This window comes from Mytilus galloprovincialis, chromosome 12 (genome assembly GCF_965363235.1).
Source record: "Mytilus galloprovincialis chromosome 12, xbMytGall1.hap1.1, whole genome shotgun sequence".
NCBI classification, from domain to species: domain Eukaryota; kingdom Metazoa; phylum Mollusca; class Bivalvia; order Mytilida; family Mytilidae; genus Mytilus; species Mytilus galloprovincialis.
In genome coordinates this window covers 5,606,243-5,750,421 of record NC_134849.1, presented here as the reverse complement: position 1 = coordinate 5,750,421, position 144,179 = coordinate 5,606,243, and the positions used below count along the sequence as shown (strand labels likewise).

At 32.5% G+C, this 144,179-nt stretch overlaps 2 protein-coding genes across 6 annotated transcripts; one reads left to right on the top strand and one right to left on the bottom strand.

Moving 5' to 3' along the window:
• Positions 1-30,092: 30,092 nt before the first annotated feature.
• On the top strand, positions 30,093-85,847 carry LOC143055584 (MAM and LDL-receptor class A domain-containing protein 2-like). 4 transcript variants are annotated; one of them, XM_076228742.1, is made up of 35 exons: positions 30,093-30,303; positions 34,356-34,417; positions 35,486-35,674; positions 36,099-36,173; positions 37,943-38,047; positions 38,805-38,895; positions 44,215-44,356; positions 45,627-45,711; positions 46,183-46,395; positions 47,339-47,465; positions 48,245-48,361; positions 50,264-50,373; positions 50,728-50,843; positions 58,854-59,008; positions 60,484-60,597; positions 61,164-61,255; positions 62,338-62,470; positions 64,201-64,376; positions 65,756-65,837; positions 66,308-66,367; positions 67,580-67,668; positions 68,663-68,792; positions 70,751-70,926; positions 72,100-72,184; positions 72,682-72,900; positions 73,468-73,562; positions 74,160-74,292; positions 75,698-75,873; positions 76,594-76,672; positions 77,494-77,622; positions 79,140-79,231; positions 80,364-80,496; positions 82,831-83,012; positions 84,098-84,179; positions 85,308-85,847. In XM_076228742.1, exons 1-35 carry the CDS (start codon positions 30,222-30,224, stop codon positions 85,319-85,321), a joined length of 4,140 nt encoding a protein of 1,379 aa, XP_076084857.1. In that variant the 5' UTR covers positions 30,093-30,221; the 3' UTR covers positions 85,322-85,847. The 4 variants fall into 4 exon arrangements, with proteins under 4 accessions (XP_076084857.1, XP_076084855.1, XP_076084858.1 ...); XM_076228740.1 differs by having other exon boundaries at positions 79,131-79,231; XM_076228743.1 differs by lacking the exon at positions 66,308-66,367 and having other exon boundaries at positions 79,131-79,231.
• A 4,736-nt stretch (positions 85,848-90,583) lies between these two features.
• LOC143055254 (MAM and LDL-receptor class A domain-containing protein 1-like) lies at positions 90,584-142,759 on the bottom strand. Of its 2 annotated transcripts, XM_076228385.1 has the most exons (35): positions 142,509-142,755; positions 137,717-137,778; positions 137,216-137,335; positions 136,786-136,854; positions 136,457-136,549; positions 135,334-135,540; positions 134,167-134,241; positions 131,538-131,639; positions 130,796-130,886; positions 128,232-128,373; positions 127,621-127,705; positions 126,849-127,043; positions 126,051-126,177; positions 123,166-123,282; positions 119,290-119,399; positions 118,075-118,190; positions 116,614-116,768; positions 113,350-113,463; positions 111,818-111,909; positions 110,810-110,942; positions 110,457-110,632; positions 109,790-109,871; positions 107,045-107,139; positions 106,369-106,498; positions 103,870-104,045; positions 103,082-103,166; positions 102,157-102,251; positions 100,271-100,400; positions 99,590-99,765; positions 98,592-98,676; positions 97,085-97,179; positions 95,817-95,949; positions 94,826-95,007; positions 93,614-93,695; positions 90,584-91,856 (listed from the first exon to the last, which is right to left on the bottom strand). In XM_076228385.1, exons 3-35 carry the CDS (start codon positions 137,216-137,218, stop codon positions 91,843-91,845), a joined length of 3,762 nt encoding a protein of 1,253 aa, XP_076084500.1. In that variant the 5' UTR covers positions 137,219-137,335; positions 137,717-137,778; positions 142,509-142,755; the 3' UTR covers positions 90,584-91,842. The 2 variants fall into 2 exon arrangements, with proteins under 2 accessions (XP_076084500.1, XP_076084499.1); XM_076228384.1 differs by lacking the exon at positions 137,216-137,335 and having other exon boundaries at positions 142,509-142,759.
• Between the last annotated feature and the right edge of the window lie 1,420 nt (positions 142,760-144,179).

The following is a 144,179-nucleotide window of genomic DNA, read 5'->3' as shown; positions in this document are numbered from 1 at the left end:
ACCAGTGACGCATATATAATACAACACTACACTCGATATAGTTACGTAATCTTAACTCAGATGTATTAATAAAAACCTATGAATATGCAGTAGTAGCCTATAACTGAATGCATGATAAACAAATTACCAGCACGATTGTTGGTTAAACAAATAAATACAGTTGCATGCTATATTACATATTTTTTGAAACAAAAACCAGTTATGAATAGAGACTCATATGGGTGTCTCGAAAGAATATTTATCAGCATAAAAATGTACTCTATTTTTTATAAATTGAACGCATGCAGTCTCGAGGATTATCGAGTAATGGTGATTATTCATAGATTAAAATTATGCGTGAATATGAGCTAAAACTCCTGAAATATACTTAATACATTTAATGCATATCGAAATGATAGGACAGTTATTACTGTTGACATTTAATGTTTTCAAAGTAAGTTTCTTGGGGTAAATTTCGGCAGATATCTTAAGAAAATTCTTGATTGTTTAACGAAAAAATATCATGAAGATAAAGATATCGATAATTGTTGTTGGATATAACAATTAAATGCAATTTAAACGGGTCGTTACTGAATTTGGACATACACTGTGATTCTTACCAGTACAAAAACAATTTGTGGTTTGTCATTACGACGTCTAATCTTTTAATTACCGAACGTGACTTATTCCCGATTGTGACTGTTTTGCTGAGTGTGAATTCGCATTACAATTAGACGTTTTACGGTACTTATGTATCCCAAATTCATGTATTTAGTTTGATGTTATATTTTTCATTCTCATCGGGTTTTGTCAAATGTGTTGACGTCTTTTCTATCAAATGCATGTGTTATGGTAAAGAAAATTAATCACCGCCTTTATCTATTAGATTTGATTTTGTTCATCATTATCTGTACGATGATTTACGTTTAGTTAATTGCTACTTTAGGTTGCTATTAATTAGTATTGCAAAGTGCATTGTTATTAAATGCAATATCAGTATTTAGTTCAAATATAATCTTAAAGCAATCATAATTCTATCTTATTTTTGAGATATAGATTTAGTCATTCAAATGTGAGGGTCATTTTTGTGCATTTCACCACTTCGTATGTGACGTCACTTTTTTCCCTTTTTGCGTTTAGGCCTTGACTAAGTCGGATTTGCTATTTTTTATGTTAGTTTATGTAATATCCGGGATTTTGTTTTCTGTAATGAGTTAATATGTCAGTTTTATCATGTATATCATTTATATTCATTTGAAAAATTAACTGTTTGCTATAGCATAAATTGTTCTAAATAATAAGGATGTTCTTATCCCAAGCAGAAACCCCTAGCCGTATTTGGCACAACCTTTTTGTACTTTTGATCCTCAGGGCTGTACAACATTGTTTTATTTTGAATTTCAAACTTTTATATCTTGGAGTCACTGGTGGGTCTTGTGTGGGCGAGGCGCGTTTCTGACGTATTGAATTTTAAACCGGATGCCTTTTGTTAGCTATTATTCATGGGTTTTTATGTCTAATATGTTCTCCTATTGATTTGTATTTTAGTGCTGTAATAGTATGTTGTCATTTTAATGATATAGTTAACATTGCCACTAAAGTGCGAGGTTTTGCATGCCACAAAACCAGGTTCAACCCACCATGTTTTTCTTTAAAAATGCCTTGTACCAAGACAGGAATATGGTTATTGTTATATTATAGTTCGTTTCTGTGTGTGTTACATTTTAACGTTGTGTTTCCGTTGTGTCGTTTTTTTTTCTCTCATATTTAAGTGTGAATTCACATCACTATAAGACGTTTCACGATACTTTTCTATCCCAAATTCATGTATTTGGTTTTGATGTTAAATTTGTTATTCTCATCAGATGTTGTCTAATGCTTAGTACGTTTCTTTGCGTGTCACATTTTAATGTTGTGTAGTTGTTCTCCTCTTACATTTAATGCGTTTCCCTCAGTTTTATTTGTTTCCCCGATTTTGTTTCTGTCCATGTATTTACGAATTTTGAAGAGCGATATACTACTGTTGCCTTTATTTACTGGTAAATTAGTGATGTAGTTACCACATTTTACTTAACCCTTTACTTAAAGACCAAACAGCCTATTGTTTATGCGCATCAACTAACGCAACTTGATAGTGACATGAAAGCTCTATGACGTTGTTTCTAGCAATGAAAAAAACGTCAAATTATAACGTCCTTTTTCGCGTTTTTCAGGGATTCCAACATGGTGTACGCTTACAAATACGTCTCCCAAGAAAGGAGGAATTAAGCGTCGCGTTGATATCTAGTGGAAATTTAACATACATGGACAAAATTATACTACAATATATTTAACCTTCGTTCTAATAAAAATGATAAATTATAAATTTTGATCTCGACTTTTTACATTTGCGCCGATTTGCATTTATTTTTTGTTATTCTTTCACATGCGTAGATTATGTCTTAAACTTGGGCCGATCTGCATTTCATTTTTTTTTATTCTTTCACTTTCGTAGATTTTGTCTCCCATTTGTCGCCGATTGTGTACAGGTTAATTAGATAGGTGAAAGTTATGTGTATGTTTTCTAGTCTGTGCGTCCGTTCGTTCGTCCGTCTGTCCCGCTTTAGGTTAAATATTTGGTTAAAGTTTTTGGTCGCGGTAGTTTTTGATGATGTTGAAGTCCTATCAACTTAAAAACTTAGTACACATGTTCCTTATAATATGATCCTTCTAGCTTTAATGTCAATTTTTCAAAATTTTCAAAAATTGAGTATTGAGAATGTTAGGCCGATAAACAATTATTCCTAGAAGTTTTGACATATTGTCAATGTATGCATGTAACTGATATCTGAATTATTCTCGTAAAATAATGTCCGATCTTGCAATGAAGTTAAAATTTATTTATTCTGCTTATTTGACAAAATCTTACAGTAAAAATAAAATTATGACAAAGGCTCATTGCCATTTGTCATTTGTTTCATTTCAAATTATCTTAAGAAGAAATTAAAAAGTTTTCTCCTGATCTCACCGAAGCTTACAGCTAATTTCCTAATGTGTGTAGAGCAACACTTTGACACAAAGTGGAAAAGGATTAATATAAGTTGCAAAACTTGTTTCCCGTTCCACTATAAATAAATATATTTAAACTAACACTTTGGTTAGCTTGCTAGCTTTGTTTTTTTTTTTTTTTTGTATAATTTTATATTTTGATAACGTCAAACTGATTTAAATATCATAAATACAGGTTAACATACCTATATATGAAGATTTCAATCTTAATTACAAAGCATGAATAAACATTTATTATACAAACAAAACAAGGAAGCCAACCACAGTTTTAGCTTACATGCATTAGGAAATTAGCTGTAAGACAAAACATATTGATAAAATTAATACTCAGCGAATGTGAATTAAAATCAAAATTTTCTGTGTTTAAAACTTTATTGTTGTGAATTTAACTTATGGCAAAAACAATTGCTCAAAGAATAATACCCAACATAGATTGCTCGCTTTCATTAAGCTACAACTTTGACCGGAAAGATTGAAAACAAATTTCAGATTTTCAATGCTGGCAACGGGAAAAATAATGGTGTACGAAGTCCGTCCATGCTTTTGTTACAGTAGTGAATGAGTTCGTAACGGCAAACTTCTGAAATTGACGCGAAAAAAACCCACACATCTAGTCTGATATGGTCAAATACTCTGTAAGTTAGCCATCTTTCATTTCTTTTTCTATTTTCAAGAGTTTTGCTAATGAGGGGCAGATGACAAAAACAGATTTTCCTAACAAAAGTGGCATGAAAGGTTATTTCAAACAATTTTCCATTCCGACAAACGGTGTTTCTGAAGGATTATATTGTGCGACAACAGTATCATAAACTTTGATACTGGTACATGCATTTAAACTCCATGTAATACCGAATAATAAACAAATGATAAAGTAGGTGAATATAGTTGTTATTCTTGGAAATTTAAATGTGGGTTTCAGACGTCCAATTTGCGATTTTTTTTCAAATAGTCCACCAGCAAGGAAACTTTGTACTATGACGTCAGATTCAATGTTTCGAAGAAAGACAACTCTTTTCTTCAAAACGAACGAGAAAAAAACATGAAAATTACTCATAACTTTTTTTGAAAGGTCGGTGACATACAGTTTTTCTTGCTAGGATTTGAAGAGTACATGTGGCACTTTCCCTCTTGAAATGTTTATGAAGAAATCACTGGTAGATAATTTAAATACTGGAAACGTTTTTCATATTGACGTTTTATTTTTGGCGGGAATGAAATACATCATATATTTAAAGATCAAAACAATACGAGTCTTAAAATCTTGAACCTGTTTTTGAAAGATACAAATCCACTGTTTAACGTGAATCCAGAATTACGCTTGTAGGTTTGATATAAAGGATTATTTTGAGAGTTAAGATAACAATTAAATATTATGTTAATATTCTGGAAAACACGTAACTGAGGTTGTTATAGTGACAAAACTAAGTCGGTGACCACAATTTTTTTTCATCATATTTTTTTCCACAAATCATGAAATACCTTCACACAAAATTTTAAGGAAAAATCACTAGTAGAAATGAATAGGCTGTTTGGTCTTTAATTCGCCCGTAGATATAAAGATTTGGTTTTCAAGTTTTGTTGTGTCTGTAGAAAATTTATTTTAAACGGGATAGAGCATCTTCCTTTATATTTATTTTTTTTAAAAACTGGCTATAGTGTTGACACTAGGACGATAATAGCACACACACGACTGCGGGGAGAAAAATCGCTCGAACATATAGTCTCATTCCAATTGTTGAAAGAAGACTGTCACCAATAGATCAAAATTTTTATTAAGGTGAGTTTCAATTTATAACAAACTTTTTCATTAACATTTGTCCTATGTTGATTGATGTTCTACTTTGATAGATTTCTTTAATTTCAACGAAGATGCAAAACAATTGCTCTCCCTCTAAAATCAAATTTCAACGATATTTCATCTGAATAAACACATGAAACATAAGTGGATATAATTATATTCTCGATTGTGTCATATTCCCGATTTCATCATCTTCACTGATGCAGGATTCGCATGGCTGGTAATTCAGGCATAACAGGAAAGCTAACAATGGACACGTACCAATCTTACTTCTAATAGAGTTCAAGTGATCCCCTTAAATTGTGTGTCATCTTTCTTTTTATACTTAATCAATATATATTACTTGAACATTAGTTATATACTGTTGCTTGTATTTTACTCCGTCTTCAAAAGTTGGTCAACATTCGATTTGTTAGTAACTGTTTAACATACCTTTTCTCAGTATGGTATCACGTGGTCTATTTTACAGTCGATTGACACGTGTGTATCCTTATGTCGGGTGTAAGTGGCGACGACGTAACTTTAATTTTATTGATTTGTAATTAGACAATTGAGATATAATCTAATTTTAAACATGGTTTCTCGCTACACTGAAGACCTGTTGGTGACCTTCTGCTGATGTTTTTTTCTATAGTCGGGTTGTTGTCTCTTTGACACATTCCCCATTTCATTCTCAATTTTATGTTTTGTCTCCTTAGGCATTTCTACTTTTCCTTTAACATGACGGAGGGGTCAAATAAATGCCATTACACTAGCCGTTTTTCTCAAACAACACATACTAAACGTCATGATGTGCATGATACCTTTAACGAATATAAAATCGTTAATGCACTGAAAATTTACATCTTAATTTTTTTTGCACGTAATGACCATGTCCGAGTGTATCATTTTCAATGTATTCAGATACTTGTATTCTTAACTTTGATCACAATAAGGAAGTAGGAAAACATATAAGTCAAAAGGAATAACTTACGGGGGGAAAACACCGAATTATTATGAAGTGTTTGAAATACAATCTGCCATTTATTCTTTTATTTCTGATTAACCTCTTGATAGGTCCTTGAAACTGATTTGAAATATCTCGCTCTAATTGCGTTAAAAAGACGAGTAAGACAGGCCTAGGCCTAGTTCGACATATTGGAATGTTACAAGTACAGGATATTATGATATCAATATTGCTTCTTTCAATATTCAAGATTTCTCTAAATATTCTGCTAAAATAATACAAAGAAATTATCTTTAAATAAATCAGATATCAACAGCAATACATGTCTTTTTATTAGATTTAGTTATACCAGCTTCAAACCGGAAACACTACTAAACAAGAACTATCTTTTAGTTATAGTTATATATAGATTTAGTTATACCAGCTTCAAACCGGAAACACTATTAAAAAGGCAGGACTATTGTTCCCTTTGGATTTGTTTACATTGAAGTTCCTTTAGTCCAGTCTTATGGTGTTACCATACATACCAACTAGTTCACTATGTCCAGGTTGCCCATGTCTGGTGAGGATTATTTGTTATTTTGATAAATGTAACATAAGTGTAACTGGCAAATCCTTAAGTCAAGGATTTATATATCATTGAGCTATTCATAAATTAGTCTTTTTATATATAATAGTTATTCCATATTTTGTTTTCCATTTTAAAACAGAGACGAGAGATACCAAATAGATAATCAAATGGATAACCGAAAAGAACAGACAAATGCCATTATACAAAAAAAAAGAAAAACGGCAAAAAGACATACAATGCTTAACGAAAAATACTATGTTGAAAAGGAAACAAACTGAGCATGTATTAATATCACTGAAGGAGTAAATCACAAATGCTTCAGAAGGGTAAATGTTAATGTCCGTCAATCAATATCCTTGAAATTCACAAAAAATCAAATGTAATAGTAGATTGTTGAAAATTATGGCATTTTACAAACTGCTATTTACAGTGAATTTAGTGTAAGCTATTTTGTATATAACACCAACATAACTTTACTAATACTTTAAAATGTTCTCAGTGCAAGATTTTCAAGGACGCCCTTCAAACAAAGGAAATGTCTTACAATAAGCATTGTGTAAGTTCAGCTTCTCAAATATTTATATGAGGAAAAAATATAAACACAATTTCTTAAGTGCCATATAATATTCCCCCTCTCTTTAAGTCATAAATCTATCGCTTGTTCATTTTAATGCAGACAGTTTGGTTTTTACGTCTGCAACGGTAATGTTCCTAGTACACAAAGTTCTGTAGAGGCGGAGGAAAAGGAGACGAGAAGCATCCAATCGGACATGAATGTGTTGACAGACAGTATGCATGAACTACTTAAAAGAGTTATTAAAAAGGAAAACGAAAGGAGAAGGGGCTTAAAAGTGAAAATCAGTTTCTGACAAATAAAATTGAAAACGAAAGGCGTCAATTGTCATGTGATTTCAACGTGTTACATGAAAACACTAACAACAGCAACAAGCATTTATCGTTCCCTATTGCTATTTTTCTCTTTTTTATGGTGATGATTCTTTGGCAACATCTTACTCAATTGCTATGCCTGTGTCTGTTGTGACGATTTTGATTTGAATGAACGTAATCTATGAATTTCTAGTAAATTAATCAGTCAGGGATTTAGAACCCACAACTTACTTAAAACCTCTACTAAATTCTTTCATAAATATAAATATTTGGTTTTGAAGTTCGGTTGTACTTATTTCAATTTTTTTCTTTTTTTTTCAAATATCAGCTATAACTGTGACAGATGGACAATAATAGCACACAAACGACTGCTATTCTCATTCAGTTTTTTCTTTTAAATTATTGTCAGCAAAATAACGAATATTTTTATATACATGTAGATGAGTTTCATTTTTTCAACCAACTTTTTCATTGACGTTTGTCATATTTTGATTGGTTTTCAACAAGGATCATATCCAAATGCTTTACTTTCGATTGATGCAGACACTTGTATTCTTAACTTTCATCACAATAAGAAATATCAGCTATAACTGTGACAGATGGACAATAATAGCACACAAACGACTGCTATTCTCATTCAGTTTTTTCTTTTAAATTATTGTCAGCAAAATAACGAATATTTTTATATACATGTAGATGAGTTTCATTTTTTCAACCAACTTTTTCATTGACGTTTGTCATATTTTGATTGGTTTTCAACAAGGATCATATCCAAATGCTTTACTTTCGATTGATGCAGACACTTGTATTCTTAACTTTCATCACAATAAGAAAGTAGGAAAGTAGTCAAAAGATAAATTATAAGGGGAAAACACCGAATTATTATGAAGTGTGATACACAATCTTCCATTTATTCTCTTATTTCTTCTTAACTCCTTAATAGGCCCTTAAAATTATTTTCAATAAAATCATCGACATCTCGCCTAAATGTGATAAAAAGATGAGTAAGACAGATTTAGTTCTAGTTCGACATATTGGAAACTACAGGATAGTATACTATCAATACCGCTTCGTTAAATAACAAAGAGTTCTCTAAATATTCTTTCAAAAGGAGTAGGTCCAGTAATAACCCTTTTTGGTCCCAAAATATATCAGTTTTACAAAATTGTTAAAATGTAAACTTTTAGCTATTTATTAAAAAGAGGAATACTTCTGCTACATAAACACCGGCTGTTTTTGACAATACAATGCACATTTACCAGGAACTAGCATCATTAAGTCATTCCGATTACTAAACTCGTCGACATTTTAGCATTTTGGTTAATTTTTAGACGGTGTCCGTCTAAAATCGAAGGGGCCGTATATGCGTTATGTTTAAAAGAGGGACGAAAGATACCAAAGGGACAGTCAAACTCATAAATCTAAAACAAACTGACAACACCATGGCTAAAAATGAAAAAGACAAACAGAAAAACAATAGTACACATGACACAACATAGAAAACTAAAGAATAAACAACACGAACCCCACCAAAATGTAAGTTGTATTTGATGATAATTCATAACATATATAAAGATTTATAGTCAACACGGATGCGGCCACTTTCATTTTTGATCAACAAAAAAAAATCATCTGAAAAGTAACATATTATGGTATATTTGTTATAATTTTCATATTTAAGCTTGAATGTGAGCATATTTCGTGATAAAATGAGTTCAAATTTCTCACATTACCTAATTGAATCGACTGACGTAGACACTTAGGTGTTTAAATGTTTCAAAATCTTTCATCAGATGAACATACATTTTGTGGCCAAATCAGCCCTTACCGGACAAAATCCTTTACAGCAACCTAAATCTAAATAATCAGATATCAGCTGCAAAATATGTCCTCTATTAGATTTAAATAAACCCGTTTCAAATTTGAAATACCGATAAAAAAACAGAACTTTTTTCCCTTTGGTTAATTGATTTTTTGTATAACATTGACGTCCCTCAGGTTCCATCTTATGGTGTTATCATATAAACATCTAGTTTGCTATCCCCATGTTGTCGGTGTCTATAGTGAGGATGGTTTTATGAAACAAACTCACGAGAGATAGCAAGCTTACCATGTTGTATGCCAGACACGTGTGTCTGCCTCGAGAGATACCGAGCTAAACATGTTGTATGCCACACACGTGTGTCTGCCTCGAGAGATACCAAGCTAAACATGTTGTATGCCAAACATGTGTGTCTGCCACGAGAGATACCAGGCTTACCAAGTTGAATGCTAGACGCGTTGTTCAGCTACCCAGCAGTGACGCTTTAATCAAAAACGTTTAAAGGTACAAATAAAATATAAAGTTGTAGATTATTGAAGATGTAAAATTCTGCAAGACTTAATAGACGTGTCCACAAAAAGCCGATACCGAAACCGAAACCGAAACAAAAAATAGTAGCGAGATAAATTGTAAATATATAATGTTTAGTTAGTTCAACCCTTTTACTGCTTTATACTGTTTGAAATTTGAATATTTATACACTAGATGGAGTATGACTTGTATTCAACAACTTGCACGAATCTATTCAAAAAAAAATAATTCAACGTGTATTAAATATACTAATGCAAGTAATATACAATTAAAATGTGGATACAAATTATTTATGGTGTGCATTATTTACGAAACAAGTTTCGTCGAAAGTAAAAACCAAAATTCTACTGTAACAGTAGGTGCAATATTTTACAATTGCCAGTGTACTTCAAGAAAGAAAAAGAAAAAAACTAAACAAAAACGAGATTAGCAAGATTGACAGAGTATTAAGATTATTTTCAATAGGAATTAATTTATAATTAACCTTCGAAGTCATTTTGAACGATTTGTACATGTTAAATAAATTCGTGTTGAAATATAAATTCAACATGGTGTGCTCGATATATATAACATATTGAAAGGTCTGCATGAATTTTTGCATCCAAACAAAATCTTGTTGATTCCGTAAGTGTTGGATATATTCCATTAAATGCTTTATCGGAAATATCTAAAATGTGGTGAACAATAATACTTATATTTATCTGATATAATTATATTCGATTTTTAAAATAATATTGAGACAAAGAAAACCAAACATATTGGTTTTATTAGGGATTAAGAGGACTAGAATGTTTTATTTAATGATGTTACATAAACGAGAAGAACAACAACACATTCGAAAAGGAAATTAAGAAAAGTTCTTTCTTTAATTTCGTTACTACCATAGTTTTTTTAAACAAAAAAAAGGAGGTCAAATTGAAATGAATAGAGTAATGTTATAATTTCTGAATAGTTTCCAAATTGATTGCATGTAGAAAAGACTTTCGAGCCCAATCCATTTTGATATGGATGCAATCGTTCCACGCGAGATATTACCGTTTCCTCGTGATTTTTAATTACTTGGCAATACCATATATCCATCTGAACATCCTATTGCAACACCACATAATGTAAGGCAGTTACGCAATCAAAATGCTATAATCGTCAATCAACGCAAATTTGTTTACGAGAAGATTTTATTTAGAACATTCTATAAGATAAGAAATATTTATAAATAAGAGGCTCTTTTTATAGAAATAGTCAGAATGATATTGCACCTATTGTAGAACTATGTGCTCTTCCCTGCGACGAACCCTCCTAAAGTTTATGATTAATGTACATCATAAATAAATTGTATCATTGTAAATTGAATATTACTTGCATTAGTGTATTAAATAATAGTTGAATGTAACTTTGCTTTTTATGGATTCATGAGAATTATTAATTGAAGTAATGCTTCATATAATGTATTCAAATTTCAAACAAAGGATTTAAAGGGTTGATAGTTACTAGTCGAAAGTACCAGGATTATAATTTTATACTCCAGACACGCGTTTCGTCTACATAAGACTCATCAGTGACGCTCAGATCAAAATAGTTAAAAAGCCAAACAAATACAAAGTTGAAGAGCATTGAGGACCCAAAATTCTAAAAACTTGTGCCAAATACGGCTAAGCTAATCTATTCCTGGGTTAATAAAAATTAGAAACGTTTACCATTTTCCTCACTATTAGTTTTGGTTTCGGTATCGGTTTCAGTTTCAGTTTCGGTATTGGCTTATTGTGAACATGTCTAATACAGAATGTGTCATGGTTAAACTAGTTTGTTGGCGTCAAACCCTACCCTGTATACATCGGAGTTGTTCAGTGATGTATACAATGCATTCATTTGAATGGTTGAATTGTTTGTCTTACACATTTGCACATACAAGAGTAGCTTCATGATTATATAGTGCTTTTAATACTGTGACTTTATTTTAGAATTGTAAATGCAAGTAGCACGTTATAATTATGCCAATTGCATAGAAGTATTTTTCTATTTCCTCTAACCTCAAAATCAACATATGTTCGAGAAGATACTTACACCATATCCACTGTCTATGTAGTCACATTTCATAACAACATATGGTCGAGACGATACTAACGTCATGTCCATTGTCTATGTATGCCCTTTCATAACAACATATACAAACTATATTTCTAATTCTGGAAAAATAAACTTCAGTATCAAATTTATTCTACAAGAGTCATAATATGTCATCCTGTTTGAATTAATTCTAAGCAACAACATTTTGTTAATGTTATAGCAGTTTGGTATGCAAACCTTTTTTGCATACCAGACAAGGTAAAAGACGCGATAAGTGTCCATATGAAGACACACAATGTATCGATAGTTTATATTGCCAAAATTTACACATTCATGATATTGTCGAGGAGAAAAATTAGCATCTTTAATCATCTCATCAAAGTTTGATTCATTATATATGACAATAATATACATCGTTTTTCACTAAAAAGAAAAGGGTTTCGGGGCCATGAACAGCTGCCTATGTAGTACGGGATTTACTTTTTGTTGAAGGCCGTAATGTGACCTTTATTTGATATTGTCATTGTTGTTTGGTTTGTGGTGGAAGTTGTCTCATTGGAAATCATTCTAATTCCTCTTATATTTATTCATGTTATCATAATTTGCACCATGAAATAAAATTATCTAAAACAAATCCAATTACTTGTGTTGAAGGCCTTAATGTGACCTTTACATGCTTTATTTGATATTGTCTTTGTTGTTTGGTTTCTTGTGGAAGTTGTCTCATTGGAAATCATTTTAATTCCTCTTATATTTATTCATGTTATCATAATTTGCACCATGAAATAAAATTATCTAAAACAAATCCAATTATCTTAAACATCAAAAGAGTTTGGTATGATCATATTGTAGAGTTTGGTGGATTGCTATTTCAACGATCACTTGGTATTCGGATTGCTTCTTACAATTCAGCTTCGGACTATTTTGGTTCAATGTGATTTTTGTTAGTGTTCAGCGACTTCGTTTTATGTTTTGATACTGGCCAATAGGTCTTGAAATCATATTGTTTTTTTTTCATTTTTTCATTTTGTTTTTTAATTTGAACGATATGCAGACTAACCGTGTGATAGAGATTGAAAACGGTAATGTGTCAAAGAGACAACATTCTACCTAATTGCATAAAACAGCTTTATGCCAACAATGGGTTCTTAATGTATCGAGAACGTATGCATTCAGAGCTAGGCATCAACTGGCTTACAATTAACAATTATTTATACTAGTTCAGCGAAAATAAACGCAAAAACCCCGAAACATGCTGTTCAGAAGTGTGACGATATTCCATGACGCTCTAAGTTATGATGTACGACTTCTTACATGTTAAAACTTGCATGTGTGCTAGATAATGTCTTCTCATGGGCAACTTGTGATTGGGGTTGAAAGTTGTGATGAAGCGATTGTAAACGAGTATATAATGCCTTTTCAAACAGCTTTTAAATTCTACACAGAAGAGAAATTCCCCGATATGAATTCGGATCAGACTTTGATTTGTTTCCACCTTTGAATAGAGGTATGATACAACTGTCTTTCCAGCATTTCAGTGTGTAGCATGTTTCCAATACACGATTAAACAAACTACAAAGATGACACTGAAGTAGCTTTCCGCCGTATTTCAAATGTTTGTAACAGATTCCATCTAACCCTTGAGATTTGTGGCACATTGTCACAAAGTTTATATAGTTTGTCGAAAGTTCATTCCTCGATATTTTCGTTTGTGTTTGTACGGATAGTTTCTAACAAGTCGTTGTTAGTATCATCGGCAGCTTTTTCATTCACAGGGTTGATCATGTTTCTATCGAAACTGAACACAGATTGGAAATGAGTTACCCAACCGTCACGTATTTCGTCTGAAGAAATAACTTGAATACCGCTAATATTTAATTGTCGACAATGCGATACACTTTTCCGTCCACTTTTATCACAGACCATACAAAACGTTGATCACAGTCGACAGATTCTTCGATTTTGCGATTTATTTCACTAATGTAATTTTCATATGCTAGCTCAAGCTGTTTTCTAAAATTCAATTTAGCGCTTGTGTTATCACATGAAATTTGCCATTCTCAATCCATGTTTGACGTTGTAATCTCATAATTGTATGATATTCTTTCACAGTCTTTGCCAAATACGGTTTCAAATGTGTTATGTACTGTTTACCGGGAAGAGTTTCCATATGGGCTCTCAAAAAACCATCAACTATTTCACTGTAGTATTGTTCAATAATAGCCGGAGTAGCAGTTGGAGTTTTAATGTCCAATAAGAATGGTGACACGACAAAGGAATAGTCGACAATAGCACCGTTTTGTACAGCTTTGGTCCATGATATACGCCTTTGATCAGTAAGATCGTCGTCTTTAGATATGTATATATTGTTACAACTGGACAAATATAACATTTAATAATTTTTACAACCTGGAATTTACTATGCCAACAGAAGAAATAAGTCAACTACAGATGGATGAAAACTTTATTGGATGATGGCCTGCAACAGAAATATTATTGACTTTATGAACATTTATTTGAATTGGACATACTGTTATATTTGCAACTTTTTAACTTTATGCATTTTGTTTGGCAAGTGCCCCTTCCACTTGTTTACCAAACTCGTTTTACTGTATAACATATTTTTCATAGATTGTAAGGTGTCTGGCACGAATAAGCATATACCTGAGATTATATTTCAACCCATTATAAGTCCTGAAAGTGTCTCAGTAAGGAAATATTTAAGTTTTACTATCGGTCCAAAGCATTTTTGTTGTTTCTCCGTGAAGAGCCATTTTACAGGTCATGTGACCGCAGTAGGAAATATTTTTGTCGTTGTCATTATATATCTTAAATCTCTTAAGGATTCTATAAGAGTAAGAAATAAGTCATTACATTAATAGTTTTATTAAGGCTCCATTATTTATATCTGTTAAAGATTAGTTTCTTAGGGATTATATTGTAACCAGTTTACTGCTGGAATTTAGTATCAGTACTCCCGGCGTCTGCTCTAGTCCTACGCACGGCTAGAAATTGGAAACAAGTAGTAACGAAGTTTTAAGCTTCTTTTGCTAAATTTAAATCAAGGAAAAATTAGGACTTTGGCCCATTTGTATAATAATTAAAGAACAGGCAATTTACTGTCCATTTTACGTGTGATTTTTAAATGTGTAGGTTTTCCTGTCAAGCCCCTATTTTATCGGACATTTTCCTGTCAGTCCTGACAGGGTTTTCATTGGCCCTCAGGGATCCCTGGCTAGATCCCTTATTTTCGATTGGCTTTCAGGGATCTCAAAAGTATATAAATAAGGTTCCACTCAGTGAAATGGCGGATAACTTGTTAGCTCGAGTCTAACTATAGTAGCTTAATTAACAACCTGAAAGTTTATCTTTACCAGACCTAGCCCAACAGAAAAGCCAAGCAGGTTAATATGCTTTAATAATATAAGATGAAGTATTTTTAAGGAAATGTACATATAAAGGCAGTTATCCCCCACCACACTGAGTGACCTAAATGACCCGAAATCTGATTACTGATTAAGCGTCTGCATGTCTGCATTTGTCTGTGTACTATATACCATGAACATGTAATAATAAATATAATATACGTTCGAACCTATAGTTTATAGACTGAGAAATATGAGTGCATTGCCTGGCTTCCATTCGTCTTTAGAGGTAGAAGAAGGAAAAACCCCAAGATGCAGAATATTCCTGACGAGAGCCCCAACACTTGTCAACAGACCCTTCCACAATTACTCGGCCTGTGTCGGCGGTTTGTTACACTGGTATCAGAAGTGGAAATAACCAACAGAACCAGGGAAACGGTTACCCGTCAGCTCACCAGACCGGAGCCAGACGGAGTTAGAAGGGTCTGACATGGATATAGAGAGTAATGCTGAATTTAATGACAGAGTACTACAAGTAGGAAAACATTTAGACCAGTTGGACAATGGATTGTATACCAATGGTACAATTTCTGGATACAAGCTAGATTTTCTGATAGATACTGGTTCTACAGTATCTCTTATATCAAACCAAGTTCATAAAGATATTTTCCGGTCCAGTCCAGATGTAAATCAGGAATACCTATCAAATGGTATCCAAACCAATAGTTTTAATTACCCCAATATTGAAAGTCCACAGGATGAATACAGTCTTCAGAACGTAAATGGGACCAATTTAACTACATATGGAATGGTAACTCTTGAGTTTTCCTTAAGAAGCGCCATCTTTTGTCACCAATTTATTGTATGTGATATCACACCTGATGCCATTTTAGGACAAGATTTCCTACTTAAGCATGTGAAAAAGATTGACTACAGATCTCATATACTCCAAACAGAAAATTTAGATATTAAATGTTGGGTGGGGAGAATTTAGAATGACCTGTCGTGTGTTAGCCAAAGATACTGTTGTTGTACCATCAAACTCTAGTATGACCTTACCTGTTAATGTACCAAACAAGGAGCATGTTACTAGCATAGCTATAATAGAACCCTGCAATCTTTTATACGAAGAAAAAAATATCTCGGTAGTTAGTGGTATAATAAATTCTGATGACGAATACCCGTTCGTCCAAGTGGTTAATTACAGTGACTCAGATGTTAAGCTTTATCCTAACACCATGCTTGGTACTTGTGAATCTGTAGCAGCCTTCCCGGAGTTAAGACGAGACAGATGTGCAGGCGTCAACATTATTCCAAGCAAGCAAGTAGAACCTGATGAAAACGGAGTACCAGAGCACCTCCAAGACCTTTTGACAAGAAGTTGCACACATTTGACGCCCAAAGAAAAGATGACCCTTGCGGAACTCCTGAATAAATTCCAAGATGTATTCTCAAGGTCCCCAGAAGACATCGCCTTTTAGAAGCTAATCTAAAACTCAAGCCCTCAAAATGTAGTTTTTTCCAAAAGAAAGCAAAATTCCTAGGTCACATTGTTTCAGAAGAAGGTATAAGCACTGATCCAGGAAAAGTAGAATCTGTTAAAAACTGGCCAGTTCCCAAAACTATCAAGCAAGTTCGCAGTTTCCTAGGCCTAGCCTCGTACTACAGACGATTTGTGGAAGGATTTGCCAAAATAGCCCGCCCATTAAACAAATTATGTGAAAAAGAGGTAAAATTGACCTGGACTGACGAGTGTAATGACTCATTTCAGACCCTGAAAGCGGCACTTACAACGTCACCCATTCTTGCTTATCCTGTACCGGGCCAAACTTTTATTTTGGATACGGATGCCAGTCAACAAGCTGTTGGTGCTGTACTTTCACAAGAACAGGAAGGAAAGGAGCATGTGATAGCTTACATGAGTAAAGCTTTATCAAGGCCTGAACAATCTTACTGTGTAACTAGAAAAGAACTCCTAGCAGTTGTAGCAGCTTTAAAACATTTTCATTCATATCTATACGATCAAAATGTACTTTTAAGAACAGACAATGCTGCAGTCAGTTGGATGAAAAATTTAAAGAAACCTACAGGTCAGACTGCAAGATGGCTCCAGGAGCTAGGTACCTATGATCTGAACGTCATTCACCGCCCTGGCCTGAAACATACCAATGCAGATGCCCTATCCAGAGTGCCCTGTACGTCCTGTCTAAACCAACAGACACAGAATGATGTGCAAAATATTGAAGAAGACAGCAAAGAGACAGCAATCCCCCAATGCACCCCACTTAATCAAATCAGAGCTGTAACCAGATCCAGACAGGTTATTCCAAGTGTATTTTCATGATATCCCAACAGGAGGTCATTTAGGCATAGATAAAACCTTAGATAGAATGCAGAAAACTTTTTATTGGCCCTCAATGAAAAACACCATTGTCGAATACATAAAACGATGTGACAGTTGTGCAGCCCAAAAGCAACTACAGGCAAGAAAGGCCCCTATGGAAAAAATTCCTCACTGGTGAACCTATGGAGCGAGTCGCCATGGATATACTTGGTCCTCTCCCAATGTCTAAAAAAAACAATAGATTTGTACTAGTTCTATCAGATCTGTTCACTAAGTGGACAGAAGCATATCCTCTACCAGACCAAGAAGCAAAAACAGTGGCCCAGGCCCTAACCAATGAATTTATAAGCAGATTTGTAACACCTCTCCAACTATACTCAGACCAAGGTCGGAATTTCGAGTCAACACTTTTAAAAGAAGTATGCAACCTGTTACAAATAGAAAAAACGAGAGCGACCAGTATGAGGCCACAAGCAAATGGCTCTGTTGAAAGATTTAATCGCACATTAGTATCCATGGTTAAAATGTATTGCCAAGACAATCAAGACTGTTGGGATGAGTTTATACCCCAGTTACTGATGGCATACCGGTCATCAAAACATGCAAGCACCGGTGTAACACCAAATAAAATGATGTTAGGAAGGGAGATAACTCTTCCAGTCCAAGCCTTTATCCCAGAACCAGAAATAGAAAATGAAAACAAGGTTAAACCCCATGAATATGTAGAATTACTCCAAAGTTCCCTTATCAAAGCCCATGCCCATGCAAGAAAACACCTTAAAGAAAGTCAGGAATATCAGAAAAAATATTATGACCAAAGTGCCAAGAAGAGAGAATTAATTGCAGGACAACCAGTATGGCTACATGATCCAACCAGGAAACCAGGCGTTTGTTCAAAATTGTTGCCTAAATGGAAAGGACCCTTCATAGTATTGAAGAAAATTGATGATCTTATAAATATGGTGAAAAAGTCACCACGGCAACCAGCAAAAGTTTACCACATAGACCGGCTAATACCATACAAGGGCAGAAACCCACCAACCTGGTACAAGAATAAAGTAAAAAAAATTAATGAAAATAAAAGTTGTAGCGATTGGCAGAAGATTTGACACATATGTATATACTGTTTATTGTTAATTTTGTATTATGAAGAGAGACAGGAAGAGTAATACTGGTGACGATGCGCACTTAATTTGATGTATGCCTTTTTGTGCTTTTTCGTTACATTTGTTGTTTTTATAGTGATTAAGATGATAACACAATGTTGACTGCTGTACCCCTATTTTTGACATTTTTACCTATTATGTCTGTTTGTTTTGTTCACGCATCGGTGACTATATAATGGAATTCGATGCGACTGTCATACAAGTGAGAGGTTTAGCTAGCTAAAAAACCAGGTTCAATCCACCATTTTCTACATTTGAAAATGCCTGTACCAAGTCAGGAATATGACAGTTCTTGTCCATTCGTTTTTGATGCGTTTTGTTATTTGATTTTGCCATGTGATTATGGACTTTCCGAATTGATTTTCCTCTGAGTTCAGTATTTTTGTGATTTTACTTTTTGCCAGTAAATGTTTTTGTTATAGATCCTGTGACGTCTAGACTCATTGGATACTTGAAGATAATCCTTTATTTTAGAGTGGAATTATGGGATTGGCCATCCTTGGAATTCCGATAAATATTTTATGTTAAATTTTTGTACTCCTGAAGGTAGGAGATAGATGAAGAAGAGAAGTCCTGTACAGTCAGCGAAGAGACTGCTGATGATGTATATAATCAGTTTACCGTGCATATATGTAAAGATAGCCATATTGTAATCCTTGTACCAGTGTTGAAATGTGACAAAAGAATTAAAGTTATTTCACTTGTAATTGAATTAGTTTTGTGTGTGTATAAAAGGCCTGTCCTGTCCAAGCCTCCCTTGTAGCCAGATACTCAGTGTGGATATACTGCCAGTATCCTTTACTATAGTAATACCTTAGTGTAGGAATATTTAGATGTTATAATAAACACCTGTATCATTTACCATACAGCCAGTTCCCAATGAGAAGTAGCTGAAGGGCTATATTATATTAAACAAAACCAAAACCAGATGCTAAGCCATCCTATGACCAGGATTCCAGTTGTTCCAGCCATTTAATTTCCATGAGTTATGTTATAATGAATATTCCAGAAAAAAAAATATACAGTTAAGGGGAGATAATTGAAATGAAAATATTACTTAACCGCTTTCAAACCAGCCACATAAATTACTAAGGGAGACCAGTTCCAAAATAACAAACCATGATTGCTTACCTAAAGAAAAATACCCAGAACTACATGTAGCCATAAGAGAGACAGAATAGGAAGATAATTATGTATACCTATAACCAAGAAATAGATATCATACTGTTCAATGCTTAAATAAAATACCATGTCACTGTTAACACCCTAACTTACCATCCGGTTCAAATTGATATCTTTCAGAATGAGACCACTGAACTTAGATGAGTGCTGGATTTGTCAACAGCAATTCCCTGACCAGAAGACATTAAAGAGACATCTAGCCAGTAAGGGAACGCATGGAGGCCGACTATCTGTTGTTTGTCTGTGGTGTTTCTCCTATGAGAAGAGGTTCTCCAGGATCAGTGACCTGAAGTGCCACCTGGACGAGAAACACCCAGATATAGCACCAAAATTAGAAAAAACCTTCATGTCTGAGGCCAATGGATACTGGTTTAGCGTTTTTCCTGAGGACTATAGGAGAATTGTCACCAAAGTCACCCCAAAGGGAAGTCCTTCTGCAGTCCAGGCAAGGAGCCATGTCACCAGTTGGTTGGGGAAGTGCAATCCATACGCAGATTAAGACAGAGCTGGGTGGAGGATTGGGCAAACCATCACAGAGATACAGATGTGGTTGGAACACCTAGACAGGGGATCAGGGAACCATCTGTGGAGTCGGCAGTGAGTGAGTGGGAGCAAGACGTGCCCACTATCACCTTGGAAGAGGACGCACAAATGGAGGAGTATGACCCCCTGTTGCCATCAGTGCTCACACTCCACAGCATTCAGATGAACACAGATGGACCCCTGATTGCCCTCTTCACCCTAACAGTTAAGGAGATGATCTGGTACAGGGTCGAGATTGACCAAGTGATAAGAATGGTGGAGAAGTTTAAGGCAGCATTAGAGAGGAAAGCCAATACCATCAGGCCAACTGACATTTCCACAATGTCCCATAGCGGATCACCAGTTTACGGGGAGGAATTTTATCACAAACAACAGATGTGTGCTGACATCCTTAACATCTCTCCTGCCTTAATAACCAGGATAGAAAGACGACCAGACATCTTCTCCTCAGTCTCCAAGACCAAACCCATCGTGGCTCCAACCAAATCTCCACTTGCTCCAACCAACCAGTCTCCATCTGCAACATCATCTGCACCCAAGTCTTCACCATCTATACCCAAGCCTCAATCATCAGCATCCAAGCCTCCATCATCAGCACCGAAGCCTCCATCATCTGTACCCAAGCCTCCATCATCTGTACCCAAGTCTCCATCATCTATACCCAAGCCTCCATCATCAGCATCCAAGCCTCCATCATCAGCACCGAAGCCTCCATCATCTGTACCCAAGTCTCCATCATCTGTACCAAAGCCTCCATCATCTGTACCCAAGTCTCCATCACCTGCATCCAAGCCTCCAACATCTGCATCCAAATCTCCATCTTCTTTGATAGCCAGCCGTCCAGTGGTCCAACCCCCTTCAAGTTCAACAGATTTGACCCTAGCAGAGGAAACCCCCATCCAGAAGAAAGCCAGGGAGATCTTAACCCTGGGTTCCATGCCAGCAATACCACCTGCCATAAGGGACTGGAAAACCAAATCTATTAAGATCCCAACTGGATCCACATTCTTGCAGTGGCCACCTAGGGAGTGGGAAACCCTAACACCAGACAGCAAGTTGTTGGCCTGGGAATTCGCCGCTTCCCAGTTGGAGTATCACTCCACTGGGAAATTTCCCAAACTGGATAGAGTTGATTTGTTGGACAAGTACAATTTCCTGGCCCTTCCTGGCACAAAAGAACAGAAGATCAAAGGCAAGGAAACCCTAGTTAGGAAATGTAGGTATTACAACTACGAAATACTTAGGACCACCATCAACAAAGACAACCCGGACTTCAAAATAATAGTTAAACAGTTGTATACAACAAGGGATTTGAGGGACACTTCAACCGACAAAATAATTGATCTGTGCAACCATAGCAAAATACCGTTGCGTTAATTGTGAATTAACATACCATGTACTAACTTTACCATAAATAGCAGATAGAATTTTAATCACAGTGGAAGTAATATGTCTTTTTGCGTTCTAAATAATGTCTCATACATTAACTATATTATATCTAAAATTCAGGAGGATTTACGTTTCTAAGAAGGGGATAGTGTAACAACTGGACAAATATAACATTTAATAATTTTTACAACCTGGAATTTACTATGCCAACAGAAGAAATAAGTCAACTACAGATGGATGAAAACTTTATTGGATGATAACCTGCTACAGAAATATTATTGACTTTATGAACATTTATTTGAATTGGACATACTGTTATATTTGCAACTTTTTAACTTTATGCATTTTGTTTGGCAAGTGCCCCTTCCACTTGTTTACCAAACTCGTTTTACTGTATAACATATTTTCATAGATTGTAAGGTGTCTGGCACGAATAAGCATATACCTGAGATTATATTTCAACCCATTATAAGTCCTTAAAGTGTCTCAGTAAGGAAATATTTAAGTTTTACTATCGGTCCAAAGCATTTTTGTTGTTTCTCCGTGAAGAGCCATTTTACAGGTCATGTGACCGCAGTAGGAAATATTTTTGTCGTTGTCATTATATATCTTAAATCTCTTAAGGATTCTATAAGAGTAAGAAATAAGTCATTACATTAATAGTTTTATTAAGGCTCCATTATTTATATCTGTTAAAGATTAGTTTCTTAGGGATTATATTGTAACCAGTTTACTGCTGAAATTTAGTATCAGTACTCCCGGCGTCTGCTCTAGTCCTACGCACGGCTAGAAATTGGAAACAAGTAGTAACGAAGTTTTAAGCTTCTTTTGCTAAATTTAAATAAAGGAAAAGTTAGGACTTTGGCCCATTTGTATAATAATTAAAGAACAGGCAATTTACTGTCCATTTTACGTGTGATTTTTAAATGTGTAGGTTTTCCTGTCAAGCCCCTATTTTATCGGACATTTTCCTGTCAGTCCTGACAGGGTTTTTATTGGCCCTCAGGGATCCCTGGCTAGATCCCTTATTTTCGATTGGCTTTCAGGGATCTCAAAAGTATATAAATAAGGTTCCACTCAGTGAAATGGCGGATAACTTGTTAGCTCGAGCCTACCTTTAGTAGCTTAATTAACAACCTGACAGTTTATCTTTACCAGACCTAGCCCAACAGAAAAGCCAAGCAGGTTAATATGCTTTAATAATATAAGATGAAGTATTTTTAAGGAAATGTACATATAAAGGCAGTTATCCCCCACCACACTGAGTGACCTAAATGACCCGAAATCTGATTACTGATTAAGCGTCTGCATGTCTGCATTTGTCTGTGTACTATATACCATGAACATGTAATAATAAATATAATATACGTTCGAACCTATAGTTTATAGACTGAGAAATATGAGTGCATTGCCTGGCATCCATTCGTCTTTAGAGGTAGAAGAAGGAAAAACCCCAAGATGCAGAATATTCCTGACGAGAGCCCCAAAACTTGTCAACAGACTCTTCCACAATTACTCGGCCTGTGGCGGTGGTTTGTTACAATATATATAAAAAGAAAATGTTGTATGATTGCAATGAGACAACTATCCATAAAACACGAAATGACACAGACATTAACAACTATAGGTCACCATACGGCCTTTAACCATGAGCAAATTCCATACCGCAGTGTCAGCTATACACCCCGATAAGACAATGTAAAACAATTTAAACGAGAAAACTAACGGCCTTATTTATGTTAAAAAAAATGAACGAAAAACAAATATGTACATGTAACATATAAATAAACAACAACCACTGATTTTCCGATAGGGCAAACAAACATCTAATGGGGTAATGGTCTGAAACGTTAAACATAATGTTCATCAGGGACTTGGATTTTTGAACATTTGGTGAGATTTTCCATGCTAACCATTATATGATTAATGGCGTTTTTTGGTCCTCCTTGATAGGACTGAAAGGTTACAACTGGTCCATATCCCTTTGTTTCCAGATGTACAGAACGCAGATTACATTGGTAACAGTTGTTTTTCTTTTCCTTTTTATATTATTTTGTTGTTTTTATTGTAATTATAAAAAAAAACTATTATTATAACCTTTTTTGCTAGAGATTTTAAAATTTCGTGTTAATTAGTTATCAAAGATACCACGATTATAATTTAGTACGCCAGACGCGCGTTTCTTCTACATAAGACTCATCAGGGACGCTCATATCAAATTATTTTTAAAGCCAATCAAACACAAAGTTGAAGAGCATTATGGATCCAAAATTCCAAAACGTTATTTTGCTAGAGATTTTAAAATTTCGTGTTAATTAGTTATCAAAGATACCACGATTATAATTTAGTACGCCAGACGCGTGGTTCGTCTACATAAGACTCATCAGTGACGCTCATATCAAGATATTTATAAAGATAAACAAGTACAAAGTTGAAGAGCATTGAGGATCCAAAATTCCCAAAAGTTGTGCCAAATACAGCTAAAGTAATCTATGCATGGGATAAATTAATCCTTAGTTTTTCGAAAAATTCAAAGTTTGTTGAACAGGAAATTTATAAAAATGACTACATCATTGATATTCATGTCAACACCGAAATGTTGACTACTGGGCTGGTGATACCCTCGGGGACGAAACGTCCACCAGTAGTGGCATCGACCCAGTGGTGTAGATATGTATCAAATATACCAGGATTATAATTTAGTACGCCAGACGTGCGTTTCGTCTACATAAGACTCATCAGTGACGCTCATATCAAATTATTTATAAAGCCAATCAAACACAAAGTTGAAGAGCATTATGGATCCAAAATTCCAAAACGTTATGCCAAATACATCTACATGTAAGGTAAATGCTAACAATTATATGATTAATGGCGTTTTTTTTTGTCCTCCTTGATAGGACTGAAAGGTAACAACTGGTCCATATCCCTTTGTTTCCAGATGTACAGAACGCAGATTACATTGGTAACAGTTGTTTTTCTTTTCCTTTTTATATTATTTTGTTGTTTTTATTGTAATTATAAAAAAAAACTATTATTATAACTTTTTTTGCTAGAGATTTTAAAATTTCGTGTTAATTAGTTATCAAAGATACCACGATTATAATTTAGTACGCCAGACGCGCGTTTCTTCTACATAAGACTCCTCAGGGACGCTCATATCAAATTATTTTTAAAGCCAAACAAGTACAGAGTTGAAGAGCATTGAGGATCTAAAATTCCAAAAAGTTGTGCCAAATACAGGTAATGTTATCTATGCCTGGGATTAATTAATACTTAGTTTTTTTCGAAAAATTCAAAGTTTTGTAAACAGGAAATTAATAAATATGACTACATTATTGATATTCATGTTAACACCGAAATGTTGACTGCTGGGCTGGTGAATACCTCGGGGACGAAACTTCCACTAGTAGTGGCATCGATCCAGTGGCGTAAATATGTATCAAATATACCAGGATTATAATTTAGTACGCCAGACGCGCATTTCGTCTAAACAGGACTCATCACTGACGCTCATATCAAATTATTTATAAAACTAAACAAGTACAAAGTTGAAGAGCATTGAGGATCCAAAATTCCCAAAAGTTGTGCCCAATACAGCTAAGGTAATATATGTCTGGGATTAATTAATCCTTAGTTTTTCGAACAATTTAAAGTTTTGTAAACAGGAAATTTATAAAATTGACTACATTATTGATATCCATGTCAACACCGAAGTGTTGACTACTGGGCTGGTGATACCTTCGGGGACGAAATGTCCAGCAGCAGCGACATTGACCAAGTGGTGTAAACAGGTATCAAAGATACCAGGATTATAATTCAGTACGCCAGACGCGCATTTCGTCTACATAAGACTCATCAGTGACGCTTATATCAAAATATTTATAAAGCTAAACAAGTACAAAGTTAAAGAGCATTGGATATCCAAAATTCCAAAAACTTGTACCAAATACAGCTAAGGTAATCTATGCCTGGGATTAATTAATCCTTAGTTTTTCGAAAAATTCAAAGTTTTGTAGACATTAAATTTATAAAAATGACTACATTATTGATATGCATGTCAACACCGAAATGTTGACTACTGGGCTGGTGATACCCTCGGGGACGAAACGTCCACCAGCAGTGGCATCGAACCAATGGTGTAAATAGTTATCAAATATCCCAGGATTTAATTAAGTACGCCAGACGCGTGAATGTCTACATAAGACTCATCAGTGACGCTCATATCAAGATATTTTTAAAGATAAACAAGTACAAAGTTGAAGAGCATTGAGGATCCAAAATTCCCAAAAGTTGTTCAAATACAGCTAAGGTCATCTATGCATGGGATAAAATAATCCTTAGTTTTTCGAAAAATTCAAAGTTTGTTAAACAGGAAATTTATAAAAATGACTACATTATTGATATTCATGTCAACACCGAAATGTTGACTACTGGGCTGACGATACTCTCGGAGACGACACGTCCACCAGCAGTGGCATCGACCCAGTGGTGTAAATAGTTATCAAAGATACCAGGATTATAATTTAGTACGCCAGACTCGCAATTTGTCTACATAAGACTCATCAGTGACGCTTATATCAAAATATTTATAAAGCTAAACAAGAACAAAATGAAAGAGCATTGGATATCCAAAATTCCAAAAAGTTGTTCAAATACAGCTAAGGTCATCTATGCATGGGATAAATTAATCCTTAGTTTTTCGAAAAATTCAAAGTTTTGTAGACAGGAAATTTATAAAAATGACTACATTATTGATATGCATGTCAACACCGAAATGTTGACTACTGGGCTGGTGATACCCTCGGGGACAAAACGTCCACCAGCAGTGGCATCAACCCAATGGTGTAAATAGTTATCAAATATCCCAGGATTTAATTTAGTACGCCAGACGCGTGGTTCGTCTACATAAGACACATCAGTGACGCTCATATCAAAATATTTATAAAGATAAACAAGTACAAAGTTGAAGAGCATTGAGGATCCAAGTCTAGCATTTTTCGTATTTTCAGTAGAGCATATTCTCTTGATTCGCAATGCCTGGCTGAATGGGATACCACGAGAGCAGTGTTTAGGATGGCAACTTTTAGGAGAAAGGAATTGATGTTTGTCCGTTTGTTTGGTATGGAGGTCCGTTATAATGGTTCCGTTCTTGATGTAACTCGTAGTATCGAGGAAGTTTATTTTCTCCATAGATATGAATCATCTATGGAGAAAATAAACTACCTCGATACTACGAGTTACATCAAGAACGTTTCCTCAGTTTGAGTTTGTAACCCGGTTTTTTTTTCTCAATCGATTTATGAATTTCGAACAGCGGTATACTTCTGTTGCCTTTCTTTCAACTTTTTATTCGATAATTATTTGTTTAGTTAGGTGAATTGATTTTAAAACGGACAGTATGTACTCTAATGGGTACAAAAAGTGCTTCTCTGCACACCGAATTGGGGTTGAAGCACACAAATTTCAAAAGATCATTGAAGGCTTCTAATTATTTTTTATATTATTAGATCTTAAAATCGGCAATCGTGCGGAAATGTTTAGTATGAAAGGCTTCCGCCTCAACACTTTACACCTGATTGTATTGTTAAAACTTGTGACACTTGAAGAAGGCCATTTGTTGAGCCGAAATATTTGTCAGCACGATTTAATAACAACATTTTCGTATTATAACATCTTATATCAGTACCGTTGTGCAAATCTTTAGACTGATATATATATATAATTATTGGACAGCAATCGAGAAACATTGCCTTTTATAGCTAACTATGCGGTATGGGCTCTGCTCATTGTTGAAGGCCGTACGATGACCTATAGTTGTTAATGTCTGTGTCATTTTGGTCTTTTGTGGATAGGTGACTCATTGGCAATCATACCACATTTTCTTTTTTATAAGTTATCCAAAATCTTTCCTAAGCCTCCCATGATTGCCTTTAAACAACCTAACAGCCTGAGATATATACTTGTCCGTGCTGACTTTTCAAAACCTAACAATACTGTAGGTAATTGCCAGCCTTGTGGGGATAAGCGCTGCAAATGTTGCAACCAATTGTAGCATTCCTAAACATTTCACAGTTAGCCCACAGAAAAGATATATAAGATCTTCTACAATGTCAACTGCAAAAGTTCAAACGTGATTTACGTTCTTGAGTGTCCTATATGTGGTCTCCAATATGTTGGTGAATCTATGCAGCCATTTCACAAACGCCTTAATGGACACAGGAGTGACCTCACAAAAAAACCGTATATTCCTGTTCACTTCAGCTTACCAGCTCACAATCTGAAAGATTTTGATCACATGAAGATCCTTGTAATCGAACAGGATTGTGCATGGCAACCTAGGCAAAGAGAGAATCGGGAGAAGTTTTGGATAAAAGAACTGGATGTCCTCCATCCAGATGGAATCAATAAAAAGAAAAAATTAAATTTACAGTCTAATGTTTGTATTATGATATTCAGGATTTTGGATTAAAATCAATCGACCAAAACTTACCTGTATTATTACTGATCTATTTTTACACCGTATACATTATATATCTGTATTGTTAAAAACACTGTGGAAGGCCATTTGATGAGCCGAAATATTTGTAATTATTGTACAATTTATATCATCTGTTCAGTTTTTCCATCTTTGTGCGATGATATTCAACACTTTTTAGTGTTTTGATTTCCATCTATTTATAGGTATTCTTTTAGAATCATATAATTTTTCATGTTTGTGTAGTATTGTCAATTTTGATGATCCAATACCTATTAAGGTTACTGGTTGGTAGATTCTTATAGACTCTATATATATACTTATATATATATATACAAAATATGGCATGTTGCTTTTGAGAGATCACATGGCAAAGAAATAAACAACTTAATGTCATCGTCCGGCCTCAAACACTAAGCAAAGCCCAGCTAGTTCATTTTTCAATTATTCTGATGCCATACTCCACTCTCCATACTTTGTTTTATGTGTGTACTTTAAATTTAATGTCATACATTGTCTATTGAAAATCCATGTTTTTTAAATCCAATATTGTGTAGCTTTTTGATGCCGAAATAAAAGTTAATGTTCGACCTCGAGTTTTTATCTGATAATCAGAAACATATGAATGAATGATATTCAAAATAAATGTTTATATTTTACTGAGTTGCAAATTATATATAAGGACTTTAATTGTAGCAAATTATATATAAAGACTTTAATTGTAGCAAATTAACGATAAAGGAAATAAGAATAAGGAACCACATTTTATTTAATCTAGTTTGAAATTAAAATGTACCCAGAGGTGAAGTTGATTTGAAATACACACTTATTAGTTATTTGGAAAATTAAGTATAACCTTCATGATAATATTACGGGTTGTCGCCTTACATTTTTCTCACGCGATATTCAAATTACAAATCTGTGAGGTAACTTAATAAACTAGATTATATAAAATGTAATATATACTACTTATTTAACGAAAATGAAATGTTTAAATTATTTAGGAGTATTGTGTGCTTTCCGGTACATGATTTTAATCTTCTCACCTATTATGATTTTCTGTATGAATTCAGAAAGAGAAAAAAAAACATTCTCGACTGAAATCGACGTGTAACTCACATTTCAGTGTAGTTGGATTTGCAGTTCTGTATGTGTGAATATTTAAGATGTCACAATAAAACTATAACTATGTTTTAATACAGTCAGTGTGTCGAATAATGTCTAAAACATTAAGATTGTGCATAAATCTTAAGATGTTTGAACCATTTTAATAAAGTTGTTACACATTAAAATTGTGCTATAATTCTTAGTGAATGTTAACCATATAAAATATCATTTTGTGTGAAACTTGGTTTTTTGTTTCTTCTTTATGTGTTTTCAAAAGAGATGCGAAAGACACCAAAAGGACAGTCAAGGTCATAAGTTGAAAATAAACTGACATCGCTATGGCGAAAAAAATAGAAACATACCAACAGACAAACAGACAAACACCATAACACATCACAATATAGGGAACCAAAGACTGAGTTACACGAATCCCACCGAAAACTTGGGGCATTCCTAGATGCTCTTGAAGAGTAAACAGATCCACACGTGGTACCCGATTATCTTTTTGGAATTAGGCACCCGCGCAATTCAAATGGAAGAACTCTTCGTTTAACATGTATAACGTTTCGTTTCGTCACCATTCCAATTGATTATCTTTTGTTTAGTGCTTGCACATCCTGAAAGTCAATCAAAAATGAATATAAGTAATCACAATCAACATAAATATACTAGGATGAAAACAATAATGAAAATATACGTTCCAAACTACCGACACAGAAAAGTAAAATGAGGAGACCAAGTTTTATTTAAAGATATCTTCTACCTTACTTCGACACGTTATTATGAAATACAATACAATTACAATACAATTCATATAATTATGTATTTAAATCGCCAACGTCATTTCTTTTTTTGCAACGAGAGCATTCTTAGTACATATATCCGCATATATAAACAGGACTTTAAGACAATAAGCTACAAACAGAATTAAGTTTTAGGGAGAATGATGTAACAGAAAAACACAAAAAAAGAGAAATTCAGTTGAAAGTTTTCATTCAACATGAAAATTATGCTATGTGTTGTGTTTGTACTTTGGAATATTTATTTGATCAAATCGCATAAAATTCCAGCAAAGTATTTCGGTAAGTAGAACATTTATACTTTACCTTAATAATCATTTATAACTATTTGCATCATTCTTATGGATTATGATTTTGGTATTTAGGAGATAACTGTATTGTATTTTAAACTCCGACGGCATCAATTGGGGATTTGATGGTCGCAAATTAAGTTTACTGGCGACGCGTTAGCGGAGACAGTAAACGGGTATTTGCGACCATCAAATCCCAAATTGATGCCGTCGGAGCTTAAAATACAATATTGTTATCTCCATTCTAATGAAACTGACAGAAAACAACGTTAAAACATGTATTTAAAATCTGTCATATGCTGTCTGCGCTTGCGCGTACGTCCCATAGCATCAATTGTCAATTGATGCCATGTAAGAAAGTGACGTTATCCAATCAAAATGAACATTACAAACGTTGTTGCATTAGAATATGCATTTATAGAATTCTAATGGATTATCTTTTTATACTGACCGTTCGGGTTAATCAAATGGATCGATTTTTATATATTGTATCTTTACCATTCCAATGAATTATCTTTTGTTTGTATGGATGCGCATTTAGAAAATCTCAAATTCGTCATTCTTCCCTTTTGATGCTAACATAAAAAAGAAAATTTAAATGCTCCAGTCTATATACTCGATACCTAAACTTTACAATAACCAAACAATTACAGACCGACATAAAAGCGGTTCACCATAATCACCATAATGTTCGACAAAATATTTTTTACCACTATTCTGTGTACCGTAAAATGTTGCAATCAGAAATAATAGGATTAATATTCAAACAGCGGTTCAAAATCATGTGGATTCTTACACATTTTTAAGATCATTTGCACAATCTTGTATCACAATCCTTGCAGCTCTTATACAATCTAAACTGTTGGGTTTCCTTTCGCTAACCATACTACTAACAATGCTCAATAAACAGATTGGTTACACCGTTTCATTATACATAACTTATTTGTAGATAGGTAGAAACACATAACAAATCTACCGTTGTGGATAAACTTTTTTAAAATGTGTGTTACATTTCAATGTTGTGTTTCTGTTGTGTCGTAGTTTTCCTCTTATATTTGATGCGTTTCCCTCAGTTTTAGTTTGTAACCCGAATTTGGGTTTTTTTCACGATCGATTTATGAATTTCGAACAGCGGTATACTACTGTTGCCTTTATCTGAACTTTTTATTCGATAAACCATTTGTTTAGTTAGGTGAATAGATTTTAAAACAGACAGTCTGTACTCCAATGGGTACTAAATGTGCTTCTCTGCTGACCGAATTGTGGTTGAAGCACACAAATTTCAATACAATAATGAAGGCTTCTAATTATTTTTTTTATATTATTAGATCTTAAAATCGGTATCGTGCGGAAATGTTTAGTATGAAGGGCTTCCGCCTCAACACTTTACACCTTTTTGGGTGACGGATTTATATAAGTATTTCCGAACTAGTTTCGAAATTCCATATTTGAACTTCATTTAACATTGTAATATTTTATTCTTGTAATTTTTCCTTTATAAATACTGTTTAAACTAACGTAGCGAACAGAACCAGTTGATAATACTTTAGCCCACTTAGCACATATGGGAAAATTTGAACTCTTTGATAAAATGCTATCATATAATACTGTAAAACTATTAGTCACATGTAATTACAATAAGTATATGACAATGACGATTTTCGTCCATACAAGAATATTGAATTGCACTAACGCAATTGATTAGTATCATTGTGTGGAAAAAAATATCAAAAGAAAGGATTATGCAGCCAACATATTGTACGTAAAGATTAAATCTTATCTATTTTGTATTTCCAATTTCTATGTACATGTAGTTTCTTTAAATTTCAATAAGGGCATATACCTTTTTGTATCATACAAATCTACCACGTGAAATCTACTTCGGTTTGGATGATTTATCACATTGATAGAGAGGTGCACGTGTTCAAGAGAACAATTAGTTTTCTGTTATTTTTAGTTATTCTATATTTACAAAAAACATCTGATTTTATCTTTATCTTGTCCTATTTAACACAATCATCTTTTTACATCATTTTTATATATTTGCAAAGAAAACATAACTTTATCACGACAGTTCTATTCATATAGACATAAAGACCGACAATCTAATTGTGAATGTATCATGATGTGTTTTAGGAAGATGTGGTATCATTCGACATCTCGAATGGTTGAATAGTAGATATCAATCGGTCTATTTTTTTAATGAAATGTACAAGATTTGAGGGAAGAATGATATTTCATTGTAAATCAACATTTTTAAAACATGAGTGTTTCTTATTTTTAAATAAAAGTTTTGTTGGATAACATTTTATTTGGATTTGCAACCTATCTTTTTATCATACACCAATAGTTTTTAATGCGCAATCGAAATTAAATATAACAGTCCATAAGCGTAACGTTAAAAAAAATATAAGCCCATTCTTTTCATTATTTTAATTTTGCACAAAGTAAAGTGCAGGACAAATGACAACAGTAATTAAACTAAAATATATAAACTGGTGCATTGAATTATTTGAGACTGACAAGTATTCATCAAAGGAATAGGTTAATTATTTGGATTAAAATGTTTCTGTATGAGAACGATATTAAACAGAACATGTTTGCATAAAACGCTCTGTTTTAATTCCTAGATATACATTTACAATATTTTGTTTGAATAACGATTAAATTTTAGTTAAATAGTGAAACCAAAACTTCCTTGAATCGTACGCTTTCACGTTAACGGTTTTTACATGGCATTGTAATAATACTTTTATATTTTTACTTAAACCTTTTCAAGCATGTTAATTCCTTACTGTAATTGACATGTTACTTTAAACAAACTTGAAATCGAATCCATTTGAATAAGAAAGCTATACCCGGATATCAAATATTCAAATACAACATTTAATAATACAATGATTGAAACCTGAAACACTGTAAATATAACCGATTAACTTTTTGAATTAATTTTCTTAAAGCTCTGTATAAATCGAATAGAGCATCTCCTAAATTTGTTAATTTTGATGATGGCAACCTGCTTTTTATACAAGTTTGCTTTGAACTATGTCAACTGTTTTTAACAGCTAATTACATGTATTTTCATCAAATGTAATCGTAAAATAAACCACCTTTAAAGGATCAACTTCTGTGTCTTATAGCTCTAAATTACACACGAAATTAGAAAGTATGATTGATACTAGTCAATATTTTTCGCAGTAAAGGATAATAGTTGTTAATATGAAATGGCTATTTGCATTCCGTATTTCTGCTGCCCGTCTACGCAGATTAATTCCTTTTAATTGCACAAGGTGTTTAAATATTTATGATTTCATTTTTTTTTTCATGATAAAAAAAAGGATGTAATGCTGAGTAATATTACGATTTTCTGAGAAAGGAATCTGAACCAATTGTGTTAAGAAAACTCACGTTGTAAATGAGCGAAATATTTCTATTGTTGATTGTCAACGTCTTTAGCATAAAACAAATGGGGTTGGTATTTCAACTTGAAATTACATTTTTTTTTCAATATTTTTGTGTCAGCACTTTTATCGTGTGAATATAGTAATATGATTCAAAATGTGTATAAGAAATCACTAATATTTCGTAAAAGTATAAATTGATTGCCTAATTTAAAATAATATATTTATTTCCAGACCGTATATTTTCGCTCAACAGTAGAATCATTTGTATATATTTTTTTTTAATCAGTTGTGTTGTAGGTTTGTGTCGTACGCAGGTTTACACAGTTTTGCTTGCTTGGTCCCAATTATTGAAAATACAGTCCCTTAACTAGCAAAGAAATGGGTAGTTGTGTCTATTATTTCTAATCAAATACAGTGAAATACTGTGTATAGAGGTTTCTCGTTGGTTCACAGAAAACCGACTTCGTTGAAATGTGACCTTATAAATTGATCTATAGCTATTTATAACAGACCATGGGCACCCAACGAGGTGTTTATATAAAAAGGGATGAGTTTCTAATAGATTTGACAAACACTGCCGATTGTTGATTGATGAAAAATGAAATTCAAATGAGCTACCTTTTCGTTTTTTTTTATTCAGAAAATACAAAAATAGAAAATGATTTGAATGAACTTGAACAGCTACTAAAGGAACGAGAACATGTAAGTACAATATGTTTACAATTGGTATATAATACAAAAAGTAAAATCACAAAAATATTGAACTCCGAGGAAAATTCAAAAAGGAAAATCCCTAATCTAACTTCAAAATCAAGGGCTCAATCACATCAAACGAATGTATAAGACAGTAAATCTGATTAAAAGGTTTTTAAGTAGTTGATAGTAAACCAGTGTAGTACTGATATACAGTTCAACTTTTAATGTGATCCTGCAAGTCATGTTCATGTACAAGACAGCAAATTTGATAACAAGAATGTTTGAGGGGGTAGACCTAGGGTATGGGAGATGACTCTTACACATTTATTGAAAGTTATTTGAGCGTTTTAACATTGCAGTAATTGAACCAGTGAACAACCATTTATGTTTTTTATATTTTGCTGTGAGAATGATGTAGATAGATTCATTAAATAACACGTGTTAGACACCACCAAACATTAAATTTAGGAACTTCATTTTTTAAGCTTTAATAAACAAGAGCTAAACAGTTACCATTCATAGCTGAAATGCTATAAAAAAACAATAATGAAATGAAGAGTTCTACAACGACTATAGTGTCTTGTGACATAACTGAAAACAAATCTTGGAAGGTTTGAGAAAATAATATTTGAAACATGGATTGAATAATAAAGTTATAAGGTAACCATTGATTTAAGTGATAAGCGTTCAGTTAAAAAACCTGTACTTAACTTATGGTATTGCTTTTCAAATATAAACGGCACTATTCCAGAAGATAATATGATCTGAATCTGTCCTAGTATACGTTAATGCTAAAAGATAACCTATACTAGCACATAGATAGTACTTAGCCTGTCTAAACATTGAATTAATAAGCGTCTTCAAATAAATGGCTAATATTGTAAAACTTGTGATAAGAACATGCAAGGCCAAGACCGCCATACAATGTTTATACTGCTAGACTGATAACCTACCACTTAAACAGGTAAGTATAACAGTTAGGAGAAATGTAATTAGAAAAGATAAACCAATAAGCTAACGTTCTTGTGTTTGTAAAATTATATGTTGTATGTTAATTTTGATTTATTTTTTAAGGGTCGACATGTTACAATTGATCAAAAGTTGCATGCATCCGACAGACGGCTAGACAATTCCCAAGAGAGCATGTCAAAATTGACAGAGGAAGAAATGTTGTTGATAGAGAATAAATTAAAAGAATGGAGAAAATCAAACGTAGAGGGGGAAAAAGAAGACACAGAAGAATTACCAATAGAAAATCCTGAGGTAGAAAGAATTGCTAGCAAAAATTTATACTTTCTTACAAAATTTGAGGATTTTAATCATCCAATTTGTAAAGGTAATTGGATATCTGAGTTGAGCACTTTTACGCCGTTCTGTCGTGAACTTAGCTCTCATCATGAGAAAGCTTCAAGTTATGTGAACATTTGGATTAGACTTATATTTGTGTTTTCTAATAATTCTGTTTAAGCAAGAAACGGGTATACCTGAATGAATCCTATGATACTTTCTACCGTCTTAACATTTCACTGCAAGTATTCAACATTTTTGTATATCGGCATATGTTAACACAAATAATTTTAACATCTCGGTTTTTATCAAGAAACGCAATATATGCAAAATTTATTGAATTATTTCAATTTACATTATAAGAAAAAGAATCCATCATATTAAAATATTTCTTCTTCAGAATATTGATCCAGATGACCCTTTATCCAACCTGCTGGAAGGTATGGAAATCGAGAATAAAGGGAAAATTCATCTTGTAAGTATTGTAACAGAATTGAAGATTAAGACTTCGGAAGAAAGATTATCTCTAGTCTCACATTAGGGAGTTAGAATATGACAAAACTATAATGATAGCAAAAAGTAAAATCACAAAAATACTGAACTTAGAGGAAGATCAATTTGGAAAGTCCATAATCACATGGCAAAATCAAATAACAAAACGCATCAAAAACCAACACGATTAAGAAGTTTGATTTTCATTGGTCCCACAGCAGAAAATGGTTTCTATAAATAGACACAAAATACTCTAGATAAATGTGGTGTTTTTGCCATTTACAGTTATTATTGTTTAAACGGAGGGCTTTTCTATTCATTTAGTGTGTATGTCATTATTTAAAAGACAAGTGTTTAGATTAATTCCGTTATATAAAAGCAACAACAAAAGCGCTTTGACGTTATAATGATATTTCAATATTGGATAGAAATTAGCAAATAATAAAGTTCTTTGTTTTTTTTCACAAAAATACTGCTGCATTATTTTGATCGACTATATTTCGAAAAATTCAAAGTCATTATTGCAAGAATTAACTCATTTTTTTTTAATAAAGTGTTTAAGGATACAATTTTACTTGTATCAATTCGAGAATATGGCAGTTTTTTTAACTGATTGATAGCGTTATATTTTGTCAATTTTTATTGACTTCCCCTTCCTTAGTTTGCTTTAGGGTGCGGTAGATTTGTTTTACTTTTGTAATTACATAGAACAATATCTGAGAAGCACATACAAAGTAAGCGAGTAAATTGTAAATCGTACACGTGCTTCTTCATGTCATGACATATTGGATATACAAATGTGTACATTGGTTGTCAAACTTCATATGTTAGTAATTTTGTTAGGTTACTGTCTAATGGAAGCATGTCTCACATTCATATATAACGTAACATTTTGAAAATCTAGAAGACCGATCGTATCTATTTTCAAGTTTGTTACCAAAAAACTAAAAAAAAGATTTTGATGCACAAAGGTTCTTAGATTAAATCATGTGCAAACTTAACCACCAACGCTAACATTTTTGATAGCAATGCTTTAATGCATTACAAAATATAGAAATATGATAGAAAAGTTCTCAAGAGAACTTTCCAAAAGCTAGTATTCATTAGAGGATGTCACAAGCAGTAATAACGAAAACTCCTGTTTAATAGTAATTATAGTTGACAGGTTCAGGGACTTCAGGGAAGATAGAGCTAAGACGTACGAGGATTACCACGACTCACACAGGCTTATACCAGAACAGATAGCACAATAATTTGATTAAATGTAACTATAATTAACAGGTTCAGGGACTTCATCCAGAAGATAGCGCAAAGACGTATGGAGATTCCTACGACTCACACAAACTTATACCAGAACAGATAGCACAATAATCTGATTAAATGTAATTATAATGAACAGATTCAGGGAGTTCATCCAGAAGATAGTGCCAAGACGTACGGAGATTTCCATACTCACATAGACTTATACCAGAACAGATAGCACAATAATCTGATAAAATGTAATTATAATGAACAGGTTCAGGGACTTCATCCAGAAGATAGCGCAAAGACGTACGGGAATTTCAATGACCCACACAAACTAATACCAGAACAGATAGCACAATAATCTGATTAAATGTAACTATAATTTACAGGTTCAGGGACTTAATCCAGGAAATAGCGCCAAGACGTACGGTGATTCCCACGACTCACACAGGCTTATACCAGAACAGAAAGCACAATAATCTGATTAAATGTTATTATAATTAACAGGTTCAGGGACTTCATCCAGAAGATAGCGCCAAGACGTACGGTGATTCCCACGACTCACACAGGCTAATACCAGAACAGATCGAAGAAATTAAGTTAAAGAAGTCGGTGAGTAGGTTTAATGAATATCAATTATATGATCATTTTTTATAAATCAAATGTTTTCAAAAGTATAAATATTCGAAATACTAAGGGTTTTCTTATTCCGGGCATAGTCGTATTTGCCACAATGTCTTGGAATTTTGGGTCTTCAATGCTCTTTAACTTTATACTTGTTTGGCTTTCTAACTATTTTGGTCTGAGCGTCACTGATGAGTTTTCTGTAGAAGACACGCGAGTCTGGTGTATCAATTTATAAGTCTGGAATCTTTGACAACTAATTACCGACTAAATGGTATACCGAACAGGATGACGGGGTGGAAAATAGATAAGGCAGTTAACTCTTTACAAATCAGCTGAACGCTTCACTCAAATACTATTAGTCAAAGTTCTCAATTATCAAATCAAGTCTTTGTATAAATGCTATATATCCAATAAAATTATTCCTGTAAATTGTGTACTTTTATAGCCATTTGAAAGTAATAAAAGCAAGTGCAAAATCAAACTTACAGTGACTTTAGCTTGTTATAAAACCAAGTATAAACCACTATTCTCTACATAAATACATGCATTAAAAGTCAGGAAATGGCAGTTGTCATCCATTTTGTTGATGTGTTTGAGATTTTGATGTAGTTTTTTTATTTGGAAAATCCCTTATTAATTTCACTCGGTGTTTGGTATTTTTGTTATATTGTTTTTGACTGTTTTGTTCCTTACCACTGACTTAAATTCCTGATATTAACACTAGATGACATATTTTTTTCAGTTCGAATCAAATATCAGAAATAGAAATTTTGATACTTATACTAATTGGCTTTGGAAAGACGGAATTGTTCCCTATAGGATATATAACATGTGTAAGTACAAGAATTGTTCCCTATACGATATATAAGATGTGTAAGTACAGGAATTGATCCCTATTGAATATATAACATGTGTAAGTACAGGAATTGTTCCCTATAGGATATATAACATGTGTAAGTACAAGAATTGTTCCCTATACGATATATAACATGTGTAAGTACAGGAATTGTTCCCTATAGGATATATAAGACGTGTAAGTACAGGAATTGATCCCTATTGGATATATAACATGTGTAAGTACAGGAATTGTTCCCTATAGGATATATAACATGTGTAAGTACAAGAATTGTTCCCTATACGATATATAAGATGTGTAAGTACAGGAATTGATCCCTATAGGATATATAACATGTGTAAGTACAGGAATTGTTCCCTATAGGATATATAACATGTGTAAGTACAGGAATTGTTCCCTATAGGATATATATCATGTGTAAGTACAGGAATTGATCCCTATTGGATATATAACATGTGTAAGTACAAGAATTGTTCCCTATTGGATATATAACATGTGTAAGTACAGGAATTGTTCCCTATAGGATATATAAGATGTGTAAGTACAGGAATTGATCCCTATAGGATATATAACATGTGTAAGTACAGGAATTGATCCCTATTGGATATATAACATGTATTAGTACAGGAATTGATCCCTATTGGATATATAACATGTGTAAGTACAGGAATTGATCCCTATTGGATATATAACATGTGTAAGTACAGGAATTGATCCCTATTGGATATATAAGATGTGTAAGTACAGGAATTGATCCCTATTGGATATATAAGATGTGTAAGTACAGGAATTGATCCCTATTGGATATATAAGATGTGTAAGTACAGGAATTGATCCCTATTGGATATATAACATGTGTAAGTACAGGAATTGATCCCTATTGGATATATAACATGTGTAAGTACAGGAATTGATCCCTATTGGATATATAACATGTGTAAGTACAGGAATTGTTCCCTATACGATATATAACATGTATTAGTACAGGAATTGTTACCTATACGATATATAACACGTGTAAGTACAGGAATTGTTCCCTATTGGATATATAAGATGTGAAGTACAGGAATTGATCCCTAATGGATATATAACATGTGTAAGTACAAGAATTGTTCCCTATACGATATATAAGATGTGTAAGTACAGGAATTGATCCCTATTGGATATATAAGATGTGTAAGTACAGGAATTGATCCCTATTGGATATATAAGATGTGTAAGTACAGGAATTGATCCCCATTGGATATATAACATGTGTAAGTACAGGAATTGATCCCTATTGGATATATAACATGTGTAAGTACAGGAATTGATCCCTATTGGATATATAACATGTGTAAGTACAGGAATTGATCCCTATTGGATATATAACATGTGTAAGTACAGGAATTGATCCCTATTGGATATATAACATGTGTAAGTACAGGAATTGTTCCCTATACGATATATAACATGTATTAGTACAGGAATTGTTACCTATACAATATATAACACGTGTAAGTACAGGAATTGTTCCCTATAGGATATATAAGATGTGTAAGTACAGGAATTGATCCCTATTGGATATATAACATGTGTAAGTACAAGAATTGTTCCCTATACGATATATAACATGTGTAAGTACAGGAATTGTTCCCTATACGATATATAAGATGTGTAAGTACAGGAATTGATCCCTATTGGAAATATAACATGTGTAAGTACAGGAATTGTTCCCTATACGATATATAACATGTGTAAGTACAGGAATTGTTCCCTATACGATATATAAGATGTGTAAGTACAGGAATTGATCCCTATTGGATATATAAGATGTGTAAGTACAGGAATTGATCCCTATAGGATATATAACATGTGTAAGTACAGGAATTGATCCCTATTGGATATATAACATGTGTAAGTACAGATATTGTTCCCTATACGATATATAACATGTGTAAGTACAAGAATTGTTCCCTATACGATATATAAGATGTGTAAGTACAGGAATTGATCCCTTTTGGATATATAACATGTGTAAGTACAGGAATTGATCCCTATTGGATATATAACATGTGTAAGTACAGGAATTGATCCCTATTGGATATATAAGATGTGTAAGTACAGGAATTGATCCCTATTGGATATATAACATGTGTAAGTACAGGAATTGATCCCTATTGGATATATAACATGTGTAAGTACAGGAATTGTTCCCTATACGATATATAACATGTGTAAGTACAGGAATTGATCCCTATTGGATATATAACATGTGTAAGTACAGGAATTGATCCCTGTTGGATATATAACATGTGTAAGTACAGGAATTGATCCCTATTGGATATATAACATGTGTAAGTACAGGAATTGTTCCCTATACGATATATAACATGTGTAAGTACAGGAATTGTTCCCTATACGATATATAACATGTATTAGTACAGGAATTGTTCCCTATTGGATATATAACATGTGTAAGTACAGGAATTGTTACCTATAGGATATATAACATGTATTAGTACAGGAATTGTTCCCTATACGATATATAACATGTGTAAGTACAGGAATTGTAACTTATACGATATATAACACGTGTAAGTACAGGAATTGATCCCTATTGGATATATAAGATGTGTAAGTACAAGAATTGTTCCCAATACGATATATAAGATGTGTAAGTACAGGAATTGTTCCCTATAGGATATATAACATGTGTAAGTACAGGAATTGTTCCCTATAGGATATATAACATGTGTAAGTACAGGAATTGTTCCCTATAGGATATATAACATGTGTAAGTACAGCAATTGATCCCTATACGATATATAAGATGTGTAAGTACAGGAATTGTTCCCTATAGGATATATAACATGTGTAAGTACAGGAATTGATCCCTATTGGATATATAACATGTGTAAGTACAGGAATTGTTCCCTATAGGATATATAAGATGTGTAAGTACAGGAATTGATCCCTATAGGATATATAACATGTGTAAGTACAGGAATTGTTCCCTATTGGATATATAACATGTGTAAGTACAGGAATTGTTCCCTATAGGATATATACGATGTGTTAGTACAGGAATTGATCCCTATAGGATATATAACATGTGTAAGTACAGGAATTGTTACCTATAGGATATATAACATGTGTAAGTACAGGAATTGTTCCCTATAGGATATATAACATGTATTAGTACAGGAATTGATCCCTATTGGATATATAAGATGTGTAAGTACAGGAATTGTTCCCTATAGGATATATAACATGTGTAAGTACAGGAATTGTTCCCTATTGGATATATAACATGTGTAAGTACAGGAATTGATCCCTATTGGATATATAAGATGTGTAAGTACAGGAATTGTTCCCTATAGGATATATAACATGTGTAAGTACAGGAATTGTTCCCTATTGGATATATAACATGTGTAAGTACAGGAATTGATCCCTATAGGATATATAACATGTGTAAGTACAGGAATTGTTCCCTATTGGATATATAACATGTGTAAGTACAGGAATTGTTCCCTATTGGATATATAACATGTGTAAGTACAGGAATTGATCCCTATAGGATATATAACATGTGTAAGTACAGGAATTGTTACCTATAGGATATATAACATGTGTAAGTACAGGAATTGTTCCCTATAGGATATATAACATGTATTAGTACAGGAATTGTTCCCTATAGGATATATAACATGTGTAAGTACAGGAATTGTTCCCTATAGGATATATAACATGTGTAAGTACAGGAATTGATCCCTATACGATATATAACATGTGTAAGTACAGGAATTGATCCCTATACGATATATAACATGTGTAAGTACAGGAATTGATCCCTATTGGATATATAACATGTGTAAGTACAGGAATTGTTACCTATACGATATATAACATGTATTAGTACAGGAATTGTTCCCTATAGGATATATAACATGTGTTAGTACTGGACTTTTTTTTACAAATCTAAAAATCCCTCTGAAATATAAACAATGAAAGCAACAAGTATAAACTGCGTGCGTTCATAGCGATTAACTAGGGTCTACATTCATTGGGAACAGTTAAAGTCGAATACTAGTATTTGAAAATCAGAGATGCTTAAGAACCCAAGCAGTTAAAGAGCTTGATAATCTAAAGGAACTAAAAAAAAATTATATATATTAGACCGTTGGTTTTTCCGTTTGAGTGGTTTTACACGTCTAGTAGTTTTGGGACCCTTTATAGCTTTTGTTCGGTGTGAGCCAAGGCTCCGTGTTGAAGGCCGTACTTTGACCTATAATGGTTTACTTTTATAAATTGTTATGGTGATGGAGGGTTGTCTCATTGGCACTCATACCACATTTTCCTATATCTATACACTAATAGATAAATCCTACCAAAGGCAAACATAAGTAACTACTAAACATTTTACAGGTTTAATTATTACGCCTCATAATTCATCAGGACAGACAGGAAAGTTTACAATGTATTTCTTTTATATCTATTTATGGAATAACGGAAGCTATAATTCTGTAAAGCACAATAATCTATTTCACACAGACCATTACATTGCAATATACTATCACAATGAACGCTCAGAAGCAAATATTTACATATAGATATAGTTATGTTTGGTCTTTATGATAACTATCAACTAAATCTTTAGAAAGTAAAGTCATTTTACTAGTAAAGTATTTTATATACAGATCAAAGACACAAGAGGAAAAACCTCAGGACTTAAAAACTATATAAAAGAAAATTTAATTTTAGGAAAACATATTTCCTACAAAAAATTTTGAGTGTGAAAGATTATAACATGTACTGGAACCCCTGGGATAAAGTCATTAATTAATTTAATAGTGAATTATTATGTATAGATGTGCTTGAAATGTAATTTCCATTATCACTATATATTTTTTGATGAAAATGTTATACTGCATCCATATTCCGTTATATCATATCGTATTTTTAGTATTATTTTTGTTTACTTTTATTTGCTTGAATATGCTTATTTTTCTTGCTTGCTTTATTATGTGTCACTATAGATAATTTATGTAAATGACTGTTAATCCATGATGAATAAAAAAAAATATATTTACAGGTCATTTTGTATTTTTTTTAGCTTTTATTTTACTTGTTATTCTCTCTAAGGGTTTTAGAGCTATATTTTATCCAATTAAACTTTTTTTATCCTTTTTCTCACAGATTTTTGTAAAATATATGTAGCATATGGACCTAATATTTTTTGTTACATATTTTTTTCTACTTAAACCGTAAGAAATTATGCTAGCATATTGTTGACATCCTTTTACTTTTACAGCAGCAAGTTCTGTGACAGTAATAAACGAAGCCATTAAACAGTTCCATGACAATACATGCATCAAATGGATAACAACCACTGATCCCCTGTACAACCCTTCAGCACTTGGACACCAGAATGTAGTAACATTTATAAATGAACAGTAAGTCGGATGGAAGTATGAATTTGTTAGTCAGAGTTTCTCATTCAATGTCGTTTAATTTATATTGAAAATGTAATTATGGTAATTCTTTCTTTTTTATTATGGAAAACAAATGTTCCTTGCAGTTAAAATGTTTTCTTTGTACAATCAAATTTAATTAGTGTTGTATACTCTTTTAATCAAATTTAATTAGTGTTGTATACTCTTTTAATCATTGCAACATTTCGAATCAAAACAAATAAATTTATAATTGCTTTTTGGCAAAAAAATGCATTTGATTTCTTCAAGTCTTGTCTTATTATAGAAAAAAAATAGAAATATTATTTAGTTATATCTAGATATTTTCAATTTTTCTTTTCAACTTTTTGATAAAATGTGTTCATGTTCTATGTTTTGGTTATAAATCCAATCGCAGAGTTTTATCCACAAAAAATGTTATGCCTTGTCCAACATGTGAAGCTAATGAAAATATTCAGCAGAATTCATAGATTCATTGCAGATACTACTTTTATCGCATTGTTTAAAACTAATTAAGAAATTAATGTATGTGTGCCCACGACGCTGAGTGCTATTATATAATATAACATATGGCCGTGGCGTTGTCAGTTGATTTTCTATCTATGCGTTTGTCTTTCCCTCTGGTATCTGTCGCCTCTCTTCTATGCCGTTGTGAACTTTTACGGGCGAATCAATAAAATACGCGTCCTAAGCTTTGCAATTTGAAACAAAAACTACAAAAATTCAACCACGTCTCCTCTACGTGTAGTCATGTAGCAAGTCAGTAAGTAACTTCAACATGGAGTATTTATTTTCCCACCAAACTTCTGGAGTCCGTCCGAACGGTAAATAAGATTGTATTTTGTTACAAAGATGTTAATTGGTAGACATAAGTGGAAAACTTACGGTATGGAATTGAAAACCAACGCGTTGGTTTTTCATACCGTATTAATTACAAACCAACGCGTTGAAAAGGAAGACCAACGCGTTGATAGTGAAAACCAACGCGTTGAAAGTGAAACCAACGCGTTGAAAGTAAAAACCATCGCGTTGAAAGTAAAAACCCACGCGTTCATAATATAAACCAACGCGTTGAAAGTAAAAACCAACGCGTTGATAATTTCATACTATATGTTTATACCGCCAATGACACGATCGGCCACTCATACATGATGACCCTTGCAATTTCCGTTACAAGAAATAGTTCGTCTTTAGTCTAATAAGTAGTATTTGCATTATACATATTTTGAGTTATGTATCATTGAATTTTCAGAGGTTGTTGGTCCTATGTAGGTAATGTGTTTCCTAGCGGAAGCAGAATACAGCAACTTAGCTTAGAAGAATCATACTGTGTTACTGTAAGTATATCTTTAGCTTGATACATACATGTGTACTAGTCACTTTTGATTGGTCGGCCAACAGTCCATTTCGGGAACATTCCGACTTTTCAAGGAATCAACTGTTCCCTTTAATAATAAAATGATAAGTGTGAGTGTGATTTAAAAACAAAAATTATATTTAATATTATTGCATTTGTCAATTGCAAACAGATTTTGCCTCGCGTAGATTATATTAGGAATAATTTTCCAGCTTATGTGATTTGCTCTCCTAGAGGACATACTTTATCTTAAATTTACTCTTATTTTTCAAACGTAATTTTGAATTAACTGGAATATTTCATTTAATTTCATAGATTTTCACATTTTTTTATTTTTCATATATCATGAATAAGGTATCTTAAATTATATGAATTCCACTTTTCCCAAAATTGTGGTTTTCATTCTTACAATAATTTACAAGCTCAAGTTTAAAGAATATATCATTTATAGGTTAGCACAGCTGTACATGAGATGTTACATGCCATGGGAGGACATCACGAACAATCTAGAAGTGATCGTGATAAATACGTCACAATTGAATGGCCAAACGTACAGCCACAATGGAATGGATATGCGTATGTGAAGAATAGCAACATGGAGAAGGAAAACACACAAGACAATAACCCTTATGATGCAGAATCATCTATGCAGTACAGTTTATATGTAAGTATTTTGAGCAGCTGTATGTACTGTCATTGTACAGATAAAAACAGAAAACTGTAATAATTGTGTCGATTTGATGAATAGCAACCTAAAAAGAAAGTCAAAAGTGTAAATATCGACTTCAACAGTTGACAAGGTTCTGATTTGTTCATTTCTTAAAATAGTATGATCCCTTTTTACAGGAACTGTCAAAGGCTTTTCATCAGTACCATATTCACGGATAGCCACAAATCTGAAGAAGTTCTCCATGTAACTTGAGCTATCTATTTAAACAATGAAGCTGTTTTCAAGAGAGAAAACTCTTTCATATATTGATAAGCTCGCATCAATCTCCGGCACAGAATTCATATCCGTTCCATATTTGTCTCGCAATACTCCACTTAATTTTGAGTGTAGTGTTTCGTATTATAGAACGAAACGCAGATTGTGTTCGTAGTTCAATTAGCCGACAACGCATATATTATCAATATACCACATCGAAACGAAAGCCTAGTCAAGGAGCCTGTTTGCATACACAGCAATGATTTTCTGAAACATATGACAGGTGAAACTACTTTATCCCTGGCATAACCATCCGTAGCATTTGAGATTACTCATGGCTTTCGGCGTGGTTTATAAGAATCCAACTATAAATTTTCTTGTAGTGTTGGGTATATGTATAGGCATATATTATCAAATAGCACCTGGTAAAGAAAGCATGGTCAAGGAGCCTATAGCCGTACCTGCCAGCTGTTTCCTATATACCATATGAAAGGTGCAACTAGTGAAGCAGGGACTGCTGATCCTTCCAAGGAAGCTGAGTTCACTCCTATTTTTTGTTTAAGTTTGTACGGGGTCAATATTTTACTTTCTGTATAGTTTTGTGTGGAGTATTGCTGTATACGTATACTGATTTGGAATGAAATTTCTGGTACAGGACTATTTAGCTCACTTTTAATTGAAGGCTTTTTCCACCAATGGCAAACAAACTATCAAGTTTAAAGACCAACGATTAGAGTTTTTGGCCGATTCAGCTGATGGTTTAGAATTCTATGATATACAGGATGTTACTGATGCATATAAATGTACAGGTAATGGCAGAATTTAAAAAGAACAATATGTCTAATCTTGAGGAAATCTATTCAATAATTAGAAAAACACATTCGACTACTTCCTATAATGTCATGCTTTACAAATATTCTCTTCTTTTTTACCGAAACGTTTTGGAATTGGACGTAACCAAAACAACAAAAAATCATTCTGCAATAATTTTTGATGTAATATAAAAAATGTAACTGAAAAATTGATTCAAAAGATATCAAATTTTGTTTTGTATTTAAACATGGAGAAATCAGAAAAGATTTGCAAAATATTTAAATTTCATGTCTGATTTCTCAAATGGATAAAAGATTTTAGCATCATGCATACGTCAAATTAAAATACCAAAAGCTTCGCTTGGTGCACCTTATGTCAGATGTTAAAGCTGGTTTATTGGATGATAGACAGACATTTAGTACCTATTTACATGAAAATACATAGATATAACCTTCTGAAGATGATGTCGTGTTGATGTGGCTTCCAAGTTAACACATAAAGAATATTATAAATTCTGATGTTATCGTTTTTGTAATTCATCTGAAGAAAATAAAGTAAAGTACTCGTAAATGCTTATTTGTGTTTTTCTTAAAATTCAAATTCAGTTGCTTTCAAACTTGGTGAAACGAGCAAACAAACTACTTAAACGTTACGTAATGTCGAATGATAGATTAGCATACATGCCAACAATTGCAATCGAAAAAAAGGTGTGTTTATTAGTGATTTAATAAACAAAAACATAATTGACATATATGTTATAATAAATTATATTCAGATCACTGCACTAACAGTCCTAACTGTAAGAATGGAGGCTTCGTCAACTTCCAGTGTACATGTACTTGCCCAGAACACTTGACTGGTGTTTCCTGTGAACAAACGGTCTCAAATAGTCGTGAGTACGATTACAAATATATTTAGTTAACTCCAATTAATAATACTGAATACATTAAATGCTTTAAATAATGAAATAAAGAATATAATAAATTTGTATTTAGATGGAATCAGAATAGTTTATTTTTTAACCGTTTGTTTGAACTTTAGTAGCTTTAGTTAGAACTTTAGTAGCTTTAGTAATATATCGATGATAAAGACTGAAGGAATCGTATGAAAGTTAAACGTCGAATGATATTTGAATATACACTATTATATAAATAACACATAGATGAGAGGGTTATAGAGCAGATTATTATCCCGAGAAAACATTGTCAACGGCGGCAACATCACTATAAAAACAAACAAATATGTAACAAAGAAGCACAAAAAGGCATATATCAAATCTAACAACCTCATTTATTGCTTTTTTATCATCTGCAGAATATAAACTAAAAGTTTCCCTTGCCCTTCGTGCAGCTTGTTTATATGAAATTTGCGAATTTCTTCTAAAGAAAGGTAAAAAAAAACACAAAAAGGCGTATAGAAAAAGCACATTAGCAAAAATGAGAGACAAAAATACAAAAATTATCATAGAACATTAACACAATGGCGAGATGTATAAGTACAGAGCCACGTACAGAAACACAAAATGTTATATAGACAAAGCACATTTAGCGCATCTATCCCATCGAAGTGGAGATAAAGGATACTACAGATACAGTTAAGTCGGCTTCATATCTTGTCTTATATCTAGAAATTGACAATGAGGGTCGGTTGAAAACGAAACTTTACGACAAAAGAGATGATTTCAGCTTTCCAATTGTGAACTTTCCATTTTTAAGTAGCAACATTCCAGCAGCACCTCCATACGGGATATATATCTCCCAATTGATACGATATTCCCGTGCTTGCATTTCCTATCATGATTTTCTTGATAGAGGGTTACTGCTCACAAGGAAGCTATTAAACCAAGAGTTCCAAATGGTGAAGTTGAAATCATCCCTTCGTAAATTTTACGGACGCCATCACGAGTTGGTTGACCGTTATGGAATAACCGTTTCACAAATGATATCGGATATGTTCCTTACGTCGTAACTACAATCCCCTTCACTTTCATGAATGTGACCTACCGAATTAGACTATTTACCGGATTTGTCATCACATAAGCAACACGACGGGTGCCACATCTGGAGCAGGATCTGCTTACCCTTCCGGACCACCTGAGATCACCCCTAGTTTTGGTGGGGTTCGTGTTGTTTATTCTTTAGTTTTCTATGTTGTGTCATGTGTACTATTGTTTTTCTGTTTGTCTTTTTATTTTTAGCCATGGCGTTGTCAGTTTGTTTTAGATTTATGAGTTTGACTGTCCCTTTGGTATCTTTCGTCCCTCTTTTACAAAGATAATAGATAAGACTACAAAAATTATAGAACAATATAAAATATTCAGAAATCATTCCGACGTTTTTTTATTATCGCTAAAAATGCAAGAGGTTATACTTTAAAATTGCATTTCTTATATCAAGTACACAGGAGTTTTCAAAATATCCTTGAAAGTTAAAATCACATTTATAATAGTCTTTAATGAGAAAAATTAATTCAAGATGGGAAATGTATATTCTGTATGCAGGTGAAATTGTTGTATTGGTATATTGCTTCTAAAGTGGGGGTAATTGATAATTTCAAAATTAAACTCATCTCGTTTTTCCTAGATTCTGGTTCTGAGATGATCGTGTATGTCAAATTCGAGGTATAAGTCTATAATGAGGTAGAGCAAGCCGTGTCTGTTGTTTCTTTGGTTTCTTTGAAATAAATTAATGGAACCCAATCAAAAACGTTCGGATTGTTAATGAAAAAAAATATCATAAATATATTTGAAAGTTAAATTAAATAACCTGGCTTCTTTGATCTTCCTGTTGTATAGAAACGTGTGGTGGTGTTATCAACCTTGGTGTAGGAGAGGAACGATTCATTAAATCACCAAACTATCCAGCTAACTACCCAACAGGACTAGAATGTACCTGGTTAATTAAGGTAAGAATTGTCATATGATGAAATCACTAGACGTTATTTACAACCAAATATAGAACTGGTGTTCCTATAAGTAGTGTCTAAATACAAAACATCCTATTTTTTACATAAAACGTGTACGGACCATATAAACTAAGAGAAAGGATCCATATTTGCCACTTTTGTCAGTTTTATCTTAACTCTTGAAAGATAAAGAGTACCATTTAAATTGTTTGATTTCAAACAGGTATATGCCTGTACTCCATTTGATATATTTACAACTTAGTATTATCAAGGAAGTTCCTTTAAAACATAATCCTTTGATTTAAAATAACCCTTGAAGCTTTCCAGATTGTGTTTATTTTACATTACTTTCAGGGAACTGCTAATAGTATAGTTCGAGCTTCAGTTCAGTACATGGATATATCTGCTGATGCTGCTTGCAATCATTGGTTGGAGTATAGATATAATTTAATAGGACAGAAAGGTCCAAAGTGAGTATTCAACACTGAATTTAATTCCTTAAATATTGATTTTATTTAGTAAATATTGATTTTGTTGTCAGTGCATTTGATGACTATTTACAGATATGTACCTTCTCGGTACTACAAACTGTCGATTCTCATAGTTTGGCATTGAACAAGATCATGTTTTTATCTGACTGTAAATGACGTCTTTACACTAAATCCACTTGATGCTGGATGTGTACTGATAGGTTTTTGAGTCTTAGATACATGATTTTCTTCATTAGTTGGTATTTGCTTTGAACTAGTTGTCAGTAACCGCGAGTACTCTCAGAAAAGTTCTTATTGTCTTTTTGTTTTGGGAATGTATAAGTACTCGTCCACGTTAAGTCAAGGCAACAGAAGTATACCGCTGTTCGAAATTCATAAATTGATTGAGAAAAAACGAAATCCGGGTTACAAACTAAAACTAAGGGATACACATCATATATAAGAGAAAAACTACGACACAACAGAAACACAACACTAAAATGTAACACACACAGAAACGAACTTTGATATACAAGATATAACAGTGGCCATTTTCCTGATTTGGTAGAGGGCATTTCAAGAAAAATTGGTGGGTTGAACCTGGTTTATAGCAATGTTTAATATAACCATTAAAATGACAACATTACTGGACAAGACTACAGTACAAATAAATACAAGAACATTAAACCTTATTCAACTGATGTTTATAGTGTGTTATTACGTTGTACTACACCCCTACTCTCACATGTTTAACCACGATATATTTGTTTTTTGCCTGTCCCAAGCCAGGAACATGTAGTTCAGTGGTTGTCGTTAATTCTTGTCTGTCATATTTGTTTTTCGTAAACTGTTTCGTTATAAATAAGGCCGTTAGTTTTCTCAATTGAATAATTTAATTTTTTTCATGTGTCGGCCTTTTTAAATCGACCATATGGTATGGGTTTTTCTCATTGTTGAAGGCCGAACGCTTGCCTATACATTTTGTAATTGCTTAAATCCACTTAATTTTAATGTTGAATAGTTGTCTCATTGGCAATCATACACATCTCATTATTTTGTTGGTTTGAGTATAAGTATATTTTATTTGGACACAAAATTCGAAAGTGAGTATTGCAGTAAAGGTATAGTTTATTTAGACATAAAAGTCCAAAGCGAGTACTGTTGGTTTGAGTATAGATATGATTTATTGTGACAGGGAGGTCCAAATTGAGTATTGTTGGTTGGAGTATAGATATGATTTCTTGGGACAGGGATGTCCAAATTGAGTATTGTTGCTTTGAGTATAGATATGATTTATTGAGACAGGAAGGTCCAAATTGAGTATTGTTGGTTTGAGTATAGATATGATTTATTGTGACAGGAAGGTCCAAATTGAGTATTGTTGGTTTGAGTATAGATATGATTTATTGTGACAGGAAGGTCCAAATTGAGTATTGTTGGTTTGAGTATATATATGATTTATTGAGACAGGAAGGTCCAAATTGAGTATTGTTGGTTTGAGTATAGATATGATTTATTGTGACAGTGAGGTCCAAATTGAGTATTGTTGGTTTGGGTATAGATATGATTTATTGTGACAGGGAAGTCCAAATTGAGTATTGTTGGTTTGAGTATAAATATGATTTATTGGGACAGGGAGGTCCAAATTGAGTATTGTTGGCTGGAGTATAGATATGATTTATTGTGACAGGGAGGTCCAAATTGAGTATTGTTGGTTTGAGTATAGATATGATTTATTGTGACAGGGAGGTCCAAATTGAGTATTGTTGGTTTGAGTATAGATATGATTTATTAGGACAGGGAGGTCCAAATTGAGTATTGTTGGTTGGAGTATAGATATGATTTATTGAGACAGGAAGGTCCAAATTGAGTATTGTTGGTTGGAGTATAGATATGATTTATTGAGACAGGAAGGTCCAAATTGAGTATTGTTGGTTTGAGTATAGATATGATTTATTGTGACAGGGAGGTCCAAATTGAGTATTGTTGGTTTGAGTATAGATATGATTTATTGTGACAGGAAGGTCCAAATTGAGTATTGTTGGTTTGAGTATAGATATGATTTATTGAGACAGAAAGGTCCAAATTGAGTATTGTTGGTTTGAGTATAGATATGATTTATTGTGACAGTGAGGTCCAAATTGAGTATTGTTGGTTTGAGTATAGATATGATTTATTGTGACAGGGAGGTCCAAATTGAGTATTGTTGGTTTGAGTATAGATATGATTTATTGGGACAGGGAGGTCCAAATTGAGTATTGTTGGTTGGAGTATAGATATGATTTATTGTGACAGGGAGGTCCAAATTGAGTATTGTTGGTTTGAGTATAGATATGATTTATTGTGACAGGGAGGTCCAAATTGAGTATTGTTGGTTTGAGTATAGATATGATTTATTGGGACAGGGAGGTCCAAATTGAGTATTGTTGGTTGGAGTATAGATATGATTTATTGTGACAGGGAGGTCCAAATTGAGTATTGTTGGTTGGAGTATAGATATGATTTATTGTGACAGGGAGGTCCAAATTGAGTATTGTTGGTTTGAGTATAGATATGATTTATTGTGACAGGGAGGTCCAAATTGAGTATTGTTGATTGGAGTAAAGATATAAAAAGGCTCGAGTTTTGTTGGTTGTAGTATAGATATGTTTATCTGGACAGAACGATCCTAAGTGGGTATTGCTAGTTGGAGTAAACATTTAATTTATTGGGATAGAAAGGCCCAAAGTGAGTATTGAGAATAGGAGTATAGGCGTTTTTGATTGGGACAGAACGGTCAAAAAGTGCCTATTGTCAGTTGGAATAAATATATCATTTATTAGGACAGAAAACCCTAAGTGATTTTATTAGATTATTTCTAATCCGAGTTTATTATTTTGTACAACATTTCGATCTCTTCGATTTGTCTTAAAAAATGTCTCTGTTATTGTCAAAATATGTCAATTATATTCGATGTCTGTATAGTGGGCTTGTTAGCTTATAGTCATGATTATTTGATAAACGTTAAGAGCTCATCTGTTAAGCCTCGTTCACACCTTAACGGATAGCTCAAACGGATGCCTTAAGCCTCGGTCACACCTTACCGGAGAGCTCGAACGGACGCCTAACGGATAACTTTTTTTCAATCCGTTCATGTCCGTTAGACGTCCGTTCTTATCCGTTAGACGTCCGTCCATATCCGTTGCATGTCCGTTAAGCGTACGTTTTATCCGTCGACGTCGGTTCAGTCCGGTGGAAAATTTTGAGCATGTTCAAAACATTGAACGGACGTCCAACGGATAACATGTCCGTTGAACGTCCGTTGGGCGTCCGTTTTGTACGGTACTCGTCCGTTTCGTTTCCGTTTTGCATCAGTTACGTGTCCGTTATACATCCGTTTGAGGTCTGGAAGATAAATTCACCAACGGACTTCTACCGGACGTTTAACGGATAAAACAGATGATGAACGGATGAGAAACGGACTTCTACCGGACGTATAACGGATAAAACAGATGATGAACGGATCTGGATCTGCCAATTGAAAATTTCGCTTCAGAAATGCCAATTATTGGTATGTCAGATTTCTTGCGGTTCATGAATTCTTATTATTCATAGTCGATCTTAGAGTATGGGCACGTCTTCACTATCAAGCAGCTCTTTTTCAGGCCAGACACTGTCCTTTGGCAGCTTTTGAAGAACAATCGAGAACCAGTTACACAAAACTATTTTCAATATTTATGCGATTTACATGCATTATTATTGTCACCTTTGATTTTTCCGTATATATTGTTTATCCGTTTTATCCGGTACGCTTCCGTTATGTGTCCGTTTTATGCGTTACTCGTCCGTTGGATGTACGTTCGACATCCGTTCTGTCCGGTACGTGTCCGTTTCTCGTACGTTGAATATCCGGTGTATGTCCGTTATGCATCCGTTACACGTCCGTTTTATTCGGTTAGTACATCAACAGACTCCCAACGGATAACAATTTTGTCAACGGACAACTTTTATTTTCGTCCGTTAGGCGTCCGTTCGTGCTATCCGGTAAAGTTTGACCAAGGCTTAACGGATAACTTTTTTTAATCCGTTCTGTACTCGTCTGTTTCGTTTCCGTTTCGCATCCGTGACGTGTCCGTTAATAATCCGTTGGAGGTCTGGCAGATAAATTCACCAACGGACTTCTAACGGACATTAAACGGATAAAACGGATGTTGAACGAATGTGAAACGGACTTCTACCGGACGTATACCGGATAATACGGATGATGAACGGATCTGAAACAGATAAATGCCAATTAAAAATTTCGCGTCTGAAATTGCCAATTAGATATTTTAAGGTTCATGTTTTCTTATTATTCATATTCGATCTCAGAGTAAGGGCACATCTTCACAATCAAGCAGCTCTTATTCAGGCAAGACACTGCCCTTTGGCGGCATTTTTAAGAACGTACCAAAACCAGTTACACAGACAAAATTTGAGTATTTATGCGATTTTACATGTATTAATGTTGTCGCCTTTAATTTTTCCGTATATGTTGTTCATCCGTTTTATCCGGTACGCTTCCGTTTGGTGTCCGTTTTATGCGGTACTCGTCCGTTGGATATACGTTCTGTCCGGTACGTTTCCATTTCTCGGACGTTGCACATCCCCTGTGTCACGTGTATGTCCGTTATTCATTCGTTACGCGTCCGTTTAGATTGGTCAGTACATCAACGGACTCCAAACGGATAACAATTTTGTCAGCGGACAACTTTTATTTTCATCCATTAGGCGTCCGTCCGTGCTATCCGGTAAGGTGTGACCGAGGCTTTAGCAATAAAAGACCATCTATTATGGTTTCTATAACATTGATCATTATCTATAAATTAGTAAAGCATAAGTGTTTTACTAGAAATTTGAAGAGTATTACTGCGGTACGCTTTTTCGGTAAAGAGTTATCAAAAGTACCAGGTTTATAATTTTATACGCCAGACGCGCGTTTCGTCTACATAAGACTCATCAGTGACGCTCAGATCAAAATAGTTAAAAAAAGCCAAATAAATACAAAGTTGAAGAGCATTGAGGACCCAAAATTCCCAAAAGTTGTGCCAAATACGGCTATAAACATATTTCATAACTTAGAAGAATTACAGATTTTCTTATCTCAGAACTGATCACCTAAGCCGTATTTGGCACAACTTTTTAGAATTTTGGTTCCTCAATCATCTTCAACTTTGTATTTATTTGGCTTTTTTAACTTTATACTTGTTAGGCTTTATAGCTGTTTCAATCTAAGCGTCTGAGTCTTATACAGACGACACGCCCGTCTGGCGTATTAAATCTTAATCCTGGTACCTTTGATAACTATCATAAATAAAGGCAACAATAGCATACTCAAAACTCATAAATAGATAAAAAAAAAAACAAATCCGGGTTACCTAAACTGAAAGAAACGCATAAAATATAAGAGGAGAACAACGACACAACATTAAAAATGTACTACACACAGGAACGAGCTAAGCATTAGACAAAATCTGACGAGAATAAAGAATATAACATCGTAACTCAATACATAAATTTAGGATAGAAAAGTTCCATGACATGTATTATAATAATGCGAATTCACACTCAAATATATGAGGAAACAAACGACTCAAAAGAAACACAACGTTAAAATGTTACACTCATAGAAACGAACTATAATATAACAATGGCAATATTCCTGACTTGGTACAGGACTTTTTTTAAGGAAAAAATGGTGGGTTGAACCTGGTTTTGGGGCATGCCAAACCCTTTGCTTTAATGGCAATGTTAAAAATAACATTAAAATGACAACACAACATTACAGGACTACAATACAAATACATAGGAGAACATATTGGACAAAGAAACACAAATAATAGCTCACAAAAGGCACCAGGTTTAAAGTTTAATACGCCAGAGGTGCGTTTTGTCCACACAAGACTTACTATTAACACCCAGATACAAAAGTTCAAAAGCCAAAAAAAGTTGAACAGCACTGAGAAAAGGTTCAAAAAAGATGTGTCAAATACGGCTAGGGTTTTCTGCTTGGGATAAGAACAGACTTATTATTTAGAATAATTTATACTTTTGCAAACAGTAAATTTCATACAATGACTATATAAAAGATACACATGATAAAACTGAAGTATTAACTAATTACACAAAAAAACGGAAAAAAACCGGAAACATTACAAAAACCAAAATTATCCAACGAAAAAATAGACACACCCGAGTTAGTCAAGGCCTCAACGCAAGAAGTGACGTCACATTTGAAATTGTAAAAAAGGACAAAAAATGACGTCACAGTTGAATTTCAAAAACAGCACACAAAAATGACGTCACATTTGAATGACTAAAACTATTTATCAAAAATAAGATAGAATTAGGATTGATTTAAGATTATATTTGTACTAAATACTGATATTACATTTGATAACAATGAAAATTGGAATACTTATTAATAGCAAACTGAGGTAGCAATTAGACAATTAAATATGTTCTATGTTCAGTTTATTCTGAATCAAACTGCAAACATAATACATCGTACACATTACGTTGAACCAAATCAAATCTAAAAAATGAAGGCGGTGATTAAAAAGTAAAATTACAAAGATACTGAACTTAGAGGAAAATCAATTCGGAAAGTCCATAATCACATGGCAAAATCAAATAACAAAACGCATCGAAAAAGTTCTTTACCATAACACATGAATATAACAGATAAGACGTCAAGACATTTGACAAAATCCGATGAGAATTACAAATATAACATCAAAACTAAATACATGAATTTGGGATAGAAAAGTATCGTAACACGTCTTATAGCAATGCGAATTCACCCTCAGCAAAACAGTCACAATCGGGAATAAGTCACGTTCGGTAATTAAAAGATTAGACGAAGTAATGCCAAACAACCAAACATGTGGTAAAAATGTCCTTAGCTAGTTTGGACAAAGAAACATCGTATGGATCAACCAATTCGTGATGGTGTCCGTAAAATTTATGGAGAGTCAATTTTAATCTGTCCTCCTTATAAATTTGTTGGAGCAGTTTCTGCGTAAGTAGCACACTCCTGTGTATGAAGTCCGTATAGTGTGAACTATGTATATAACATTTAGGTATATATATATTTATACAGGTAACGATTAGTTTCTTCAGATTTGGCATAATGTTAGGCAGTTCTTCATATTAAATGTTCCTAAAACTTTTAATTGATTTTTTCTCCCTACACTACAGTCATTATTAAATCTAAATTCTTGAGCCTCTAGTGGATAAAAAAGGCGGGTCAAATATACAACTCATAAATTAAAAAAAACCCTGACAATGCCATGGTTAAAAAAAATGAACAAACAATTATACAAAAGACACAACACAGAAAGCTAAAGACTAAGCAACACGAACCCCACCAAAAACTGAAAGTTGCGTCTGGTTTTCTGATTAATTAGCATTGTATATTAAATGACTGTTATTTTGCTGCCTTGATATGTCTTTTACATCAATTTTTTATTATATATGATCATCGGTCATCGATGCACTGTTGAATACAGTTAAATGTCATAAAGATTTAATTTTTTGTGATATCTGTCAGATATTGATCTAACAGTTTATATAACAGATCTGCTATCATCAACGAAGCAACGAGACATTTCAGTGTGCTGTAGGCTTGTTACTCTTGGGTATTTGTTCTGTAGAGAATATATTTTAGTGTTTAGAAATTGATGTGAATTCATAAGCATGCAAAAAAAAGTCAAGTCACAAAAATACTGAACTCCGAGGAAAATTCAAAGCGGAAAGTCCCTGATCAAATGGCAAAATCAAAAGCTCAAACATATCAAATGAATGGATAATAACTTCATATTTCTGACTGGATGCAGGCATTTCCTTATGCATTTGTTTATGCAGAAAAGACCTGTTGTTGTTTTTGTTATACACAAAATTTATAAAGGCCAATATGTCAAAGTAGCAGTTTTCAAATCTAAAGTGTTGCACCACATTTTTTTTTCATCATTGATTATTTGTTTACTACAGGAAATGTGGTACAAACTTTGTAGCCGATGAAGAGATATGGGACAGTACACCAGATGAGTTGAGCAATGCTATGATGATTATATTTGACAGTAACACATTCTCAACAAAACCAGCTGCAACAGGATTCTCCATTAAAGTTCAATCGATTGGAAAAGGTTTGTATTTACCTTAAAAAAAAGATTTTTTGATATGTCTCTCCAGAGCCGTTTCGATTTTAGGCTTTGTGTGTCGATAGTCTCTATTTTTTAGATTTCGATGAAGGTTTGCTGAAAGGCTGCTTAATAAATTATTTATTAAACACATTTCGTTGTTATTGAAAATAATGTTTTTGAGAATGTTATCAATTTTTCAAGCATCTTATCAACTGGTTTCTCAAAACGTAAGCTCACAAAAATATCGATCTTTGAGGAACATTTAACATTGGGGCTCGCGTTGCTTATTCATTAGTTTTCTATGTTGTGTCATGTGTTCTATTGTTTGTCTGTTTGTCTTCTTTCTTTTTTAGCCAGGCGTTGTCAGTTTATTTCCGATTTATGAGTTTGACTGTCCCTCTGGTGTCTTTCGTCCCTCTTTTAAAACGGAAAGTATCTTATTTAAAAGCAAAATCAAAAGCTCAAAAACATCAAACGAATGGGTAACAACTGCATTAATCCCTGAATAGGTACAGGCAGTTTGTTATGTAGAAAATGTATTATAAACTATTGATCATCAAATTATAAAATTTAAGGATTTGTTTAAGTTTTTATCGCATGAAGATTGTAGTTTAAATTTTTTTAAAAGTAAGGATTTTCTTAGCCGTATTTGGTATAATGTTTTGGAATTTTGGATCCTCAATGCTCTTGAACTTTGTACTTGTTTGGCTTTATAAATATTTTGATATGGACGTCACTGATGACTCTTATGTAGACGAAACGCGCGCCTGGCGTACTAAATTACAATCCTGGTACCTTTGATAACTTTACATTGGCAACATTCCCTTTTTAATTAGTATCCTTCAGCTTTGTCTTTGATTGTCCCTCAGTATTCCTAAAAGGACGGATGAATAGAAACAGTAGGCATACCGCTCCCACCGTTATAAAGCATAATAGAGTTGTTAACTTGAATCAAGGTCAATTTACTAGTTTAGATTTTAAAGCTACATGGAACGAATCAAAGCGTAAAATTTGTAATAGCGGATCGCCAAGCAGAATATATTAACACGAAATTAAAACAGTACGTCTAGGGAAGGGTAAATTGTATATCTACAGATTGTAAAGTTTTTGAACTAGGACATTGTTGTTTAACATAAATATATTGCTTAGTTTTTCTTTTAAACTGAGCAGATATGATCGCAGTCACATGTGTTTGTCCTTTAGATATGTCTTATATGCATGTCGACTGGTATATCAAATATTGAATTGCCTTCAGGAGAAACTTGTCAAAATTGCCCATGGAAATTGATTTACTGATATTTTGCTATCGACCATATGTTTTTTTTATCAATTCAGTTTCAATTTAACAGTTCAATTACATGTTTTACTAGTTGTTCAATCTAAAATGGGACTTTTTTATTTATAAAAAGGTGTGTAAAAATTATACGATTTAGTTATTTCCTTTATATACATTAAAAGTTTACTATTAATTTTCTTAGGATGCGTCCATAGCCCTTGTGTATATGGAAAGTGCAATAGTCCTCAGGGTACCCATGGCTATACATGTACATGTAACCAAGGTATATCAGGGACAAACTGTGATGTGCTTACTAGTGAGTATATAAACAATACATGTGACTTACACACATATGTGACCAAGGTATATCAGGGGAAAACTGTGATGTTCTAGCTAATGAGTATGTTATATTACATGTGGATTCATGTTCCAACTCACTTAAAGAGTGGTATACTGCCAAAAACATTGTCCCGCTACTATAAGTAGATATAGCAAGATGTGGAATGAATCCATTTTGTTTGGTCTATTTGTTCTTCAGTATTTGATTTGTATATTACACAGGTGATGTGTTAAACAATTATTAAAAACTGTGTATGGATTATTTGCGGTCGTATTGAACCTACGAAACAAAAGGCGGAAGATACATATAAAACTTTTGAATATCTTCAGTCGAGATCAAGAGATAACGCCAAAGACAAAATGTCGAACAAATAAAAAGGCCACTACACATAACACTAACGACTGAGCAACACGAATCTGGTCTTGAATATACATGCTTAAAAAAATTGCCAATACAACATTAACTTTACCATTAGAATGAATAATAATCTGTGATGTCATGAAATGACAACGCTATTTGTAACAATACCATTGGAATTGTAGCTTCTTCAGTAATCGAGTGTTCGTTTGAATATGGAGAAAGATGCATTTTTGAGAATGAGGCGAATCATCAGCTGAATTGGGAATTTATAAATGTAAGTAAAGATCACTTTACCCTCTCAGAATCAAAAGTCGTATATATAAAATTTCAAAACCCATTTTTATCACATTGTTAGAGCTGCAGGTGGTATTGTAATATAGCTACAAATAAATGGAATATTCACAATTTGGAAGCTCAACTCATCCTTTTGTTCTGTTCTGTTCTCAACAGACCCTCAGTGTCAATATCTATATTTAAGTTAAGAACTGAGAAAAGCATAACTATATTTGATATTTCCAATTAGATGTTGGAGATGCGTTCAACATGGTTACCTAACTTTGAAAATATTTTCTAAGAGGATATCGCCTATATTGGTAAACGTGGTGTTACTATTAGACACTAAAAGTAGAGCAGCGATTTTGGATTTTTAAAACAATGTCCTTTAAACGTTACAAATGTGTTGTCAATGTCAGTTAGAGAGAATTGCTGGTTTAAAGCAGAGTGTTGTTTTTACGTAGTGTATCCTGTTTACTCTGAAATATTTGCTGGTTTGTATTATTGTACAGACACATTTAATAAAATGAAAATTGGGAAAAGTAAAATCACAAAAATACTGAACTCAGAGGAAAATCCAATCGGAATGTCCCTATTCCCATGGCAAAATCAAATGACGAAACACATCAAAAACGAATTGACAAGAACTGTCATATTCCTGACTTCGCACAGGCATTTTCAAATTAAGAAAATAGTGGATTAAACCTGGGTCTTTAGCGCTTAACCTCTCACGTTGATGACAGTCTCATCAAATGCCGTTATATTTACAATGATGCGTGAACTAAACTGACATAATAGATAAAATAGTCAAAATATTGGTACAGCAGTCATCATCTTGTAACAATTTTAAAAGGAACAATTTAACAGAACACAAAAACATCTATCTACAAACACATTCATTGATTCGCGTGTCTGACGTCAGAAAATTATATACGTCACATATATTTCGGAATGAACCGGAGACCGTCAAACAAGAAATCAATTTGAATAGATATTCATATGACGAAAATTCCATAAATGCACTGTTTTGAATCAAAATTATAACCTGTTTTGAATTTTTTTACATTTGGTTCTGTTCAACAGAAAAAGACACCATCAAGCGGAACGGGACCTGATAGTGCTCACAGAGGATACCAGTATGTTTATATTGAGGCGTCAGGATCAAACAAACAGAATGGTGATAAAGCTGTGATGTCAACTAATCTACAATTACCTAGTAAGATAAGAAAAAAAACAGTTCTTTTAATGGTACCAAACACCGTGACTAAAATTAATTTGGCTCGTTTTCTTTTTATAAAAAGAACTTACTTTAACCCGTCAACAAAAGTATAAGAAAACAACTTCCATTACACACTTAAAACAAAATCGTTGGATATTTAGCAGTTTGAAATTCACTTATTTTGATCAATGAGCCGCTTAATATTTCCTTTTTCTGAAAACACGATTAAAACGTTCATGTAACTTTTACAGAGTTTTCTTTCTATAGTGTTATGAACCTCATTAACTTTCTCTTACAAGGAAGCTGCCAGAAGGTCACACTCATGTTTGGCAAACAATTCGAAAATAAAAATAGTATACACTTCTGATTTTCTTAAAGGTAATGGATTCGACATCTTCCTGCATTTAGACGCTTCTAGTATAATTATACAACACTATTTAACCTGCATAACTTGAATACTTATACTGATTGCTTAAAACCTTCATTAGATTCGTCAATAGATATGAATTGTTGGTTTCTAAGTTAAGTTGTACCTGTTGAAATGGGTATTTCAAATGAGATAGTACATCTTTGTTTTACGGAGATTTTGTTCAATGTACAAATCAGTTAACTTATTGATCCTTAACATAAAACTTTGTCTGTGTAACATTATTGTTTTTTCTTCATTTTCTATACACAAATAGGCCGTTATTTTTCTGCTTTGAACTGTTTTACTTTTTGTTATTTTGGGGCCCTTTGGAGCTGACTCTGCGGTTTAACTTTGCACGGAGACCTATACTTATTAATCTTTGTGTTATTTGGTCTTTTTTATACAGTTGTCTCATTTGCAATCATACCACATTTTATTTGTTATCAAACAGCGAAATTGACGCCATACTCTAATAGAAACTAATTATTATAAGCAAATGTAAGGTTTATGACTTGGGACAGGCGCTCACACGCTACGAGTTACACGTGTTTTGCAACATCTCAAGTCTTCCACTGTACCTTTTGTCAATGGGTATGGAAAACATACAACACAACGCACAGTTAAACACAATTTTAACGATTTGGAAAAAGTAAAATCACAAAAATACTTAACTATATAGAAGAACATCCTTTATCATATTGTTAAATCAAACGTTCAAACACAACTCACGAATGGAAAGAAACAGTCGTATTCTTGATTTCGTTAACTTTATATCTTGCTTTACAATATGGGTGTTACTCATTTTTAAAGATCGTGCAGTATCATCTGTGTTGAGCGAAAACCATAGTGCATTATGGTCTAAAAATGCCCTGAAATTACATGTATAAATTCATAAACAAAACGTGAAAATTAACAGCCTTAAAATTGTTCAAAATACTATACAGGCACAACCAGAATGGTGCATTGTCTAAACTAGTTGGTACCAAACACCCTTACCCTTACCTGAAAAAAAGGGTGTAACGAAACTACTGTATGTTGATCAAAACATCTTTCATTATCAATAATGATAAACTCAAATCTAATCTTTTTCATAGTATCCATTTTATTTTTCGCTACTCTCTATGACACAATAAATTCAGTTGACATACGGTACTATTCAGTTTAATTCTCCATCTAAATCAAACACATTATAAACCATTGTCTCAAACCATAGTCCAATCAACAACACATTCTTAACCTTGCAATTATTATCAATTGATGTCTTCATTTGCATATATTCATGCTAAGTCAAATGGTCTGATACACTTGTAATTTGTAGGTATCGACTACTGCATGACATTCTGGTATCACATGAAGGGAACTAATGTAGGTACATTAAATATATACATGGAGGGACAAAATATAGGAAAGTCTCAAATATGGAGACGATCTGGGCAGCAGGGCAATGATTGGATAAAGGGAGAAGTCGACGTACTGGATACGAATGGTCGTAAGGTCAGTAGTAGTCTTTTGACGAAGGCTTTTCTAACTCAGGAATAGATTACCTTAGCTGTATTTGGCAAAACTTTTAGGAATTTTCGGTCCTCAATGGTCTTCAACTTCGTTCTTTATTTGGCCTTTTAAACATTTTTGATTCAAGCGTCACTGATGAGTCTTTTGTAGACGAAACGCGCGTCTGGCGTATATACAAAATTTGAATCACAGTATCTATGATGAGTTTATGTGTTTTAATTCAAAAAAACATTTCGTTCAACGTTCTATAATGGTTATTTTATACATTGATGATTCGCCTTTTTTTATTTTTATTACAATGCGAGGCCTTTAAGAAATGTTGCCGCACATTAAGGAGGTATGAGGTATTATATGTACACATTTGAGAAGGTGATCGATTTCTCATATGGTGCCAAAAACATGAGTATTCTATCTGTTTCATCTCATGTATTCAAATTAGTTGTCAAAGGTACCAGGATTATAATTTAATACGCCAGACGCGCGTTTCTTCTACGCAACACTCATCAGTGACGCTAATATCAAAACAGTTGAAAAGCCGAAAAAGGTACAAAGTTAAAGAGCATTGAGGACCCAAAATTCCTGAAAAAGTGTGCCAAATACGGCTAAGGTAATCAACTCCTGGGATTAGTAATCCTTAGTTTTTCGAAAACTCAAAGTTTCGTAATTCATAAAAATGACCATATAATCTATATTCATGTCAACATCGAAGTGCTTACTACTTCAAATATACGTATTTGCCTTAATTTTATGTTTTTGTTAAATATTATCCTAAACGAGAATTCAAATAGAGGCTCTATTTTTGAAAAATAATGTAATGAAATAAAATTGATTTTCAAATTATAAAACATAAGTATTTGCGATTTTAAACTTTTAAGTCATAACGCAATACTATACTTTTGATTTTCATTGTCCTACAATGCAATGCAGTAACTTAATTTTAGAATTAATTAAAAAAGCAGAGCACTCGTTTTTATGTCTCACTTGTCCCGATATAGATTTTTGTTTTATATTTGAAAAAATACAAAAACATATATTGGATTAAATTCAAACTTTACATTGTTAATTGGTTAAAGTTGTTAATAAAGTCGAATATTATCTAGGAAACAAAAGTGTCGCAATTGACATCTCGACGGACGACGGACACAAAGTGATGAGAAAAGCTCACTTGGCCCTTCGGGCCAGGTGAGCTAAAAAAGAGCTCCTCCTTATCTAGAAAATAGAAGTATATACAAAAGTTCTATTTCTAAGTTTGTAAACTAACAATGTATCTTCTGCAGTAAATGATAAAGAACAAAATAAGGCAAATTGATAGTTCGAATATGTTGTGCCCGTAAACCATAATAAATTGTAATTCATTTTAGATTTCCATTGAAGCTGTTCGTGGATCTGACTTTTCAAGCGATATCGCAATCGATGATATTTCACTTACTCCAGGGAATTGCGGTAAGAATTTTACTCTTTAATCTCAAAACAAAACAAAAAATGTACGAGTAAGGGATAGATATAGAAAGATGTGTTGTGAGTGTCAATGCGATAACTCTCCAGCCAAATAACAATTTATAAAAGTAAGCCAATATAGGTTAACGTACGGCCTTTAACACGGAGCCTTGGCTCAAACGGAACAACAAGCTATAATAGGCCCCACAATTACTAGTGTAAAACCATTCAAACGGGAAAACCAACGGTTTAGATAGTTTATATTGCCAATGATATGTAGCCGCCGAAGGACGCATCTCCTACGGATTTTACTAACCCTCTATGGTCCTTGAGTGAATTGTATAAGGAATCTTTTGCTCACGGGACTTTTCCTACTACCTTTTGTAGAAAAAAAACAATTAAGTACTACAACATCATTAGATGACGTCACTTTTTACTGCAGATGTAACGTTCTAATGTTATGTTTTATAATGTAGTTACTAACACAGTTGCTCCAACTATAACCCAGCCGACTACAACTACATCTCAGCCAACAGGTATGTTTATTAATGATATTTGACAGTCTTTGTACAGCTACTGATGATCTACGTTGAGGTGAGATCTTTGAAGTTCAGAACCTTCCAAGATTGAGTCAAGCAAAACCATTACCAATTAAAAAATACTCAACCATTTAGGATTGATAAGTTATGGAATTAATCAAAAGTGTAATCTACATATGGTTTTCTGGACAAGAAAATCTAAGAACAAGCTTAAAATTGAGAATGGAAACGGGGAATGTGTCAAAGAGACAACAACTAGAACATAGAGCAAACAACAGCCCAAGGCCTATAATGGGTCATCAATGTAGCGCGAAACTTCCGCACCCGGAGGTGTCCTTCAGCTGGCCCCTTAACAAATATGAATACTAGTTCAGTGACAATGTATGACATACTAAACTCCTAATTATACAAATGAAACTAAAACTAAAGATCATACAAGACTAACAAAGGTCAGGTGCTCCTGACTTGGGACAGGCGCAAAATTGTGGCGGAGTTAAACATGTTGACTATAATACCAGACTTAGAGTACATTAAAAGTGAAGTTGATTGGTTGTTGACCTAGATAGGAAAATCTAAGAACAGACTTATGTATGATTTTACGTTTGATCAGACTTGGGGATAGTATACACTATTTATCTATTCATAACTGGTAAAGCAATCAAATGTTCAACTTTGACAAAATGATGTTGGGAAAGAACCGATTAACAGCATTCAATAATGGGTGCCATAGTTAAAAATAGAATTTCAAAGTCATGTTGTACGATTTCAGTTCCTGTTGGCAATTTACAATAAAAAAAAAGTATCCATTTTGTATATCAAATCTGCTTTTTACCATGTTGATATTGCATTAAGGAATTACTGTAATGTTATTTTACCTATGAAGAACTAACATGAAAAATGTCGAGTTACTGTTTAATTAAAAGTGATTTTTTTTTAGTTTATATTTCAAATACGCAGATAAATATTACACTCATCTTTATAATATACTTAATTTAATTTGAATCGTTGTTTTCGTCACGGTCACACGACAGAATTGTGTCTATGAGCTGATAAACAAAAAAACAAACTTACGGGCAATCATAAGATGTGTTACATCCAAAATTAGATAGTTTTGTTTTACATCAGACGATTATATAGTTTTGTTTCACATCAGGCGATTATATAGTTTTTCATTTTTCTCTATCCCGATATACTGTATTTTTTTTGCAGGTGACAGCCAAACATGTTCATTTGAGGTTGGTCTTTCATGTTTTTTGGTTGAAGCTACTGATGACGATTTTGATTGGACTCCTAATTCTGTAAGTCATTGCAACTCATTTTAATTATAACATGTCATATTTAGCAGTTCCTAAAAGGTAGTATTTCATCTTATTAAACAGTTTGCAAATAGATTATCAATTTGAAACACTTCTTAGAATTGTTATTCTAAATAAATTCGATGTTGCATAATTAAGCATTTAACGAACACGTTAACTTTCTATGTTTTGTTATGAAAAATGTTTGTCAATTTCTTTTTGATGCCATTATGTTTTCGAATTATCGTCAATCAAAAATTTTGATTGCTTATTTGGTATATGTCGCCTCTTTATCAAGCAACAGAATCATACAATATATTTTGGACTTATTTTGTTCGTATTTTTTCTAATATGTTGGAGGCATCATTTTGATTGTTCAGTAAATGTTCTCTTTCTTTTAGTGTTGTTTTATTTACAAGTATTTAGTTTGGATAATTCCTTTTGTTAAATAAAAAAAAAAGTAAAACTGTTCATTATAAATTCTTTTTGTGGTATTAGTAGAAGTCATTGGTCTAGGCTATGTTTTACATATGCAAAAAGTCATAATTCCAGTTTATAGATAGCATGCAATCATGTGGTTTAGATGATTTTGTACTTAATATACCGCTGAATCACCTTTTCTTTCATATGTAAGATCCGAACCCCGTCAAATCCAGACTGAATAAATCTAATGTTCGAAAGGTGTTCCTCTTATGCAACTGTCATAATATTTTTAAAAGCATCTACAAAGTAATATCATCAAAAGATGGTTTAAACCATGATAGTTTTATATCCTGTGGATTCCTTTATTTTCATGGGTACCAATTTTCGTGGATTAAGGATAACTTGCATGTTCGTGGATATTAAATTCGTGGTTTTGTCTCGGTCTGCCTACAAACCTATAGAAAATTCGTCATTCGTTGAACAATACTTTTCTTGGTTCATTTGTATCAACGAAATCCACGAAAAATGGTATTCAACGATAAATAATGAGTCCACTGTGTATGGTTTTATTTAGGGAGGAACCCTGTCTTCTGCAACAGGACCATCAAATGCCTATGGAGGTGCAATGTACAAGTACATAGAAGTATCATCTCCAGTAAGAAACAACTATGTTGCCAGATTGATGTCGTCTTCATCAATAAATGGTATATTGTTCTTATACTCTTATTCTTTGTCGAAGTAAATACAGGTAAATTATAGATGCAATACAAGATATGGTAATTGTGCTGTATCAGCTATCCGTGGTGATTTTTATTTCAGTCAGGTTGCAACGGATTTATCAAACCCATAATGTGTATAACGTCTAATAATCGATCAGTCACGGTTACACAAGTATTATTATATTCTTAAAAGTACGACGTCATATGTCTTTAAAAATATATATGTTGTGCTGCAGGTTCATATATATAATAAAAGGGAAATGATATGGGTTTCTTTCACACAAAGCTTTCGGGATAATAGTAATGTGATATTATCTATTGATTTTTTATGTAATATCAATAAAAAGAGATGTAGGAATATAAACTATTGACACAAACGTAAAAACATAACATGAAAAATAATCTTCCATTACATCACTAGTTATTATTTGTAATCAAATAATCAAAACGAAGGGTGCCACATGTGGAGCAGGATCTGCTTATCCTTTCGGAGCACCTGAGATCACCCCTAGTTTTTGGTGGAGTTCGTGTTGCTAATTCTTTAGTTTTCTGTGTTGTGTCATGTGTATTATTGTTTTTTTGTTTGTCTTTTTCATTTTTAGCCATGGGGTTGTCAGTTTTTTTCGATTTGTGAGTTTGACTGTCCCTCTGGTATCTTTCGTCCCTCTTTTATATGTTCCTGAATATTGATACAATAGCTCAATGCAAGTTTTTCTTGTTGTTATTTTTTTCCTCCATCTTTTTTAACATTGATTAAATCAGTAAAATATTTCTGATTTTTTAAATTAAAAGTAAGGGTTCAATTGTCGTCTGATATATAACCTTCAAACATTACTGACAAATATTGTCTTAATATATACAATTTAACTTCCTCTTCCAAATGTTTTTTTTTGGTCAATGCCGATTCGTTACCATAAATTGCGTTTAGAAAGATTCCTCATTGTATTATTAAGGTAATGTCTACAATTCATTGTAAAACATATCACTGACATAGGAAAAGTATACCAAACATTTGCAGAAAATCAAATTTCAATCTTGGTAAATGATTTGTTTATGATCTCAATTTCAGACTATATTGTTTTACCTAAATAACTGCAGACATGAGGTCAAAATTAAGTAGAATCGGATGACAAAAGTATTAACAATCTTTTTTCTCTGCCAGTAGTTACCAAACTGTTTGAAATAATGTTTTTCCCTATTTTTAACACTTTTACCTATAATGTCTGTTTGTTTTCAGGTTTGGTTTGCTAATACATTTTATCTTACCTCCTTTACATTTCTAGGAATATGATTTGTTCAAATCGTACGCGTGGAGACCGTGTATATTCAATATTTGGTTAGTAGGGAGGCGGGGCTTATTTCAAAACACGGTTTGTAGTGGAATTACGACTTTGGCACTGTTTGATTATTTAAAGGTTGTTGATATTAAAAAGTTATCATTTGTTTCGCTCTCACCCCATATGGAATTTACTGACCCTTTATCATATTATATTAGGTTACTAACCCACTATGTAACTAATAGTAATAAACCAGGTTTCTACATACGAGTTTTCTACATACAGGGATTGTCCGTTTATAGATATTGAAATTATAAAGAAAGTAAAATTTAAACACCCTCAAGGTCTATCTTAAACGGATTTGGCTATTTTTATGTATATTTTGTCATTAACCTCTTGAACTTTTTCGGTTTTTGATAACTGTCGGCTTTCAAATATTTAGTTTAAACATTCTGTGCACTGCAACAAATCAGTTATTTTTTATATGATTTATTTGTATTACACATAAATTGCAAATGTATCTCAAATTTGCAGAATTAAACAAAAGACTAGAGCAATAATGTATTTCTATTGTACCATACGAGAAAGCGGTATACAGTGAATCTACCTATCTACCTTATTCTAAAAGTTGTGACAATGTTAAATATATAGTTTCTTTATTTACAGCCGGTGATCACTGTTTAACTTTTGCATATCACATGTTCGGAGCAGATACAATGGGCGATCTGAAAATTTCAACAGGAGTTTCAGCCCCTGAAAATGAACTTTTCAAACAATCTGGTAACCATGGTGACCAGTGGAACAAAGGGATGGTTGAATTTACATCTGGTGCTCAAATGAAGGTTATCTCAGTTTTTTAATTAGCAATCATACCACATGTTCTTGTTTTCATATCAGATAGACATCTGTAAACAGTTATATATTTATGTCATCAATTTCAAACTTAATATTTTTATGAGCTCATGTGCGTCTGGCATTAATATATAATTTTAATCCTGGCATCTATCTATGATGAGTTTATTTGCAACCACTGGGTCGATGCCACTGCTGGTGGATATTTATTTCCCCGAGGGTATCGCCAGCCCAGTAGTCAGCACTTCTGTGTTGACTTCAGTTATCATTGATATGTTCATAACTATAAATTAACTGTTAACTAAACTTTGAATTTTTCAAAATCTAAGGCTTTTCTACCTCCGGAATAAATTACCTTAGCTGTTTTTGGCAAAACTTTTTGGAACTTTTGGTGTTCAATGCTCTTCAACTTCATACTTTATTTTGGCCTTTTAAACATTTTTTGATTCGAACGTCACTGGTGAGTCTTTTGTAGACAAAACGCGCGTCTGGCGTTAATATAGAATTTTAATCCTGGCATCTATCTATGATGAGTTTATTTGGAACTGATAAATAGAGTATTAGAAGTAACTTATATGTGAATTTACATGTTTTCACATATTGAACAACAAAAAATCGTCATCAACATCAAACCACACATACAATGTATAATACATTTTAATTTACGTGTTGGATTGGAACAGACATGCTAGTTACAGTGCTTTAATCTATGAACCAATGGAATAAAAAAAACGTATTAATCCATGGCACAATATCAGTACATACACAGCAAAAATCACAAAAAAAGCTTACGTTGCTATTTTTAATCTCAAAGTCAGATTGTAACCATCAGCACTGCGCATGAAGACTCGCCTTACTATGAATAGCTGACGGTCATGTGCGTTCTTTTTTATTTGATGACTAAAACTATTCCTGTCTCCTGAAAGTGCATAGGTAAATGCAATGAAGCAGTTGTCATTAATTGTTTAACAGATATATTGTAAGATAGTCGGACTATAGTAACTGATATTTTTGACAAGATCAATGATCATTCAAAGTAGAATTCATTTTCTTTCTTTTTGTAACTTTTATGCAATCTTCAATAACTATAAATAAAACAAGCAAGAGTAGTGTTCCGCTGCTCAAATTGGTTTCTTTAATTATATGCACGTTTCCTTTTGCAGTTATTTATAGAAGCAAACAGAGCAATTACATTTCGGGGAGATATTGCTGTCGATGATATTGAACTTAAAAAAGGAAAATGTGATGGTAATGTTTGTATATAAAATCTTATTTCTGTGCTTTAATTTAACTACCTGCACAGTTTTAAACAGCATAAAAAATCAAAGATTAATAAACACTTTGTTCGATTACTCTTTTAGGCACGAACAATGTTTAAAGCGGACTAAATCAGATTGTATAAATCATACGAAGGTAGTTTTCCGATGCACAATTCTCATAATTCGATTAAGTCGAGACAAATCAAGGTTAACATAAAAATGAACTGACAAAAAGGCGTTACTCAGAATGTATTAACTGAGGAAATCGCAGGAGGCTCAAGAAAAAGTTAATGTGAACGTCGAAATAATATTCTGTGACAATATCTAAATACTGAATTTCACGGAAAACCACGTAATATTCAATTTTACAGTGGTCAGACAAAAATGAGATAACTTTTGATTTTTGATTTTAAAGATCAATTAATAGAATAGAAATCATAAAGAATGTTGAATGTTTCTATTATGATTTTCTAAAGTTAATTTCAGCCAACCCAGTTCCAAATGGTTCAACAAACTCACCAACTACAACAAAACTAACTACTACTAAACCAACTACAACTAAACCAACTACAACTCGACCAACTACAACTAAACCAACTACAACTCGACCAACTACAACTAAACTAACTACAACAAAACTAACTACAAGTCAACCAACTACAACTCAACCAACTTCAACAAAGCCAAATATAACTCAGCAAACAGGTATGTTAATGAATAGGATTGCTTGCCCCTACCTATGCAACTTGAGAATCTGAATTTACCTATCAGGTAACAGTTTCGTTCATTAACAGTTGTTTAATGTACAGCGCCATAGAGTAAATCTGATTTTTTATATAGGGCGCTTTATAAATTGCCATTATTATATATCGATGAATAATGAATATTTTTAAATTACTAATGGAAATGGGAAATATGTCAAAGAGACAACAACGCGCTTTTGTTTTAGAAGAAAACAGCTCAAGGCCACCAATGGGTTTCAACACGGGGAGAAAGTGCCACACCCAGAATCCTTATGTCTTAATTTGGTGTTGTTTTTTTTGTGAATAGATCTGTTTATGTAGTGTGTTCCATAAAAGATCATGTCTCTAGATATAATCTTAATCTAAATTGGACTGTTTAATTGCCAGTTGTCACTGTTGTCTGCTCTATGGTCGGGTATTGTGTCGCTTTGACACATTCCCCATTTCCATTTTCAATTTTCCTCTTGATCGGGATGAGGAATTAGAAACATATGACTTGAAATATTATTTGTTCTTTTTTGTGTTTCAGAATGTAGAACAGAGTTCATATGTGAATTTGAAGGTCAAGAGAAATGCGTGTTTGAAAATATAGATCAGGATGATTTTGATTGGGATATTAATTCTGTGAGTGTTGTATGTTTATGACATATGAATATAATTTGTATAAGATATTTGGCATGAATCAATGAAACATTAACAAAACAGAATAATGCAGAATATGCTTCAATTAAAAACAATCAAATATTTAAAGAATAAGACATGAAGTAAAATATTACTGCTGATATCTATCAGTCATCTGCTTACACCTAATCGTTTGCGCAGGAAATCATAATTTGTTTTAATGTATTTTTATCGCGTAATAGTGTCTTTTTAGCGGTATTTCAGCATTGTCATATACGTGAGAGGTATGTCTACCCATAAAACCACGTTCAACCCACCATTTTTTTTTTATTAAAATGTCCCGTTCCATGTCAGGAATATGGCAGTTATCAAATAGTCCTTTTCTATGTAAGTTGGCGTTTGTTTTAATAGCAGCTCAGTGTTTTTGTTGTTCCGGTTTTTTTCCTGGTATTGTTGATTTGTGTTCCTCAGTTTTAGTTTGTGACCCGGATATCTTTTAGTAAAATCGATTTATATCTATGGAACAGCGGTATAGTACTATTGCCGGTATTTAGATTTTGTATAATTTTTACTTTCATATCAATCATATATATTTTTAAGGGGTCAACATCTAGCACTTCAACTGGTCCTGATAATGCCTATGAAGGTTCTGGATATATTTACACTGAGGCATCGTCTCCGCGTTTACAGGGGGACAAAGCTGTGTTGTCAACTGCTAATACAAGACTAGCCGGTGAGTAACAAACTATTTTTTTGGAAAAGTAAGTAGTGAATCATGTCTTTACTGGAACACTGACTGCTGAACTGATAATACCACCGGTGACACACAGTCCACAGACAGCAGTACCAACCATGTGCTAGATAATGAAATTGACACCTTATAAATTACGTGACATTTTTTACTTCAACCGTATTAGGTGCGCTTAAGCGTCAAATAAGTTATATGTAGACTGCAAATAATGCAGATGAGTTATTTACATTGTAATGACTGCAAATGAGTTATATATAAACTGTAATGACGTAAATGATATTTGTTTCGACTGATTGAACTGCAGATAAATATATTTTTCATACTGCAATTACAGTACGTATATTTTAAATATACTGCAAATGAAATGTATACTCCTGATATTGGCAATCAGTTTTGAATATACCGTTTATACTGCTAATGAGTCATTTAAATGTTATAGTTAACAATGCCATTAAAGTGAAAGGTTTGGCATGCCAAAAAACCAGGCTCAACCCACCATTTTTTCATATAATGCCCTGTACCAAGTCAGGAAAATGGCCATTGTAACATTATAGTTCGTTTCTGTGTGTGTTACATTTCGGTGTTGTGTCTCTGTTGTGTCGTAGCTCTCCTATATTTGATACGTTTCCCTCAATTTTAGTTTGTAACCCGGATTTGTTTTTTCTCTATCGATTTGTGGATTTTTAAACAGCGGTATACTACTGTTGCTTTTATTTATATATAGATACGTTATTAACTGTGGATTTGCTATATCTATATTGAATTCTTGTGCTGCAGATAAGTAATTGTTCAATTTTGATACTTAGATAGACTATACCTAAAAGAAATATGGAGGTATACTAATAATGCAGCAACTGCATAGAGGACATATATAAACTATGGTGCTAGCAATGGGTTATATATAGACTGTAAATATTGTCATAGTTTCGGTATAGTTCTATCTGGATCAGTGTTGGTCAGGTTAAATCTAAGTATTTGTTAACTCATGTAATTGAGTATAGTTTTATTCTGATAAAGTGCAAAGTCAGTATCGATCAATTCATTTGCAAACTCTTTTAACATTGTGTATCTATACAATCCGAAACATCAATAGTTATCAAAGGTACCAGGATTATAATTTAGTACGCCAGACGCGCGTTTCGTCTACACAAGACTCATCAGTGACGCTCATATCAAAATATTTATAAAGCCAAATAAGTTCAAAGTTGAAGAGCATTGAGGATCCAAAATTCCAAAAAGTTGTGCCAAATACGGCTAAGGTAATTTATGCCTGGGATAAGAAAATCCTTAGTTTTTCGTAAAATTCAATGTTTTGTAAACAGGAAATTTATATAATGATGATATATCACTTCAAATACTTTTGACATTTTTTCGTATATCCTTTCAGGTAAAAGTACGCATTGCTTACAGTTTTACCTGCATATGTATGGTGAGCCTGGTACCTTAGATGTTAAATATGGTGAAAGTGGTTCTGCTTATTCTGTTTGGTCAATTTCCGGTGACCAAGGAGATCAATGGAAGTATCAGCAAGTGGAGCTACCTCCTAGCTTCAGTAATCCAGTGGTAAAACAGATATTTTTTTGTCGTTTTAGTATTCAAACCAGTCAGGTGTCTTCCACCATAGTTGGTTGTAATCTATCAGAACACGATCGGTCTAGTTATCAAACTGATTATGCGCATGTATTATAAGAAATGAATGCAATTCAATTGTAGATAAAAAAAAAATGGAAAAATTACGAGGACAATTTATATGATCTATCGTTTTAATACGATTTTACTCAATCTGATTTTTTTTCTTCGTTTTGTTCAAACTTTTAGGTTGAAAAATATATCAATGACCCATATGTTTTAATATATTTTCCAAAAAAAAAATCTGATTGCATAACTATTTACCTGGCATTGAATATTGGTAAAGTTATCAATGCTTTACGTGTGTATTCAAAAGATATGTTTAGTTTTACTCAAATACTCACGTTATTAATGAGGCAGTATCTACGGTTTTCTCACAAAGTACATTTTGTATATAAAATACAACTGAAATATATTTTGGTGCAAATCCTGGCGTTAATTTCAAGATATTTACTTTATAATGGAGAATTTTAATTCTTATTGGCCCCACGAGAAGGCATTTGAAAACTTGCCCTATATTCATATTTTAATCACATTGACTAAATAGATAAAATCTTGCCAATTTTCCTTTTAATGATTCATTCGGATAATTCATTTTAAGGACAAAAACAGAAAAGAGAGAGAGAAGATTCAGAAATTTACTTTTCGTTTTAGATCTCATTGGAATCATCTAGAGGCCCATCATATAGATCAGACATAGCACTTGATTCAGTAAAACTCAGCGTTGGAGAATGTAAGTACCGACAACAGAATCTTAGGATTTCTATGACAAATTCAAATATTTCATGTTCTTTTGAGGATTGACACAAATATACAAATAGATTATGATAAGATTGTCAATACTTTCAATTATCATTTTCTGAGATTATGGGTTCGAGATTTATTTGGTTTCATTTTAGCTAAAGAAGTTCAATTTACCCTTAATCGGCTATAATTATAAGACACTGGCAGGAATAAAAAAACAATTTTCACAAAATATATTGTTTCTTCATTATTACAATATGTATTAGTTAGCTATTCATTTTTTTTTAAATCTTTCATCCTGAACAAGCCATTTAAAATCAAACAGTTATCCAGACCTTTTTTTCGTTATTATACTTTCATATATTGATCTGATGTCCGTACATTAGTGTAAAATGATAATGATAATGATAATTTTGAAAAAATGAAAACAGCATATATATTTGAAAACCAAAAGATGTATAGGAACTGAAATAGTTGAAGAGCTATATAATCAAAAAAGGACCTACAATAAAAGCCAAATCCTTCTATGACCTACTTTGCCTGAGGTAGTTGACCTGCTTTTGATGAAATAACGGCCATTGGACTTTTGTCAGTAATAAAAAAAAAGATACCAAGGAGGCAATGAAAATTAATTTCTAATAAAAACAGAAAGGTCAAAAATAAAACCGGCGAAAAGAAAGATAATTATAACATTCCATTACATAACATTACATAGAAACAAAAGACTGAGCAACACGAACTCAAACATAAACTAGGGATGAACTCAGGTTAAGCATTCCATGTTCCACTCTAGTACTTTGATATTTGCAGGTCCCTCTCAATCGGCCTGTACTAGTAACCCCTGCAACAATGGTGGTTCATGTAATGCAGATGGAAGCACTGCTGGATATAATTGTTATTGTATGACAGGCTGGTCTGGAGATAATTGCAATGTTAGAGGTAATGGATAACTGAAATTGTAAGGTCATCGGGGATTAAGTCATTCTTTTATCATTTCTTTATACTTCGAAAGATTGAGAAATATTGTATTAAGTTGATTAAGGTGGGTCATCACTAAATATTTCTTGCGATAGATTTTTTTTTATTTTGTGTAAATGCAGTTGATGAAATGCTCTTGTGAAAAAAACAATAAAAAGTAAGTGTCATCGTCCTTGTTTGGACAGTATCTTGATCTAAACTGTTGTGTATTCTCAAGTTTTTTACATAGATTTTACACATGTTACAGGGAAATGGGCCTTTGTAACCGTTTGCTAGTTGAGATAAAATTGCATGAGATAGATTTTTCTTATTTTCTCAAAAATTGTAGCCAAGGTAAAGATTTTTTTTTAAATAATCGGTTCACCGTGCATCTTGAGAGAAAAATGTTTACACATGTAGTCCTTGAACGCTGCACAGAATTTGATGGATTGTTTTTTGTTTTTTTGCGACAACCATTTGAATAAAATTTATAAGGGTAAATCATATTTGATTCAATAACAATAACAGCTAAACGTGTGTTTAAATATAAGTTGGCATATTGTGATGTCCATACTTGAATGAATTTAGCTTCTTTGTTATTCATAGCATCCCAAAATATTTTTTAGATTCTTGCACAACACAGTTTGACCTCCAAAACTATGTCTCAGATTTTTCCTTTTGCATTTCATTCTCTCATAAATCTTCAATGAAGTTTGCAACATCAATTCATAAGAGACAACTAAATTCAATTGGGTATAAAATTTGATCTATTGGTGTTTTTGGAAATCTGAGACAAGGTTTTGGAGGTCAAGCTGTGTTGTACAAGAATCTATAAAATATTTTGGGATGCTATGAAGAACAAAGACGCTAAATTCATTCAAATGTGGACATCACAATATAGCAACTAATTACATAATAATTAATTATGTAATAATTATGTCATAATGAAGTTATCACAATTTGACAGATTAATCTTTCTTCTTTTTTTTGGTACCTCATTTATAAAATATTAAGAAGGATGAAATGAATTACATCAGTTAAAAGTTGTGTGATTGGAAGTGAAAAAATGTTTGTATTGTGCTACCTTAATACTAGACTAGCAGACTGGATTTTATTTTAGCATGCTAGGCCAAACAATTACAGGCCACAGTAAAACATTTCGCTCGACTCGCTCATATTATTCTAACTTCAAGCCAACCAGGCGTTGCTCTATCTGTGAATGTTGTGTTCTTATAACAGAAGCAGCAAACACCAATTTTAAAGTCTTTAATATGGCCTAGATGCTATTCAAAGTCCCAATATACTGCACACGTACCAAAAGACACAGACGATTGCATTTTTGTTTTCAGTAAATAAAAATGATACTTTATTGATTTCGTATGAAGCGGTATTCTGTTCTCACCTTCATCAAAAGCGCTTAAACTCGCACACTGGAAACCTAATAATGTATAAGACTTAAAGAAGTGAAGAGCAATATGACATTTTTACAGATTTATCAGGAAATAAAAGTTTCAGTTGTGGATTTGAGACTGATGCACCATGTATTTTCAAGAATTCATCACAGGATGACTTTGATTGGAGTTGGAATTCTGTAAGTTTGTAATACAAACTACTTTACGTTTCAGAAAAGGTTGTATAAATTTGGTTTAAGACCAGTCAGAATGTGACGACTTTAAAGTAAAATTATTGTTCATTTTCCTTCCACTAGTAGAAGTAGATAAGCAGAATATCTAATACATAATTCTCCATGAACTGTGCCCATCCACTAATATAAGGGGATAAGGTGCAATTTGAATACATACATTTTCCGGGAATTTTTTTTATCCACTAGTACAAGTGGATCATGAGAAAAATGAATACATACAGCGTCCATGAACTATGTCCATCAACTAGTATAAGAAAATAACATGAAAGTTGAATATATACATCTCCCATGACATGTGTCGATCTATTAGTACAAGTGGATAAGGTGAAACTAGAATACATGCATCTCTTATGTCCTGTTTCGATCCATTAGTACAAGTGGATAAAGTTAAAGTTGAATACCTACATCTTCAATGTCCTGTTTCTATCCACTAGTAATTAGGTTAATATGGAGAAAGTACAATACAGATATCTTCCATGCCTGTTTCTATCCACTATTATAATAAGTGGATAAGGATAAGGTTGAATACATATATCTCTTATGTCCTGTTTCGATCTATTAATCCAAGTGGACAGGGTGAACGTTGAATATATACATCTCACATGATCTGTTTCAATCCACTAGTATGATATTAGTTAGATTATTAATGTGTTTTGATTGTCAATTCAAGCGTCCAAAACGAGTCGTTTTCATTCATTCTTCTTAAAAGTATTGGAAACGAAAAAAAAATATTAAGTAAATAAATACATGTATATGATAGCAATATCATACAAAACTATTGACATACTAAAATACTGAGAAAAACAGAGGAAGGTTTGGACCTAAGGTAAACGTATAAGGTACAACCTACATAATGTATAAGTTTTCTGTAGATGATATAGAAAAAAAGATGTGGTATGATTGTCAATGAGACACCTCTCCACAAGAGACCAAATGACACAGAAATTAACAACTATAGGTCACCGTACGGCCTTCAACAATGAGCAAATTTGTACGAGTTAATTTCTTTCTCGGACCCATTGTAAGAAAGTATTGTTACTTGTAAATAAAATTGTTATCATTAAGATGATGATTTTAGTTGACTACCCCAAGTAAATATACTGGACCCGAGAGAGCAGCTGTTGGAACTTACTACTTATATACAGAGGTATCATCCCCAAGAGTGCTTGGAGATAAAGCTGTACTCACAACTGAAGCGACTAACTTACAATGTAAGCTTTTATAGAATAAATAAAAAAAGTGTTGGCGCTTAGAAAGAATTTGAATAAGGCTGTACTGTAAATTTAAAAACTATATTATTGTTGAATATACACTGAAGTGTTAGAACTTAGATAATTAGAAATAAAACTGTACTCACAACTGATGTTGCTCAGGTAACAAGATAAGCTTCTGATAAATTTATGTAACACTACTCTCAAACGTGTCCATTCCGTCAACCGTTTCCGCCATCGAAAGGTGCTTATGTTGCCAGAACGTATCCAACAATTTCTATCCGACAAAAGGTTTCCACATTAATACACCAAAACGTCTCAAACCTTTTAGCGCTAATATGTCCTCTGTGACATCAATAATATGACGGCTCCGTGTTGAAGGCCGTACATTGACCTATGATGGCACTCACACCACATCTTCCTATATCTATGGCAGTCAAAAACAACTAACGACTGGTCTAGCGAAAAATGGAATCAAAACCGCTTTTAAAGGACATCAATACAGTTCCCGGAATTTAAAGGGTAGCTGAGGTTACACGAATAAAATCAAAATAAAAGACCTAGTAAAGCTGCAGAAATTTACATAGAGGATACATACAATTAGTTTTATTTCTATAAGGAATCTGGACGCAGTAAAAAAAAAAATGGACAAGAATTAGCAGCCCAAAAATCTACGAACAAATTTGTTGAGACTTTCAACGAATCACGATAGGTCGAAAAAGATTTTTTTTATTTTGGTTGCTTCACGTTAAGTTGCAAATGTTTCATGCATGTTCAGGACGATCACGATAAAAAATAATCAATTTAACACCAACGATGGCCAAATAGATCCATCATTTGACAACTAATGGTATCTATCATTCCTACCCTCGTTAAAAAACAAATTACTTTAAAATAATTGATGGACACATTTCGGCGTCTTACACGAGGTAATATAATTGAGAATTGAAATGGGAATGTGTCAAAGACTACCCGACCAAAAGAGCACAAAACAGCACAAGGCCACAATGGGTCTTCAGCACAGCGAGAAAATCACGCACCCGGAGGCGGGCTTCAGGTGGCCCCTCAAACAAAAATATGTACTAGTTTAGCGAAATGATCGTTACACTTAACTCTGAAACATATAAATGTACTAAAATTTAAAAAAAAAACATACAAGACTAAAAAACGCCAATGGATCCTGACTTAGGACAGGCGCAAAATTGCGGCGTGATTAAACATGTTTTGTGATATCTCAATTCAAATATGTAACAAAAATTTACCATCATGTACAAAATTAAGAGATAAATTGGGTCGGCATTTTTGACATTTACTTAACTTTTCGTGGTTTTTTTAGACATTTTTATCCTTTGGACAGACATACTTTTTTGTTTCAAAAGATAAACACATGTGGATTTTTGTAAAAAGGTTATGATTTTTTGGCTTTATATTTATCTAATATAAAAAAAATTATACGTGATATTTTCATAAAAATTGGAACAAATAATCTTTTTGCAATATTAAGTCTAGTGTTGGTATTCATTTTTTTTAAAAAGATGTCTATAAACTCCTTACAAGCTAATGATTAAAATCACTTGAAAATGAATCTTTTCCCGATGTGTCGCAGTTTGACGTCGCCAAAAATAACATTGTACGTAAGAAACGTCATTACATGCGTTGTAACTGTATTGTATACCATTTAAGGTGGTACCCAACACTTTCACTAAAATTAATTTGGCTCGTTTAATTTTCATAAAATTTTGTCAAAGTATTTACTTTGACCCTTTAACAAAAATATAAAAATTTCAAAAATTTTGAACCAACTGTTTTGTCAGAAAAATTACACTGGTTATATAGCAGTTTGACATACACCAATTTTGATCATTGAGAAGCTTAATTTCCCTTTACAACTCAACGTAATTAAAACGTTAAGCTGACTTTACAGAGTTATCTCCCTGTAGTGTTAGGTACCACCTTAAAAAAAAATTACATGAGTGAAGTGCATGTATGGTTGTCTGGATGAAATTTACAGAAAAGAGAATAATGACAAAAAGTGTTAGATAATAGAGAAGTATATGGTGCTAAAATATCAAGAAATAAATTGGAAATAATTTTAGAATAGAGCAAAACATAGCCTAAAAATAAAGATTACAGAAATAAAGACCTTCGTGTATTTAAAAAATAAATAATTTTCTATATCATTTTTATAATAGCCACCTATTTTTAAAAGTAAAATAACGAAATATCGAACTCCGAGACTATATTGACTGGGCATCTTTTTAGTATTCTTGAAGATGGATATCTCACTGATAATTATACCTTATTGCGTTAAATTGAAAATCATTTGTTATTCAGCTGGAGGTTGGTGTCTGTCCTTCCAATACCATATGAAGGGGAGAGGTATTGGGACATTAGAAGTATTTTATGGGGATAAAACCTCCTCTTTGACAAGTATTTGGAACAAAACTGGAGAGCAACCAGATCCCGACCAATGGAAAACTTCTACTTTAGAGTTACCACAATTAACTAATCCTGTTGTAAGTATTTTGCTAATATCGAAAACTGCTACTACAGACAAACCACAGTTTAGGAATCATGTTGTTGGTATTCTATAACTATAGCTTTAAAATAGCCTTTTGTATATTCTAAGTTATAAGTGTATTTTTAGATTCGATAACTGATCACGACGCCCGCTACTTTCCAAGTAGAGTTAAGATTCAGCCCAATTACCTGTTATTGAGCATCACAAGAATGCTTAACCCATGTGTGTCAGGATCATAGCCCTATCTCGTCTATAAATATTTTGCCATCCATGTTCCGTCTCTTGATGCGTAAGGTACATTTTTTTGTTTCCTTAGCTTTAAATAGGGATTGTGGTTCATGTTTGCCAATTTTTTCTTCAGACGTATTATTTACAATAAGTTGTTCAACAACTGATGAGAAATTGCATTTACAATGTATTAACAATATATAAGGGATATTCATACTCCAATTCAAGATTGAAATTATTTTTCATGTTTTGTTTTATTAAACCCTTAATGTATGCCAAAGTTCTTTACTGTTGCTTTTTAACTAAATGTAGTTTTGATAAAATTTCTTCTTGGCACTAAAACATGTATAAAATTGACCCTATCTTTTCTTTAATGATGCATATTTTTATAATGAATGCCACTTCCTATTTTTTCATTCTGTTTGTTGTTTTCATTGATGCAGCTTTGTCGACTACTTGCACAAAACGTTCATGCCATTTGTCTACAGCTTGACAAATATCATTTTCTTTTACATTTCAATTATATGAAATATAGTTTAAAGCAAGTCTGCACGAAAGACGTCCATTAAATTTCTTAAAACACCGGTTTCTTGATTTTTTTACCTTCGTGTGCATCCTTTGATTTAACATACTAAAACATAGTAAAGCATAATAAAAAACAAAACAACAAATCCTATTTTCATCAATAGTTATGACATACATATGTTCAGTACGAGTCTCTGGTCTTTCATAAATACGTGTAACATTGATTGTCATGTGTGTGAGGTCAACAGATTATCTAGGGACATGTTTACCAAAAAGAGATTCTTAACCATGTTAACGGTATAGATATATTCATTAATATTTTTCCAGATCACCATAGAAGCGAGCAGAGGTTCGTCATTCAGAGGTGACATTGCTATTGATGATCTCACCCTCAGGTCTGGTGGATGTAGTAAGTGTTACTCAGATACATAAAAATAACCTGTTTGAAAAAGTTATATCCTAGAAAAACTTTGATTTTTATCTGAACTATGGTAGATAGAATAAGGTTATAACACACATGATGTACACAGCCGAATATTCTCAATGATTATTTCAATGACATAATTGTTTTTTTAAAGTTAAAATAGTACAAATAAGATAACTATCCACCAGACATCAAACGATGGAGATGTTAGTAAATAACTGTACGACCTTCTTTAATGAGTAAAATTCATGCCGCATAGCTCTAATCCATTCAACTTTGTGAATATGCATGAAATATTCGCCACTGAATATTAAGCTATTAAAAATCAATACACATATTATTTTCTATTTAACTTAAATGATAAATGGGGATAGTATCATTGATTTGGGATACTTTATATTAGGGATGTTTGTTTCTGTAATTCAATAACATTGTAATACATAATTGAATACATACATGACATTGTTTTATTTAAGTCAAATTTCCAAATTATAGTCCTCGCGTTTTAAATTTCAAAATTGAGTTGATAAATATCGTATAACACTCAGAACAGTGTTAGAATCTATTTTGTACATTTGAATTAGTTGATTTTGTATAAAATTATATTTTTGATGCATAATGGTGATCATTTATTTAGGAGTGAAATTTGAAAAAATAACATGGAAGGAAAAGAGGCTATAAATATATTATCCTTGTATTATTAATGACACAGAACGAATAAAATGATGATGATTAAAAAAGTTAAACAGTTAAATAATTCAAAGTTACAAGTTTCAGAAGGTTTTTTTTTATAAGACAAACAATAGTATGAAGTAGGTATTTACAGTTCATTAGAAGCTCCCGATGGTTTTATGAAAATACTTTTCAGTAAGCAGATTAACAAATTTGAAAAAAAAATCGTATGCTACTCAAATACAAATTGTAGGAAGTTGTGTGTTCATTTATGGTGTTTTACATTAAAAAATACTGAGAAAAAACCGAAAAGACTTTTATCGCCCGTAGTATTTTTGAAGGTCATTCAGTGTCAAAGAGGAATAGAGCAACATTGTTCCTTATGCAATTAATGTTTTCTTAGGAAGCATGTGACACTTATTTTGTTTATCTCTTTTGTAGTTACAGGAAATTAACAGAAAAATGAAAAACCTTGAAATAATGACTCGATGGTCATGTGACATTAACACAAAGAGCTTACTCGACAAAAATGACTTAATGGTCAAGTGATTTAATCAGTTACTTATACATTATCTCTACTAACAGTTGTATGAAAAATTACTAGAAATATAAAAATATATATAAAATTGTGTTAATTAATCACAATTACTTTTCAGCCGCTTCCTATAATTTATGTGAGAATTTTTAAAGTTTCATTGCAAAAGTGCTAAGCTGAAAGCAAGTGCCAATAAACTTTGGGTTGTATGTTCTTCTAAAACAATCATTATATGATTATAAATTATAAATTTGAACAATTGTTTTCTTAAAGACAACGTATACAGTGTTATTAGAAAATAAAGGATTTTTATTTAGTTTCACCAATTGCTTTATATTTACTATGTATTTTATTAACACATATATGATATATATGTTATTATTTTAAATGTACAATCATGTATTCAGTAACCATTAGTTATTAGAATAAAAATATTCATTCATATTCATTGGTTTGTAAAAGAGAGGTGGAAGATACTCAAAGGGTTAGTTAAAATAATAAGTCGGAAACGAACTGAAAATTGCAAAAGATAACAAAAAGACAAACAACAATCTAACAAATACAACAAAGAAAACTAAATAATATGTAATCTTAACTCAATAACCTACAAAATGTCATTTATAATGTTATTATCAATCCGTTTTTAATGCAGTCACTGTACCGTCATTTAATTACATTTATAAGAAAAGGCAAATGAAATTGTAAACAATTTGGATGATTTTGAAATAATTTAATTTTGGATGTAACACGTCTTCTGATTACTTTTTTTATTAAATGATAAGGACTGACTTTAAAAATTTATTCAGTGTGCACTACATTTTTATGTCATTTGAAATAGACAGAAACAATATTATAGTCAGTCCTTCAATGTGATTGAAATACATTACAATGTTTATGAAAATCACTTTATATACGTTGTGTGCATCCGAAGCATATCTTCGGATTTATCTCCGCCAGGAACACTCAAAACTCAACATGGGTCATTTTGGGATGTGTTGAGACGTAGCAACATTATAAAACCCATATCTGATTTACATATCTTTTGTGTGAATGTGGAATTTTATAATATTTAGAATTGCAATGTTTTTTCAAAAGAAAAATCGGTTTTTAATTTTGGGAGGTACGGTGTGCGGGTGGGCAGCTGCCAAACAGTGTCTGTTCGTTAATTCGAAATACAATGCTGACTGCTGTATCCCAGATTAGATTTTTCAACCAATATTGTCTATTCTGCTAACAATTTGTAGTCCATTTATTGGAATGCAATACGACTGTCATACAAGTGAGAGGTTTGATAGTAAAACCCAGATTTTATTCACCATTATCTACACAAGGAAATGACTGTATATAGTTAGAAATTTGACAGTTGTTTTTGATTCCTGTAATGAGTTCGAGCATTTAAAATTTCCGTTTGATAAAAGTAATGTCCATTTTGAATCTTTCTACGGTATCTATTTTAACACTTTTAAAATTGAAAGTACGTTGTCTTGGCTACTTTGTGCTTGTGAACATGGCAATCATTGCGTGTAAGGATGAATCTACACCGGGCTGATAATAACGATTCGGAATTCAGGGTTCTTTATAAACATTTTAAACAACCTGATCATGACCCTTTTTATTTTGGAAAGCGTACACCATGTGCACATGCTCGGTGAAATCACAACACCATGTAGTCCTTTACGAAAAGATAGAAAGCAATGTGTATAGGAGAACTAGATATTGTTATGCCATACGGTTGCAATGATAATAAGGATTATAAAATGTGTCAAGTTCAGCATTCAGTAATGTTAATGTAATGAGCTTATTTAATTCAAACTTAAATCGCAGAGTTCAGTAGTTATGCATTGGTTATTATAATAGATAAAGGAAGATGCGGTGTGAGTGCCAATGAGACAACTCTCCTTCCAAATAACAATTTAAAAAAAGTAAACCATTGTAGGTCAATGTACGGCATTCAACACGGAGCCTTGGCTGACACCCAACAACAAGCTATAAAGAGCCACAAAATTACTAGTGTTAAACCATTCAAACGGGAAAACCAACAGTCTAATCTATATAAAATAAAAAAAAAACGAGAAACACGTATAAATTGCATAAACAAACGACAACTACTTTACATCAGATTCCTGACTTCGGACAGGTACAAACATATTATGTCTGGAAAGATATTTATACTTTGATTGTTTTTATAAAGCACTGCTAACTGATGGAAAAGGAGATAATCTGGTGTTTTATTGCTGTGTGAACAAGAATAACATACGTTTGATCATACTTGTTATCACAGTAGTAGCATTTGAAAGTTGATGAATCAAATTAGCATGTCAATCCTACGTTGTACTGCTTGATACTTTAATGTAGAAAAACATGATTTATTATAATATGTTACTGGCTTTGAACCGGTTTTCAGTAACCGTGTCTACTCTTACATATTATTTCTGTGTATCTGTTGTTTTCATGTCAATTGGTTTTTTTTCTGTGCCCAGCGCTGAGCTTTTGAAACAACGTAAAATCCATAAAATATGAGCTCCGAGGAAAAATCAATCTTAAAGTCCCTAATTAAATGGCAACATCAAATGACAAAACACATCAAACGAATGGATAACCACTGTCATATATCATCTACAACGATGCGTGAACAAAACAGACATGATAAATAAAAGTCAAAAGTTGGGTACAGCAGTCATTACTGTGTTACATAACAAACAATCATTTACAAAAAGCACAAAAGCATCTATCAAATTAAAAAACACATGTATTGCTTCGCATGACTGACTGTACTTTTTTTTAGAAAAAGGACTATATGTTCTGGGTCATCAATTTATTGACACTGGTGACGTTTATAAAGTCTGAGTAGCAGCTGCAAGCTTTTGAATAATGAAGGAGTTGAGAAATGTTTATATATTTTAAACGTAATTAACTCACATTTGGATATAGTAGGGTGTCTAGTATCGAAAAAGACGTCTAGTTAACGAGTTTAAGTTAACGGATAACACACGGCTATATTTATCTGCAAATTATTGGAAAATCATCATTTTTTCCAATTATGAATGTCGTCGTAAGCTACCGTGGTCACGTTTTTTTTCAAAATTTTGTGGTTTCTGAGGGTAACCAAAGATACCTCATCATACAGGCAATCTTCAACACGAAAAATATAATGATTGCTTTCTGCGTTATTTGTTCAAATTATACTTATCATTTAGCTTATTGCGTGTTATTTTCATGGGATTTTTACTTGATTACACCAAAAAGACATGGTTCATATGTGTGCCAAATATCTTTCAGGGACAGCACCTAACAACCCGTTATCCGACTCATCTGAAAATTGCAGGGCAGATAGATCTTGACCTGATCAACAATTTCTCTCCCTGTCAGATTTGCTCTAAATTGTGAGTTATAAGCCAAAAACTGCATTTTTACCCTTTGTTCTATTTTTAGCCATCGTGGCCATCTTGGTTGGTTGGCTCAGTTACCGGACACATTTTTAAAACTAGATACCCCAATGAGTATTGTGGCTTAGTTTGGTTTAAGTTGGCCAAATAAATTCAGAGGAGAAGATTTTTCTAAAAGCTTACTATGCTTTACCAAAAATGGTTAAAAATTGACTATAAAGGGCAATAACTCCTAAAGGGGTCAACTGACCATTTTTGTCATGTTGACTTATTTGTAAATCTTACTTTGCTGAGCATTATTGCTGTTTACAGTTAATCTCCATCTATAATAATATTCAAGATAATAACCAAAAACAGCAAAATTTCCTTAAAATTACCAATTCATGGGCAGCAACCTAACAACCAGTTATCTGATTCATCTGAAAATTCGAGGGCAGATAGATTTTAAACTGATCAACTATTTCATTTCCTGTCAGATTTGCTCTAAATGCTTTGGTTTTTGAGTTATAAGCCAAAATCTGCATTTTACCCATATGTTCTATTTTTAGCCATGGCGGCCATCTTGGTTAGTTGGCTGAGTTACCGGACACATTTTTAAACAAGATACCCCAATAATGATTGTGGCCGAGTTTGGTTTAATTTGGCCCAGTAGTTTCAGAGGAGAAGATTTTTCTGAAAGATTACTAAGATTTTCGAAAAATGGTTAAAAATTGACTATAAAGGGCAATAACTCCTAAAGGAGTCAACTGACCATTTTGATCATGTTGACTTATTTGTAAATCTTACTTTGCTGAACATTATTGCTGTGTACAGTTTATCTCTATCTATAATAATATTCAAGATAATAACCAAAAACAGCAAAATTTCCTTAAAATTACCAATTCAGGGGCAAACAACCTAACAACGGGTTGTCTGATTCATCTGAAAATTGCAAGGCATATAGATCTTGACCTGATAAACAATTTTACTCTGTCAGATTTGCTCTAAATGCGTTATTAGCCAAATACTGCATTTTACCCCTATGTTCTATTTTTAGCCATGGCAGCCATCTTGGTTGGTTGGCTGAGTTACCGGACACATTTTTTAAACTAGATACCCAAATGATGATTGTGGTCGAGTTTGGTTTAATTTGGCCAAGAAGTTTCAGAGGCCCTTTGGGTCAGGTGAGCTAAAAAAAAGTGACCACGGCAGACAACGACGACAACGGTATTTCGATGAGGCTTGTTTTCCTCTATCCAATGATATAAAGTATAGCCGTGTGTTATTCCGTTAAGGCAAATCGATCGAATTCGTTGATTGGGCAATCTATTAATAGGGGACACAAATTAATGACAGTGTAAACAGTGAAAATTAAAGCATAGTAAAACAGAAAAATCTACTCGTTGTCTTGCAAATTAAATCCAAATATTAATGATTAAAATTCCTTACTCTGTTAAATTTCACAGCTTTAATGAAAAAAAAATAGAATCGTAGATACAAATACTTTGTTTTAAGTCCTACAAAATCTTACTATTCATTACTATTTCATTAGTAAATGTCTAAATAGTTATCTTAGGTAGCAGGCTTATAATTTGTTACGATAAACGCTCGTTTCGTCTACATAAGACTTATCAGTGAAGCTCAAAGAAAAAATTAGAAAGCCAAAATAAGTATAATGTTCGAGAGCATTGAGGACCAAAAATTAAAAAAAGTTCTGCCAGATATAATGCACAACACGCTTTAGATAAGTGGTTGGTAATTATATACAAATTATAAATTACATTTCCTGATTAATTGTATGAATAAATAGACAACTGTCATGAATAAATATTTTATTATACTATCTAACTGATACTGAATACATCTTATATGTCGAAAAAATATACACATATATGTCATTAGATTCGTCAATATATATATGAATATTTGGTTTTAAGTTAAGTTGTACCTGTAGAAAGAGTATTTCAAAAGAGATAGCGCATCCTTGTTTTTACGGAGATTTTGTTTAATGAACCCAGTTAACTTTTTGATCCTTAACATAAAAAAATTTGGCTGTGTAACATTATCGTTTTTCTGTATACGAATAGGTCCGGTGAAGCTCAAATGACAAACAGTTAAAAAGCCAAACAAGTATAAAATTGAAGACCATTGATGACCCACAATTCCAAAAACTTCTGCCAAATATAATGCACAACACGCTTTAGATAAGTGGTTGGTAATTATATACAAATTATAAATTACATTTTCTAATAAATTGTTTGATTAAATAAACAATTATTAACAATAAATATTTTATTATACTAAGTAACTGTTACTGATTACATCTTATACGTCTAAATATATATACATATATGTCATGCATGCATGAATAATTTTCATGTTGAAAACTAAGATTTTAAATTGTTTTAATATCCCTGTGTACAATTTTAGAAGAAAATATGTGTTTAAGTTACAAACGACGTAACAAAAACTGGAAAATCATATTACAATTTTTTTATATAATATACATGTTAAACTTTGTCGATAAATAAGTTTTGCTTGGTACTTAGATTTACATTTGTGAATGAAACAGCTGAAATTCTCATCAGAGCTGAAACAATTGGTAAAAGATTACCACATTGTAAAATGTTAATGGCATTTATAAGGTCCATGTGTTTTGAAGCAGGATGTGTATATTGAATGGATTCGTTTAAGCCATTATGACAATAAAAGCTGATATTATTTTAAGGAATGATCAACATACATTTAAACAAATACCAGGTAAGAGAGGGTAAAAATACATCGTTTTGTAAAACATGGCGATAATAAAAGAAAAAGAACCACAATATGGGACAATTCGAAACACACTAGCTATGGCGAATCAAAATCAAGAGTATTTATAACTATATATATATAGAGTAAATATATCAATAAGGCGTGATCAGAGAATATGATATGGAAATTTGATTTGATTAAGGTACACAATAAATATATATATTTATAAGTATTTTTTAGGTTCAACTTGTAGACAAGATCAAGTTCAAGTCATAGATATCACATGGTCATTAAGTCATTATGCGGTGTTAGCTTCTTGTGCTTACTTTCTTGTATCTACAAAAGAGGAAACATTGACTGTTATATATATGAAAATCTTAACAGCAAAACTACTATGTTTTATTCCTATATGTGTCATTTTAATCAGGAAATAAATAATCACATTTACATTATGACAACCAACATGAATACAAAAACAACTGATTTAAATGTTCAAGTAGAATATCACATGTTGCATTTAAGATGACATCATGTTTCGCATTTCCGTCTGATATCCATAGAATTGCATTGACGTCATATTTCTCCTCGATAATATACCAGTAATTTACCTTGAACTCTGTGACATAAGCAGATTTTCTAACAATCAAGGTCAAGTAAAAAGTAAAATGACAAAAAATACCGAACTCCAGAGAAACTTCCAAATAGAACTTCGTAAATCAAATGGCGTAATTAACCAAAACTCAAACACATCAAACGACGAGAAAATAACTGTCATAATCTTGACTTGGTACAAACATTTTCGGAGGTAGAAAAAGGTAGAATAAATCTGGTTTTGTAGTCAACTAATCCTCTTACTTGTATGACAGTCACAAAGAACTATATCATATTGACAGCAAGGTTGGAGTAAAACTAACAGTAATATAGGTAAAATATCAATAATTAAGTACAGCTGTCAAAATTGTGTTCTTATCTTCATCACTTTGTGTCAACAAAGAAACACAAAAATCGCATATAGACACTCTATAGACAAAGTACATAGACAAAAATGGAAGACAAGAATATAAAAAACAATTCATAGCACATTATCTTTCCTCCTATACATTTCTAGGAATGTGATTGGTTAAAAGCGCCCGCGTGAAGACCGTGTATATTTGATATTAGGTTACATGAGTAAGAAGGGGCTTATCCCATACACGGTTAGTACTAAAGTTACGTCCCTTTATATTCAATATTAGGTAGTAGGGAGGCAGGGATAATTTCATACACGGTTAGTAGTGGTGTTACGTCCCTTTATAAAAAAACAAAACGGAACTGAGAACAATCTTAAAGGTTTCAACAGACAAAGAAATTGATGATTAAGATTGAAATAAATTTATTAAACACATTTAAACGGAACAAGTTGTTATCGTTGGCTATTCTTGTATGATCAAAGGAAGTAGTTTCTAAATGCTTACTGTATTGAACACTGGCTTGCTCATTTCGATTGATCACAAGTCTAAATTTTACACTTAAAGATAGTCGGTAAGATAAATATGTAACAAAGTGTGCTAGTGGCGTAATACAGTAAATATGGTAAATGTATAGATACTGTTGATGTTTTATACCGTCTGATTGGTTGCTGGAAGCTCATGAAAACCGAATAAATTAGAAAATGTACATTTGCAGGTGAAGATGAAACTAAGGTGGAGAAAAATTTATTCTAAAATTAAAATCGTTTCGTGTGTCATGGATTATGGTGCTATCATAATTGCTTATACAAATTCGAGGTTAAAGTCTAAAATGCGAAGGAGGAAACACTTTCAGTTGGTTCTTTAGATTCTATTTCTAAATGAAACACAATTAGAAAAGTTTAATGATCTTGCGTCTTTTATCTTCTTCGTGTTGACAAGTGTCTAACGGAAATATAAAAATAAGGATAGGAATGCTTGAAGAGGAACATAGATCAATCCCATGGAAATTACAAATATGTTCTCAATAAGTATTTCAGCATAAAGATCACTTATTCCATGGTATCGTATGATTTATTGCATATGGTTTACTAAACCTTAAGTTGATGAATATTCAGGATAATCAAAAAAATGGAGTGTACTTACTACATCCGCCTGAACTTAGGGAGATATCATCAATAGCAATGTCACCATCGTATGACGAACCTCTGATTCCTTCTATTGTGATCTGAAAAAAATAGATCAAAGTTTTAGATTTATTCATAGATAAATTTCTTTAAAACTAAGGGTTCTTTATGAAATTTCTTTTGATTCAAGCTATACATCTAACTTTTCTGTAAAAATTCATACAACATTAATGTTCACATATAATCTTATATTATGTATACTTTTTAGTTATTCTGAAAAATTCATTTCGATTTATATTACTTTATTCGTTAATGTTTTACTTTTTTTTAAATAGCTACAAATGTATTCCTAACTAATGCATAACAGATATATCTTAAATAGGGTTACAACGTTTTTTAACAGGTGAAAACCGTGATAGAATGCATGAAGACTTGTAGGTGACCTTCTGCTGTTTTCTGTTCCATGCATGGTCGGGTTGTTGTCCCTTTGACACATTCCTCATTTCCATTCTCAATTTTAAGTAATATGATATACATGTTCGGCTACAGGTTCCTACATCACGTGTAGTACTTAATTTCATTAAGCCCTTACCAATATTTTAAAGATATGTATCATTGTCTCCGAATCAGCGGATCATGATGGCTCTTAAAAACAGAAAGTAGAACGCAGCGTTATCAGATTATTAAAAGCAACGCTTGGACAAAGGGTCTGTTTTTCGTATATCCGAATGGAATTTAACTAAACAGTCAGGGTATGATTCAGTTACTTGAACACCAATCAGGTAGCAAAAAAAGCTATTCATTCGCAAAATTTGTTTCGAGGACAAAAGCAATAACAATAGACAACATGATAATAGACTGTGAATATTTTCAATGGGCAGAGATTTTCTTGTTGCCTACATTATAACAACTGTTTGTCTTTTTATTTTGTTTTATGTCATGATGTTGTCAGTTGGTCGGCTATAAAAGTTCATCCCAATAGATTTACCACGGATGAACATTCCGTTACTTCTCCATTGCAAATATTTTGTGTAGAATTATAACCTTCAATGGAGAGTACTGTACCGGCCGCTGAGATACGTTACCAATTGTTTGGTATAGCCTTAACTGAGAAGTGTTTTCAATGACAGAATACATACAAAAAACTAGTTCAAATCTTCAGTTATACAATATGATTCCTAACTTGTGGTTAGTCTGTAGTAGCAGTTGTCTACAGTAGTAACATACTTACAACAGGATTACTATATTGTTGTACATCTATAGTAGCAGATTTCCACAGGGCTGGATCAGATTGTTCTCCTGTTTTTTGCCAGATACTTGTCAAAGAAGATGTTTTATCCCCAGCAAATACTTCTAATATTCCTATATCGGACCCTTTCATGTGGTAATTGAAGCAGAGACACCAACTAGTATCTAAAATACAAAAAAAATCTCAAACAAATGACATTAGAAATCGTCATCAGTTTTAAGAATCCTAAAATACTACCTTTGTGATATGTGCCTTATAAAACAATGTGATCGACAATTATTCATTTTAAAAATTCATGAGGGTATGGAAAGGGGCATTTCTGTTTTATTTATTATTTTCAATATTGTTGTTTTATTTTGCCCATTTTTCTCTATTGTTTGTATTTTCTGATCCCACTATTATTTATTCCATAATATGTTGGTTCATTTTATTTTTTCTAATGTTTGGATCATTATTCTTTATTCTTTACATCCGATTCATATCTTCATACATGTATTTCAGTCAATTATTTGTGTGCTCATAGTTTTGTTTCATCATGGTCAAAATAAAATGGCAAAGTATATACTAATTTTGTTCCTTTCTTGTTTAGTTCGAAGAACTAGTTGTCTTTTTTGTATTAATGTATCTTTATTTACTCTCAGTACCGATACATCTGTATTTATTCAAAGGAAACATACTATATTAGTAAGCAGCATCAGTTATAGGTACTGCTTTAGTGTGTTTTCGTCACACATCGTTGTCAATATCATAATAATGAAATTTATCGGGACTGTCATACAAAATGAGAGGGTTCGCTAGCTTTAACACCAGGTAAAATTTGAATTGTGACTTACCGTTTTTAATTTTCATAGGAGTTCAGTATTTTTGTCATTTTACTTTTATCTCTTTTAACCCTCAGTACCTCTCAACATTACAGTTCTATTCACATTCACGCTCAGTGCAAAACCGCTATATATATTCAACAAGAGCCTACCTTGTAATGTAGTAGCTTCAGTTGTGAGTACAGCTTTATCTCCAAATGTTCTCGGATATGAAGCCTCTGTATATATGTAGTAAATTCCAGTAGCTGCTTTCTCTGGTCCAGTATCTGTACTTGGAGTGGTCAACTAAAAAACATCATCTTAATGACAGCACAGTTTATTTAAACAATATATTCTGACAGTGAAGGTTTTTGATACATTTTCTCGAAAGGCTTCATTGTGTGAGCGTAAAAGGGAGCACATAACTCATTTGACCCTAAAAAAGAGTGTTTCGTGATGATTTCTTAAATTAAAGATTAAAACATCATCTATAAAAATACGTTTGTTCCGCTTGCAGCATTTACTCTTTAGTCAAAATCCGCTTGATCAGCTGATTGTACATCATTTAATGATATCATTGTGTCATGTGTATCTATTTATATATGTTTATGCTTTTTTTGTATTATTTTTCGTGTATATTTACTAAATTTATTTTGTATATTAGAAGTATCAAATGATACTTTTTTTTTCCACTTCTAATACTGATAGAATTCTTTCATGTTAGGGTGAAGGTTGAAACATTTAAACCCGCTGTATTTGTTTGCACATGTCCTTATTGAGGTCCCTGTTGTTCATTGGTTGTGGTTTGTTGATGTGGTTCATAAGTGTTTCTAGTTTCTTGATTTTTATTTGTTAGTTTTCGTGTTTGAATGGTTTAACGCTAGAAATTTAGTTGGGCCTTTTATAGCTTGCTATTCGGTATGAGACAAGGCTCCGTGTTGAAGGCCGGACTTTGACCTATAATTGGTTTACTTTTGAAAAAAATGTGACTGGGATGGTGAGTTGTCTTATTGGCATTCATACCACAGTTTCTTATATCTAAGAATTATGAATGATAACACAATGTTTTAGCAACTTTAATTGAAAATCAAAACAGATTACTAATCTAGCAAATATCATTTAAGTGGGTCACTAAATTTTCTCCTTAAGTACTTTTATTGATTAATTATAATTTCAATGTCTTAGAAAAGTTTCAAGTATGATTGGACTTCAACTTCATCAAAAACTACCGTGACCAAAAACTGTAACCTGAAGCAGGATAGACGGACGAACGGACGGAAGAACAGACGAACGGACCCACAGACCAGAATACATAATGCCCCTATACTATCGTAGGTGGGGTATAAAAATACACTCATATAGTCGTGGATACTGATTATAAACTTTTTTATGCTTACTTGATTTCAATTAAATCTTTAAGCAAAGTTTTTAAAGAACTTACAGAATGTCGTGTCCAATCAAATTCGTCCTGAGAGGATTCCTTGAATATACACGGTGCATCTGTTTCAAAATCACATCTAAAGGTTACTGCTAAATCTGTAAATATATAAAACTTGTATGTTCTAATATATCTAAACAGATATCAAATTTCTACCCCTTAATAAATCTGTAAGATAATAAACTCCTACTTCGTGATCAGTCTGAAAGATATCAAACTTGTACCCCTGAGAATTATTTAACAACTTAAGTCAATTCCTTGGTATATTTAACAAATTAAAAGCACTTCTCCACCCACATCACGATTTGAAACTGCAACAGTCATGATGCACGGGATTTTATTTAAAAAATTGAAGAAAACAACACATTATTATTATTTTGCATCCGAAGCGCATGTTCACAGATACCTTCACCAGAAACGCCAAAAGTCAAATATTTGAAAGCAAAGGGTACAATTGAAAATGGAAACGGGGAATGGGTCAAAGAGACAACTTCCAGACTAAAGAGCAGAAAACAGCCCAAGGTCATTAATGGGTCTTCAACACAGCGAAAAAAATTCCGCACCCGGACGCCGGCTTCAGCTTGCTCCTAAACAAAACGATGTACTACTTCAGCGACCATGGATGTAACACTAAACTCTTAAACATATAAATGTGTTTCGTTTCTCGTATTGTTATAAAGAATTAGACTGTTGGTTTTACTGTTTTGATTGTTCAACACTAGTCATTTTAGGGTACTTTATAGCTTGTTGTTTTGTTGTTTGTTGTGAGCCAAGGCCCGAATTTAAGGCCTTACTTTAACCTATATTTGTTTATTTTTAACATTTATTACTTCGAAGAAAAGTTGTCTCATTGGCATTCATACAACATCTTCTTTAGCTATAATATTTTTAAACGTACAATACTAACTAGACTGTGACCTCGGTGGCCGTGTGGTCTAAGTAGTTACTACTGTAATCACTAACCTGTCAACACTGAGGTTATGAGTTCGACTGCCGCTGCAGTGTGTGCAATTGACTCCAATCTTAATTAAATAGGTTTGTCATTTTTCCTAACGAAGAACGGGGGTTTTCCTGGCACTCCGGATTCCACCACTAATAAAAACTGGCTGCTACGAAATAGCTTTAATGAGATTCTCAAAAGTGGCGATAAAGCACCAAATACATCAAATCAAACTAACAAAGTTCAGCGGCTCCTGAATTGGGATAGCTGCAAACATTCGACGGGATTAAACATGTTTTGTGATGTCTCAACTCTCCTTCTCTATCTCTAGCCAATGCGATTAACATTGAGCAATACGCACAATACAACTCAATTAAAAAAAAGTCTGAGTCTGCGTCCAATGTCTCGACATTTGCAGATTTAGACAAATAACTAGACCGACTTTGTACTGCGATTGTGCAATAAAAAGCGTTTGTATACCATGAATCTACCTTCATGATTGTACAGTTTAACACTGTGGAAGTAATTTCTACCTGAGAGTATAGAGATAATTTTTAGTAAAACTCTTACCATCACAACTCCCACTTTTTAATTGAATATCATCAATAGCAATATCTCCCTGCCATGTGTTACCTTTATTAGCTTCAATGAATAACTGTAACAGATTAACTACTTTAAGACTTTAAACAATAACTAAATCGACATACGCATAATCAATGAAGATGGCGGTAGATTACTGAATTTCAAATCGCGTAAATCGATTAGAAATGGACAAAGCAGGGCAACAAAGCAAAATGAAAATCGTATAAATTCCGAACGGAGCTAGACGGGGTACGTCGACAGGGTTATAATGTCTTAACTATTTGATTGAAAGTCAATAACTGATTTTTTTAAATCCGTATTCATACGAAATTAAATTTAAACCTTAACAAAAGTGGGCTAAAAACGGGTTTCCCATTCAAAATTATAAAAAATAACAAAGACATTAGAAAGTGAAACAAGGCTGCAAAGGGGAAATCCCTTTTGCTGGCTGATTTTGCTCACTATCTTTTTATAAATAGAAGTAAAACGATTATTTACATATTTTTTTAATCTTGAAAATTAAATTGAAATGGAAAAAAAACTAACCATATGATGACACGTATGGGTTTATGGGTTTATATTACTAATTATATTTACATCAGGTCATAAAACCTAAAGGCTTCTACGGACATCATCTTGATTGTAAATTAGATGGCATTCATTCTTAAATACACAGCATGTGTCATAACGAGTTCATGCATTGTAAATTATTATTAATATTGGTAATTTGGAAAGACATTTTAGTATATTGTCAAACAAATATGTGAATTTGACTACATGTTTAATTAATGTAAATGAATTCGACAGCTACTGTAAATGTCGTTTTTTAAAAGTATTTTCTTAATCATATGTAAATAATTTACAAACTTATTATAAATCAAAAAAATAATTCAAAGTTGTTCTGCAATAGTCACGATAGTCTACTAATGTATAAACTTTGAAACAAAATTATGCAAAATGATTGACAATAAAAGAACTAAAAGAACCTTCATTCCGGGACTTGTAGTAAACGTAACCATCCCCTTGTTCCATTGATCATCATGGTTACCAGATTCTATAAATAGTTCGTTGTCAGGGGCTGTTACTCCAGTGGATATTTTCAATTCTCCCATGTCATTAGCTCCGAACATGTGATATGCAAACGTCAAACAGTGGTCACCACCTGTAAATAAATAAATACTTTCCTTATGTCAGTAATGATTATTGCCAGCAGTGTACGACATAAGCAATACTTATCTCAAAAGGCATTATAATGTGTATCCCCTTTTCACAAATTGAATTTAACAACGTTAAGATTTTTTTTTCATTTGGAAGCCCCCTTTTCCTATTTTTAATGTAATATTGTTTGTCAAGTTTAAAGCAGTTTGTCAAGTTTAAAGCAGTTTGCCAAGTTAAAAGCGGTTTGTCAGGTGACATTTAGTGATATGAGAAATAAAAAAATTTAGGATTGTTTACTGCTTTTACCAATGCGTTCTATTTACAGCAATGACGGCAATGTTAATTTCCTGATAGTGTTTTCTAATAGTTTCAAACAAGTCGAATATTTCAGAAAAGATATTTGAACAACCCCTAGCAAAATAAAAAAAAACATAATGTCTATCATGAAGAGAAAATATAATTCTTGATCTCTTCTTATTCATTTCCATTCAACCAAGTATACTATTTACCATTTAATGAGGAAGACGACATCAACCTGGCGACAGAGTCACTGATCACAGGTGACGATACTTCTATATATTTGTACATGCTTCCTTCATATGCCGCTTTTGGTCCTGTTCCAGAAGATGGTGATTCTCCCTTAATACAAGTTTTTGTATGGTATTATTAAAATATTTTTTGACAATTTAAAGAAGCTATATTGATAAATTGTTCAGTGAAATGTGCGTACGCTGAACACCTTCACGGCAACATTTTGATTGGATAAGGTTGAAATAATACAAAACAAAGATTGCATGAATTTCATGTAAATGTTAGAATAATGGCATTCCGAAATTGTATGAATAATTCTTGGCATTGACATGATTTGACTATAACGTCATCAAATGGACAGAAACAGGTAGCTTCGACAAATAACACGTTATATGTTTAGGACGAGTAGTCAAATATATAACGCTATCAAAGTGACATGAACAGGGAGCCAAGTTAGATATAACGTCATCACTATGAAATGAACAGGGTCTGACTCAGATACAAATTATAATGTTATAAAAGCGACATGATAAAGAACCTTAGTTAGATATGACGTCATCAAATTGACATGAACAGGACGCTCAGTTGGATATAACGCCCTCAAAATGATATCAATAAATCGCTAAGTCAGATAAAAAATTAAAAGTTACATCAAAGGGGAGTAAAATCAAATTAAATTAAAACAAAAAGCTTCATTTAACTCTAGCGTCATGAAAGTCACACGAACAGCACGCTTAGCCGGACATAACGTCATCAAAGGGTCATCAACATGGCATTTAGTGGGACGTCATTTTATTTGATATTACGTCATCACAGAGATATTTACGGGGAACTTAATCAAACAAAACGCATCATAGTGACACGATCAAGAATCTCAGTCAGACATAATGTCATCAAGGGTGACCTACACATTGGGCTTAGCCAGACATAACGGAAACAAAGAGTCATGTACAGGGAGTTTAGTCGGATCAAAGTGACATAAACGGGGAGCTAAGTCGGATATAACTTCATCAAGGGGACATATACAGGATCTTAGTCTGTTATAACGTAATTAAAGTTAAAGTGACACATACAATGGACTTAGTCGGATATAACGTCATTGTAGTGACACGTACTAGGAGCTTAGTCGAATATAACGTCATTAAATAGTAAACGTATAACGTTTTAGTCTTGGGCGGTGTTTGTGATCTAAAGATCATCAGGAAAGATAATTTCTCAACAGTACTTTATTTGTTTAAGTGGATAAATCTGAAAATTGATCGAAATACTAAAATGGCTCGCTGTTTAGCATACTCAGCATGTTCAGACCAAATGACCGTTTCACATTGAAATTAGTTTCCTAGTCTATTGTCGGAATTTATAAATACACAAGAGGCAAGATCACTTAAACATTTTAATAGCTCACTTTTTAATTTACAAATCATTATAAAATTACATCGACGGGTAAGCGTCTATGCTAATAATGCACCACACATTATTCGAATTCAAACGCAGCAAAGTCTCACTGTATTGATGAACAATGATGAAAACATTGCAAAAGATCTGTAAGCAGATATTCCCTAAAGAATCATTTCTTATAAACGCAATTCTCTAAACCACCCACTTTGAAAACAAAAGGAAATAAAGATGAGAAAAACATGAAAAAGAGTTTTAGAAAATAATTTTTAATCTTCATACTATCAACTTATTTTGCATGAATCAACTAAAAACCGATAAAATCAAAATGTAATCTCAAAATTCTCCGGAAGTAGTTAAAAAGCTTCTTTAGGAAAATTAAAAAGCTGCCATCTATGAAATATTCGGTATGATATCTTGATCATTTTATCAATCATTATAAATAATACAAGGGCTTGCGATGACTTACGGATAAAGGAGTCCAATCAAAATCGTCATTAGTAGCTTCAACCAAAAAACATGAAGCACCAACTTCAAATGAACATGTTTCTAATTGGCTGCCACCTGTAAAGAAATGGGTGAAAGAGAACGATATCAGTTTTGATTATTCCAATCCCTTTTGAAAATAAAGATAAAACCATCTCACATCATTGGCATATAAGCAATGAATGGAATTAATTATAAGTATGACAAAATTAGGACAACAGTAGTATATCGATGTTCAAAAGTCATTAATCGATTGAGAGAAAACAAATCCGCGTTACAAACTAAAACAGAGGGAAACACATCAACTTAAACAGGAAAACAACAGAACAACAGAAACACTGAAATGTAACAAAAACAAACGCCAACATACATAGACACAAAATATTTGAAAACAACTGCCATGTTCCTGACTATATATACAGCTAGGTAAATAAACTCATCATAGATAACAGGACTAAATTTTGTAAATACGCCAGACGCGCGTTTCGTCTACACTTTATGAAAGAAATGGTGGGTTGAACCTGGTGATATGGCTAGACAAACCTCCCGCTTATATGGCAAGGTTAAAAAATGTATCGGTACAATAACAACACTACGGGACATACAGTATAAACAAACACAGGAACACTCAGCACAGAGAAACGCATAATTACATAATGTTATAGTACAGATTTATATTTTCAAATGAGTATATCAATCAATATATTTAAAGACTTAAGCAGTCTGAAAAAAGACTTGATCTTGTTCAATGAAACAATGTTATTACCGATTGTCTTTTGTTATAGTTATATTTCATATTCGTTTCCATATAATTCATCTTTATAATACATATGCTCCTTATTTTTAAATATATGTGCAAGAATTGGATGCCTAAGCGTATACAAAATAGTTTATACTAAAATTCTTACCATCACAACTCCCACTTTTTAGTTGAAAATCATCGATAGCAATATCTCCCTTCCATGTATTTCTTTTATTAGCTTCTACGAATAACTGCAAAAAAAAACACACGTAAAGAATTTGATTTCATAGTAGTTCAGCTTAGCTCAAAAGTAATTATTATATATGCTAAAGGTGAAATACATGTTCTGATTGAGATTGTGACACGGTATTTACGGATGTACCCCTATTTTGACAATTTTACCTATTGTCTTTTTTGTTCACGCATCGTTATAAATATAACGAAATTTGATGCGACAGTCATACAAGTGATAGGTTTATCGCCATAAAACCATGTTCAATCCATCATTTTCTACATTTGAGAATGCCTGTACCAAGTCAGGAATGTGACAATTGTTATCCATTTGTTTGATGTGTTTCATCATTTGATTTTGTCATTTGATTAGGACTTTCCGTTTATAATTTTCCTCGGAGTTCAGTATTTTTGTTATTTTACATTGTACAGTGAATTTGTATAATCAGTGATTATGAAGAATCCCTAAAATTGTCAGGGATTATGGAGAATCACCGGTCACTTTAGGGATTAAATATAATCACTAAAATTTTCAGGGATTATGTGTATGTATCATCACTAAAACAAATGTCAAAGTTTATACATACAAACTGAAATGATAGAATATTTATAAAAGTTAAATAATTCATTCTAAACATCATATCGAAACATCATAATAAACAGAAGTTATAAAATATCATATAAAAATATGGACATGATTGACAGTAAAACAACTAAGACAACCTTCATTCCGGGACTTGTAGTAAACGTAACCATCCCCTTGTTCCATTGATCATCATGATTACCAGATTCTTTAAATAGTTCATTGTCAGGGGCCGTAACTCCAGTTGATATTTTCAATTCTCCCATGTCATCAGATCCGAACATGTGATAAGCAAATGTCAAACAGTGGTCACCACCTGTAAAGATTAAGTTCGTACCGAATTAAACCACATCGATTTGAGTTCAGTTACTATGGTTTTTTTTTTTTTGCCTATTATTATTTTTAATATAAAAGCATTATATTTGATTAGCTTGACATATTTTCAACGTGCCAATTATAAATGCCAATGAGACAATTATCCACCTTAGACAAAATAACGTAAAATTATATACCTATATGGAGTTATTTTCTTTCAGAACCATAGGTCATTCTTTCTTAGAATTAACCCGGATGATACGTTGTTTCAATGAAATGTGCTCCAGGCATAAAATAATGACCTGTGTGAGGTCATTATTTTCCTTTATAAAAATGCAATCTATAATTCACCTCAAACTTAAATTCAATTGACAGTTTTTTGTTGCCGATTTGGGAATTTATTTTTAAAGTTCTCTCGATGATGGGTGTAAAAGAAATCGTCATTGCCCGTATTTTAATTTTAGAAACAAATAACGTGAAGTTTTATTAATTTATCGCTTCAATACAGAAACATTAAAATATATAGTTATCAAAGGTACCAGGGCAATAATTTAGTACGCCAGACGCGCGTTTCGTCTACATAAGACTCATCAGTGACGTTCATATCAAAATATTTTAAAGCCAAACAAGTACAAAGTTGAAGAGCATTGTGGATCCAAAATTCCAAAAAGTTGTGCCAAATACGGCTAAGGTTATCTATGTCTGGGATAAGAAAATCCTTAGTTTTTCGAAAAATTCCAAGTTTTGTGAGATGAATTTTAATGTAGACGTTCATAAATAAAGCCATATTTATCATATTCGTATGTAAAATTTTCAAAATCTCATTGAGTCACATTGAATAGGTTGATTGATTTTTGGTTGATTGCTTAACGTCCAGTGGCAAATATTTTTGCATGTTCAGGACGATACACACATAATATGAAATCATACTGTGGCCCACATGTATTTATATTCGTCTTCGTGTCAGTTCTTAACTTTTTTTAATGTTTGTATACCTTTTACTCTATCAAAAAATAAATTAATAAGATATTCTCATATCTATTTAATAACATTCACGTAACTCACAAAAGGGTCGGATGGGGAGTATATATAATCATATCCTGATTGTCTATTACAAAATGTATTGCTATTTAAATGACAATCTTTCTGAATATTTCATTCGTTTCAATTAAAATTGTTGAAAAAATAACCACTTTTCCGCGATCGAAATGTCATAACAAATTAAAAAAAAACATACCCCTCCCCCCTTTCCATAAACTAAGTTGGTACAATAAATTACTTACAATGTGTCTTGTATTTGTCATACACCATTATCGGATGGTAAAAAATAATTTTGTCTTCCTTCATGCAGTTACAGTGATATTTTTATTGTGTATGGATAATACTTTTTAAAAGGTTTATATCTAGATTAATAAGTGAGTTTTATTTCACATTCTAAATGAGCCGTATGACGTACTAAAACCTGAACGCATTAGAAAGGAACACTTTAGTGTGGTTGGTAAAATAGGATACTAAATTTGACAAATCTTTATAAAAAATAAAACAAATTTGACAGTATATAAGTCAGATAATGCATATTTTAAGGTTTTTCTTGTCGTAGAAGATACTTCGGCAAGAAAAACCTTAAAATATGCATGATCTATAACGTAAGCAACTATTAGTCACTAAACCTGTGTATATGTTAAAATTAAACAACAGAAAGATTTGTCAATATACTTTTCCAAATATACTGCCAAAATTTACCAAAGGAGTTTACTTTAAATCAATCGACTTTAAACGGTAATAACTGTACTTTCCTAGATGAGGATATCAGGAAATTTAAAGAAAAAAAAATGGTAAACATATCGATCATTTCAACAAACTTATTCTAAAATGATACCAATTCAACACTAAATCTTTGAAGATTGTTTTTATTGGTATTAATATTGATTTTGTTTTCCATAAATTAAAAGCCAACTGAATAACATTGTTATATATATAAACACATTCATGGATCTACATTTTGTCGATTCCTGTATCTTTGCATTGCGCAAGGTCTTGTTTTTCTCTGACTGTTTATAACGTTTTTACACTCATTCCATTGGATGTTAGATGTGCACTGATTAATACTTTAATCTTAGATGCATGATTTGTTTTATTAGTAGTTAATGGCTTTGAATTAGCTGTCAGTGACTGCGAGTACTCTCAGATCTGTTCGTATTGTCCTATTGTTTTTTTAATATACCGCCGATATTGTTCAACTGATATTCTCAAATATTTCAGATGTATAGGAGAAGATGGTTGAAAAAATAGAAACAACACGCAATATGAAAAAAACTATTTACCATTTAATGAGGAAGAAGACATCAATCTAGCAACTGAGTTGCTGGTCACAGGAGACGATACTTCTATGTATTTGTACGTGCTTCCTTCATAAGCCGCTTTTGGTCCTGTTCCAGAAGATGGTGATTCTCCCTAAATATTAAATTGTGTATAATAAATATAATATTACATTACAATTTATCTTTAATGTTTTAATAAATTTCAAATTATCGGCACACTGGAAGTGGCTGCAGAATATATGTAAATATTTTGTATTCGCTACAACTCAACATTATTAAACCATTCCCGTTTATAGAAACCAAGAACACTTTGATAAACAAATTATTGTAAAATGGGTGTTTCAACTTTCTTACAATGAGCAAACGTATAGTGGCTAAACGGACAGATGTACGGACGAACGTAGTCGAAGGGATATTCGGACGCCAGCAAAAATTTAGCTTTCCTAATGTGAAAAAAAAACACGAACAATAACGGTAGAAATATATTTTGTATTGCCTTAAATAACGTAACAATCGATTGCTTTTAAAAATGACTGAATATATACCCATGGGACAATTAAAATTCATAAGTCATAGAAAAACCGATAATACAAAAGAATTAGGAGGCTAAAAACTAAGACGTATTCATTATGGTATCTAAATCATAACATCAATAATACAATGGCTTGTAATGACTTACTGATATAGGAGTCCAATCAAAATCGTCATTTGTAGCTTCAACCAAAAAACATGAAGCACCAGCTTCAAATGAACATGTTTTCAATTGGCTGCCACCTGTGAAGAAAAAAAAGTATCCTGTGATTATGAAAGAAAATAGTTTTATTTTTCAAATTGCTTACAAATTATATGCATGAGCCCGTCGCAAATCATTTGAATGAAAGCAATAAAAAGAGTTCTAAAAATGTTTCAGTGCTCTATTGTTCGTTTCTATCGTCTACAACAATATTAGAAACTAGTAAGTCTGATGCCAGTTACAGTTCCTTAAGGTCGTACCCAACACCTTCACTAAAATTAATTTGGCTAGTTTAATTTTCATAAAATTTTGACATAGTATTTACTTTGACCCTCTGACCAAAATATAAAAATTTCAAAAAACTTGAACCAACAATTTTATCAGAAAAATTACACTGGTCATATAGCAGTTTGACAAATACCAATTTTGATCATTGAGAAACTTTATGTTCCCTTTACAACACAACGTAATTAAAACGTTTAGCTGATTTTACAGAGTTATCTCCCTGTAGTGTTAGGTACCACCTTAATCTGTTTTGGAAAATTATCGTGATTGTATCACCTTATAAAGCTGGTAAAGCTGTTTAAGCTGTTAAAGCTTTTATAGTTTTATTGCAAATTACATAATTATTTCTAAATATTTTATGGTTTGTGTGGAAATGTAGCACTTTTTTGTTTACCATTTATATGGACGACTACAAAAATAAATATTCCAGATTTTGTTAATGGCAAGAGAATGTGATTCGAAATTGTTTACATTAAATTCGTACTGTTAACATCACTTGAAAAAAAATTCAATGAGATAATTTACAGCAGCTCTGATCATGCAATTTATATATAGAGAATAAAACATGGCAAAATCCTTATCACATGCCGTATCCCCCTCGACCAATATCATCTCTCTGGCCTAAAGGCCCTTGGGCTGATATTGGTGTCTCGGGATGATACGACATATGATACGGATTTTGCCATGTTTTATACGCTTTATCATATATTTCAATTTGAGAGTTATATTATATGAACTGTTCACTGGGTTACCTTCAGTTCTACTTTTGTCTTGTTTTAAAACCCTTAAAAGAACTGCTCAATTACTTATCCAAAGCACCTGGGTTACCTTACAATTTCGGCGTGCTGTTGTTTAAAAATATTTTGTTTATTATTGTATTTTTTAGTGTGTTTTGTATTCTTTATAGTTGCATTTAGTGTGCCAAAAAAATATGAAAACTTGACGTTCTTGACGTCACATGTACATACCAAACAATGACGTCATTCAATAAATTGCGTCACGCCCGAATGACCGTACCTATTTTGAGGGAAAATATTTCTTAAGCAAAAAATAAAATAAGTAAAATAAATAAAAACTGACTAGGGGTGTGATAAAGGGTATGCGATAAAGGGTGTGCATCAAAGTTGCGCGATATGGATTAAATAGCAGGCTATTTATCAAATATTCAAAACTACTGTATTTACTACTAAACATATGATAAATACAGTTATACATCATAAACTAATTTCGAATTTGTCTTTTCTTGCCAGGAATATACAACCAATTCTAATCTAATTATTTGTAATTTCCTTTAGATTATAATAAGTACTAATTCGGATTTGAATAATTAGTTCGTTGTTTATTTTATGATATTTTTTCAGTTTTTTTCGGTACCGATTTATTAATTAAAGTTAAACATGTTTACTACATAAATTGTAAATATTGGACTCACGTATATATATTTGGACATTTCAATTTAAATAAGTTAGAGTTTGCTGTAGTCCTTTTTTTAGCGACTTTAGAAACTAACAGAACCTTTTTCTATCTTAGAATATAGGAACATTATTCTTTAATTGATGTATAATTTTTCACTAGCAAACTGTCTTAAAAGTGTACATCTTTCTTTGACAGAAATACCATTAAAATCTAGCTGTTACAAGATATTTTCCTCATTGATCTAATCTACCAAACATGAACGAAAAATGCAGTGATTATTTGATGTTTTTTCGTTGATCAATCTTTCTATATTTCCTAGAGAGTGCAATTGATATTATCCTGGTACCTTTGATAACTATTGATGAAAGGAGTTTGATTATTTGTTTATCTGATTCTTCACCAATAACATCAGTATTGCACATTACTGGTATTATAATTGTCGCTTTTTTCCGTGTTGACATGAATATCGATAATGTGGTCAATTTTATAAATTTCCTGTTTACAAAACTTTGAATTTTTCGAAAAACTTAGGATTTTCTTATAGAGGCATAGATAACCTTAGCTGTATTTTGCACAACTTTTTGGAATTTTGGATCCTGAATGCTCTTAAACTTTGTACTTGTTTGCTTTATAATTGTTCTACAGTTGACTTTGTGGTGAACCATACCGTTACAGTCGTAAACGACATCGTCCGTAATCACAAGAATTAAACCCAATAGAGCTTTGAAGGGATAATTTGGATCAGCGCAGTCAACAACCAGTGCCTTAAAATCTTCAGGTACTCCATCAGGCCCTTCAACAACAACGCTTTATTTAGGTTATGACTCGACGGATCAGAGCCGTGTTACATGCCTGTTGTGATCATGACAGATATTGACATTGGTGAGACGTTTTATGAACGAAATACCTGTGCGACATTCAATATATATCCAAAATGATTTGAATGTTTGAATTAAAGTATCTTTTTATGAAATGTAATAACAATCTTACCTCTTGTTCCAGGGGTAAGTGAAATATCATCTATTGCAATGTCGCTTGACCAGCCAGACCCACGAATACTTTCAATGGATATCTAAAAATACGCAATTCATTATGGTTTATAAGCACACACTATTCTATAGATTACTTCAAAAATTGTTCTTATGTTGCCTTTTTGCAATTTTTAAGAGAAACATTCAATCTGAAAAATCATTATACTTCTTTGAATCTGTAGGTAAACTAACTGTGTACATTGGTAAATGATAAATATCTTTGAAAGTCTGTTGGAAGTGGGTTGAAAACTAAGTAAGGCGCACTTCAGGACTTTGCAACCCTAAAATCTAAGCCTCTTTGAATAAAACTTTGCATAGCAATGCTTCGTACACCATAAGTGAGTTCACTCGCAACAATGACATTCTAATTATATAGAAAACATACCCGTTTTATCAAGCTTCGGTTTGTCGTTCAGTGGTGTTACTGTGAACTTCTGATTCAACAAACAACGCATTATTACCTGTCAATTTCCTCTTGATTAAAATAATGCGAGAAACAGATTTTTGGTGGAAGCATAGTGCTTAGATTTTTAAAAGACATGAGACATATGGTTACGCAAATAAGTCTTAACTCTCTGTGCTTTGTTAAAGCATTTTATCGAAAAGCAGTTTAAAAGGCTACTTACTTTAAGACCATGCATGGCAGTTATGTTAACTTTCCCTTTGACCCAATCATTGCCCTGAGATCCAGATCGAGTCCATATAATTGATTTTGCTGTGGTCGTTCCTTCTGTGTATATATTTAATGTACCCATTTTGCTACCCTTCATATGATACCAGAATGTCATATAGTAGTCGACATCTACAAAAACATTAAATAATGCTGAATTAGAACACTAACATGAACACCTTAATTCATAAGAAAGAGAGGGTTAAGCACAACTTTTGTTCAATGTATGTTGGTAAACATGTTTTTGAAATTTATTGATGCCATTGTCATATTCTTAAAGCAAAAGCTAGAGGTTTTTGTAACTCTTACTTGATAACTGTATATTTGTTGACATTACAGCTTTATCCCCGGCCTGTCTGGATTTTCCTGATGCCTCTATATACACATATTGAAACCCTGTGTGTGCATTATCTGGTCCTGTATTACTTGATCGTGTTCCTAGCTGTTCACAAAAGTTATCGACAATTTCAATACAAGCGATAGCATTAATTTCATAAAAAACAAAGCATTCACTTGTTTTTTTGTTTGTTTTTTTTTTGACAATTTTTATGAATTGGAACAACAACGCATTGATACACATTATTAAATAGTACATAAATTGCAACAACAATAATTTACCGAGGTTCAATTCTAAAAAAATCGATCTAATTATTTCATCTTTCTGAATTACTACACTTCCCTCTTTATATTTCTTATTTCCCTTTGTTGTCATATACAAATTCTTTTTCTCATATGATAACATTCATTTTTTTTTCTTATTGGAAACTTCCCTTTTTCTTCATTTGTTATTTCCTTTTTCCTAAATTTGTATTTTTTCTGGTATCTTATTTGCAAAGACTTAAGCTATGAATTTCTTTGTGATTCAAGAAGAAAATGTTCCATTCATTCAAGATAATGATATCAGTCTTGATCAGCATAAAACTCTCAACTGTATCAAAATTGCAGTACTCAAGAATTTTAAAGATAAATTGTAAAATCAGTAATGCACACTTAAAAAAGTCGTTATCCATTATATAATCACGTATTATATTTATATACTGGTGAAATATTATTTTTCTAATTTGACTGGAAAGTTTGAGCTTACTTATTCAAGATGACTCTGTTATCACTTTTCTGACTTATTCGACTTATCAGTTGGTTTTGTTTTTCAGTTACATCTCTAAAGTTTTAATTTTAATACTAATGCCATTCACACACACACTTCAGCAATAATACACGATAACAAGTAACTGTATTACGATTGGTCTCATCAATCACATCTTGGGAATGCGATTTGTATCATTTAGATTCTGAAATGGTACATTACTCTTAACTTACACTTTGATAGTCCCAATTAAGCTCATGATTTGCCTCTGTTTCAAAAATGCATCTTTCTCCATACTCAAACGTACATTTGACTACTGCTGAGCCTGAAGAAAGTACTGATTGTTAAACAAAATCCAAAACATACAACAAACACAACCAAAAACAAATAAAAAACGGAAAGAAGAAACAAGGCAATGCAAGGGAAAAATAATGACGGATGATACACATAAGTCTACAAAAACATAGCAAACTCATCACTGAGCAACACGAACCCTAATAAATATTGGAGGTCAGATCTCATGCACTTTTTTCGAACTGGTAGGTAAAGGCTGCTCCAGATGTTATAGATATATTCATTTAGGTTAAGTACTCATTTACACGATGAAATTAAAGTAAATTGTTGTGTGTTTTGTTTTTTTTTTTTTTTTTTGTGCTATTTCATTTGTTTTGCCATGGTGTTGATCGTAATTTGTCCGCTTACGAGTTTTATTGTGCCTTCGGTCTCTTTATTATTTTTCTTTTAGTAATAATTGATAAATGATTTATATAGTCATGTTAAATTTCAGATAGAAAAAAATATGAACGTTAAAAATTAGGACGAACCAAGCAATAATTAGCAGACATAGGTAATGTCTAACTTTTGACAGAAATTAAAACTATTTAAAGATTTTATTTCTTTTTAAACTTGAAATCAGATATAACTAATAATCAGCAGCAGGGTACAGAAACAATTCGTCATTACATAATTAAAACTACTTAAAGAAAACAATGTTGAAAAGGCATTTAATCAGAGAACACTAAGATTACACTGCAGAAATCATGCATAAGATAATTCTCAGGTGATTAAAAGTAACCTTGAGGCAACATATACGATAGTTAGGTTAGGATTTAAATAAACTTTTGTTTACATTTGAATTAATTTCAAGGACTACTGATATGTGTCTTTAATGAGTTTTTACAACCAGTGGGTCCAATCCTCTGATTGTTGATGTTTCGTCACTGAGAGTATCACCAGCCCAGTAGTCAGTGCTCATGTTCTGGCATGAATATCATTGATATGGTTATTGTCTGTAAATTTACTGTTTATTGAAAAATACAGTCCTTCGTTATTTTTTTCCCTTTCAAATAAAATGACACTTTATAGATATCAATATACTCCATTCGAAGCGAACGCTCAAAGCAAAAATTTGAAATTTTAGTATGTATAAGCTACATGTATATGACCAGAATTGACAGGAAAATAATATCAACATCACCTAACAACAAGTTTGCTTGAGGAAGTTTGACCTTATTTTATTAATAATTCCTAAATTAATAAACGGATAATTTCAAAACTATGCAATTTTAGGATTTTTAGGAATTTTATAGAGTTTAGTTAATGGTCTAAAGTCTTTTGACTATATACATATCATATTTTAATTTGTAGGATCAAAGGAACGTTTAATAACAGGAACACATCAGAAGCATGAACTAGAGGATTATGTCATTGGAGTAGACATCTCACACCGTGGTAAGGGGTATAAAAAGGATATATATATACGCACTAGTAAACATATCACAGTCTTTGCCTGATACACCTTGATTACATGTACATGTATAGTCACTGGTACCCTCAGGGCTGCTGCACTTTCCATTCATACAAGGGTTGGTGACACATCCTGAAAATAGTAAGAGTCATTACATGTTATGTCCATAAACCAAACAACTCAATCATCTTTACTTATAACACATTTTTTGTAAAACAATATTTTTTATATCTGGTTAAACAATAGGGTCAAACTATATCGTTCTGTATATCCTAGATTTTTTCTTACCTTTATTTGAAGATGATGAAATTCATACAATTGTTTGAGAGGTATATTTTCAGGTATTTCATTTTAAAACAGTAGTATTTTTGACATCAAAATTAAGAACTGAGAAATCATTGTTCACTAATAAATGAGGACATTAAGAAACTGTCTCTAACTTCATTATATGAATTGTGTAATAATATATATTTTTTTTAAAAACGACAACATATGTCTCGGATATGAACGCGTTTGTCCTAGACTGACACAGTGGGCCACCAGGTTATCATGTACAACATATTATGTACCTTTTTGTATTATGAATATTAAACAAAGGAAGCAGATGGATTCATGACAAATTGTGTTTTGGTGATGGTGGTGTGTTTGTACGTCTTACTTTACTGAACATTCAGTTATCTCTATCTATAATGAACTTGGCCAAGTAGTTTCAGTGGAAAATGTTAGTAAAAATTTACAAATTTTATAAAAATTGTTAAAAATTGACTATAAAGGACAATAACTCCTTAGGGGGTCAATTGACCATTTCAGTCATGTTCACTTATTTGTAAATCTTACTTTGCTGTACATTATTTCTGTTTAAAGTTTATCTCTATCTATAATAATATTCAAGATAATAACCCAAAACAGTAAAATTTCCTTAAAATTACCAATTTAGAGGCAGCAACCCAACAACGGGTTGTCCGATTCATCTGAAAATTTCAGGGCAGATAGATTTTGACCTGATTAACAATATTACCGCGTGTCAGATTTGCTCTAAATGCTTTGGTTTTTGAGTTATAAGCCAAAAACTGCATTTTACCCCTTTGTTCTATTTTTAGCCATGGCGGCCATGTTTTTTGATGAAATGGGAATTAAAACACAAACTTTATTGTAGATACCCTAAGAATCAATCAGATGAAGTTTGGTTTGAACTGGTTCAGTAGTTTCAGAGGAGAAGATCTTTGAAATAGTTTACGACGACGACGACGACGGACGACGACGGACGCCAAGTGATGGCAAAAGCTCACCTTTCCTTCTAGGAAAGGTGAGCTAAAAAATCAAATTTAGGACTCTAAATTGCCATTGGGACGCTCAAACGCAATAATCACCTTAATGTGCGAAGGCCAACGCTACAGTGTGACGGTTTGATACGTTAAAATCCGATTGTATGTGCTATTTATTTGAACCCGCTACAATGCGTTTACCGCAAAATTATCGACGTTAGCAACATTAAACAACAACAACAACAATACTTTATTTTAAGAGGGTTACACAGTAAGCTATATGACTAATCTTCACTGAGGCCCTCATCATGAAATATCAAACAAAATGCAAACATATACATTGCATACATTAGTATAAAAAGTCAAGTATGATAATAATGTTCAATACAACTTGATAAAATGTGATGAAAAAATAAACATGATGACATCATCAGTTGTTAATATTATTTATACAGCTAGGTTGATTTCAATGAATGATCTGTTATTTTGTATTTGAAAGAATTAACATTTGTAACATTTCTTAACGGTATTGACAAATTATTCCATAAGAATGGTCCAGAATACATAAAAGATTTTTTGAACAGTTCTGTTTTTGGTTTAGGGAGCATGACGTTTCCTTGAACAGCATTTCTCAAGGGGTATGGATTTCTGTCTGAAACATAATGAAACTTGTTAGTAAGATATGATGGGGCATCATTTTTAATGCACTTAAATGTCATCACAAGCTTGTGATATTTTATTCTCTGTTCAACTGTCATCCAGTATAACTGTTTGAATAAGGGCATAGAAGGAGCGAAGGGTCTGTTTCTAGTATTAATCTAGCAGCTCTCTTTTGTTATTTTAATATCCTTTTTAAACCTTTAATGTTACAACTACTCCACACTGTACAACAATAAGCAATTAGTGGCAAGATATAACCATTATAGAATAATTTTCTGCAGTCTAGATTTAGAAATTTGTTAATCTTTAATAGCAGATATAGTCTAGATGATATTGTGGATTGATTTATTGATTGTTGGTTGCTTAACGTCCAGTGGCAAATATTTCATGCATATTCAGGACGAGAACAAGTTAACAATTAATACAATAGGAAGGTTGTTGTAATAGAGGATGATGGTTGGGGAAATTAAGACTGCCACTGGAAAATGAGGGTAAATTGGATAGGGACAGAAATTTTGCCTTGCAACAGGCCACCTACGGACCCCTCAAAAAGTTGTTGCAAGGGTTCTTAACGTGCAAAGAGCGTGGCACTTTCTTTACACGAGGCATCGGATTTAACGTCCCCCTTCTGACCGGACGTGACTGCGAACTTGATACATCCCACACAGCCAAACGGACGCCCCACTTCAGCAAGCGTTTTACTGCCGGTCGGGAGAAGACCAAGTGACCATATTTCTATACCCCAGTCACCCTAGGGGTGTGATATTGTTGAGCAATCACATCAATTTGGTTTGTCCATGTGCATTATGACGAGAATATTTATCCAGGGGTTTTATTAAAGAAAGAAGAGAGAAACAAATGAGCAAAAACAAGGATATTGTTTTTGTAGCTTGAAGAAATTAACTAAATTTGTAAAAAAAAAAAATTTCATTAAAACAGCTGAGGTGCCAAAAAATGACAAAATATAAAAAAGAAGATGTGGTATGATTGCCAATGAGACAACTATCCACAAAACCAAAATGACAGAGACATTAACAACTATAGGTCACCGTACGGCCTTCAACAATGAGCAAAGCCCATACCGCATAGTCAGCTATAAAAGGCCCCGAAAAGGCCATTTCTGATGATGAGCTGCTTGAAATTGATAACATTTTTAAAAAATCATTTTTGAACAACATGAATAATCAGCATAAATACTTGAGAATTTATTTCTATTAAAAAAAAAGGACCATCATATAGCTTTCATCTAAAAAAAACATCAAAACCCCATTATTCAAAATATTGCATAAACAAGAAAGTTCATGTATAACATAAAGACAAATGTTAAAATAAAGTCATTCATAGAATACATTCAAACCTTTTCCAATTGATTGAACTTTAATTGAGAATCCTTTTGCAGCTGGCTTAGTTGAGAAAGTGTTACTGTCAAATCTTATTATCATAGCATTGCTCAGCTCATCTGGTGTACTGTCCCATATCTCTTCATCGGCAACAAAGTTCGTACCACATTTCCTGTATTGTAAAAAGAAGAAGATGTGGTCAAACTATTCTTATTTCCATGGCATTGCTCAGGTCACCTGATGAACCTCTTCACCAGCAACAAAATTTGTACCACATTTGGTATATAAAAAAAGAATATGGAGTGCAAGTAGAGAGCACAAACTAAAATGTCTAGCCTGTTGTGTTAATGCAGGATGGTTCAACTTTAGGTCGAAAGTCTTTGCAATAAATGTGTTATTACTGGCATGACAAAACCCATCAAAATTACCCAGCTAAATATGTAGGAAAAAGTGGCAAAGATACCAGAGGGACAGTCAAACTCATAAATCGAAAATAAACTGACAACGCCATGGATAAAAATGAAAAGACAAACAGACAAACAATAGTACACATGACACAACATAGTAAACTAAAAAAAACAAAAAGCAAATCTAACCCCACTAAAAACGGTGGGGGGTATCTCAGGTGCTCCGGAAGTGTTAGCAGATGGAAGCTACACATACGTTTTGTTTTCATCAAACTCATCATTGTAGAATAAAGGATCAATTAAATATCGACGTTGAAGAACATTCAAAACAAAGAGTTGCAAAAAAGGAATGTCAAAATTTGTGATGATTAGCGATGCCTAGGGTTTTGATAACTAAGTGCTGCGAATGGTCGTGTAATTTTATTTACAGAGAATAGCTGCATCAATGCTATTCATGTCAGCACAAAATTTATTATTACCAACAAAGGGCATCTACCCAGTGGTTGTAAAAAATTATTAAAAAGTAAAATCACAAAAATACTGAACTCCGAGGAAAATTCAAAACGGAAAGTCTCTAATCAAATGGTAAAATCAAATGATAAACACATCAAACAAATAGACAACCACTGTCATATTCCTGACTTGGTACAGGCATTTTCAAATGTAGAAAATAGTGGATTGAACCTGGTTTTAAAGTGCTTAACCTCTTCCTTGTACAACACTCGCATCAAGTTCCATTATATTTACAAAGATGCGTGATAAAAGTGTCACAAATAGGGATACAACAACAACACGAACCCCACCAAAACCATGGTTTGATTTCAGGTTCTCCGATAGGATACACTACGCTTATACCTATGTCTGACCCTCAAACTGGGGATGATTGTAACAAAAACGAAACGTGTGTCTTGCGTATCAAATTATAACCCTTGTATCTTGATATAATTTTATCCACAAAAGATCGGACGCTTTTGACAAAAAGGCATATTTTATCTTTATATTACAAATATATAACACTTTCATTGGTGGCAACCAAATCTTGTACGAAATATTGTTACATCCTGTACTTACTTTGGGCCTTTCTGTCCCAATAAATTATATCTATACTCCAACCAATGATTGCATGCAGCATCAGCAGATATATCCATGTACTGTACTGAAGCTCTGACTATGTTATTTGCAGTTCCCTAAAAGTGATAAAACAAGTACATCATAGCAAATTGCTTCAGCTGTTATCTAAATATAAAGAAGTATAATTCAACAAAACTGCATTGAATTCGGTGAAAGATACTTTAAAAAGGGCATTGAAACGTAAAAGTCGAATACAAACTGACATCGCCATGGCAAAAAGAAAAGAACAAAACACAAACAACGGTATACAAAGCACAACACAGTTTCTCAGAAACGATAAGCAAATATTGTTCCTCATATGACAATTGTCGTGTTATTTTACTGTTTAGAATTTTAGTAATTGCGTATTTTAAGGTTAAGGTTTAACACAAGAAATAAAACTGTTCATAATAGGAGATGAGAATGACCGATTTGATTAAAAAGGATAATTGTTATTAAAAACAAAAATTAAGGATAAATCGTCTCGCTTCATTTTTGTATGTTACGTCTAAATATTTCTTATATGATTTGGGTATACAGAAAACGTTAATATGATTGGACATGAGGACTTCCGGTAGTTTTTCATGGCGTTGTTTATTATTCGATAGACGACATTGACCGACATTCTTTTCTAATCCAATGTAAAAAACGATGGCGGGGCAAAAGTAAAACTAACCGGATCGACGTCAATTTCATTTTAACCGTTAAATCAAATAATGAAAATAAAGCATTCGTTTAATGATAATAACAGTTTTTTTCAATTTATATTTAATCAGATAGCAAATTTTCATATTTTTGCATCAACCAACAAATGTATTCATGCGACAGATCTATTCGATGACCCTTATATACAATTCACTTGTGATAGAGTTTACGAATGTGGAAAAATGAATTCCTTATCTCCAATTTTAAAGAATTATAATGAATAAACAATTTTTTTAAATAATTTATGGATGTATAAACTGGATCAAGTTACTCACAAACATATCATAAACGTCCTATGAATATCACCAAAAAAGATGCACCCGAGTTCCATGGGATTGTATGCTGAGTGCGTAGAATTATTGTTTGAACAGTTTATAGATTTCACATTGTGAAAACAAACGAATTGGCCCGTGTTAGAGTCAATACAATCTTGTAAGATAATTTGTTTGATAAATTTATGACAATTATTACCTTTACCAACCAGGTACATTCTAGTCCTGTTGGGTAGTTAGAGGGGTAGTTTGGGGATTGGATCAATCTTTCCTCTCCTGCAGCAAGGTTGATAACACCCCCACAAGTTTCTGTAAAATATCAATTTTGATTGTTTTAGTTAAAGCCCATCTGATTACAAATTAAACCTTTATATTTTGTAGTTCATTTAATGAATGTTGTTTAAATGTAGTCGTTCTTCATTTGATCGTTGATAATGTTCCTGTTTCAATTTATTCAGTCCCAAATAACAGTTGAATTATAAAATTTCAAAATCAGATATCAACTATATGCACCATATGCATATTTTTCAATTAAACATTTAACCCGTAATGCTGGATTTCAAATATTTAAAAGTCATACAACCAAGCACCAGCCTTAAAATAGTCATAAGTATATAACATTATAATTTAATTTTGAGTGTAACGCGTCTTCTGATTGGCTGACGTTATTTTGTTATGAGCCCATAGACATAATTTAGTCATGTGACCATGACGTCATCAACGTTTTTTTCATGGTTTTCTACGGTTTAAAATGGAATTTAGAATTAAATTGTAAGAAATGACTGTAATATTTGTTCTGTCTATTCGAAAACATAAAAAATGTGGTGCACACTGTTAAACAACCTGCTACGCGCGTTATTCAATGTGCACCACATTTTTTATGTTATTTCTTCATAGAAAGAAAAAAATATTACAGTCATTCCTAAAATAATAGTAATAAGTATCAAATATTTAAAAAGCCATACGTATCAAATATTAAAAAAAGTCATAAGTCTCAAATACTGAAGAGCAATATGCCTAAATAATGAAAACCCAATCAACCAAAAACCTTAGCAATGCAAACATGTTCTGAAATAAATATTGACCAGACATCTGTATAGAGTTTAAGACTGTATGTTGTCTTTTAGAATTATTTCATTTATTGTTGTCTATAGATTACTGTCTAATCGGTGTATAGCAAAATTGTCCTTTAAGAGATAACTGTATTGTATTTGAAGCTTTAAGGACGTCCATCGGTAGTTTTACTGTCGCAAATTTAGTTTACCTGGCGACGCGGAGCGGAGACAGGTAAACGGGTATTTGCGACAGTAAAACTACCGATGGACGTCCGCAAAGCTTCAAATACAATACAGTTATCTCTATTCTAATGCAAAACAAGTTCATAATTAAATTTCAATCCTTATTTCAGTGTAAAAGCTTCATTGAAGAAAATTCCGCGAAAAGATGTTATCTTCTTTGGTCCCTACACTAGGTGACGTCATAGGTATGCTTCCGGCGTCAAACATAAACACCGGACGTTTCTGGCTTCTGTGCCGCTTCAGAATGTAATAAAATTTTATAAAAAGAAGATTTTTAGGCGCAACAAGTGAGTTTTTTTGTTTATTATTGTAGAAATAACATGTCAATACATTCCGAAATTCAAAATGTCGGCTTCCTTAGTTACAGACAAGGAGATAGAGAATTTTACGTTTGATGTCATCCAATCAGAACAACTGTTACAAAATAATTGCATTAGAATTATTCATATGTAGGTAGCATTTATTCTTCCAGAATTACAAACAATTTTTGAAATATATCTATACAAAGCTAATCAACGTACGTACCCATTTACAGGCCCATACATGGTTGATGAATGTGAAAGTACACACTTGTATACATTGCCATTTCAACTTTTTCTGATTCGATTGTCACTGTTAACTATCCCAAATTCATGTATTTGGTTTTGATGTTATATTGGTTATTCTCATCGGATTTTGTCTAATGCTTAGTCCGTTGCTGTATGTGTTACATTTTAATGTCGTTGTTCTCCTCTTATATTTAATGCGTTTCCCTCACTTTTAGTTTGTTACCCCGATTTTGTTTTTTTTTTGTGCATAGATTTACGAGTTTTGAACAGCAGTATACTACTGTTGCCTTTATTTAAGTCTTTTGTAGACGAAAAGCTCGTCTGGCGAAAATACTCTATTTAATCCTGGTATCTATTGAAGATAGGACAACATCTAAAACTGTATCATCAAATCATGTAAACCGATTAAAGCCGGCATATGTACACAAACCAGGACACAGGTCAATACCAAACCATTACATTGATCACAGTGAAAACAATAGTCCATGCAACGACCTGATTTTGTCCGAAAATAAGTTGTCAAATATCGATGATACAAAAGAGTCATAAACCAGTGCGTTCCGAGATAATAACTTTTCAACACCTGAATCGACACTAGACCGTTAAATGATTGAAAATGTAGAATCAAACGTTACTGGCGTGTAAGATAGTGAACGGAACACATAAACCAGCACAGGATGCACGTCAAATGAACATTTTTGATCTGAATATTAACGCAACACAATTTGAAAAAGAAAGGCCACCGCGTCTGATAGAATATGATCATTATCCCAGATCGGGCGTGTAAAAATTATTCCGCCGCTTCCTGAAATGATTACCTATAGTTCATATATGTAGCGTCTGCAGAAGCGCGTGGGAGTCATACTGTCGCTTATTAAACAGTATAAATGACTGAAACATGTTGAAAAAAAACTCATTATGACTGGAGTAAAATGGCCCTGATTGAAGTTAGTTTATAGAGTACAGATATTGATACTAGCGTAATAAATGATGTTACTGCTATTTCAAGTTGATGAACTTCATTAATTCTTACATTTCATGTATACATTTTTATATTCCATTGTTTTAGTTGATTATTATTTTAAACTGGAATAACCATTTTCTAGAATTTGAGAAGTATGCATATTTTTATAATTTCGGTACAAGATTTTCGATATTTGGAAATGTTAACATAAAACTGAATTGCATTAACCTCATATGTATACAAGATAACGAAAATGTATGGCAGTACGACCTGATATACATTAGATGCATTTCCAGAAGTAGTATGATAGAAGTCATAAATTGACGTTTTCGGAGATATTGGTTTTGTGTTAAATATTTCATGAACAATAAATATGGTTGACCTACGAGTCTGTGTGTGAGAAAGAGCATTATGGTGTATGATTCTGTGAGTGAAGTAGAAAAGGTAAATGAGATCTATAATGGAAAAACTCATTTTCAGTAAGAGGTAGCGGTCTCTGTTCATTTCATATCTGTATACATTGTATTGTAATAGTCAAGCTACGGTCATGACAAAACTGTTTCTTTTTACGGCCAAATTTAAATCATTGATTATTGGTTTCATTCCGTTACTAACTTGATATCAAGGGAGGAGAGAAAGTTGAAGATTACAAGTAATACGTTTAAGTTGAAGTTTTCATATCAAGAAATATTATATAAGAAAAGGTTTTGTATTGTTTCAAATATGCAGAGGTACCGAAATGAATTCAATCAGTGGATTTTATTATATATATTTGTTTCGCGGGGAGGTAGCTATGTACAACGGTTGAATTCGGTTCGAGATCCGAGATATTCTAGGTTGTAGGACCCGTGTATTGTTTTTGTAGATAGTTTGTGAAAGATGATTTTAGAAAAAAAGATGTCTTGATAGTCCGCGACTATAGCAAAACCAATCGTCCTTATTAATATGAAATCATTGTTTTTAAATAGAATAAACTTGTTGTATATGTAAGACTCAGATCGACGTCTGGTCCTTTATCGACATCTGAGGATGAATTTCTTTCACAATAAAATGTCGAAGATATAAAAAAAAGGTATCGACCAAGTACTAAAACAAAATAACACTTCATAAAGTGCATGCGTCCGTATCATTTATAAGTTGTAATACTTATGACATCTCCTTCTGAAGTTTTTTTATGATTCACTTTATTTGTATTCTGATTTTTTGTTTAACAATGGATAACACTGAATCTCATCTAAAAAAATGCATTACAAGTGGTTACTTACGACTATTAGAGACAGTTCCTTCACAGATAGTACCAGTTAGGACATCTGGACAAGTACATGTACATTGAAAATTAAGAAAGCCACCATTTTGACAGTTAGGTATGTTTGTGCAGTGGTCTACAAATGAATAATTGTAAAAAAAAAAAACATATCAATAGTTATGTGTGACTTCCAAAGATACATTTCTATTGTTTAGATTCACATTTTTTATGTAAAAACAATAAAAGACAATCTCGAATCTTTAACCTGCTTCAATATATTTTAACACCATTTTGTCATACAAGCATTATTTAGTATCCTTTATTTTTTAAAGCAATTGTTGGCATTTGAGGCAAACAAGGTATTATGTTAGATTATATTGGAAGATCACCTGCGCATGATTTCTGATAACTGATAGAACATCTTTTGACATGTTATGACCTTCAATACTGCATCAAGATAATTAACAACAATCAAAAACTATTATTAAGATTTATATTTCTACAAATTGTATATCATGATGAAATTGAACATGGTAATGCTTTCCTTTTATTTCTGATGACGTATCACAATTAGTTATAACTTCAAAGGAGAAGATCCGGTAAATGCTAATTTTGGCCTACATTTTAAGGTACAAATGTAAATCTTATGACATATTTTTTACATTTTTAAGTTATTGAGTGTCTTCTCCAGTCGATTCAATAAGTTAATAAAAAAGACTGAAATTACCCATTTAAGACGCTCAATTCGTATAATATACAAAATCCATGGAATGTGCCACAATTTCAATCCAACTTTAGACAAACAAAATTCGTCTACAAATTGGCACAAATGCTAAGGTTGTGAAGATTTCGGTAATTTTGCCTGCATTATTGATGCTAGAACCTAACGCATGTGCATGGTGTTTATATTTTTTTAGCAAAAATATTCTACTTGCCAATAAATAGCTAAAAACTGATATTTGAACAAATTTGTAGAAATGCTATATTTTAGGTAATAGTGTATTCAATTCACAGCCTCTTTTGAAAATAATACGATTTCGTCAGTCTCAATTCTGCATTTTATGTAAAAATATGTAGCCATGTCATTAATATATTCAACCACCGGTGCCAATCAGATGTGGATACTTAAAATTTATAAAGATCAACTGCAAAATCTTCAATCACAATCTTTTCATTTTTGCTGTAAAATCAAAACTTTTGATATCTCAATTGAAAGATTTAACGCATCGTATCCGTAGACAAATATTTTTATTTTTAAAAAATTGGAATCAATCGTAGATACAAATTTCTTATTGTAAGTCTATTTTTTTTTACTTTTTGAAGAACCGCACTGATTAGAAAACAAACGAATATAGCAAGGATTGTATCATCAAAAATGCTAGACTTTTTTATATACATTATATGTTGAGTTTGATGGATTGACAATACAAAAATTGATTCAACAAAAGGACGAACAACTGAAATGAACATGACACATGCCAAATTGTTTACATTTGCTCAAAGGTGTGACGCCTCACGATATATTGTATATTTGTAAAGCTGAAAACGTAAAAGAAAATGCCATTTATGGCGAAGAAAAAAACGAGGAAAGGAAGAAAAAAAAATATTTTAGAAGATTTTCCAAATTTGAGAAAATAGTGGCAACAAATTCATAATATTTCATGCATATACGTAACATCTTGCATATCATAGACCTCTAAACTTACCAGTACATTTATAGGCATCAGTAACATCTTGTATATCATAGAACTCTAAACTTACCTGTACATTTATAAACATCAGTAACATCTTGTATATCATAGAACTTTACATTTACCTGTACATTTATAGACATCAGTAACATCTTGCGTATCATAGAACTCTAAACTTACCTGTACATTTATAAACATCAGTAACATCTTGTATATCATAGAACTTTACATTTACCTGTACATTTATAGACATCAGTAACATCTTGCGTATCATAGAACTCTAAACTTACCTGTACATTTATAAACATCAGTAACATCTTGTATATCATAGAACTTTACATTTACCTGTACATTTATAGACATCAGTAACATCTTGCGTATCATAGAACTCTACACTTACCTGTACATTTATAGGCATTAGTAACATTTTGTATATCATAGAACTCTACACTAATCTGTACATTTGTAAGCATCAGTAACATCTTGTATATCATAGAACTTTACATTTACCTGTACATTTATAGGCATCAGTAACATCTTGTGTATCATAGAACTCTACACTAATCTGTACATTTGTAAGCATCAGTAACATCTTGTGTATCATAGAACTCTACACTTACCTGTACATTTATAGGCATCAGTAACATCTTGTGTATCATAGAACTCTACACTTACCTGTACATTTGTAAGCATCAGTAACATCTTGTATATCATAGAACTTTACATGTACCTATACATTTATAGGCATCAGTAACATCTTGTATATCATAGAACTCTACACTAATCTGTACATTTGTAAGCATCAGTAACATCTTGTATATCATAGAACTTTACATTTACCTGTACATTTATAGGCATCAGTAACATCTTGTGTATCATAGAACTCTAAACTTACCTGTACATTTATAAGCATCAGTAACATCTTGTATATCATAGAGCTTTACATTTACCTGTACATTTATAGGCATCAGTAACATCTTGCGTATCATAGAACTTTAAACTTACCTGTACATTTATAGGCATCAGTAACATCTTGTATATCATAGAACTCCTAGCTTACCTGTACATTTATAAGCATCAGTAACATCGAACTTTACATTTACCTGTACATTTATAGGCATCAGTAACATCTTGCGTATCATAAAACTCTACACTTACCTGTACATTTATAGGCATCAGTAACATCTTGTATATCATAGAACTCTACACTTACCTGTACATTTGTAGGCATCAGTAACATCTTGTATATCATAGAACTCTAAACCATCAGCTGAATCCGCCAAAAACTCTAATCTTTGATCTTTAAACTGAATAGTTTTTTTACCATTGGTTGAAAAAGCCTGAAAAGCATAAATTGCTAATAAGTCCCGTATCAAATGATGTCATTGAACACCAAACTAACGTGTATACATATATCATACCGGTATACAACAAACATACAATACAATCTAAAATTTGTCATGTAGTGCAAAAGAAGACACATTAGTAGATATAGATTCCACATCTACAAAGAGCATATTACGATATTTCTCCAACCGAGACAGTTAAATTCTAATATTTAAAGCGCGAAGCTTGTGGAGCTTTTCAAATAATTAAAATTTAACTGGTGAGAGTGGAGAAATATCGTAATACACGAGTTACAGTGGTGGAATCTATTTCTCTTATGATTTTTATCCTTCCTTTTTAAAGATTTAAAGAAAGTTGGGTACTTTTGATGTGACGTCAGGTATGGTCGCCTTTTTAATGACGTCATAATAAGAAAATGCAAAAGAAAACAAGAAAATTTAACGTCGCAATTAAACTTCAACCAATCATTTGCCGAGAACAGATTTTTCACTAGTTAGGAGAAATATTTTTCTCACACCGGTCAGAAAATAGCACAAAAATTAGAGAAAATATCTTCAATATGTACTTTGATTGTTTATGTAATATTTTAGTTTCAACAAACTATTCACCTTGGTCCACATCTTTTTTACTCATATTTTTTTTCTTAAACTGTAGACATACTTACATACAAACTGTACTGCATGGCTGATTCTGCATCATAAGGATTATTGTCTTGTGTGTTAGCCTTCACCATGTTGTTATTGTTCCGTCCTTTCTTTACGTTTGGCCATTCTATTGTGATGTAGTTATCACGATCAGCTCTAGATTGTTCATGTTTTCCTCCAATGGCATGTAACATTTCATGAACAGATGTACCAACCTGTAAATAAAGCATTTTCTTAATTTTAACTTGATAATTATTGGACAAGAAAAAATAATAAAAAAAAAACCAAATGTGATGAAATTGTTGAAATGTATATATTACTTACAAAAGACACCCTTTGTTCTTAGTGATGGTCACCAGTGTTACTACTAATGAGTGCATACACTTTTGTAAAGAAATATATTTTAGCTTCCGATTTGACATATAACGTTTATATACCTATATGGAGTTATTTTCTTTCGTGGAATTAACCCGGACGATACCATGTTTCAATGAAATATGCTCCAATGCATAAAATCCTTGGTAAAAATTTACTACAAAATTATATTTGTCTAAATTATATTCATTTGGTAGTTTTTTATTGCCGATTGGGAATCTATTTTCTAAAGTTCAATCTCTGATAGGTGTAAATAAAATCGTCATTGCCCGCATTTGAATTTTAAATTTTTTGTTTGTTAAAAATTTGAAATGAAACAACATACTAGTAGTTATTAAAACTATTTAAACACGTGCAAAACATTGTGATAATTGGTCTTCTGAATGGAGTTGCATGCATTTCATTGGACATACTTACACTTATACAACCTGGTTCTGCCAAGCCTAGATACTGTATGTTGTTTCTTTTAGGATTCACATTTCCAACGTAGGACCAACAACCTCTGAAAATTCAAGAATACGAGACTTAAAATATTTTGGGTTTTTTTCGCTCTTTTTTTTTAAGGGAGGATGTTGTTTGTTTGGTTAGGTTCTTTTTGGGACGGTTTGTTTGTTGTTGTTTCGTCTCGGGGGATGTAACTGTGTGGTCACAGGCAAGAAAATGTTGCATTTTCATCAAGTTCAATCATAGTATTGTACATACAGAAATCCACCAGTTGTATCTTACTAATAAACACAGTGACGGTAGTTGATCTGGGTTTGATCAATTCTTTAGTGAACAAGACCGAGTCTGGATTTAAATCACGGGTGGTGCAAGCATAGCACTAGACAGTTTACCTGTCGATGCACCTGATCTTGCTCCTTTCAAAGTTCATACTGTTCCCTTAGTTTAGGGAAAAGGGGCAATTCAATTAAACAAGACAAAATCGAACGTAAGGATTTATTTAACATTTTCAAATGAAAAGTTAAAACAATGAATGAAAACTTTTGATTTTACATATCAAACCGTTCCTACATTCAATTACTTACTTTGCATTTATAAAGGTTATAACATTCTGGTGTCCGAGTTCTGTTGGGTTGAACAAGGGGTCAGAGGTTGTTACCCATTTGATACATGTAAAGTCATGAAACTGTTTAATGGCTTTGTTAATAACTGTTATAGAACTTGTGGCTGCAATTAAAAAAGCAAATGTTAAACAAATGGTATGTTTTTGACCAAATAAAAGATAATTAGATGTAAATTTCAGACGTTAATTCCTTTATTTTCATGAGAACCAATTTGTGTTAATAGAAGCACTATTATATTTTTGTTCACTCTTGATTCCTTGGTTATGAGAAAAAGCATGCGCGTGTATATAAATAAAGGCAACAGTAGTATACTGCTGTTCAAAACTCATAAATCCATGGACAAAAAACAAAATCGGGGTAACAAACTAAAACTGAGGGAAACGCATTTAATATAAGAGAAGAACAACGACAAAACACAATCCTATCAGAATACCAAATAGAACATCAAAACCAAATACACGAATTTTGGATACATATATAAGAGTCTAAAGAAATAACCAACAAGCAAATTAATATAAGTCGGATCGTCTAAAACGAACAATACTGCACAAACCGAAATATAAAAGGAAGTATATGGAAAAACCACCATTTTGTGATTAGAAAGTAAAGAAAATGATAGAATTGTAAAATAAATTAGGAAAAGACAGCTTTGAGACAATGCTTTGAGGTAGCAAAACACAGTAAAGAGTTTAGTTTCGCATTTTGGCCCCGGTGGATTTTTCAAACATGAAAGTTATTGTGTAATAAAATTAATTTTTAGACAGCTGAGTACTTATTTAGCCTTCAAACATTAAGATTATTTTTTTATCATGTTTTATTGGTTATTCTGTTTGACTCTTAGTATTTTCATAGCTAGACAAGCCATCGGTCCAGAAATAAATGTAATGTTTACAAACACTTTTTTTCTACTCGAAGTTTTTGACGCAATTTTAGAACTTCGTACTTTATTTGGCCTTTTTAACTTTTTTGGATTCGAGCGTCACTGATGAGTCTTTTGTAGATCAAACGCGCGTATGGCGTATATACTAAATTTAGTCCTGCTATCTATGATGAGTTTATTTACAACCACTGGGTCGATGCCACTGCTGGTGGAGATTTATTTCCCCGAGGGTATCACAAGCTTATTAGTCAGCACTTTTTGTGCTGACATGAATTGTCATTGATATGGTTATATTTATAAATTTACTGTTTACAAATTTTTGAATTATTTGAAATACTAAGGCTTTTCTTCCTCAGGCATAGATTACTTTAGCTGTATTTGCCAAAAAGTTTAGGAATTTTAGTCCTCAATGCTCTTCAACTTCGTATTTTATTTGGCCTTTTTAACTTTTTTGGATTCGAGCGTCACTGATGAGTCTTTTGTAGACGAAACGCGCGTCTGGCATATATACTAAATTTAGTCTTGGTCTATGATGAGTTTATTTACAAAACAAATGAGACGAAAGACATATAATTTTCATTGGATTAACTGAAAGATATATGTATACAGCTTCAGAAAAGGTATTACTTCAAGCGATTGAAATTCTACTTTTAGTCAAATTGTGGGGAAATATGTGACATCTTTTCCCCACTTTTTGCAATATTTTATAGCAAATAAATGCAGATTGTTGCCATGGATACACCCAAAAGACACTATATTTTACCATTTTATATAAAGGATATGGAAGATTTTGATTCCATGCATATGCACATATATGACACAAACAGTAAGCTTGATATTGCAAGAAAGCAATGAAAAGGGGATGGTAAAATTCATGAGGGAAAATTTAGATATTTTTTCCTAACTGTTTATTGCTACCTGAGAATATCAGAAAGAAAAGATAGGATCACCGTACGTTTTTTGAAGCTAAAAATACAAAATAGGAAAAATCCGTGTAGATTCCTTCAGAAAATCCACTGTTTTAGAGTTACCTCCCCTAAAAAAGCCAATTTAAAAACATTTAAAAACAACCAAAAATAATCTACACTTGTAAAAATATTAATATTCATAAGTTATATTCCTATAAATTGGTTCTTTTAAATGAAAATTCACATTTAATATCTTCATTCCTGCATCACAATTTTGCTAACTAGATAGAAAATCTGGACCTGAGGTTCTCTGTTCTTTACAATTCAGGTGGCGGAAGACACCCATAGTGATACCACCATAAATTGGCATATACAAGTAACATAAACTTGCCATAATAATATTTAACAAAGTAAATGTTTTGACAGATTTCAATTAATCTGACAGAAATAGTGAAATATTATCTTCATTTGCATTTTATACCAAATTTGACAGGATATTAAACATTTCAAAAAGATGATTTGGCCATTGTTTCACCAAAACTAGTTTGTTTCAACGAAAGTTCTAGTGTTATTACTGCCACTGAAAAATTACTTTGTAAAACTGCCCTACTCTCCGTGACTAATAGTTTTCAAATTTGGAAAAAGAATTACGTATTAAACATGCATGTTATATTCTCCATAGGGAGCAACTAGTGACACTATGAATACAAGTGTTGTAAAAAGAGTTCAGTACTTACACATGTTATATATTCTATAAGGAACAATTCTTTTTTTCCAAAGATAATTTGTATTAGTGTAAAAATTTCTCTTTCTTGAGCCGGAATCTTCCTGGAAAATATATATTATGCCATATGGTATTATGTCAAGAATCATCAAATTTTATCAATGTGGATTTTGACGTTGCGAATTGGATGAAATAAGAGACAGAAATCCCTTAATAATAAATGTTGTCATTTTCATATTCAGTCATATAAATCACTCCATGAGGCGATATCAAAAACTGATGAGTCAACATTTCAATCCTGGTATCTATGATGAGTTTATATATTCTGTTTATTAGTAATTTATATTTTTTTATAGTATCACGGTTTTGTTTAAAAGACGTGAAGCCATAATATGCACCGTTAGCTGTCTTTAATCTGATTTTTTTACAAATAAATGACTACGTCCTACTTATTTAGACAGGTATAAGCTTCTAAGATATTAATGAGACGGATATAAGCTTCTAATAGCTATCAAAGGTACCAGGATTATAATTTATTACGCCAGACGCGCGTTTCGTCTACATAAGACTCATCAGTGACGCTCAGATCAAAATAGTTGTAAAACCAAACAAGTACAAAGTTCAAGAGCATTGCCTTAATATTTTTACATTTCTATTTTTATAGCAACATTAATGTTACAATAATTTCAATACGGTACGATACAGATATTATTATCAATATTTGATTTCACATTGATACCAAAATCTTTACTCACTGAATCTAATTCAAGTTCTGCTATCTGTTCTGGGATAAGTTTATGCGAGTCGTGTGAATCCCCGTACGTCTTGGCACTATCTTCTGGATGAAGTCCCTGAACCTGTTAATTATAATTACATTTAATCAGATTATTGTGCAATCTGTTCTGGTATAAGTTTGTGTGAGTCGTGGGAATCACAGTACGTCTTGGTGCTATCTTCTGGATGAAGTACCGAAACCTGTTAATTATAATTACATTTAATCAGATTATTGTGCTATCTGTTTTGATATAAGTTTGTGTGAGTCGTGGGAATCCCCGTACGTCTTAGCACTGTCTTCTGGATGAAGTCCTTGAACCTGTTTATCATAATTACATTTAATCAGATTATTGCGCTATTTGTTCTGGTATAGGTTTGTGCGAGTCGTGGGAATCACCTTAGATCTTAGCACTGTCTTCTTGATGAAGTCCCTGAACCTGTTTATTATAATTACATTTAATCAGATTAGTGTTCTATCTGTTCTGGTATTAGTCTGTGTGAGGCGTTGGAATCACCATAAGTCTTGTCACTATCTTCTGGATGAAGTCCCTGAACCTGTTTATCATAATTACATTTAATCAGATTATTGTTCTACCTCTTCTGGTATAAGCCTATGTGAGTCTAGGTATTCACCGTACGTATTGGCCCTATCTTCTGGATGAAGTCCCTGAAACTGTTGATTATAATTACATTTAATCAGATTATTGTGCTATTTGTTCTGGTATAAGTATGTGTGAGTCGTGGGAATCCCCGTACGTCTTGGTGCTATCTTCTGGATTTAGTCCCTGAACCTGTTAATTATAATTACATTTAATCAGATTATTGTTCTATCTGTTCTGGTATAAGTCTATGTGAGTCGTGGGAATCACCGTACGTCTTAGCGTGGCGTTTTGTCTATTGCTTGGTCCGTTTCTGTGTGTGTTGCGTTTCGGTGTTGTGTCGTTGTTCTCCTCTTATATTTAATGCGTTTCCCTCGGTTTTAGTTTGTTACCCCGATTTTGTTTTTTGTCCATGGATTTATGAGTTTTGAACAGCGGTATACTACTGTTGCCTTTATTTAGCGCTATCTTTTGGATGAAGTCCCTGGACCTGTAAATTATAACTACATTTAATCAGATTATTGTGCTATCTGTTCTGGTATAAGTCTGTGTCAATCGTGGGAATCCCTGTACGTCTTGGCGCTATCTTCTGGATGAAGTCCCTGAACCTGTTTATTATAATTATATTTAATCAGAGTATTGTTCTATCTTTTCTGGTATAAATCTGTGTGAGGCGTGGGAATCACCGTACGTCTTGGCACTATCTTCTGGATGAAATCCCTGAACCTATTTATTATGATTACATTTAATCATCTGTTCTGGTATAAGTCTATGTGGGTCGTAGGAGTCCCCGTACTTTTTAGCGCTATCTTTTGGATGAAGTCCCTGAACCTGTAAATTATAATTACATTTTAACAGATTATTGTGTTATCTGTTCTGGTATTAGTCTGTGTGAGTCGGTGGAATCTCCGTACGTTTTAGCACTTTCTTCTGAATGAAGTCCCTGACTCAGTAAATCATAATTATATTTTATCATATTATTGTGCTATCTGTTCTGGTATAAGTCTTAGTGAGTCGTAGGAATCCCTGTACGTCTTGGGCTATCTTCTGGGTGAAGTCCCTGAACCTGTTAATCATAATAACGTTCAATTCCATATATCGTAACTACAATCATTCCCCCTTTTCCAGAATGTGATTTATGACTTGGTTTGTACTAACATGAGCAACAGGACAGTGCCACATGTTGACCAGGGTCTGCGCTTACACTTTCAGAGCACATTAGATAACCCTAGTTTTTGTTTGGGTTCGTGTTGCTCAATAGTTAGCCTTATATGTTGTGTTTTGTGTACTATTGTTTGTCTGCTTGGATTTTTTTTTTCTTTTTTCAGCCATATAAGTTTATTTTCGACTTTTGAGAGTTAATGTCCCTTTGGTATCTTTCGCCTCATTTTTTTAATTAGTATTTTCTCTTTATAACTGGTTTCAGTATCTTCTTAAGAATTCAAACTTCTAAAGAGTACCGTTTGCACTATTCCATGCTATTTTCATTAATGTTTAATGGATGAAAACAAACTGATTGAACATTGCAAATTTTATGAAATAGTGAAAACAATTACTTTTGTTATCTTGATGCTTATTTGGTAACACATTTCGTATGGTTATTTATGTACTTTTCAGAGTTTTTTTTAGCAATTAGAATTGATCTGAAATGAAAATGTTTTTTGCTAAGGTTAGATGGTCCTGTCTTTCAGTGACTTGAGTTTCAAGAATACATCTTTTACACATTGAAGTTTGACTTTTACTTGTGCTATGATAAGTGCATCAATTCAATTGTTTACGTAACAAAGACTGTCAATCGGTGCATTATGATTGCGAGAACAAAAGGGCCAACTGTTAAAAGAATAAAGAACAGCATTCAACGAACTGTTCATTTTGTCTGATACCACAAAACTTCGAGATCTTGTTGGATTGCTGTATCTATAACATTTATTTTCTTATTTCAAGCTACTAAAATCGTGTTTAGGTTCATTTCACCCGAAGTCCAAATTATTAAACATGTACAAATACTTACAAGATGAGGATGTCCATTGTTCTCAATTTCCATACCTTCAAGCAGGTTAGATACAGGGTCGTCTGGGTCAATAGCCTAAAATAAATTCAACAAGATAGATGATTCCTCTTTAAATAGTTCATCTGTAATCAAATTGTCAGATCTAAGGATATATTTGAATTCCGTAAAAAAATCGAATAAAGAAGCTATAATCCTTAGTGGTGAAACATGCACACAAAGAAAAAAATCTGAAAATGAAATTTGCAGTAAAATTGTATTAAACAAATTTAGACAAATTTTCTTTTTCTACATTTCAGAAAATGTGAAACTCAATTATCAAAGTGAAAATATAAAGATTGTTTAGCATATTGAAAATCTATAGAAGCCAATCTACACTTAATTGTTAATAGAAAATCTAATTATTTCACTAATGTTGCCTGCAAAATTTCTTCAAAATGACCAAAACAATTAATGAAAAGCTGAAAACCAAACCATATCTATATCTACACGAAGACCTAAGCTTTTCATCAATAAGAACTGAATTCATGTATCATCTTGTTTCGACAAAGGGACGTTTAGCGGCTGAATTCATGTATGCAATTACCCTACAGGCTTGGGATGAATTTGACAAGTAAGGGAAAATTCAAAAAGCTAACCTCTGTTTTGGCGTTATAATCAAACACCAACTAACGCGTTAATGTCCATGTGTTCTCAATGTATTTGTAAAAATGTCGATTCCCCAAAAAAATATTTTTTTAAATCCATTTTATCAACCAAGAGGGGCGTGAAGAAAGGGTATCTGCACGAAAGAACGGGAAATAAAATTGCCATTTCACGATGAACGAACAATTAAAAATTTCTTGTACGTTGATCTTTTTACCGATTTCACGAAACACGGTGAATAACGAACCTTTTTCACGGCTGCACGTGAAATAAAAATGGCAAAACACGTTGCACGAAAATAAACCTTTACCATCCTCAACCAAAATTAAATGAAAAATTTACCAAACGTTCACGAGAATTGCTTTCAATCTGACATATCATTCAAGATATGTCTTGCAGCCTTCCCATCGAAATAATATGAATTCCGATATTTATTATAAGATTGTCATTGAAAGGAGAATCGATTCTCAAATTCATCTGTTTCCTACAAAACAAAATATAAGATTTAAAAGCAATCTTATATACCTCAGGATGATCTACAGGTAATTCTTCTGCGTCCTCTTTTTCATTTTCATTTGTCGTTCTCCATTCGTTGATTTTCTCTGTCAACAACCTTTCCTTATCTGGAAACGTGGTCATGCTTTCTTCAGTTTTTCTTGCATTAACCTTGCCTGATCTGTCAAGATATGTTTGGGCGGTATGCAACTTATGGCCAAGTCTTTCTTGTGGATCCTAACAAAATACAATTTCCATCCAACATAAAATTTTAAAACAAAATTTAAACCAGAAACAGAACGTTAGAAGAATAGGACATAATTAGTAAATTAGAATTTCTAAGAATCAACACCGATTGACATCAATGGTTGATTATACTAGATCACAATATTTATGAAAGCAATCACGGCTTTGTGACGTCAAATACATTAGCCCAGCATGAATACTTTTGACCCAAACATATCACCGACGTCCAAAATGTTTAAATCGACGTTGAAACGATTAACCCGAGCTTATCAACTTCCGCTTTGCTTGTGAAACAATGAAAACAAATGTTTCTATCTTGTAAAATACGCTAATACAAGCCGATAATTCGATTATCTGGTTGTCTGTATATTTATATTGTAAAATATCTGCTGCTTGCCACAAGATGAAGCCTTTTTGAACTAGTTCGCTACGCTCACTTGACCAAAATTTATCACATTGTGACTCGCAGCTGATATCTAACGATATCAACATGCAAACAACCCGACAATCGGTACTTGTCAGGATTGTTGGATTTCTAGTATATTGATGAGATATTTTCATGGTCTCCTTTGAGTTTATATCATTGAAGAGAAAACATTTTCGCAATTTGCTAGAATTTCCCCTTTCATGAATGATGTAGGAATTTATGTTGGAGTCCCAGATTTTGATGCGATTTCAAACTTCAAATAATGATTTTTGCACATCAATCAATAATTACAATATATTAACTAAATGTATGCCTCATTGGTTATAGTAAATTCATTAATGGTACCAATTTTAATCAGATGCGCATTTCGACGACTTACTCCTCGGTAATGCAAGACGTCAAAATATTTAAAATTCCGAATCCTTATACAAACCTTAAAGAACTGATCAAACCAAAAAGTACCATAAAATAAATCCAAACCTTTATTCTATCGTAATCATTCATCTCCCTTTCATCCGCTCCCTGTGAAGCTCTTTCTATTTCTTCTTCATCATCACTATTTTCTTGTTCCTCCTAAAAACAGTTATGTAGAAAAATCAAAACACAAACAGTGAAAGCAAATCGTTTTCCTTTCTTTATATTTCATGATTTTTTTTTTAAACAAACATTTAAGTAGGTCAAACTATCACTAAAGTGTTTCATGATCTTAATTACATAGTAAAGACATAGTTAAAACAATTTTTATTCAAAAACTGTATCTGCAAAAGGTAACCAAAAACCGTTGAACATGTGTTTTTCATCATCTTTACCTTCATTTCTTCTTCTGTGTGCAGAGAAGTCTTCCTTGCTTCTTCTGCCTCCTTTTGATCTTTTCCTTCCTGTAAAATATGTTATTATATATGTGACTTTTTGTATATTGAGAATATCCCTTTCGTAACAATGCAAAATGGTCAAATAAAATAAAATTGAGAAAAAAAAATTAGTATCAAATCAGGAAAAAAAGTGTTTGTTCTAAATGGTATTATCAAATTATCTAGCGTATATGACAGTTTTGAAAAGATTGGTTTACAGCAAATTGCTTTAACATTTTTATGTTTTTTGAATAGAAATCTAGATGTCAAAATTGCCTTATTCTGCGTTAATAAAAAAAAAAAGTAAAACCAAATTAACATGATTAATTACATAAAATTTATATACCTATTTGGAATAAATAAATATTTTGTGAATTGTAAATCGTACCATGAGTGTTTTGTTGTTGATTGACTGTAGTTTCTAAGCTTGCCCTTTAGTCAGATTGGCTAGTTGTCTCGTTGACCCATGGTGACCAGTATATGTTTACATCCTAACCTTTTTATCATTCTGAATAGATTTCACATTTACAATCATACTAAATCCCTTTGTTTTAATATTGTTATTACATTATGGTTTACTGAAATGATATTCTGTAGTCTAACAATACTTATGTTTGGTTGTTGTCTTGTCCTTGCATCTTGTATCATAATTCTGCTCTCTAGCAGTTCTATCATTTGATTGCTGCCTTTGAACCTGCATGTTATCTTTTTAAGCTTCACAGTTTATTATTGTTTTGGTATGTCGTACTTACATATTCTTTCATTCAGGTTATTTGTCTTTTAAGTGCATTATATCATATTAAGTTGTGTCTAGTACTTACATTCTCGTTTAAACTGTGTTATAGTACTGCATGTACGTGCTAGATATTTTTTAACATATAATACTTACATTTGTTCGTTCTTTTAGAAGCTGTTCTAGTTCATTCAAATTATTTACATCTTTGGTATTTCCTGAAAAACGAAATTTTAGTGCATGTGATTTTCCGAATTTTCTATCTATCCCACCAAGTGCATCTAAGCCAACCAAGACTAGTCGATATCAAGCTTTTATACACTATAAGTCTCAAAAAAGGTCCCTGCACATAGCCTCTTTAATAAATTTGACTCTTTCAAAATCACGGAAGTCAAATAATTTTGAATGTGATTAAAATGGCCATGAATATTGTTTTCATTGAGGAAGGGCTTTCAAACTTAAAAATATATATATATACAAATATATGTACACATGTCAAAAAACCCAAATGTCATTGGCGATATCATTGAGGTCTTTTGTGCACATACATCAATTAAAAAAGCGATATCAACGTTTTAAATGTAACTTAAAGCTAGTAAATATGTTCGTAATTTAATTGATCCTTAACATTTAACTTTTATTGAAGTTCGACAAAGATAAATATGCGCATTATAAGCAACGTAAAATTTCCCAAATAAAATCGTTTCAACACCTATGTTATATAAACCCGTTTCATTAATTAACATTATAGACTTATACTCCATATGTGAATAACCAAGCGGAATTCTAAACGAAGTTTACAACTTGTTCACCGGGATTCTCCAGACTTCGAAAATGCTTGCAACTAGCATACCTTACTGACATTGTCCGATCAAATGTTCAAAAAAACTCTCTCAGACAAAGTTGACCTTACATGTAACTTGAGGTCCCTTTTGGGCATATTTACTTTTCACATGTTTCTGTACTTATTCATCTTTTGCTTTCACATATTTTGCTGTTAGTGTTCCTGATTAAGTCAAATTCAATGTGATTGGGTTATTGATTGGTAAATAAGACGGTGTCAATAGAATAATATGCGAATGTCATACAAGTGAGCGGTTTAGCAAGCTATTAAACTAGGTTTAATCCATTTTTTCTAGCTAAACAATGGCTGCACCAAGTCAAGAATATGAAAATTGTAATCCATTCGTTTGATGCGTTTGAGCTTTTGATTTTGTAATTTAATTAAGGTCTTTCCGTTTTGAATTTTCCTCGGACTTGAATTTTTTTTTGGTTACTTGTTTTACAAAAACTTATTCTTATACAAGTAAAGACTATTGTTAACATGCTGTTTAACCTATAATATGAAATCAAACAGACCTAGAAAAAATCAATTGCACGCGAATAGCTATCGATTTATATCTATCTTTTTGCCGTGTTTTATGACTGTCAGAAGTCGGAAGGTCACTTTGATGGTTAGTTAGATTTCGTCTATACTCAAATAAACACGAAATGCTGGTACACATTTTGAGTTCAAGAATAGTAGATTATTTATTTCAGACGTTTTCTAGTTTTTATATACGTGTTATTATGTTATAAATGAAATATTAGAATTTGGGTGGATTCGGTGAACATGAATGTAACAGCAAAGGCCTCTTCCAATCACACAATGGCATTTATCATTTTATGTGGTAATTTTTTTTATAAATTTCCTGTTTACAAAACTTTGAATTTTTCGAAGAACTAGGGATTTTCTTGTCCCAGGAATAGATTAACTTAGCCGTATTTGGCACATCTTTTTGGAATTTTGGATCCTCAATGCTCTTTAACTTTGTACTAGTTTGGCTTTATAATTATTTTGATATGAGCGTCACTGATGAGTCTTATGTAGACGAAACGTGCGCCTGGCGTACTACATTATAATCCGGGTACTTTTGATAACTATTTACAATTAGTACTTTTTATTGTTTCTCACTTTTACAGGAATGTAAAACTTTTAAATATTCTCTATCACCATTACTTTTCTCTGCTGTAACATGCATCTGACTAATATGTTATTATCCTTCCGGAGCACCTGAGAGGTTCGTGTTGTTTATTCTTTAGTTTTCTATGTTGTGTCATGTGTACTGTTGTTTGTCTATTTCTCTTTTTCATTTTTAGCCATGGCGTTGTCAGTTGGTTTTAGATTTATGAGTTTGACTGTACCTTTGGTATCTTTTGTCCCTCTTTTACCTTTATGGTGTAGTAGGTGAACATTTAAAGGTGATTAATTCTTTTTAAATTGTAATTGACACCTTTTTAGAAACGAGCTACCACAGTCGGAATTAAAAATAGTTATTTACATCGTGTGTTTTGTTCATACATGTTTGTTAAAAATCGTTCTAACACAGATTCGATTGAATCTAAAGAATTACCGTGATCTATTCATGTAAATGTAATAATTTTAAGGTAGATCACAAGTATATATTTTTTGAGACAGAATTTTTTTATAATTTGCCAAAATAAAGATTTTACTATGCTCTTTTCAAAAATTAAGTAAAAAGAATAGGTCACCGTGCTATTTTTCAAGCTATGAGTCGTTGAAAATAGCCAAAATTTGGTTAGTTTGTTCATATAAAAACACATTAGTGTGCATAAAAAAAATTCTATGAAATAGAATTTTGAAATAAATTGTGAGAAGAAAGGTTTTATAATATGTTTTAAGAAAATAAAAAGAAATTTTGTACTAAAAGAGTTATCTCCCCTTAAATTGCTTATTGTATTTTTTTTTATTTTAAAACCAAAAAATTGATATTTGTTAAAATATTTTGTATAATACGATTAATTAACAAGTTTTCTTCAAATAGAAAAAACAGTCTAACTATTGAATTGCAAATCTGTGTCTAAATTTGCAGAGTTAGGCAAATAACTAGACCGATTTTGTACTGTAATTGTACAATCCAAGATGGCGGTATACCATCAATCTACCTTAAGACATTGTATGGACTATCAATAGATTGTTGGTTATGTTCTGTTGTCTTTGATAAAGTTGCTTCAACTTTAATCTGGTTTATTTTGAAACTAAAGAATAACTCAAAATAATAACAGGATTGTTTTTTTAAACAAATGTTTAAATTACTTTGTATAAATGCATGACGCAAAAAAAAAAATATTCATTATCAAAAGTTGTATGTACTTATTCAAAATCATAGAAACTACATACCTGTTGATGGGACATTTAAATTATATCTTTGGGCATAATATTATGGTAACACAATCCTTTTTTCTCTTGATAAGATTTGTCATGCAAGGGTCATCCGATACATCCGTTCATGCAATTTAATATAAAGACAACTTTATTTGTAATCAAATACTTGTTGTAAAACAAAAATGGTTTATAGTTTAACAATTGAATTTTTTTCTAAAGATTTTATATTTTCCCATATGTTCTTAGTGGACTAATATAAAAGTATTTTCTTCCTTCCTTTTTACTATATCTCATTAGTATAGTACCATTTAGTACTAACAAATCATTGAAAATATCAAGCCTATATTTGGTTATTTGTCTGTATGAAATAAATATTACACAGATCATTTTTTTTTAATAATTACATTACATATACATTTTTAATTACAATACGTTATTCTGATGTGCTAACATCAATCTCGCGTCATTATGAAATTTACCTTCATTTCAAAATGAAATGTAATATGCATGATGATTCGAGCTTCCACGATAAAGTACACAGGAAAATTAAAGAAAAACTTTACAGAAATCGTGTGTTTAGGATTCACCTAAAATAATGTAATTATAAGTATTGAAAGCTACTCTTAGTCATTTCCGCCCTTCATACAAATGTACATCGGCCAATATAAAAAAGAAGATGTGGTATGATTGCCAATGAGACAACTATCCACAAAAGACCAAAATAACACAGAAATTAACAACTATAGGTCACCGTACGGCCTTCAACAATGAGCAAAGCCCATACCGCACGTTTTATATTACAACCAAATAAATTTACAAAAAGAAGCGGTTAGTTCTTAACTGCAATTTTTTTCTTCATATATATCATTGAATAAAAATGTTATATTTCAAGTAATATCAACACAGTTATGGCCTTCTAAAAGGCAGCATACTATGCTTAATATTATTATAGATATATCATAAACATTTTAAAAGCATACATCTGCTCATGCAGTATGTATATTGTGAACGTGCACGGGCGTAATGTACCACTTGAGATAATATATTAATTCCATGCGATGGGACCTAAAATTAGTTACTTATGATAAAATGAAAAGTTAGTGATTGGAAAGTTGAAATCTTCAGATGTGTCATATATTCCAATTTGAAAGCATTCATGGATATCACCATCGATGTAAATATGAAGCAGAACATTAGTTTCGGTAGTATTCTATATGTTCACTGGGATTTATGTGATATACGTCCTCACTAGCATGTAAGTTCTGGGGTGACAAGACATTGCAAGCTGTTGTACTTCTACTTTTTGTCTTCCAGGAGGCGATAGATAATTTAATTAATTGTTTACCAGTTTGACAAGCGGGCTATATATTGTTCTGTTAAAAGATTACTGAGTTTAGATACCCAGTATAACGACGGGAGTTTTATTGTCTTTCTTTTAATACAAAAAGGAAGAAGTACGGATTTGTGAATTTCTGGAAACCGCGAAAGCATAGTAACAAAACTTACTCCTTCGGAATCATGTGTATGCATTATACGACAAATGATGAATTGGATAACGCAGACACAAATACAAAATGATATATCAATTTGAATGATGTCGATACATAATTCCAAAAGATGATAGATTTTAGTAACACGGATGCGGTCGCACAATTCAAAAAGGTAATACACTGAAATGATGTGGATGCATTAAAAAAACTTTTATTGCAAACACGTTATTTTTACAATATATCGTATAAATCTAACCTCATTTCAAAATTAGAATAAAACTATAATACTTACTAAAATACTGTGGTGGAATTTTATGCGAAGTGATCAAACATATAGTCCAAAATACAAACACATAAAACAGTGTTATTTTCATGTTGAAATTTATAGACAAATGATTTTTTTTGTTTGCTGTAGTATAAGTCTCTTCTTTCTTGTGGTTTTCGGTTACATCATTCTCTCTACAACTCTATTCTGACTGAAGGCACTATGAAGTTTTTAAAAATCTTGACTATATAGCCGGAACCATCCACCCGTGTACTAGCATTATTTAAAATGCTTTCGTTGCAAAAGAATAAGACGTAGGTGATTTAAATACATAGTCAAATGTGCGTTGTATTTATATAGTATTTCAAAATAGTGTGTCGAATAAACGCAAAAAGATATTTTTTTAGATATTGGCCATCTTATTTTACACTCTAAGTCATTTGTTTTGAAACCTATATTTTATTTTATTTAATTATTTTTTTTATATAAAATTGATGTTGATAATGATCGAACTTTATCATTTTACACATGTTGGTTTCTATGTGAGTATGTATTACATTCTATTCGAAATTTAAGCACAATATTTATGTCTATAACAACACATTCGATATGTATATATGTATATGTATATATATGTGTGTACTTTGATGAATCAACCTAATTATAATACCATTGTAAAATCTTACATTTTCAAACATGAAGAACTACAACTCGAACTATGATTTGTGTAAGTGCATTTTTTCCCATTGAATATGTCAAGAATTATATCTCAGCCTATCTCAATATACATGACTTCAGTATCAAGGGTCAGATTTTTTAATCTTGATTCTTTTGAAAATACCAGTTATCAGGTTCGCATGGCATCTGAATCACTAGTTACCCTCCACGTTAGTTTATGGTATAGTATGTCACTGTCATCCTTCAGCATATGTTTCCAAACTAGTATCCGTCCGCAGTTTCCAATTAAGAAAGAACTATCACTGAGATGTCGAAACGTTTGAGACGGTTAGTTTAGGTGCCGATATCAAGTAGTAATATCAGACAGCTGAAACAAATACATAATTAATTTTTTTAAACACAACGTTTTACAAAGTCAACAGTTTACATGGATATAGATATTATTGGTCGTAATTTTAATACAATGACTGGTTGTAGCCTTTAATGTGCAGTGTTTGTTTGCAGAAGCAATTACTTGGTAAAATATGCCGGAAAAACTTGAGTTTTAGTACTCACCAACTTTTTTAAAATTTCCTTTTCTTTATATAAATAACTTATATGAATGCATTTAATCTATCCAAGTTCATCACGTTTCCTTTTATATTTGAGATTTATATATCACGTGTCAATGTCAGTTTAAAAAAACCTTTTTTACTCTGATGACACAAAGGGTAAGACCTGTGGAAGAGGACCGGGAATGTGGATCATGAATCTAAATACAATTAAGACTGATAAATTTTCAAATGCATTTGAAACGTTTTGGGAAATATGTTACCTGGTGCAAGAGAATTGGTACCGTTAATTTTATTACGGTTATTTTTGCAGCGGAGAGCAATCAGCAATCAACTGATTTTATAAATACGAATAATGTGTAATTCAAATTAAGAACACTAAAAGGTGCATTTAAATTTCAAACTAGACCTATTTAAATGTACTAACATTATTTTGTCTATCGTATCTATGATAATTAAAGTCTCTACA

Excerpts from the sequence above, each read along its gene's own strand:
- LOC143055584 (XM_076228740.1), top strand. The coding sequence starts at position 30,222 with ATGAAAATTATGCTATGTGTTGTGTTTGTACTTTGGAATATTTATTTG. Across the intron at positions 30,304-34,355 it reads AATTCCAGCAAAGTATTTCG|AAAATACAAAAATAGAAAAT; the intron begins GTAAGTAGAACA and ends TTTTTTATTCAG. Across the intron at positions 38,048-38,804 it reads AAATTAAGTTAAAGAAGTCG|TTCGAATCAAATATCAGAAA; the intron begins GTGAGTAGGTTT and ends TATTTTTTTCAG.
- LOC143055254 (XM_076228384.1), bottom strand. The coding sequence starts at position 142,590 with ATGAAAATAACACTGTTTTATGTGTTTGTATTTTGGACTATATGTTTG. Across the intron at positions 135,541-136,456 it reads ATGATTACGATAGAATAAAG|GATCCACAAGAAAGACTTGG; the intron begins GTTTGGATTTAT and ends GTATTTTGTTAG. Across the intron at positions 131,640-134,166 it reads ACAATGGACATCCTCATCTT|GTTCAGGGACTTCATCCAGA; the intron begins GTAAGTATTTGT and ends TATAATTAACAG.